At 36.8% G+C, this 120,765-nt stretch overlaps 13 protein-coding genes across 17 annotated transcripts; 8 read left to right on the top strand and 5 right to left on the bottom strand.

Annotated features, from left to right (window-relative positions):
• Positions 1-2,362: 2,362 nt before the first annotated feature.
• LOC110791434 (tyrosine-protein phosphatase DSP5) lies at positions 2,363-7,943 on the top strand. Of its 2 annotated transcripts, none has more exons than XM_021996179.2 (6): positions 2,363-2,517; positions 5,052-5,267; positions 5,427-5,520; positions 7,053-7,101; positions 7,216-7,259; positions 7,352-7,943. In XM_021996179.2, the coding sequence occupies exons 1-6, from the start codon at positions 2,498-2,500 to the stop codon at positions 7,607-7,609; spliced, it is 681 nt and encodes a 226-aa protein (XP_021851871.1). In that variant the 5' UTR covers positions 2,363-2,497; the 3' UTR covers positions 7,610-7,943. The 2 variants fall into 2 exon arrangements, with proteins under 2 accessions (XP_021851871.1, XP_021851872.1); XM_021996180.2 differs by having other exon boundaries at positions 2,368-2,517; positions 5,055-5,267.
• A 5,514-nt stretch (positions 7,944-13,457) lies between these two features.
• LOC110791433 (protein METHYLENE BLUE SENSITIVITY 1) lies at positions 13,458-14,259 on the top strand. The gene has a single exon (XM_021996178.2). It carries the CDS (start codon positions 13,576-13,578, stop codon positions 13,912-13,914), a length of 339 nt encoding a protein of 112 aa, XP_021851870.1. The 5' UTR covers positions 13,458-13,575; the 3' UTR covers positions 13,915-14,259.
• Positions 14,119-22,807, bottom strand: LOC110791432 (WRKY transcription factor SUSIBA2). 4 transcript variants are annotated; one of them, XR_008919296.1, is made up of 8 exons: positions 22,448-22,807; positions 21,733-22,243; positions 20,707-20,880; positions 18,025-18,851; positions 17,780-17,938; positions 16,311-17,043; positions 14,698-15,921; positions 14,119-14,602 (listed from the first exon to the last, which is right to left on the bottom strand). XR_008919296.1 is itself a non-coding variant. In XM_021996176.2 (7 exons), exons 2-6 carry the CDS (start codon positions 22,129-22,131, stop codon positions 16,347-16,349), a joined length of 2,256 nt encoding a protein of 751 aa, XP_021851868.1. In that variant the 5' UTR covers positions 22,132-22,243; positions 22,448-22,807; the 3' UTR covers positions 14,119-15,921; positions 16,311-16,346. The 4 variants fall into 4 exon arrangements, 1 of the variants encoding a protein (XP_021851868.1); XR_008919297.1 differs by having other exon boundaries at positions 14,698-15,911; positions 22,448-22,805; XR_008919298.1 differs by having other exon boundaries at positions 22,438-22,804.
• Positions 22,808-23,729: 922 nt separating this feature from the next.
• LOC110791431 (seipin-1) lies at positions 23,730-28,268 on the bottom strand. The gene is made up of 2 exons (XM_021996175.2): positions 27,636-28,268; positions 23,730-24,709 (listed from the first exon to the last, which is right to left on the bottom strand). The coding sequence occupies exons 1-2, from the start codon at positions 28,149-28,151 to the stop codon at positions 24,014-24,016; spliced, it is 1,212 nt and encodes a 403-aa protein (XP_021851867.1). The 5' UTR covers positions 28,152-28,268; the 3' UTR covers positions 23,730-24,013.
• A 2,764-nt stretch (positions 28,269-31,032) lies between these two features.
• On the top strand, positions 31,033-43,903 carry LOC110791430 (uncharacterized). The gene is made up of 15 exons (XM_021996174.2): positions 31,033-31,347; positions 31,974-32,204; positions 32,693-32,989; positions 33,892-33,999; positions 35,838-36,027; positions 36,896-37,158; positions 39,281-39,410; positions 39,875-39,939; positions 40,688-40,921; positions 41,012-41,088; positions 41,279-41,370; positions 41,972-42,054; positions 43,259-43,330; positions 43,433-43,561; positions 43,695-43,903. The coding sequence occupies exons 1-15, from the start codon at positions 31,222-31,224 to the stop codon at positions 43,737-43,739; spliced, it is 2,142 nt and encodes a 713-aa protein (XP_021851866.1). The 5' UTR covers positions 31,033-31,221; the 3' UTR covers positions 43,740-43,903.
• Positions 43,904-44,919: 1,016 nt separating this feature from the next.
• Positions 44,920-47,315, bottom strand: LOC110791429 (putative 4-hydroxy-4-methyl-2-oxoglutarate aldolase 2). Its single transcript, XM_021996172.2, has 3 exons — positions 47,098-47,315; positions 45,798-46,054; positions 44,920-45,327 (listed from the first exon to the last, which is right to left on the bottom strand). Exons 2-3 carry the CDS (start codon positions 46,039-46,041, stop codon positions 45,071-45,073), a joined length of 501 nt encoding a protein of 166 aa, XP_021851864.1. The 5' UTR covers positions 46,042-46,054; positions 47,098-47,315; the 3' UTR covers positions 44,920-45,070.
• A 12,965-nt stretch (positions 47,316-60,280) lies between these two features.
• On the bottom strand, positions 60,281-73,257 carry LOC110791428 (isopentenyl-diphosphate Delta-isomerase I). Its single transcript, XM_021996171.2, has 7 exons — positions 73,112-73,257; positions 65,358-65,859; positions 64,230-64,285; positions 62,659-62,750; positions 61,885-61,987; positions 61,653-61,790; positions 60,281-60,685 (listed from the first exon to the last, which is right to left on the bottom strand). The coding sequence occupies exons 2-7, from the start codon at positions 65,603-65,605 to the stop codon at positions 60,426-60,428; spliced, it is 897 nt and encodes a 298-aa protein (XP_021851863.1). The 5' UTR covers positions 65,606-65,859; positions 73,112-73,257; the 3' UTR covers positions 60,281-60,425.
• LOC110791418 (uncharacterized) lies at positions 68,911-71,103 on the top strand. Its single transcript, XM_056827697.1, has 6 exons — positions 68,911-69,158; positions 69,246-69,278; positions 69,452-69,511; positions 69,663-69,722; positions 70,815-70,892; positions 70,988-71,103. The coding sequence occupies exons 1-6, from the start codon at positions 69,100-69,102 to the stop codon at positions 71,085-71,087; spliced, it is 390 nt and encodes a 129-aa protein (XP_056683675.1). The 5' UTR covers positions 68,911-69,099; the 3' UTR covers positions 71,088-71,103.
• LOC110791417 (uncharacterized) lies at positions 73,008-73,736 on the top strand. The gene is made up of 2 exons (XM_021996159.2): positions 73,008-73,155; positions 73,246-73,736. The coding sequence occupies exons 1-2, from the start codon at positions 73,092-73,094 to the stop codon at positions 73,425-73,427; spliced, it is 246 nt and encodes an 81-aa protein (XP_021851851.1). The 5' UTR covers positions 73,008-73,091; the 3' UTR covers positions 73,428-73,736.
• A 4,199-nt stretch (positions 73,737-77,935) lies between these two features.
• On the top strand, positions 77,936-82,839 carry LOC110791427 (uncharacterized). The gene is made up of 8 exons (XM_021996170.2): positions 77,936-78,099; positions 78,549-78,575; positions 79,180-79,285; positions 79,385-79,453; positions 79,965-80,458; positions 80,792-81,053; positions 81,821-82,029; positions 82,508-82,839. The coding sequence occupies exons 1-8, from the start codon at positions 78,095-78,097 to the stop codon at positions 82,572-82,574; spliced, it is 1,239 nt and encodes a 412-aa protein (XP_021851862.1). The 5' UTR covers positions 77,936-78,094; the 3' UTR covers positions 82,575-82,839.
• Positions 82,840-84,934: 2,095 nt separating this feature from the next.
• LOC110791426 (uncharacterized) lies at positions 84,935-91,014 on the bottom strand. Its single transcript, XM_021996169.2, has 4 exons — positions 90,856-91,014; positions 89,330-90,709; positions 86,668-87,349; positions 84,935-85,494 (listed from the first exon to the last, which is right to left on the bottom strand). The coding sequence occupies exons 2-4, from the start codon at positions 90,606-90,608 to the stop codon at positions 85,317-85,319; spliced, it is 2,139 nt and encodes a 712-aa protein (XP_021851861.1). The 5' UTR covers positions 90,609-90,709; positions 90,856-91,014; the 3' UTR covers positions 84,935-85,316.
• A 3,511-nt stretch (positions 91,015-94,525) lies between these two features.
• Positions 94,526-101,954, top strand: LOC110791425 (riboflavin biosynthesis protein PYRR, chloroplastic). Its single transcript, XM_021996166.2, has 9 exons — positions 94,526-95,136; positions 95,255-95,389; positions 96,852-96,951; positions 97,093-97,218; positions 97,322-97,635; positions 99,067-99,186; positions 99,850-100,095; positions 100,479-100,604; positions 101,462-101,954. Exons 1-9 carry the CDS (start codon positions 94,783-94,785, stop codon positions 101,696-101,698), a joined length of 1,758 nt encoding a protein of 585 aa, XP_021851858.2. The 5' UTR covers positions 94,526-94,782; the 3' UTR covers positions 101,699-101,954.
• A 6,704-nt stretch (positions 101,955-108,658) lies between these two features.
• On the top strand, positions 108,659-110,851 carry LOC130472527 (uncharacterized). The gene is made up of 5 exons (XM_056843795.1): positions 108,659-108,882; positions 108,971-109,054; positions 109,129-109,212; positions 109,290-109,964; positions 110,051-110,851. The coding sequence occupies exons 4-5, from the start codon at positions 109,308-109,310 to the stop codon at positions 110,849-110,851; spliced, it is 1,458 nt and encodes a 485-aa protein (XP_056699773.1). The 5' UTR covers positions 108,659-108,882; positions 108,971-109,054; positions 109,129-109,212; positions 109,290-109,307.
• Positions 110,852-120,765: the final 9,914 nt, after the last annotated feature.

The following is a 120,765-nucleotide window of genomic DNA, read 5'->3' as shown; positions in this document are numbered from 1 at the left end:
ATGTCGAAACTAGCTCAACACTTGTTGGACATAGCTTCGACACCCCCAATGATATTCTTCTATTCTTTAGAAGATTAAAATTAAAGTTAACATGAAGGTACTTAGGTACATCTAATCAAATATTTTGGTCATACTAATTAACATATACGACACTTTTAAAACTTTTCAATATAGAATAGTATTTGAATTTTATTACGGTTCATAAGGTAACAAAAAATAAGTACGTACTCTTGAAAAAATACGCTCGATTTTCACTCATCTAAACTAAAATACTTAAAAATTACTATTATTATATATTTTATTAGTGATGTGGAGTACTTAATTATATGGATTAAATACAAAAGACGTAATCTTGGCGCTTAATTAACTTCCTTGACTAAGATTGTTTTGTGATTGTTGGTGGGGAATTCACCTTGTCATCGGAGGTCCCAAACTTACAAATTCGATCAAGGATCTTCTACGTTATGCTTTAGGATTCCCTTACCATTTCCTTGCTCTCAAGCGTTATCCTATATAATAGAATTTACTGGCCCAACCTATGTTCTAGTTCAATAGAGTCCTTTCTCTCATCGGTAATTTTTTTTCCAACTTTCAATAATTCAATACTTCCTCCGTTTCGCAAAGGATGCATCATTTCTTTTTTCACGTATCCTTACATGTTTCTTTGAACATTAATATCTCTAATTGTGTGTAAGTAAAAATTAAAAAAAAAAAATTGGTATTTGGAATCCTCGCATTGGTACGAATTTAACAAGATCTCACTTGACTATGTTTGTTTTTACATAATGTGAAAGAATAATTGTCAAATTAGTTAATGAATAGTGTCCAAAAGAGAAACGATGCATCTATTGTGGAACGAAGGAAGTATAATATATCAATATATATGTATCACTATGGACGTTTGATAATTTGTTTCAATGTGTAAACCTTTATGATTAAGGGGTGGCTAACAAAAATATTTAGAATTCCATCAAATTGATAAATTAAAATAATAGACAAATAGATACAAGAGGTCCAATAATGTTTAGATGTACCTAAAAAGACTGCATTATTAAACACTATTGTAATACACATACAGATTCCATCAAATTAAACAACAATGACGTTCTTAGTCAGCCCACTTTATCGATCATGATTCATGTGTAATTATGAGCTTATTGATTCTCACCATAATAGTTGTTCTTATTAATTAGGGTGGTTTGAAATCAAATTGATGAGTCGTGTTCAGTGGTAGCGTATAACGTTTTTACTTGTTAAAAACACTTAATGTATACTCCGTACTTCAATGTATAGATTTAAGTAACAGTTAGTTGTAGTCTGTACGGGTAGCGTATACGTAACTTTTCTCAAACATTAAATATATTAGCGTTTGAAGGTAGCGCATAGGCTGATAGGCTTGGACCAACAAAAAAAACAATGTCGATAGGGTTTGTCGTGTCTACAATCTCAACAACATAGTATTAAGAGTATTAACAATTGCTTTGACATTTAATCGATTTTCACTACTAAATGAAAATTATCACTTATCTATTGCACAACGACTAATGCTAGTTTTGCTGAACTGGACCTTAGTACAATTGAGTTATATTATCCAAAAAAGTTTACGAGTTTTGTTAATTAGTTGACATCTTCAATAGCCTTTAACACTGAGAAATGTTAGATGATCGACTACAAGAAATCTCACATAACAAAATGTTGTTAGTCTTGTTTTTATCTTCCTTTCACTTATTGCAAGACTAATAAGTTCACATAAATGTAGATAGTGGTTGACTAGTTGATAAGTTCAGCTAAGGGTTATTCAAATGTGTATAATTTGTAACTAAAATAAGTTGTAATACGCGTGTTTCCTATTCATTTAAAATCTCTTGAACATATATGAACCCTGAACTTGTTAGATTTGATTGAATCTTACTGGAATTGAATTTATTTGAACTTGGTTAAAACTTATTGGACCTGATTGAAACAAATTAAAGTTGATTAACGGTTCTAAAAAATTCAGTTAAATGAAAATTAGATGAACATAATGCATTCATTAACTAATTTCATGCCACATACATGTACTCACTAGCTAGTCACTCGTACTACTTTTGATCACCTTTAATGTCATCATACAATCTCACTTTGAATAAATAGATTATATTCTTAAATGAACATATAAATAGTAGTAAAAGCAAAAGATTAAATATAAATACAACAATTAATAGCCGTTAATTCATGTTACAACTTTTGGCAAAAAAAAAAAGAAAAAGGTTGAAGTGGTCCATAAAAAAAGATTCAAGAATCATCAACATGCAATGGCTTTTGTAGCTAATGGTGAGTCAAATATTTCAAATTGGATTGCCTATATAAAGAGTCTAATATTGTGGACTCTTTCTCTCACCTTCAAAACCTTCTATTTCTATTTCTAGAAGAATTATTTTATCTCAAGCCAAATATTATAAAGAAAGACTTGCTATAAGTGTAGAATTGGAGGCTAGCTATTCAAAATTTCAAATCAATGGCATACTTCCAATACAGGTAAAGATTAAGCTATATTTTCATGTCACTTATATATCGTATTAGTATACTGCTAAGATTATTTACTATTAATAGTTACACACTGTATTCACATTGAATCAGTGGATGTCAACTAGTTTAGTTGATAACATTTTGATTAGTTGCTATCCAGAAACTGGAATCAAATCCCTTTTACCACAATTATTTTCACCCCGTCATATGTTTGAAAGACATTATTAATCTACTTGATGAAATGCAACTTTTTTCTGGATATGTTAAATAGTACACTTCATAATTCAAACGTAATAGTGTTTTATGGTTGTGCACGTACTTTCTTTGACTTTGATGAAAGAATGATTAGTACTTATTATATGGATATTAAGAATTTGGAAAAAAAAATGTTGTGTATTAAATAGTGTAAACTTTAATTTATCTAACGTGACTAACGATAAAAACCACTAGGAAAATGATGCATGCAGTCCAATTTTAAGATTGCCTATAAAAAGTTAAAAATAAAAACATAAGCTTATACCATGAGAGTTTAGTTTCCTATATTTCATTTCTTGTACCGTAAAAATAAAACTCTTTTATATTTGGTCAACATTATGTAGTACTTGGATTACAAAAAGTCAATAAATTTTATGATAAATTGACAATTTTTGAGTTTAAACGTTGAAGTCAATGATCATACACCACTTTGACACGGCGGCTATGTTTAGCCCGTTAAACACGACAAAAAGTTGCGATTTTTTTTTTCTTTTTTCTAAAAAATAAAAAATAAAAATAAAAACGTGGTTATTTCCTTAATTTTAGTGAGGAATATCAAAATAATCCAAACACATCCCTAGAAATTATGGTACAACAAACAATAAAAATAATTATAACAATAAAAATAAAATAACAATAATAATAGTAATAATAATAATAAAAAAACACAATAAACAATAAAGTAATAAATAATAAATAAAATAAAATAAGGTACGACAATACGATGTACTATTGTATCCCTCTTGGATCGTGGTACTACGTTAGTCAATTGTATAAGATTCTATGAGTCTTACCCTCTTTTAAATCCACACTTGAATAATAAGATATGGAAGTATCCAAGAACCCGCCTCGGCTTAAAAATTTCACGATATTTTTTTATAAGATAAATTTAGATAGAATAAGATATATATGGATAAGTTTAGATAGATTTAAATAATTAATAAATTTAATAAGTCGAATAGGTCGAAACTCTAATCCTAGTATATGTTGTGTACAAGGAAAACATAGTTCGTATCAGTCGACGGTTAAATATTTGTATCGATAATCATGTGATCCGTAGAATAAAAAATAGATGTAGTGTACAATGACTACAAGTCTACAACCGTACAATTTGTCAAATGAATTACCCGTGTTATTATGGTGTGCTTAATCATGCAACTTTATTTTTTTATATTAATTTGATAAGATTATACAAGAATAATCATGCAACTTTGGTGTACCTAAACAAAGGAATGATATTGATAATTGAGTTAATAATTTGTATATCAAATATTTTATTGGATAATGTTTGGCATGACATGGAGTGTCTAGACTCTATAGCACGAATACGTACAGTCGATAAAGGTGTGCAATGTGGGCTAAAATTAGTTTTTCAATACTTCGTACTCCGTATAACACTAGAAGTCTAGAAACGAGAACTTGTCTTTGCCCAAACTTTAAAACCAAAATGTTTCTAAGTATATTCAATTACGCAAACGTACGCAACTCACATTTTCATAGCTCGATCATTGTAGGACTAGTTAAATTTAGCAGTAAATATTCACCAGATCAAAACGAAATCCCAAAAATTTTCCCTTCCTAATAAAATCTATCCCTATAATATTATAATCCAACTCATAATAGTCCGTTAATTTCTTTATTATCTTATTCCGTTCATCAAACGGTTAAACACAACAAGATAACCTTATAATTTATCTGTCTTTTGACTATTTACCCATAAAGAGTTTATACTGCATAATACACATGCACACGCCCTATAGAAAAGGGATAAAATTTTCCAATATTTAATCTCCCTCAAACTCTTTAATTTTATTTCAATAATTACCTTCCTAAATATTTGTTTGACTAGGGTTAACCAAATATTTTATTGTTGAATTGTTAAATTTAATTAAAAAAAATAATATTTTTTTATTTAATTAAAATTGTGTATAAGTGTTGGTGCATTTTAGTAAGCGTCTACCTCACAAGAATCCTAACGGACAACAACTTTCTCTCTCATCCCTTTTCTCTCTCAAGAATCCTACTTTCATCCCTCCTCTTTTCTCCTCTTTCAACCCAATTCGATTTCTTAATTCTTTTTAATTTTTCTTTTATGGGGATTTTCTAATTTTCAATATAAATATTGATGAAATTCCCCTGTTTTCATAAATAATGTGGGAAATACAATTCAAGAAGATTCTGATAATGTTTCTGGGTGGTTGTTGAATTTTTCAATTGTTTTCCTGCAAATTCATCTTCTGGGTAAATAATTTCACCAAATTAAATAATTAAATAAATTTTTCTTGAAGAAGAATGAGCGTGATATTGTGGGAAAAGCAGCAGAAAAAGGAGAAGAAAAAGAAGGAAGAAGAAGGCGGCAAACATGGAGGAGAGAGAAAGGAGGAAGACGATGTTCTAATTCCTCCTACCAATTTTTCAATGGTGGAAGATGGGCTTTACAGATCTGGGTTTCCTGATTCTTCCAATTTCGGCTTTCTCGAAACCCTAAATCTCAAGTCTATCATGTAAGTTTTTGATCTTTTGCTGATTAATTTTGTTCAATTTATGTAATTACAAGTTAATTAGTGTTGCATGATTAGTTATTAATGATTAATTTTGTTCAAATTTATGTAATTAGAGGTTAATTTCTGGTATTAATTATGTATTTTTCCCCAATGTTGTAGATATTTGTGCACTGAGCCATACCCAGAAGAGCATTTGAAGTTTCTTGAATCACATAATATTCGATTGTTCCAATTTGGAATTGAGGGGACTAAGGTATAATTTTCTCTTTTGTTTATTTGTATTCAATTGAGATTGTTCATATGATATTTTTTATTTTATTTTTCTGTAAATTTTTGGGATTTTTATTGGAAATTCCGAGTTTTTAGAGTTGTTTTCATGCTTATTAATCAATTGGTGCATGTAAATAAATTTTTATTGACCCTAATGATGAATCCAGTTTTGGGAGATGATTTTTTCTTACTTTGATTAGGGTTTAATTGATTAGTGAATTGCTGAGTTTAAATTATGTGTTTCTAGGATGATTGGACAGATAACATGATATGATCAGTTTTTTGTTGGAAGTTAACATGAGGTTTGTTATAAGTAACATTAGAACTTTGCTTATGAAAACGATACGTGGAGACGTTGCGTACTAAGATTTCGGTTTTAGTCTGTGTTTATGTGGTTTAGGTTTAAAGATTCTTACAATTAAGGTTGTTATTTGCAAATTTGGGTAACATTGATTGAAAGTTTAAAGAATGGTTATGGAGGGAGCTTGTTTAATCCTCTAAATCGCAGTCAATTTTAATGGATGGTTTATAAGTAAAGGAGCAAAAGAGATATGACCACCTTGCTATAAAGTTTGTGTGACAATCTTCTTTTTTTCGTTATTTCGTAATTTCTCCCTTTCCGGGAGTAAAAGTGGCTTGCCCTAGTTCCATGTTTCTTTGGTTTCACAATAAAATTCCGTCTTTCCTAGCATAAAGTCCACGGAGGGAAAATTTTGAAAGTTACATATGAAAAGTGGATATGTATGAGTCTTATTTGTTGATATGTTGATAATTCTTGATATGTATATGGGATCCTTTATTTGTGTATATGAAGACGTTCGTACCGTGAAATGAATTTGAGCTTTTTGACATGTGGTGGGAAGGAAGCTATTGTCTTTTTTTTTCTTTCTTTTAGAGGATCACATGAGTGGGCTTAAAAGTGGCTTTATCTCTTACCCAACATGACTAAGCTTGAGTCATTTGTGCATTGACGAATCTAATGGACCCCAAAATTGTATGGATATAGTTGGAAAAGGCAACAGAGTTTTTCAAACATCGAAACTTTTTTTCCGAGCCAAAATTTAAACTAGCTTATTGCATTGAACACTCGACTCCTTCCTGTTAAAAGAAGCAAAAACTCGAGGATCTCCGAGGATGGTTTTTATAATGTTAATCTTACAATTCATGGTTGCTGTGATCACTGATAAGGTTGTTGCATTAAATTGGAATAAGATCAGATTCTTTTATACATTTGGATGGTTTTATAATGTTAATCTTACAATTCATGGTTGCTGTGATTATAACTTATAAGGTTGTTGCATTAAATTGGAATAAGATCAGATTGTTTTGAACATTATGGTTGGTAAATGGTAATCCTTCGATAATGGGGAGGAGTTGTTAGTATAATGACTTGAAACATGAAGCAGTCATTGTATTGATTTCACCTCTAATTCTGTTTCTCGTGCATATGTAAAATGCTCTAATCCGGGAAGTAAGTTTATTATTTTCTTATGTTGTTGCTGTTACTTATGGCAGGAGACAATCCCTGAGGATGTCATCTATGAAGCTCTTAGGATTTTGATAGGTAGTTCTACGCGAACAATTACACTGTTTGTGTAAAATAATAATCCCTTGTTCACTTTTTTGACTTCCGAAGTTCATTATTCATCTAAACTTGACTTTCTTTGTTGCCCTGCAGATGTAAGAAACTACCCAATTCTGATTCACTGCAAACGTGGAAAGGTAGTAACTTCAACTCCAATCTTGTACTTGATTTTCCAACATGTCAATTATTTGTTCCCCGTTTAGTAACATCGTTGTCTTGATATCTGCAGCATCGAACCGGTTGCCTCGTTGGTTGTCTTAGGAAGTTGCAGAACTGGTGTTTGGCATCAGTTTACGAGGAATACCAGCGTTTCGCAGGTGCTAAAGCTAGGGCAAATGACATGAAGTTTATGGAGAGATACGATGTTTTGCGCATTAGACAGTCTCTTTACAGTCTCATCTACCAATACCATGGTTATGGTTCGAACAAGAGGCGGTTGCTCGACAGAGAAGACAACTTGGCGAAACCCCGGATCAAATCAAGCTAAGATAAGCCAAGTTAGAGTAGGTTTTTGACAAAACTTTTGCTTGTCAAAAATTTTTACTCTCTGATTCTTTTATACTCTAATTGGGAAAGTTTTGTTTTTGGCCGTCCTTATGCCTGCATTGTTCTTTTAAGGCAGTTTGGAACAAGTGTGGAAATATTGTTTTTTTTTCCCTTCTTTTTTTCCTTTGATTATTTTTGGTGACCATTTCCTCACGTAGGACTAATTCGAGGAAAAGAGAGAGAGAGAGAAAAGGAAAGGATGTCTTTTTACATTTTTAAATAGAAAAATTGCTGTATACCACCCCGATTTATCAATGAAAGAAAAATTTCCCATACATTGTCTCGTTCTTCATTGAATCAAAGTACTCCTGTTTTTTAGAACTTAATTCATTGCAACTTTTTGTTTCTATTTCTTTGGAGCTCTGTAAGGAAAGTGATGCAGAAAGACAGTGAATGAGGTCTGCTCTTCACTGGCTCTGTTTGTTATCTATCATTGTGCATAAAGATGGTCGTGTACTTGTGGGCCGGGCTGGATTGGTCTTTGGGACGAGCCCATGGGCCTAAACAGGTGGGGCCCACGCCAAACCACTCTGTATCGTGCCGGACCCACGCCAAGCCACTCTGTATTGTGCCGGGCCGGGGCGGACTGTCGTGTGATCGTGTCTAAGCCTAATTTTACTAAATTTAGCGTGCTTTGTCGTGTCGTGTTTTTTCCAAAAAAAATGGGGCCCAGGCCTGGCAAACGCCCACAACTTTGTGCTTGTGCCGCGCCGTGCTTTTTCGTTCCCGTGCTGTGCTAGGATTTTATTGTTGCGGGTCGGGCCTCGAGCCGCCCCAGCCCACAACCATCTTTAGTTGTGCATGGTCTTTTAGTTGTTCTGTATGAAAAAAGAAGACGAGAAATGAGGTGCAGGGGCAGCTCCGTGAAGACCGGGATAGTTGCCCCAGGGATCGAGTCTCATCAAGTGATTATGCTTATGGCCGTTCGTTATGGGACGTCTTGTCTAATCGAAGCAGGCTACTAGGCTTGGGCTAGGCCGATTTGCGCCACACGACTAAATTTGATCCGACTCTGCTATTTCTCTCGAGTTGCAGAAACTTCACTGGCTTTGTTGATCTTTATCTGTGTGCATAGTGCAGGGACTTTTAGCTGTTCTTTTGGGGTTTAGAGGATCAGCATATGTTCTTTGTTGCATTGACTTTGACTCCTTTTTAGTTAAACTTTTGGTTTGGAATCATTCAAACTTTCATCCAAAGAAGAAATCAAAGGGCAATGTCCTACAGTGACTTCAGATGCTGCTCATTTCTGCACATACATCAGGGGATTCAGGGCTATCACCTGTCCTGTGTTATATCGATCGATAATATCATCGTTGTAAGGAATGCAAGTACCTACTGTATTGATTGAGCGTTCTTGTGTTTAGGGATGTCAATGAGCTGATACGTTTGTCAACAACTCGTGAACAAGGTCGGTCAAAGCTAGTTCTTTAATAAATAAACGAGTCCGAACAAAATTTTGAAGTTCGTTTAATAAATGATACTACCTTGAACAACTTGGTGTTAGTTGTTCGGCTCGTTTAGGCTCGCGAACAGCTCGTTCATGTTCGTTTATAAGCCCGACCGTGTTTGTTTAAAGCTCGTTCAAGCTCGAATATTAAGATAGAACTAAGTTTCAATTAGATTTTTAGAATATTTTTATTTTACGAGATTATAAAATAGTATTAGTATTATTATTATAATATGCAAAAAAAATATTAGTCCCCCATCAAAAAAAAAATAGTATTAGTAAGTATATTATGCAAAAAATTCACCTGAATTGGTTAGTTCTAAACGTTTAAATTAATTTTACGTTTATTAATATGTCCGTTTAAATTCGATCTTGCTCGTTTATCAAGGCTCGTTTGTGAAAAGCTCGTTTATATTTATATAGCTCGGCTCGGCTCGAGCTTGAATTTAAACGAGCTACGTACTCATGAACTAAGCTCGAACAGTGAAAAACTTAAACGAGCAAAACTCGGACAGGGAAAATGAAAGTTTGTTTAAGCTCGGCTCGATCTCGAGTTGGGAAATTTCTTATCAAGCCTAGCTCGAACAGCCAAATACTCGGCTCGAGTCGGTTCGACTTGTTGACATCCATACATGTGTTGTTTGATTTTGCGGAAAACATATTTGAAGAAGCTAATATTTGAGCTTTCTTGTCAAATGAATAAATGATGACTCTTTGTACCTTTGAAGAGACATCTATATGAATGTTGGGTAATTTATTATTCGTCTAGTCTACAATTTTCTTTGTGCTTTTACAATATTGTCTCTTTTTTTGGCTATTTTTTTGCTACTAAAATACTCAGGAAAATAGGAAATTAAATAGGGATTTTTGTGTCAAAAGTATTTGTTTCTACAATACAAATATAGTTCCTTAACTTTCATAATCAAGCTTTTACTAATTTGTTTTCAAAGAAATATTCAAGATTTTATTATTTCTCTCGATTAATTTTGTACAGAATGTATATTCATGTGTTGATTTTTTCTAAAGATTATTCAGTTGAATTAAGGACTACAATTAAGGCTAAATTCTCAAAAAAATATTTTAAAAAAAATCTTGTTGATATATTGTCCAACCCACTGAAAGATAATAGCCCATTCAAAGGTAAACAATAAACTCAGAAAGAAATCATGGGCCTGAAATAAACAGGAAAATGAGACTACCATAGTAGGAAAATGAGACTACCTTAAAATAATAATTTTCGAGTTTATAAGTTAAGATAGTTTTAATAAGTTTTTTTTTGATAAGAAAAATAGATTAGGAGGCCCTCCTCACGAGGGGTATTCTCAATCTATCATTACACAGGATTGTCTGGAGTTGCGTACTACATGAATAATAAATATACATAAAATCTGTCACTAAATGTCCTACGTTCGCCACCCAATCGGTCGTATTGTTGCTTTCACGAAAAGTGTGATTGATGTCCCATTCTTGGAATTGGCGGAGAAGATTGTTGATATCTGCTATAATAGGTTGAAGTTTCCAAGGGGTGCGCATTCTTCCTTTGATGATATTAATGACAAGGAGATTGTGCCCTTCTATATAGAGTTTGTTGATCCCTTTATTGAGTGCCTCATGAGTTCCGTTATGGAGAGCAGTAGCTTCTGCTAGGTACACTAGTTCGTCACCTAGGTCGAAAGTTTTAATTGAGGTGGGTGAGCCGTCTTGATCTCTGATAATGATGTCGGTTGAAGAGGAGTTAGCTATGCAGGAGCCGTCGAAGTTAAGTTTGTGGTATCCAACAGGGGGAGGAGACTAGGATAAAGGGTTGGGGTTTGAGGGGGAGGCTGAGGGGATGATGAGGAGGGTTGGTTAGGGAACGGCTCGCCAGGTGACTGGCAAGCATCCATTTTCAGACGAAGGTCCCATTCTTTAATAAGTTGATTTCAGGTGAATATAACACATTTTTAAAGTGCATTCTTTTCACCTTAGTTCTAGATAAATACGTTTCAGGTGCAAAAAGTTAAGATAACTTATCTTAAGTTCTGATAAGTTCCTATGAAGTCCAACAAATTTCAATTAAATTTAATAAGTTTATACTCTAAAATTTACCTTATCGTAACAAAGCGTCATTTTATTCAATTTTTTTTTCTTGAACTTATTTTATCTTGTTTACCTGAGAAGAAACTAATCATCTCAGTTTAATTTATCTTATATGAACGTAGTATCCCCTTATAAATTCTTACTCCCTCCGTCCCGAAATATTTGACCTGTTTTCCTTATCGGGTCGTCCCTTAATACTTGACCTGTTTTTAAAAATGGAAATATTCTAACAATATTATATTATTTCCCACTCCATCCCTATTAACCCACCTACCCCCTACTCCATACAAAAAATAATTAAAAATTCAACCCCTACTCTCCCCCAACCCCACCCCTTTACACATTTTCCACTAACTACATTAAAATAATACCCCACTATCAACTATTACCTATTAAATTAAATAAGTCAATTTAAGTCCCTTAAACTCTGTGCCGGTCAAACCGGGTCGAGTATTCCGGGACGGAGGGAGTAACTTATATGGAGTCAATTGTATTTTATACGAACTATTAAGGATTTGTCCTATTCACATTAAATTCACTTTTCAGATAAGTTCATGAAATTACAGATTAATTAAATACAAAATTCAGTTAAATTCAGATTAGTTCAAATAAATTTAGATTAGTTAAATTAAAAAAAAACAAGTAAAAACTATAAATAAAAGGAAAAATTACTTTAAATAATCCAACCTTTCGACGATTTTCCATTAATAATCCAACCTTTCGATTATTATCTAATAATCCAACCTTTGTATCCCATTAACTTTTATTGCACCCAACCGGTCACCAACCTGATACAACAGGTAACTAATACACGTGTCATCTAACCATTCGTTATATAAAAAGTTAAATTTATTTTTTCTTTTTTTTCCCCTTTCATTCATCCTTCGTTCCTTCCTCCCTCTTTCATCCCTCTTGCCCCTTTCATTCAACCTCACCTCCTCTTTACGGAATTCGTAGCCATGGCAAGGAGACGGAAGGCACCGGCGAAGGGTGGTAAGAAGGCGAAGAGTAAAGAGACTCCTGTAGAATCAGTGCGAAGCAAGGGTGTTCGACGGCGCCCGGAGCTGATAATCCGCCCGTGACCAAACGACTTAGTGGTTCGATCGAACCAATTCCGGAGCTTGATTTTTCTGATTCGGATGATAATATTCTGTCACTAGATGAATCTGAAAGAATTTTGGTTGAGCAATCAGCAGCGAGGGTACAATTGACGCAGTGGTTGACCGTGATTAACACGCCGAGTGACGCGCGATTTGGGTGGTGCTAGTGGTTCTACTCATGGCGGAAGTGGTTTCCGGCAACAATCATGTACTCAATTTCAGGCTTTCCTAAGCCTAGTGTTAGAATTGAGTTTGATGATATTGCTGAAGAAGTAGACGATGATCCACCAGTGGCGCCGCCGGAGGTGCGGGGTTGATTGGTGGTAGCAACGATGATGCTCGGCGATGTAAGAAATTCATCTTGGAATTCCGACAACGGTAGTGAAAGCTCCAAATTGTAAAAACTTAAATATAAATTTGATCGAAATTAAACAAGAGATACTCAAATTCATGTGCAATGCCGATAGAATTGCTCAAACATTTGCCTGAAATTATATTTGAACAAGAATCCGAATTTTTTCCCCCAATTTGATTTTTGGGACTTCTATAAATCTGGTGTTGGCTTGTGCGAATATGGGCTTCAAGTATTTGAAACAATGATGACAATTCGAAACTCGAAGGTGGTGAATGGCATGGATGATTGACGAACTGGTGAAAATTCATACGGGAAAGACAAAGGAAAGAGACAGAGAAACGAGAGGGGATGAGTTATTTTTTATTTAAAAAAATAAAAAATAATTATACTGTATTTCCTAAAGTTTTTTAGTTTTTTTTTATCAAAAATAAGAGTGACCTTATTAGCAGGTAAACGGTCATATGGGTATAATAAAAGTTAATGGAGGTGTAAAGGTTAGATTATTCGAAAATAATCGAAAGTTGGATTATTAATGGAAAATCGTCGAAAGGTTGGATTATTTAAAATAATTTTTCCTAAATAAAATTTACTTTACATTATTTTATCTGAAATAAGTCAAACCATCAGTTCGAGTCCAAAAACAGCCCACGAGTCCAAAAACAGCCCACAGAGATTGCGACACAGATAATCTCGTTGAAAACCACCAAGCAGATAACCTTGAATAAAATTCCCCATATACCCCTACCCAAGTTGCTATTTCTCAAACTTCAATTAAATAAAAATATTCCTATCTTTTTTATTTTACCCCCAATTTCTCCCTCGCTTTATAAATTAGGGTTTTCTCCCACCACCCGCAAAATCATCACCCCCTTCTTCAAATCTCAAACCCTAGGAGAGAGAAAACCCCCCCACAAATCTCCACCACCATGACAGGAAAGGCGAAGCCAAAGAAGCACACCGCCAAGGAACTCGCGGCGAAACTCGACGCCGCAACCACCAATCGCGGCGGAGGTAAAGCCGGTGTTGCTGATCGTACAGGCGCCGTAAAGGGAGGTCATGCGAAGATGGAATGCCCTCTTTGCAAAGTCACCGCCCCAGATGTGAAATCGATGAAAATTCATCATGAAGCTAAACACCCTAAAATCCCTTTTGATGAGAACAAGATCAGCAATCTCCATGCTTCAACACCTGCAGCAGCACCATCTACATCTGTCGCTGATCCAAATAAGCCGAAACCTGGAATTCGTGGAAGTTTGAAGAAGTAGTTTTATCTATTTTTACCCTCTTTTTTTTTCAATTTTATAATTTCTGGGTTGAATTTAAGATCTGATGATTCTGTGATGTCGTATTTCAATGAGTTTGTGGGACCTTTTCGTTGTTCTTTGATGTTTTGGAATCTGGGTTCTTGTGAGATAAAGATATGGTGGTGGTGGTGAGTTGAGGAGAGAGAAAATGGGGATTATGATGAATTAATGTTTGATTATTAACAGATTAATCAATGTTTTTTTGGTAATCCTCTTTTTTTTTTAATGGTATATGAAATATTTATGAGTTTCTTGACAAAAAGTGTATATTAATTTTGAATAAAAGTTCAGATCTTTTATGATTAATCATATGTTGTTGTGATAGTTATATTTGGACCTCTTTTTATGAATTAGCAAAATTAAGGTTGATCACTTTTATGAAGAAAAACTATGTAAAAATGGTATGATTGTGGTGAAGATGTTGAAAGGTAATGTTACTTTGCATATTATAGGATTTATAACTCAACAAATGTAAAGGTTGAAGAGGAGAATATTTGCTTTTTTGCTGTTGGAATTATTTGAATTATTGGGGGACTTTTAAATTGTTAATGGTCAAATCTTAACAATGGACCATTTTGAATTAGGCGAAGAGAACGCACCTTGCCCCTTAATACGAATGACATGAAGAGAACGCACCATAACCCTTAATCTGAATGACATGACATAGTTTGAATAAGGGGAAGAGTACAAGCATTAAATATATGAATTACGTGACAAAGTTTAAATAAGGCGAAGAGAACACACCTATGAATGACATGACATGGCGTTGTTGAAATTGCTTTGGTTGAGAATAATCTCTCAACTAGTGTTTAGCTAGTGTTGTTGAAATTGCTTTGGTTGAGAATAATCTCTCAACTAGTGTTTAGCTAGTGTCTAGAGGTGGCAAAACGTCCGGTGATGGACTTGGGATCGTACTTTGGATCGTGGATGGGTCATTGAAACTTGCGGATTTGAAGTGATTTTGTTTTAAATAATTCCCTGTACAAAGTACGGGGTATCGTAGATGATTCATTGAAATTTTCGAGTTTGAAGTGACTTTGTTTTAGATCATTGCCTAACCTTTTGAACTTTGACCGGTTTTTAGGGGTCGAGTTTTATGTTATTTTTAACAGTTTGGTTTAGGCTCAATTGGTTGATAATCCACTTTTGCCGGTTTTAGCATCGTGTAGGGTTGGGTTGGGTCGGTATTAGGAAGGTGTACATAGCTCATCTTAAGTTCGCAAAACAGTTGCAAAACCGCGAACTGCTTGGCAAAAAGAGAAGCTTAAAAATCAAATGCATTCTTGATAATTGCTCACCATTCTAGCTTCTTGGTAGAATCTTCAAATTGATATAAATAAATGCTCTGTTGATTGTCAACTTTAAAAAATGACTTATTTACAAGATTGTAACTGGAGAAAAAACAATTCTGAATCCCAATTCAGAGTTCTTACATAACAAATAACAGGGAACTACTTTGGAACAACAACAAGAAAAACAATAAATAATGGAGTATAACTTCCAAATGTCAGGAATTAGGATGCAAAATACTTTGTGTTCACAAGAAGCTTCAACTGAAAACCAAAAAGAATTCCCACCAATTATGGCGGACCCGGCACCACTTTCACGGCGCGCTCTGGTGCAATATCTGAAGTCTGTTCTGTTGTTTTGGTAACTATAGATGGTAAGAAAAGATAGAAAAACAACCAAAAGGTGAGAACAAAAAATGTCAAAAGCATTTCAAAAAGAAGGAAGTGTTTGATGTAGGAATCAAATTTAAATGTCTGAATCAAAATGGAAAGCTGAGATTGTTCTTTTATCAGCTCCTTAATTCCAATATATGTCTTCCACTCTTCTCATCAAGATGAGTATTCTGAAGTTACAGTCAATATCCATTCATTAGAACTTCTCTGCTTCGAAATTGACTGATAATCATCCTTCTTCTTGCCACCTCTTTTTTTCTACATGAGTATATGAAACTGAAAGCATCTAGCAGGAAACAGGAATGTATGTTCAGCTAGCCAGACAAAAGAGAAGAAAATAACCAATTCACTAATTCAGTATCGCGACCTGAAACTCCTGCTACTAAAAGTGACAACGGGTCGTTTTTTGTTTTCAATTTTCTGTTTTTTACAAAACTAAAAAACAAAATATGAAAACCACAAAAAGTAGTTTTCAGTTTTTTTGTTGCTAGCTTTCAAAATCAACATGATTACTATGTTTATTTCTTAGTTCATGATTCAATCTAAATCATATGACTTACAAAACCAAAAAACCAAAAACCGGAAACTGACAGTGATATCAAGCAAGCCCTAACTATTAAACCCAACATAAAGATAAGAATAGACCCCGGAGAAACAGAGCTTAGTAAATTGTACCTTATTTGTCAACCAGGTTTCAAGCCAAGAAAATATTTAAGGCCGGAAATTTCCCATGGCATGGTTGTATACTGAAGATGAAGTGTTTGTATGGTCAATGTAATTTAGGCCTGTCTCAAATGAGTCATCCATCCGTTCCTGTTTAGGCCTCAAGAATTTGACATCACTTTCACTGAGTTGATGATGTCCTGCTGCATACAAGGATTGATTTGAAGAATGTGATTGCTCAATCTCAGGGTTGCAATAACCAGCAATTGATGAGCGGGGATACCCTAGTGAAAGCGGGAAAGAAAGCTCTGAAATGGACGGTACAATACTACTACTGGCATAACCCGGATGGTGGTTACTCAAACCAAAAGGAGCATATTGAGTGTTGTTTGGCATGGCAGGGAATTTCATTTGGTAAAATGGTGGATTGCCAAAAAAGTTAGGACTGTAAAAGTCATTGTTGCACTCGATTTTTGTATCAAAATGAAGGGGGAAATCTTGAGAGTGAGGTTCGGGTTTAGGGAGGAGATGAGAGTTTCTTGGTAATGCTAGGGCTGTCTGTGTATTAGTTGAAGATGCAGGCAAATTTCCAGTCCCTGAATTTAAATGAGCACTGTTTCTAGCAGCTGGGATTTCATGATTGTGCTTCCCTTCGTAGGTTGTTATGATAAACTTCAGACTCTCTGCGGACCTCTCCACGTGTTTCCTGACAGTGCATCCAGGAGTTGTACATTTGTAGTAGCTCCTACAAAATTTCAGCAACACAAAATGCTTTCAATGCATAAAAACTCTGTTCCAGGGGTGCAAAATCATTGACTTCAACGTTTAAACTCAATTGTCAATTATCATAAAAATTATTGACTTTTTGTTATCCAAGTTACAGAGTATATAATGTTGACCAAATATAAAAGAGTTTTACTTTCACGGTACGAGAAATGAAATACAGGAAGCTAAATTCTCACGGTATAAGCTTATAGTTCCATTTTTAGTTTTTTATAAGTAGCCTTAACCTTAACTCCTTAAGACTATATATCATTCTCCTAGTTGCTTTTGAAGTTAAGAAGTGTCGTTAGTCATGTTAGATAACGTTTAGACTATTTTAGTACGTAATATTTTATTTTATTTCCAAATTCTTAATATCCATATAATACGTACTAATCATTCTTTAGTAAAAGTCAAAGAGAGTACGTGCACAACCATAAAACATTATTATGTTTGAATTATGAAGTATACTACTTTATGATATCCAAAAAATAGTTGCATTTCCTCAAGTAGAATTATAATGCTTTTCAAACATATGCTCCCCATGGCTCCATTGACACAAACCGATGGACACTGGGATGATGAAGTGAAAATAACTGGTGTAGGCGGGATTTGATCACAGTTCAAGGATAACTACGCAAAACCTTACCAATTAGGCTAGTTGACATCAACTGTGAGAAGAGATTTCAAAAAGGGAAGGAAAATAGGTCTAGAGGTACCTTGGATTCGGATTTCCCTTAACAACCTTTTGCCCATACTTGCGCCAGCGATACCCATCATCAAGTATATCAATTTCGCTCTCTACCTGAACAACAACTCTTGGTTCACGGACAGCCCTAGAACCTAAACTTGCCTCGGCAAAACATCCGTCTTTCTTCCTGACAAAATCCAATGCAAAAATAAAGATAACATGCAATTATTATCAGGAGGTTGAATTTCAAGCCCAAAACGACAAACTTTGTACCTTCTTTTCAAGTCAGGTTCAATTTCACTGTCATGTCCAATCAAAAAGCCTCCTCCTTGAGTGGCAGCATCTTCTTCATCATCTTCATGAGTAGCCGGCGTTGATGAGAACTCCGGTGTCCCTGCTGACTCAAACACACCCATCGGCTTTCCTTGATTGGTTGAAAGTAGATCAGAAATTTCAGTCAGAGCGGATGTTGATGATGTCATCTCCACCAACCCATCAGTTTTTCCCCAGTCTGACACAACACCATTGTTATACCCAGATTGTGTACTTCTCCACACACCATTAACTTTCATACAAGAACCATTACCATTACCATCACCTAGCTCTGATGACGTTTCATTGAATGGTAATAACCCCGATGTTAACTTCCGACATTGTTGTGGCTTCGGATGACTGTGTGCATTCTTATAGATGATTTCTGTAATGTGTCCATCAAGAGAACGTTCGACCTTTTTTCTCACTGGACAGTTTGGATGGGTACATTTATAGTAACTCCTAGGATATTCACTACCCTTGACCTGTTTCTGACCATATTTCCTCCAATTGTAACCATCTTCAGCAATTCTTGCAGTTTCAGTATTAGGGTATATTCCATTCTGGCCCCCGTCCAAAGAATCGTGATATTCTTGATCGATTTGGTGGGTCCCTGAATCATCTCCCATGGGAGAACCATTTTCGTGTGTCATTTGAGGACAGGCAACAATGTTTGACTCGCATGGTTGAAAAGTAGATGAGTTTGAATTAACAATCAGGTCATCCAAAGGTTTTCTTTCAGGTGGTGAGTAACCGTAATGACTGTCCGTGCAAACATCTTTACACAACTGCGCAGGAAATGCAAATTCTGAGTGAAACCATCATTAGAAGAACCTATCTATTAGGTTAAAGCATCATATGTGAAAGTGCTTAAAGCTGATGCTTTATATAAACATAAACATGTAAAAAGAAATAGCATGGAGGGACAAATCAGTCAAACTTAAAGCTAACTACAACTTTCAGCAAACATATAGTCACCTCTGCCCACTGGTATCAAAACCTAACATTACCTAATAACATATAAAGAAGGTCTCCCGGTGTCCAGGGGCGGATCTGCATGGGTTTAGTTGCAATCACAAAAAACTGGGACAAAAGCCCTTAAAAGGCAAGAGTTATTATAACTACGGACAACACGTGAGTGTGTGGCTAATAGGGTGATAGACAAGTTTGGTTCAGTGGCTGAACATAGCATGAAGCTTAAACCTTGCTACGGTTAGGTCGCAGGTTCTACCCCCCCCCCCCCCCCCCCCCCCATTTACTCTTTACTCTTTGCCCTTTCCCCTTCACACCTTTTTTGAAAGATTCATTCTTTTTTCATTTTCCGACCTTATTTTTTTCTAATTTATTTTCTAAAAAAAAAAAAAACGTGTCCATTTACGATAGAGCCAAAGATTCATTTGTTCTTTTGGATGTAGATGTAATGGACTAAATCAAAATGGCTCTTAAAACCTCTTCGCTTCCTTTCCATGAAGTAGAAGATGGTCGTCCCGTTATCGTCCCGTTATCACTTTTGGGTCAATTGGAAACAACCTCTCTGCAATTGCAGGGGTAAGGTTGCGTACACCCGACCCCCCTTACCCCGCTTCTTGCGGGAGCCTCTTTGAGGCAATGGGGTAATGATAACGATAATGAATGATATTTTCTAAAAAAAACCTTACATTTTTTATGTCCCCTCTTTTTTGTCTCATAAAATCAGACTATCTCACTTACAATTCTCCAGTCAAACTTGCGATTTGAGACATCAACAATCAACCCCTTAAAAACATGTGTGACTGTCAATTTTACCTAGTTTATACTCCGTAATTTGTTTTTCTTGTGCCAAATTTCAGTTTTCCGCTGCTTGTTGAATTCTCTTGAGTTCTAAATTGCAAAAATTCTGTAGTCTTCACTCTTAAATGGTTACTTACGTAAAACTTTGCAGTATGAAAACTCGACATGTAAAATGGTAATTATGTTTTTAATGTCATCCAACCTCTTAGATATGGGTTGTACTTGAGAATTTGGATTTTGAACTCACGTGACTCAATTCCTGAATCTGCCACTGCCAGTAAGGCAAGGGGGCGGGATGGAAGCAGCTTTACCGTTGCAATAACAGAGAGGATATTATACGAACCAAAGTCAAAGAACAATGAGTCATTCACTCCATCAGAAACCAAAAATCTCTATCAATAAACTAACTAACTAGAAACACATCAATCCCCACAAAAATGTGCCAGGTTTTTATTAAAATCCTTCAAGGTTTAAGAAAACATTTTGGGGGGAGTATATACTGAATTACTGACAAATTACTGGCACTTCTCATTTCTGGTTAAATTAGAATGAATCAAACACAACTATACAAAAAAATGGTTTATAAAATATTTGCATATGGAATCATGTTCCCTGGTACTTTATCTTAAAATGCTACTGCAAAGTAAAGTAGTGATTACTTATTAGTAATCAGCAAGTAATGCTTTCTCCTCCGCCACCCTATCCCTCATCCTCGAAAGAATAAAGATGACAATCAAGCCAACTTTTGAAGAAAATAAAAAAATGGAAAACAAAACAGAACTTTTAGATGATGAAGGTACTGATAAAACACAGAGTAACGTCCAATCCAAAGGACTAGAAACCATGGTACTGATAATAAGAATTGTGTAATACCTGATTATCTTCGTCATGAAAACCGGCCAAAGAAGTGGTTTCAGTATGAGGCTTAAACATGATAGAAGAACCACCATCACTTCCCTTTTCTGCATCCAAAGATGATTCTGAAATCAACATCTGAAACTCTTCTTTAATAGGGCGTGATGCAAAAGATCCAGTTGTTGGAGATAACTACAGGATCAAAGAGAAGGGAAACGGTGTCAATGCCGAGGAAAATTAACATTGCTGATTATAAGCAAAAATGAAGCGTGAAGTCATTTTCAGCTCAATAATTTCATAACAAACTGAAGACAGGGTATGATTATTCTCACTCTTTTCTTCTCTTTTTTCACATTAAGGGCTAGCTTGGTTGCACTTGGGAAGCTATATTTCCCTTATATTTGCAATTCACATGTGTTTTAACTTCTTAGAAATTAAGTATTCTTGTTTGGTTGAGCATAGGAAGTTAGAATTCCCATCAAAAGTTCTACTTAACTAGGGAGACTAGGTAAGCATATTCCTAGGAAGTTTCACTGAAACTTCCTATGCTCAGGTCAACCAAACAACCACTTTGCTCTTCACTTCCTAGGAAATAAAACTTACCATGCATTATAATGTCAACCAAACTAGCCCTAAGAATCGCTTCTGACAGTCATTACATATGCACATCGAGTTCTAATATGGTAGACTGTTTGTAATTCTACTTCAAATCACTAATTTTCTCTGATTGCATCTCTTATATCATCATCACTTAGCCTTTTAAGCCACCTTAAAGTACATTTATTAGCATCTCATAGAACAATATGGTCAAAAACTCAAAAAGTAACACTTCCCCTTAAACTTTGCCAGACATAAGACACTATTTATACTTATGTCCCAACATGTTCTTTTGCATTCCAATATATGCAAGTATATGAATCACTTCAAATCATAGTCTTTCTCTCACTATAAACAAAAGCTAAATAAACATTACATTCATTCAAACAACAATCAAAGAACGACAACATTATCCAAATACTTGAAGGAAAATAGCAGAAAGAAGACCTGTGAATTTGGCAGCAACATTGGAGATTCGAGCAATGTATGTGGACTAATACCAGATGCTACTGTCATAAAAGGTGAACAAGAACCACCACCACCAGGAGAAGACAACAGGCCACTAGTCCTAAATCGAGGGGTACAAATCTTGGAAGCACTAAACCCACACTTCATTGCTCTCCTCTCAGCTATGCTCATACCATTCTTAATCACACTAGAATTATTGACAATGTTCGAGCAATTCGATCCATTTTCGAAATTCAACGAGTTCTCGATTGCTTCACCATTGAAAAACTCGTTCATAGATTCAGTTCCACAATTCTGAGGTGCAAAACCTGAGAATAATCCCTTGGAACCCATCATCAATTCCCTCCATTCATCTAATCCTTCTTCGGTATCTGCCATTAGTAATCCAACAAACACCAATTTCGACTACCTATGTTTCCAGAATTCAAATTCAATTGTTCTGCTCCAAAACCCATTAATTTCATTTCCATAGCTCAATCATTGTCATTTCCTGTTTTCAGATTATTAAGTTAAAAAAAAAAATCAAAATTAATCAACGCTAACAACCATTTTTCAGAAAATCAAGCTAAATTCCATCAACATAACATTCAAAACCTAAAATGTTCTTCAAATTTTGAATTAAAAGCGAATAAATTAATTAGATTAAGCTCAAAAAAATTATTCGAAAAACCCTAAAAATCTCACTTTATAATACCTCACTGGAGCTGGAACTCTGCAATTCACCTCCAAAATTCTTCGTCTTCCTCGAAAATTCGTGAAGAGCAAAGATTTATCAACAGTGAATTTCCGAAATCAAATTCTCATTCAACATTTACAGATTGTTAAATAAATGAATAAAAATGAGAAAATATATCAAAAAAATTGAAAAAATAATCGAAATTTAAACCAGAGAAGTCATAATTAATCAATTAATTAAGGTGCGATAATCGAAATTGATTTTCCGAGTTTCAAATGAGGAAAACTCTTCGAAAATGGGGAAAATTTGCAGGGTTTAGAAATTAATTAATAATATTTTGGGTTTAAATTTGATAAATTAAGCTCCTCTAAAACGCTTTGTTTATTTATTTTTCCATTTTTTAATGGCTGATTTTAAGCTATGCACTCACGTGGCTAAAACCGTACACACGTGACGTACGGAAAGTACTTTCTTAATTAACAACGTTGTTTAGCTAATACTCCGTACTTCCTTTGTATTAGTTGTATTAAAATCTAATTCTAAAAAAGCTGCCTTATATAGTAATTTTGGGAGATCTTGTTGTTATTTTAGCTGTTGGAGTTGTTAGTTGTTACTAGTGTTTATCACATTGCTCTATTTTTTAGCGAATATTAAAACTACTTACGAGTATTTAGCTTGTTACATACTCCAAAGGTATAATTGACAGATCGTGAAAAACTATAAACTACTTAAAGTAGAGTAAGGATTGATGTGAAAGTTCGTCAAAGAAAATGATTAATGTGACAAGAGGAAAATGAAATAAAACAAATTTTTAGATAATTAACATATTGCTCGTGTACCCTTGCTCTAACCTATTGTGCTAGTGGGAGCGTTGATTGGGTGCGTTACAAGTGTTTGGTACATGCGAGATTTCGTATACCCAATATGAATATTGTAGTTTAAGCAAATGTTATACAAAATAATTGCTTAGATAAATAAAAATTGACCCTAGGTTATACAAAATGTGCATTGCGCAAACGTGAAAAATTGGATCATTATGAAACAAAAGGAGTACATATTTTTGGTTTGAAATGAAATTTCGCTATGATAAATGAATTTTTTTTTTCAATTTAACAAATTTAACAATCTACAGCAGTGTAACAAGCTTTCAGATTAGTACACCGGAAAGTCAAATACATCACGTGTTCCCTTATAGAATAGAGAGTTTGTACTACTTTTATGGACAAACTTGTATGTTTTATGTTGTATCACTGATTCACTGTATGCCTTATTCTCCACATAATGAAGTACTACTATAATGTCACAAATTTGGCAATTACATTTAGAAACACAAAATATTTAGATCCCCATTTGCATCGGATAAGCAAATTTGTTACCCTAACCAACTCTTCCTCTTGTACTCATTTTTAGGTGGACTTCTGTTATTCTAATTGTGTCGTACAACACTAATCACAATTGCATGATTACATTACAATTTACAAGTACTATTAATCACATTTGCTTTAAGCATAGATTAAAACCGGTACTATTAATACAAAACTCGGTAATTAACATCATCTTTGGCAAAACATCTTCTAATCAACCTCACATGCACACCGATTCCGAGTCACCGACGTCTTCTTCCGTGGTAGGCGGCTCAAAATCGTCTTTAATTATCGTATAACTCGAGGCGGATGTCGAACCACCACTATCGTCCGTAAAAGTACTCCTACTCAAAAGAGCGGACTTCCTCTTCCGCCTATATTGTTGCCATTTCCTAAGCGTGTCCGAGAATTCCCTCCCTTCTCGCACTTTCGCCACCGGTCGTTGCACTTCTCCTGCAACGGCCTCCGTTTCTCTTTCCCGACCATTAGCCTGCAAGAACGGGGAAACCAACAACGTTTTGAAGAAGTTAAGGAGGAGTACGAGTAGCAAAACGTAGATAGACAACGAAGTCCACACGTAAAATGTCCACTTCCAATTGTAGACCAACTCTTTCACTCTAGGTAACTTGGAGTGCATTAGAATCTCGGCCTCGTATATTTGAGGTAGGTAATAAGGAGTCCCAGCTCGGGGCATAAGCGTAATTTTAACTGCGTCCGTCCTCAAAAGGTTGTCCTCCTTGTACCGGAGCATTTGGACCTTGATAGTCTGAGTCTCCCGGGATATTCCGAGCAGTATCGGGAAGCTCATTATGAAGGTCCGCATTAGTCTAATAGGATAGCTATGGAATTGTAGCATCGATGGTTGGCTTGACCGAGCTATAAGTTTCCCGTTGGTTGCCACGACTTCTGCCATCAACTGTTGATCACAAAGAAGTAATTGAACAGAGCAATTAGTAACTTCATTAACCTCTTTGCTGATTATAAAGAATGATTAAATTCGGCCCGCGCCACTAATTGGATTGAAGATAAATGGACAAATACAACAAATTGAAAGAACCAAACCCACATATAAAAAGCGAAAAACAGATAGGCAGATGAACGAATCAAACACCAACGCTACATTCCAGCCTCGCTAACTAAGCTAGCACCATGTATGATGTATCCTTTATACTGAAGGCATGTCCTTCTTGTTCAATGATTTAAGGGCTTGTTTGTATCACTGTCAGCTTCTAGTTTGTTGTTTTAAAAGTCATAGATTTAGATCGAATCATGAATTAGAAAATAGTCACACCTATAGTAATCACGTTGATTTTGAAACTGACAACAAAAAACTGGATGCTACTTTTGTAGTGTTCATTTTTTGGTTTTTTGTAAAAAATTGAAAACTGGAAACGATACCGAATGAGCCCTTAATTAAGAGGTGGGGTTTCTAAGCAAACCAAACAATCAACTGTTCAACACTAATCAAATGAACAAATTCATGATAAATCCAACTGAAATTGGAGAAAAGAAAATGAACATTTAATGTTGTTGGGTTAAGACTTAAGAGTGGCCTCGTCAAACACGATTAGGAACAAATGACATTAAAATAAATTTTCGGATTTGTGGCCTAAAGTATTAATTTGCACAACATAATAAACAAGTTATGCTACTCCATAGATCTTTCTAGCATTTTCACCAAGTGAACTTGCATTCACTTATGTCGGCAAACATTGATTAAGCAAAGTCTTGCTTAGCAAATCATGTGTGGTATATCGTTGATACTCCACTTGTTAGGTTAAGAGTGCATATAGCTTCTTAGTGTTTTTTTTTTAAAAAAAAAAATGGGGCATATGGCTTCTTAGTTTGTGCATACATGCATTCCACACTATAATGCGTCATCACACATATACAGTGGAATATACTACCTCTGTTTCATAAAAATCTTTACAGTCACTATTTGCACAAATATTAAGAGAAAAAATAGAAAAGTTGGTTGGATAAAAGACAATATATGGATAAAAAGTAGAAAAGTTGGTTGGATATAATACAAAATATAGATAAAGTAAACGAAATGTGTAAACAGGTTGTGGGTGTAAGAAAAAATGAATAAATTGAGAGAAAATAAGTGAAAATTTGTAAATATTGTGGTATAAGAAGGGTAGGGTAGTAACTTTTCATGTCCAAAAAAAGAATAAACAAAATGTAAAGATCATTCTGAAACGGAAGTAGTATATGTTAATGAATTTTAGAGTTGGCAAAACATTGGACTAATATGTCGAGTGTTCGTTAGCTTGTCGACATTTAAAGAAGATTCATGAATAGTTTTTGTCCAAACACCTTGTGAAAGTTTCTAGAGTAATAACGATGAATTATGATATTCAATCAAGTAATCCATTATCTCTTATTATGTGATTGGGCGGCGAAGTATACATCAATAGGTTAGTACGTTGTTAGGCTTAATATAATTTTGGTCACACGTACTTAACAGACAATTGTTAGTAAGATGCACAGACTTCCATTAAGCTAAGTGCTCCAAGTTTTGCCTGACATAATTCTCTAGAAATCTCATGAGCAAATCATTTCTAGTAGCTTCATCAATCTACCTCCATAACATAAGTGAATTGGTAGAGTTAACTAGCAATGTTTTGAGACATAATTTTCATGTCATTTGCTCTTAATTGCGCTTTAATGGAAAGTTGGGCTGAGTTGGATATTGTTGGGGTGGCCCAAATTGTTAAGCCCAAGTAGCTCCTAAGTAATCAATAATGAGTAATTACTAATTACCCATCATGATAACTCTAGAAGCTTCCATAGGGCCTAAGATATTGGACAAAAACTATCCATGAATCTTCGATCTACTAATGCCGACATTAGTGTAATGTTTTGCGATCCATTCACATACTCCATTGTATATGTGACGCCATATTTAGGAATGTGTGCATGCACTAAGAAGTCATACACTCATATGCACTCTCTAATCCTAACAAATGAAGTTAAGCTCCTTAATTTATTCAATACAATATTTGCCAACATAAGTGAATCCAAGTTTACTTAATGAAAATGCTAGATACATCTAACATAATTTGTTTATAATTAGGTTGTGCTAATTGAATTAGGGCCACAAACCCGTCAAACACCTTGTATCAAGATGTGCTACAAGCCTACAAATGACCAATATTGTCAATATATACATTAATACATACTCCGTAGTACGGAGTATAGACTAGTATATATAAGACGAGTATAACTAATTAACATAAGTATATTTTACTTGGACAAATTATTGATTAGTTGATACCGTCTTTTTAATCTTTTTATCTTCATACTCCGTACTAGATATACACGAGATTCAATTTCAATCTTTGGTACCCAAGACTTCCCTAGCTCGCTAGCTTGATCCACACTTTGGTACATTGCATATCGATCGATCCTTACAATTACTAACCAAACCGACTTAATACGAAGTACAGAACTACATAAGTACTTGTATAGTCGTATCTACTAGCGATCTACATAGTGTACGAGTAGTGAATTTCAAACTTTGATCGTCTCTTACCTATATATCGACACGACATTCTCGTACTAACAAGTTACAATCATTTTACGGGTTATTTGCGAAAAATGAAATGTGGAGTACCTAATTTAAGGAAAAATGATATACGCAGTGCTAAGGGTTGCATATACGAAGCTAAATACGAAAACATTTACTTAAACAAAACATTAATACACCGATAAACCCCGATCAACACGTGATTTTATCATGCATTTCTAGATTAATCCCGATTTAGGAAATGTATTAAACGCTTATTTGGTGGAGTACTATCTAATTTCATTAACAAGTAGGTAACTAAAAAATTTACCTGAAAAACACCAATATCACGGTTATAATCAGAATCAGGAACCACCAGCACAACGGAAACATGAAAAGTATGACCAACCGGAACACCGCCGCCGCCATGCTTACCATATCTATTCCCGCCAAAAACAAACACCGCAGAAGGGTTGGCATCAGTGTAATCAAAGTACAACTTCTCCCTAACAACCACCGGCTTCTCCACCCAGAGATTAACCAGCAATACCCCAAGAATCACCGCCACCGCCATGACCAAAGCCAGAACCATCGCCGCGTACACCGCGCCGAGAATCCCATACCCAACTTTCCGAACCACCTTCTGAGCTTGAGTCTCGGCCGTTTGAGCCTGAGAATGAGGGTGTTTGTAGATGGTGGATGAGGAGAGAGAAAATGAGGGAGTAGGGAAGGTGGTAAGGATGGAGGTGAAGGTGGTGGCAATTAAATCAACTTGGGTTTCGACTAGTGACGGGAACCAGTTTGTTATGGATATTATTTCTCCTAATCCGCCTTTTTCTTCCGCCATTTTTGATGCAGGATTTGAGGTTAGTTGACAGGGATAGAGGAGAGAGAAAGAGGGGATGATTGAGGAGGATGGAGGTGGAGAAAAGCGGTGGCGTGGCAGCAGTTACGAGGAGTGAGTTCTTGACACGTGTCTTACCGCTCTTACGCATGGAGGACGTTAGGAATTATGGAGGTTTTTTTTTTTTCTTTTATATGAGGTTGTAAGTTGCGACAAATAAAATGTGCGCAAACTCACAATCCTACATGTTTACACTTTAAAATTTTAATGGTATCACAACGGTGTCTCATTGACCGTGATTCATCACATTATTTTTACTATCAACTTTATAGTTTTACTATGAAAATACTAAAATAAGGAAATCTATATAAAGGTTACAGGAAATACATATTTTCTTTTTATATTTGAAAATTATGAATTAAAAAAATAATTGTGTCATAAATTATTTTGTCGTAAGTTGTGACTTTATCACTTTGTTTTGTTTTGTTTTTTTAAGCTATAAAGGGATTCAATCTCATTCTTGTGTAGCAAGCTTTAAAATTTTATCTATAGGAGGAAGAGACTATGTCCTTTGTCGGCTCATTGGTCGGGTATGATTTTGGACAATTTTCTAGGTATATCATATATCACGTTGTACCATGAAAATATTCGATTTTGCTCATGCCCAAAATAAGTGTAATGTTTGATTTTCACATAAGAGCTCCATTATCTAGGAAGAGTAAGCTCTTGATTTTTCTCTCCTTATCATCGGAGAAATATTTGGAGAATCTATTAAATATGTCCTTAGAAACTCAATTTTAACATCATTTTACAATAAACTACTCCGTATTGTTGAACTATCCTTAAATAAGAAAGCATATCATGTCAGGTGACATTCTCTTCTTTCAATTCGACACATGTCATTCATGTCACCCAAAACATTTCAAAAACTAGAAATACTTCGTTTGAAATAAGATTCAAATCCATAACCTCGTGATTTGAACTCTAATGACTTATCCACTAAACTATGTCATCTTTTGCAAATGCAAATAAGTGATACTTCGTATAGAATATTTTAATAAAAATAGAAGTTAATTATATATTTTCTTTTGTAAACAGACATAATTATAATTATTCAAGTAATAATGATTTAGGGAATCACATGAGCTCAAAAACTAATTCAAGATAAAAAAAAAAAAACGTCTCGTAAAATCTTTGTACCGTGTCTACTACTTTTCTATGAACACGATACGTGCTTTATAGGGGTGAGTGAGACCGGGTACCCGGTCAAAAACCATGGAATCGGTACCGAAGTCGACCATAACCGGTTCCCAATGTTTGGAACCGGTCCCAGAACCAGTCAACCGGGTCCAAAATTTTTGGAACAAGTACCAGAATCGGTGGGACCGGATTCGATACCGGGTACCCGGTTAGTCTTCACTTTTTTAATGTTTGCTTAATTAACAATTAAGTTAAAGATTAATTTATACTTCAACTTTTTCCTAATAATTTATCAACTTGGAAAATTTTCAATTGTTTCCTTTTCTAGACTTCTAACCCAAAATAACAATTAGTTATCATATCTTTTGAACTATTTGTGTCCATTTGGTACCGGGTATCTGGTCCCGGAACCGGTCCCACTGGGTACTCGGTCCCAGAACCGTTCCAACGGGTACCCACTGGGTGTCGGGTCCTAGAAATCTAGATCCGGAACTAAAACTGGTTATGACCGGTTCCTAAAATTTGGAACTAGAGCCGGTCCCGCTGGTACTGGCTCCGGCTCCGGACCCGTCGGGTTCTTTGCGGTTTCGGGTTGGGGATCAGTTACCCGGTATTTCTGCTCACCCCTAGTGCTTTTAATTTAAAATGCACATATAATAATACTTAACTGGTTAATAACGTACTTATTAAAAAATTTGTGTTTAATTTACTTTTATCGTTTAAATAAAGATAAAATGAAAAATCACCTTTTTTTGCTGCCGCCTCAAACGTTCTTATATAATAGAGATAAGTTTTCCAACAATGGAATTCTAATTGTGTTATATGTTAGCTCCATGATACTCTCTCGGTTTTGAAAGAATAAGAACACTTTGACTTTTGAAACTATTCACAAATTTCAATTTGACTATCATTAGTTATATATGGGAAAGGAAAAATATAGTCGGGTGATGTTTTGCTTGATTCGTCTCGATATGTACTTCCGGAATATCAACGTTTTATAACTTTTAAGAATACAAAGTTAGAGATATTTATGTCCAAACATTATATTGATAAGCGTGAAAATATGAATTATCCCCATTATTTCAAAACGGATGAAAAGTATATGGTGTAGACCTGTCAAACGGGTCGGCCGGGTTGGGTTGTAAAGTTATTTTCGGGTTCGGGTTAGATCGGGTCGGTCACTTTCGGGTTCAGGTTTACAAATGCTTGTTCAAAACCTAAAACTTTCGGGTTCGTGTCGACCCAACGGGTTGAAAGATTTTAAAACGCGCATTATATTTTCATTAATTTAGGTGAAAAATATACAAAATATGGGTACAAATTAACAAATTTTCCTACACAAGTTTATATTTAGTCACATTCAACCATAAAATGACGTGTAATTCAAATTAAAATCATATTACACACAATAATAGTAAAAACAACGTGTTTATTATGCTTGAAATTTCTCATAATCGCATTTATTACTATAAATACAACGATTTTCAATCGGTTGGGTTCAAAACGGGTTCGGTCGAGTTTTGACCCATTACTTTTCGGATTGCTCGGGTTCAGATAAAATTGGGTAACGGGTAATAAAATCTTGTTCAAGACCCAATATTTTCGAGTCGGATTCAGGTCAATTTTCGAGTCGGGTCGATTTTTAACATGTTTATGTGTACACCAATAATTAGAAGTTTAGAACACATAACACAATAATAGTTTCCCCTTAATAATATTTCTAACACAAAGCTACCTAAGAACTAAAAAGTTCGATCCATAGATTCCACACAGCGTACAATTACAGAAGAAGAAGCAATACCCATTTTCGAACAAGGGTTTTTGAAGGGGTTACAGTTACATTCGGAGAGAGAAACTTAGGAGAGAGATAACAATGGTGAGAAGGACGAGCAGAGCTGCAGAGGATGCAGATGACCTCACTCATGTCCCTTTACAAGCTATTCTTCTGGCCGATAGTTTCGCCACCAAATTCCGCCCTATTACCCTCGAACGCCCCAAGGTAATTTCCCCCTTTTCGAACCCTTAATTTTTTTGAGCTTAATTGGATTAATTTATTGCATTTTGATTAATTTCTACGACCCTTTGATTAATTTGAGCATACCCATGAAAAAGACGAAGTTAATTGGGGAACTAATGATGCTTTGAGCTTAATTGGATTAATTTATTGCATTTTGATTAATTTCTACGACCCTTTGATTAATTTGTGCATACCCATGAAAAATACGAAGTTAATTTGGGGAACTTATGATGTTTGTGGGTTTTATTGATCATTTCTTTGTTGTTGTTTTTTACTGTTTTGGTTTATTTGTGTGATTAAGGAGTTGTTTCTTGACCCCATTTTGATAAATGGTTTACTTGGGTTGATATAATGTCTGGAATTTGATTGTGGGTATCACTAAATAGACTTGAATCGAGGTTAATTCGGATAAAACCTTAAACTTTATGTACATGTAGTCATGATTGTAAGTTTTCGGATAAAACCTTAAACTTTATGTACATGTAGTCATGATTGTAAGTTTTCGTAGTGGCGAACTTAAACGGTTTCAGTGTTGTTGTGATTAATTTTATGTACGTAAATTGTGGGTTCAATGCGGTTAATTCATGGTTTTGTGGGAATTGTTAAAGGTACTCCTACCTTTGGTTGGCATTCCGATGATAGACTACTCCTTGGAATGGCTGGAATCAGCTGGGGTGGAAGAAGTTTTCGTGTTTTGTTGTGCCCATTCAAAGCAAGTGATTCAACACTTGGCGAAGTCCCAGTGGTTGAAAAATCCGGACATGGCAGTGACAACCATCGAGTCACACAATTCAATCAGTGCTGGAGATGCCATGCGCGTGATATATGAACGCAATGTGGTACGCTCGGATCTTTATTCTTTTAGGCTAGCTCTTTATGTTGTTTCTTCTGCACACCCTCACTACTACTTTCAAGTTTATGAATGATTTGCAGTATTCATGTTATACGACACCAATCATTTTGGGACTAAGGCTTGGTTGTTGTTGTTGTGAGTCTTTACCTGGCCCTTTCAATATGCTCTATTTCACTGTCAATTTTGTAGGATCTCACGAAGTCAAAGACAAAAGCCGTAGCATTTTTTCTTTGTCAGAATGTATACCAAGTTAATAGTTTGTCACTTGTCCTTTGTGTGTGCTTTATCACTTGACCTCTGAACTTTCAGTTAGCATAATTTGATTGAGCTGCAGTTTTTCTTTCAGGTGGTAATCTGTTCTTAGTTTGCTTGCATTGGTCTTGTTTAGTTTAATGTGCATATAAGGTTAAGTAGCTTGCCTTTCTAACTGTTGCATAAATTTGTAACAAATTCATCATTCACGCTTCTTCTTAGATACACGGAGATTTTGTTCTTGTTACTGGGGACACAGTAAGCAACATGTCACTGGCAGAGGCACTTCAGGAACACAAAGACAGGAGGAAGAAAGATAGTAATGCTGTGATGACTATGGTCGTTAAAAAATCGAAGCCCTCACCAATTACCCACCAATCACGACTGGGCACAGACGAGCTGTTCGTGGCAATTAACCCAGATACAAAACAGCTATTGTCTTATGAGGATAACGCAAACCCTATTGACAAGTCATTGCTGAGTGATAACTCCTCAATTTCTTTGCGTAATAACATGCAGGTTTGCTCATTAAACTTAAATGTGTTTTTTTTCCCTTAATGCTATTTTATTACCCCTCGATTATAGATTAGTTAGTGCTCATTTGGGTCTTTATCACTTCGTGTGTTAATATAGTATCTTGTGTAGCCCCTTGTGTCACACCTCCTTGATGTTCTTTTTGTATATCCCTTTCATAATTTGCCCGAAACAGAGGAAGCTTATCTTGCCATTTTGATTTCTGTTTCTGTGAACAATGTTTGATGGTTTGCTTTTCCACTCCAAATATTTGTAAGGTTACTGCCTAACAAGCTACAAACAATATGGGGCTTATGAGGCATTTGTAGATGGATGGCTAAGAGAAGAATCTTATCTCGCCATTGATTTCCGTTTCTGCGAACAATGTTTGATGGTTTGCTTTTCCATTCCAAATATTTATAAGGTTACTTGACTTACTTCCTAACAAACTAGAAACAATATGGGGCTGATGAGGCATTGTAGATGGGCGGCTTTGATTTTCCAGCGAGCATTAACATGGACGCTGAGTAGGAATCTCTCCATGTGTATCAGACTATCCGTTATGATCATTGAAAGCATTTCTGACGTGATTGTATTTGTATGTACTATGTTTCACCTTACCTGGATTATTCCTTCAACTATCAAGGTCTAACCATCCAATTTTTTGAACTTCTCAAACATAGAATTGATAGATAGTCCGTTTATTTGGTGGATGCTTGAATTGAACCTTCATTTTCTAAAGGTATACATTCAGCATGAAGAATTATTATATTGTTGAACAACTTTAGCCACACAGTATATATCTGGTCTCAACTCATAGGTCCTGTTGTAATCCTAGCAGTTATTTGGCTTGTTGTTGTAATTTGTTTAGGAAGCCTTCTTCTGAGCAATGACCCCCTTTTCTGCAGGACTGCTACATTGATATATGTGCCCCAGAAGTCCTCAGTCTTTTCACAGACAATTTTGATTATCAGCATCTTCGTCGTGATTTTCTGAAGGGACTACTCGTAGATGAGGTATGTTAATCTTTCTATGGGTGTAACTTTTAAGCTAATAGAGTTATGGGAATATGGAGACCACATTGGAGCTTGTTTTTTGGACGTTTTAAAATATTCCTCTTCCGTGTGTAACAAAGAGGATAAGGTTTACAGGGTATGCACGTTGAACTCTATAGTATATGTAGAACAAAGAGGATAAGGTTTACAGGGTATGCCTTGTGACAGTCTTGTCAATCGACACTTTTGGATCATCGATTTGCATGACATATCGATTGGGCAAGGAATAATTTTGGACCATTAGTTCGCAAGTGTTTTTGCAATAGTATCCTTTGAAGTATCAAAGAGAAGTCACCGTCATCTATTAGGCAAGCCTTGCGAGGATAGAAATTTGGATCAGTGTCTTTATTTTCATTGAGAAAAGAAACCTTAACTTCGACGTTACATAAATACCAAATGCAATTTTGCAATCAAGTATGCCCCCTTCACATGTCTTCCTTCACTATAAAATGGCTTGTTGTATTTGGAGAAGACTCTTTGCGGTTAATTAAGAGGCTTTCAGCTTGGATTGTCCTTTGAATGGTTAGATATTTTCTTTTCGAGGGTTTTGTTGGGCTAAGGGGGACAAGTTGCTCCGGTGAAACGCTGTGATGGTTATCTTGTGGAGTGTTATAATTTATTATGGGACAAAGTAATATTTAGCATTTTGAGGGGCTAAGGTGGCTGGGGATTTCCCAAATTATTCAATCGGCTAGATACAAAGGAAATGGGCTAATTTGTAATTTTGTCTAGTATTTCCTTTTTCTCCCTTTGTACTACTCTTTGTGCTATTTGGTAAATGTGTGTTTTTTTTATAGAAAACCGAGTTCACCCCTTCAACAGTTTTGTGATTTGAAGATGTTAGGGGTCAAAAGATGACCCTTAAGGTGTTTATTGAAATCCGAAATTGCCTTTGAGTGGTTATTTGATTGCGAAATTATACTTCCACACCTTCCAGTTCCAAGTAATTATTTGTCTGCAACATGGCACCTGTGGAAGTTGATAATTATTACTACTTTTACTAGGTGGTCGTTTTGCAATTTGATACTTAAAGGCGCTTTTATATAGTTTTCATAGCCAGGGTGTTTTGTGATTGAAGACCCTATATAGCAGTGTTATGGCATTACCCAAAACTTATTCCTCGCATTTTGCGTCTAAAAGATGTTCTGTTTCATGCTCTCTCCTTTTCTTCAGTGATTGTCATGGCTGGCATTTTGGAGTCAACCAGCAAAATGTTGAGAAATTTGAAACTTGTCTAATTTTCCACAATAAATACCAGATGAACAACTTTTCGCATTTACTCTTGAGGTTTCTCATGGCCTTTGGATTTCAATGTTTTAAATTTTATTAGGTCAGATATTGTCTGTGCCTTATCTGTTTGATAAGATAAGAACTGTATGTAAGGAACCGATATTTTTGAGCTAAGGAACTGATATTGTTGAGCAGAAATTTATCGGCAGAACATATAATAATTTGCTTGATAGAAGAATGAACAAAAACAGGGGTAGTGACTTGAGGCCACCAATCTCCAAGGGTCAGTGACCGCTCTCCAAAGCCTAAGCTTACCAAATGCTCAACATGCTCCTCTAAACCTAGTGTGCCCTTATTTGTAGCACCTCTACTCTAACTACTTAATTTGTCTTCCTCCTAAGGTTACTAGCATTTATATTTCTTGCACTACCTATTATGACCTCTCGCAAACCTAGTTCATTACACTGTATCATATTTATTTTCCTTTTCACGTTTACTTTTAGTCTGGTCATATATATAACTGTCTTATCTAATTCTGCACGAATGTTGCGATCATTTATTGTCTTCAGATTACGGATTACAAAATTTATACTCATGAAATTCATTCAAGTTATGCGGCTAAAGTTGAGAATTTCAGAAGCTATGATACCATCAGTAAAGATATAATTCACAGATGGACTTACCCCCTGGTACCTGACGTCCAATATTTTGGAAGTTCTGCGGTGAAACTTGGAAGACAAGGAGTGTACAGCGCATCAGGTAAGGATGGAAAGCATCTGATTACCTCTAGAAAATTCACCTTAAAGCTTAAAGACTGTATTAAGTTGTACAGTGATCTTTATTTTAAAGAGTGGTTTTATTTTATCGCATCTATGGTCTAATGGAAGCCTTGCTGCATGCTAATTCAAGGTTTTGTATGCATGAAAAACACTCTTTGCTATAGGGCGGAGTTTGTGAGAGTGACTAGGTTGATGTTTGGATTTATTTTACCTCTGAGTTTCATCTGGATTGCTAGAGGTGTGGTGGAAGGGTCACTGCTTAACCTTCTTTCTAGTCTGTTTCATGTTTGGGCATTTATCTTTTTTGTTTTTGTTTGTGTTGTTTTGTTTTGTTAAGGCATGCTCGATCACATTTTCTACTTTTGGTTTGTCATACAATATTTTGTGACAACATGATACAATTAGTATGTCTTCCACGAGAATTGAATTATCCTAAGAACAAACTGGGCTTCCAGTTCCCGGCTCGCCGCGTGATGGTGTAATAAATTCTCTCCTATGTCTAGTCAAATATAGCCCACTCTTATTAATTGAATTCCTGTCAAGTTTGGGATTTACGGGTGGAATTATTATTTTTAATTTGTTTTTCAAAAAACTTGCTTCGAATGACTCGTTGCTTTTTTCAGCTAGTAGATCCTTTGCATTAAATTTAAGATTTATGTCTCATAAGGGTTTGACATGCGCCTTTGTGATTTATTTATTCACTATACTTAGAATTTTATTTATTTCTCATCCTTCTGTTTATGCTTTACATCTTATTTATTCTTTACTTAGTCTACCAGAATATGGTGCTGCTAATTACTTTAGTTATCTTTATTTTACATTCTGAAGTTATTTGTATGTTCGCCCAGATATAGGTTTATCGAGTAATGCCCAAATTGGTCCCTTTACCCTTATTGGTAAGGGAACCTCTGTTGGCAGCAACAGTAAAGTTTCAAACTCAATCATTGGGGAAGGGTGCAAGATTGGCTCAAATGTTTCAATAGAAGGTTCGCATATCTGGAATAACGTAACAATTGAAGATGGCTGTAAACTAAAGCATGCAATTTTATGTGATGGGGTGGTCATGAAGGCTAGAGCAGTTCTGGAACCTGGTGTCATCTTGTCATTTAAGGTATGAAACATGTTATATTTGTGTTAATGATTTGTGATTGGATGAAAAAGTACATGTTCAAGATTAATGAAGTTCAGTCGGTTGCTTTAGAATATCTATTTTGTCCTTTAATTTATTTCATTTTGAAGGGTATTTTTGGGATATTTTATTAGGCTAGTACTTTCTTTGTAGTGACGAAGGAAAGGAAGGACTTTGTATAAGTGGATCCCTCTCTTGACTTTTTGGGTAGGAACGAGAACAATGTTTAGATATCGACTAAGTGGACCCATGTGGAGAGGTAAAGGAGGATATGTAAGAAGAACTTTTAAGGACATACTAAAATGGAAAGAGGAATGCTTTTTTAGGAACTGAGGGAATATAAACTAAGATATTAGAATTATTACAATTAAGGAAGTGGTGTTTATATTAGGACTTACTTTTATATCTTTTTCAAGTAGCTTTTTGGCTATGAACGTCTCTGTCACACTCTACGATTTTAGAATCTTGTAACTGAATTTGAACAAGTCTTGCTACTTTTCTACTTGTGATGAATACTCTTCAATATGCCAATTTCGTTATGTGGGCGTCCTTACGTTTAGAGGGCTTGTTTTTATTGGCTGGTTGAAGTGTTATAGTCACTGGTAAGTGAGAAGGGATTGTTCTTATGAAGCAATATACTAGAAAAGCTTGTTGAAAGATTGTCCAAATGATGAGAGTTGCAGTAGTGATGATCACAATTATGAGCATTACCAGCTTTGTTATGCTACTAGGTTTTGCACGGAGACTGAGTTGCCGCGATGCTTAGACGAGCCAGGCTTCCCCAACGATGGCACAACTTCTAGTGCCTAAGTTTACCTCGTAACACGACTCTTTTGTGCTAGAGATAACAACGATTAGCTATGCACTAACCCTTGGTGCCTAGCTAGCTGATTACGACGTCTCTTGGTCGTAGCACAATGAACACACGAGCAGTCCGTCGCTAGTGTACCCGATCACTCACATGTTCCATCTTGTTTGGCCAGAATACTGATATACTTCTTTCCCCCACTACAAGATCCCCATGATGTAGAGTGGATTATGAGACATGTTCTGTGGAGAGATCGTTACTACAGGGGAGATGCCTTTAGGGCTTTAGTACTCAGTTACTCACTCGTGAAACCTTGCCAAATAGTATGGACTTCCCAATCGGGTTATGGTCATTCCACAGGGACCTTGTGTGTTTCATCAAAATGTATCTCAGTTGCGACTGGCGAGAATGGATTTAGTGATTTGTGTTGAAACCTAACTCTCTCTGGCACTAGGTAACCTTAGTCAGGGAACCAATGTGATGGCGTACAGGTTAATTATGCCCCCTACTCCAGTTTTCGATATTTATTTCTGAGGTTTCTTTGCAATTTGTTTTCCTAAAAGGTACTGTAGTTAATAAGAGCAGTTACGAGGCACGAGTTACTCACCATAATTCCTGCTTTTCGGAGGGATCTTTCGAATTGGGAGACAGCTGTCTCACAGATTTGTCGGGCCTGTTTTTCTCCCTTGATTGATCCAGATCAGAATATGGGGTTGGAGATTTTTATAGTGGTTTCCTTGCACGTCCTTAAATAATTTCTTTCTGAATTCCCATGATACACATTTTTTTTCTTCCCACACATTGCTTATAGAGAGCGTGGCAACTTGCTGAAATCCCCTGACCATTATTTCTGCTCAATGTTCATTTTAATAATAGATGCTTGATGAATTCCCGTGATTTTTTTTGGGTCTTGTATGGCTATCTCGTGGGTGATGTAGTTGGACAGCTGACAGCAACTGATGTAATTCTCAGAAGCATTATCTTTCTTCAACTTTCTTTGGCCTTTCTTCGGTGTTGTGTTACCTTTTTTTTTTCTTGAAACTGTCACCTGGTATTTAGTTTGATACTTTATTGCCTGATTGGTGTACTTATTTGTTTTTGGTGTAATTGATGGCTACTTCTCTTTGCTGGTAAGGTCTTATTTTTTAATGGTCATTTCTTTGAAAACGTTGATAACAGTTGTATTCTTCATTTTATCATTTATATGTTTTCTTGGCGCTAGGGTGAAGCATTCAGATTGAGAGGCCACGTGATATTGATTTTTATTCATTTGTGTGGCAACCATTATCATTTCAGGTTGTTATTGGGAAAGACTTTGTAGTTCCTGCGTACTCTAAGGTCTCATTGTATGAACAACCAATTTTTCAAGATAGTGACGAAGAGTTGGAATACGCAGACAGCAGCAATGGAATGGCAGAAATTTCGTGTATGTACCTTTGTCTCAATTCTTTTCTATGTTACTCGAACTCTTCATTTCATATGGTTGGTCCTGTATTTTATTTTTTGGGCCCCTTCTCGAATCTACCGTCTTTCTCTTATAATCCTATCTCCACAAGTTACCTCACCAAAGCATTCATATGCCTCGTTATGTGACTGAACAATCTAACCTCTTCATTCTTACATCATTCTAGTCTCAGCAAAGGTGATAACTTCCTTATTTCTTCCTTTTGTCTCTTCTTGTAACTTGTATAAGGTTGCAAATCTGAAGAAACATATCATCTGTGCCGCGGTTAACTGTTATATTTCCCAATTGATGTTTTTTTAATCTGCAGAGATGTAAACTAAGTCCATCATATAGTCAGAGTTGCACACAAACTTCTAGCTTGTTCCTTGATACTTTCACATTCATGTGGTGGTCTCAACTTTTTAATTTTTTATCCCCCTCTGTAGCGATCAGTGCTTCAACAGGAATGCCAGATGGGGAGTTAGTATCCAGAGCTGCTGAAGCTTCCGAGGTAGTTTCTGTTCCATTCAGACTGCATCGATATGATACATCCCTTAGAATATGTGTATATAATGCCTGTTTGCACATGATGTATCCCTGTATACTTGCATAGCTGGGTGCATGATGTCTGATACTGTATTGAGACTGTGGTTCAGATTATTGGGGGATAATTTTTTTTTTCCTAGAATCCCAATCTTTTATTAATTCTTGGTAGCTGACTGGCCGTTGGCCTAAAATTAGTCTTTTGGTTATTTGGAGTTTCCAGTCTATCGTGGCTGAGAATTAGGCTCCGTTTGGTAGGGCGTAAAACGTTTTCATGGAAATCGATTTTCTTATTTTCAATCATTTTACGTTGTTTGGTTTGGCAAGGGATGAAAAACAATTTTCCATAACTCCGTCAAAGGTGGAAAAACCTTTTTACATTTAAAAGGGAGTGAAACCACTTTTCCATATTTCCTCCTTTCCTCTTTACCTCCCACTCCCTTCTTCCCCTCAATTTTCTCTCATTTTCTTTTAAGGAACCAAACAAAGGAAAACTTCCCTTGAAAAATGTTTTCCATGGAAAATCATTTTGCAATGAAAACGTTTTACACCAAACGGAGTCATAAGCATAATATCTGGTTGTCCATTCTGGTTAACTTTTGGTTTCTGTACGTGTGTGTGTGTCTGTGTGTGTTGAATAAACAGATTTCTTGAGTTTGGTTTTAAATTTAATCATATATAGCAGCTACATTGACATTCTTTCTTCAATGTACAAGGTTGGCGCTGATGGTGCTGGTTACATCTGGTCAGTTTTTGAAGGACGTGAAGAAGAATGGCGACATTCTGTTGCACCTATATCTGAAGACAAGTTAGCTGAGCTCTTGCAAGCTGCTGATGACGTCTTGGATGTGCCTCATGTAGAGAACCATCAGCATTCTGAAGAGTTGGTTGCACCTAGTATTGATCCTGAAAATCTTACTGACGATAACATAGACGAGTTTGAAAAAGAGGTAAGTCTTGCACCGAGTATTAGACTTGATAACAGTGGTCTGCTTTTTTCATTCCCTCTTGAGTCAATTTTTTCTCTATTTTTTTTGAAGGTTGAAGCAACTTTCCAAAGAGCTGTGCAAGAAAATATCAAGGATGACAATGTGGTATTGGAAGTAAATTCGCTGCGGTAAATTCTTCTTACTTTACAATTTATATTATTGATCAGAATTATAAACTGTCTTAATCTCCTGAACATGTGTCCTGTAACTCCGTAAATAAAGTCGTTATACTCTTTGTTTAGGCCTTAGGTCATACACTATTTGGTTCTCAGTCAATTGTCCACTCCGTATTGACTAAAATATATGTTCTATTTGCAGTTTATCATACAATATGGCTGCTGCAGATTGTGCCGGGGCACTATTCTATTCAGTGATGAAATTGGCTGTAGAAACACCACACAGTTCAATTAGTGAGTTTTCCACTATTCTACCCCTGAATTACATGTATGGTTGTATCGCGTAACAAATGTCAGATTATGCTGCTACTCTTCTGACCCTGTACTTGATTGTGTTCATCCCATGTGGTATGTGTGAAACTGTGACAGATATTTAGTAACAACTAACAACCCTCCTTGCTTAATTTGCCACCAGAATCATGCTTTGGATTCTTTGGTCATTTTTTCTTTACTAGTGAGATTAAAAGTACATTTAATCTTTCTGTAGATTTACTTGCCAAATAATATTTCTGTAGATTTCTTCCAAGTCAATTGATTAAACAAGTCTGCAAATGTTGCAAGTCTAATATATTCAATCATGAGTTGCCTTTTTATATTACAACGAATAAGACATTCTCCCTCTGTCCAAATAATGAAGTACCTTTTAGTATGATAGTGTAATCTAAACTAACAACGAGACCACTAAATCGAAATGCAGTATAAACTTTTTACAATAAATAAGAGAGTGACTTGCAAGGAGGACCAATTATTTAGATCACTTTACTGACCACCATCACATACAAATACACAATTGCTTACAGAATATATGTTTGACTGTCTTCCGCTAATTTTTTAGGCGAACTCTTACACAATGTGACCAGATTGATCAGAAAATGGGCGAAGCTTTTGAAGTACTATCTATCATCCATAGATGAAGAGGTATCTATTTATCTATCAATTACTTCTGGCAATTAGATCAAGTTATCTTCCCATTTTCTCATCTGGACTTTTCTTAACCTACATTTCTATTGTCCGGTATTGCGAGATCTTTGGTTTGATCAAATATTTTCTGGATCAGTAATTTGTAAATTCTGTCCCAAAAATTGCAAACTGAAGACCTTAAACATATCTCCCATTTTTGCATTAGTTGTCAATTTCTGGTTTTGCGAGTATAGACGACCATTTGACATCTGATGAAGTTTCATTTCAGAAGTTATGCTGCCGATTGACAATAGACTAACGTTGAATAGAGAGCATATTGCTTGTTTTAGTTGCTTTGAGTTTTAACCTTACTAAGCATGAAAACTCATGTTTGTGGCTTTGTGCTGTTGTTCTGTGATGTCAGTATGCCTATGAACAAATTTAGTGATCAATGTATATCTAGCTGTCTTCGGGTGTCCTTAAAGGTTGTGTCGCCCATCCCCCTTCCTATGCACTCCTTTTAGTTGGTAGTTCAGTTGCTATACTTGCATCATTGAAATGCTATTGATCAATCAAGATCTGCATGTTACTGGTTTTACTTGAATATTATTATGTACTATAAAAGAAATAGTGATTAGGGAGATAAAATAGGATTAAGAATGCTATTTGTGGTATATTATGGGATGTTATTCATTTGAAATACATACAGACTCAAAGAAAGCTCATCCCGTCACTACCGTTTAATATCCAGCCCGACCCGACCCAGTAAAATCACATGTTAGACCCAGCACTGACCGGCCCATTTATTTCTGGCCCGGCCTGGCCTAATCCGGCCCGTTGGACAGGTCTACTATAGAACTCCCTCCATCCCACAAAATGTCCACCTATAGACTTGTAACTCATACACCGATGTGAGTTGCCTATAACTAGGTGAACAATTTTAATGGGACGGGTATGTATTTTGAATCCAAGTTTCTTGCTATCATGGTCCTCAAGTGATACATCTAGTTTTTCGCTGTTGTGGAAATATTTTTATTTATTTTTATTTATGTTTGAATTTTGCAGTGTAATTTTGTCCCTCCCATTCCATTGAAATAGCTTTTATAACTTATGAAGCACACTGGTTTATTATTTTCTACATGGCCCGTCTTAATTGGAATGTGTAGCCTAATTCAGTGGAATTTCAATTCTTTTTCATGTAATGGTATCTTCTTTATTGCAGATTGAAGTGATACTAAAGTTTGAAGAAATGTGTACGGAGTCCACCAAGGAACTGTCTCCTTTATTTACTAAGGTATATGAATATGAGAATATCACATTCTGGACCATTAATTGTTCGATAAACATCCAATTTCTGCCAGATTAAACGTGGTTTTTATTATTATTTCTATTTCAGGTTTTACAATTTCTTTACGAGGACGTTGATCTCATCCAAGAAGAAGCAATACTATCTTGGGAATCCGAAAAAATGGGAGCAGATGAAGTAGACAGAGTATTCTTGAAGCAAGCTGAACCATTCATTCAAGTAATAAATTCATTTTTTTATTTTACTATTTACTTGTCAGAATTCGCCGTACTTCAAAACTCTCGTTTTTTTTGGGTGTTCATTGTCGATTTGCAGAAGTTTTCTGTGTATAATTTTCCGATGTTTGGTGCAGTGGCTAAAAACCGCACAGGAAGAGGATTCCGAGGAAGAGGAATGAGTCATACAAAGTTGTTGATAGTGCGGCTAACATACACTTGAAGTCTGCTTGATATTCTTGTTACTGAATATTGCATGTTAAATTTTGAAGTGGATAAAATAATCCAGTTTTGTATAATTTTTTGCAAGGATATTTTGGTAACAGAAGTATATGCTATTTAGTTATGGCCTTGCTTCATTTTGCAAAAGTTCTAGTATTCTTTTGTACACCTTGGTGTATGTTAAGGAATGTGTGCCTTGTGATATTCAAGCCCGGGTGCCCATACTCGTGGACGTGTAACGTAAATATCATCGCCCAAATGTATGTTTGGGATAACTTATGGGCGTTTTATGCAGAATTTCCTTGAAAAAGAATGGGAAAATTATTCATAAAGATTGATTAGGGTAAAATCTATTTTTCTAAATGATCGTTTTCTTGAACATATGAAGTGATTTTGTTAAGTAAAAATGGAACAGAGGTGGGCCTATGTGTCGGGCTTCTTGTGTCTCGTGCCCTAACAGGTTGTGCTTAAACGGGCCAAAGGAAATTCGTGTTGTGCCCAACTCGTGCCTCTCTTCCATAAATGAGGTTTATGCACAACCCTTCCCTCGTGTCGTGTCAAGCTGGATTGTGCCGTGCTAACTGGTTCTCTTGCTAATTGCAAGATTTTTTGTTAATCTTTAATAAATAAGTGTGTTGATGTGCGGGCCGACTCGTCGTGATCATGTCAGACTCGTGCCAAATTTATAAAATGATGTTCATGTACGGCCATGGCCCATCATCGTGCATCTCGTGCCGTGCGGGGTATAAAACGGACCCGTGTCTTACCGGACCAATTTCAGCCCGTACGCTACCCGGCCCATGCCCATTTGAACATCAATACTCAATAGTTCTCCTGGAAAAGTTTTTCTAAAATTATTTTTTACTGAGGGGGTGAATTTCACCATTTTCCCACTATATGCTTAAGTTTTCATTCTCACCTCTCTTCACTCTTGTCCTTTCTCCCTAAAATCTAAACCAAATCGCTTGTCGTGTTAGATCATAAACCAGTTTAACCATCTAATCGAGGTTAAAACGAGCCATGAACCGATTAAAATGTTGCACAAAGTTGTCTAATTATCAAAACTGCAAAAACCCAACTACAACTTGTTTATACACATATACAAAGAAATTCATCAGAACTATATAAGCCAATACCAGATTTAAAATTACATAACATACATTTCATTATTGCAGACTCAGAAAAATTGGTAGTACATTATAAGCTGTTTATAGATCCAAATCAAAAAATAAACTCACAATCAACATATTTCAATAACACAATTACACCAGAATTAGCACAACCATAAAGATCAAACAGAAGGTTCAGACCTTGAAATCAGAATCCCATCAGTATCAGCATAAAGCCATTCACCATCACTAATCCTCGTTCCAGCAACCGTTACTGGCACATTCTTCTCCCCTAAACCTTTCTTGTTCGCCTTCATAGGATGAGAAGCCAAAGCCCGAACACCAATATCACATCCGTTGATTTCATCAACGTCTCTGATACAACCATTCACAACTATTCCTGACCACCCGTTGTTCTGTGCTTGCTGTACCGGGTTACCTGTTAAGTTTCAGAGAAATATGAAATGGGTGTGGGCAAACTCAATAAGAAGGAGGAGGAGAGTTCAGTCCACTTAAAAGCCCAGTTGAGGTTTCACACTCTGTTCTGTTCTGTTTGACTTATTTTGATTTATGTCAGATAAAATATGTTTAGATAAGTTTAGGTGAGTACAGTTAAGTTCAAATAAGTTCAGATAATATAAATTCAGCAAAAATAAATTTGTTTCAGACATTCTCATACAGAAATAAGTTTATTTCAGACAAAATAAGTTTTTTCAGATAAAATAAGTTCAGTTAAGTTCAGATAATATAAGTTCAGTCAAAATAAGTCCAATAGAATGGAGCCTAAAACCAATTGGCAATAGTGAGACTGTGTGAGTGACTCCACAAGTTTATAAGGTGGTATTTTCTCTCATTTTTCCCGAATGTGGAACAAACTCACATGTGGACAACATAGTGTTTCAACATTACCTCCCAATATGGCGCATCTTAAACTCCCTCCACCATCCACAACAAGAACTCTACCGTTACCTTTCTCCTCGAGAAAATCACGAATCAAAACGTTGTCCTCGAATACCTTGACGGTTACTATTGGTCCGCTGAAGACTTGACGGCGTCCATATATCTGAAAGATTGGCTGTAAGGCTCGTAACTCACCACTCTGGATTAGATGTGTGTTAGCATCGCATACTTCAGCTGTTGCGACAGAAGCCATGTTATTCTAGGACCTGTAGGAGTAGATCATCAACTAGGGGTAAGCACAAGGTGATTAGGTGGGATTTTAAACCTAAATTGCCTTCATCTAATGAGAACATTTCGAATTAATATAGTTTTGTTTAGTTCTGTTCACCTTATTTCCACATATTACAGGAAAAACAAGTTCATATAAGATCAAATAAGATAAGTTCAAGAAAAAATAAGGGTTACCCACCTACCCAAGTACAAAGTATAACTAAAATAAGTTCTGATAAGTTCTAATAAGTTCAGGAAAAATAAGTGAAAATTAGGTGAATAGAACGCACCCTTGAATTGAACTACTCCATATATGATATTGGATCAAACATACTACTAATCTAATGAGAGAATTTCGATTAACAGCATAATTAATACCGGTTCGTGAGAGTTTGTTCTCTTCACCTGAATTTTGTTGATTGAAACTGATCTTTATTAAGTCAAAACTGATATTTGCTGATAAGTACAGATTTGTTACTCATTATAACTGAAATTTTACCATAATTTGATTCTATCACTAAAACCTTTAAATGTAGGCCGATAGCGCGAATCACAGAAGTGTAGAGACTGATCTACCTTACAAGGAGTCATTAATCAAGCAGAATGACAACATACAATTAGCATTCTAAGGAAGTTTATGCCAATAATTTTTTTTAATAATTTTTTTGATAATTCTTATTATGCCAACTTTCTATGAACAAATTGGAGAGAAATATCAACATTATCCCACAACAATTTTGCAATTAGAAGCACAAATAATTCTTCAGAAAATAAACACACTATTAAAATCTTACAATAAATTGGATATAAACAACACAATTAATAACCAAATTTCGAAATAATTTGACACTTACGAATCCAATCATTGAGCAACTATTCACAGAAAAGACCCAAAAATCCCATAATGAACAACTAAATTAGAGATTTATGATAATGAAGCTTAAGAATCAATAAAAAAATCTTAATTATATTTTGATCGACAGGAATTAAAAACTGAAATTAATTATGAAGAAATTGAGCATTAATTAGAATAGATTACCTCCAAAGTGAAAGCCCAAAGAAATGAGGGATTGAAGAAGAAGAAGAAGAAGAAGAAGAAGAAGAGAGAGAAAAGAGTGAGTGAGTGAGTTTAAAGTTGTGATCTTTCAATCAATCTAATACGAAGAAGAAGCAATCTATAGGACAGAGATGCTCTTTTTTCCTTTTTTATGATTTTATGAAATAAATAAATAAATAAATAAATAAATCCATTTTTTTCTAAGGAAATAATGATAGTATTTGAGATTTTGAGTATGTAGTGAGGTAGTGCGATGTGTAGTGCCCACTTTTAATAGACATGTCAAATAGGCCGGTCTATGTCTATCGATAATAACTCCATGTAAAAGTATACAATAAATTTATTGTAATATCGATAAATAAGTTTAACAGTTTTACTCAATTTTCTGTAACTTTTAAGATTATTTAGGTAACTTTTATATAATGAGAACAAAAATTGATGGATAAACATTTTAGAGGGTTAAATGATATGATTACCTTTATATATTATTAATAATTTTGAAGAAGTGATTTTTATTAAAAAATTATCACTAAAAAGTAGATAATTTTACATATGTTATGATAAAATTTAAGCATTTTGAGTTAATTTTTACTTCGATGTAAAATATTTATTGTACACCACCTTTAAATAAGAATTTGTATAACTTTATGCGGGTGTTTTACTTTTAAGCTCACGGCAAAGGAGAATATGACTATAGAAGTTATCCAGCTTACATCCTAAAATAAACTAGCTCTTAAGCCCGTTCCAAGAACGGGCAATTAGTGGTTGTTAAACTGTCTTTTAAAATTCAATTTTTTTTTTGGAGGGCTAGCTTGTATTTGAGTAGGAATATATGATTTAAAAGAGGTGAGAAATTTGAAGGTTAAAAGAATATACTTCATAAAATTAAATTAAATTAAATGATGAAATTACTATTTAGTGTTAAAGAAAGAGATGAATTGGAAAAGATTGAATAATGATATAGGAATTAAAATGGTAAATAGATGTTGAATGGAGAATACGAAGTGGAAAAGGTGCTAGAGTTAAAATGATGAATTAAAAAAGGGATGACACATGTCAAAAAATGATGAATGAAAAAAGGAGATGCCACTGGCATCTATAGATTTATGGTTTTCCTTTTTAAATACTAGGTATAGATTGGTGATAAATGGTACATTAGGCTTATATTCTCAACTTAATTGTTTTTCCCTCTTATTTATCGACATGGGACAAAATCTCAACTCGCACATGGGTTGTATCATCCTAATGATGTTAAATTGTTGCAATAATTTCGGATTTTAATTATACTCGACTTATTTAAAATCCTGAGTTTTTAGGTTTATCTAACTAAGGGCTAAGTTCATATAAATAAATTTACCTTTTTGCCAGTTATTTCAAGAAACATAAGTTTGGGAAAAGTATCCAAGAAATATAAGCCAAATAAATAAATAAATATTCTTCCATCAAAAAATCACATAAGTTCAAATAAGTAGTGAAAATCAAGTGAATAAAAGACACATTTTTTTCAACAATTCAGTTCATATCTATAAATATTTTGCTAAGGTTGAGGTGATCGTGCAACCCATGAAGCTAAGGCATAAAACACACTAGCCCAATTGCATAAATTTCCAAATGGAAATTACAAAAGTGTAGATTACTTCCAAGAAATGGTGACATAAAGAAAAACAACAACAAAAGATTTTATAGTTGGTATTGTATTACAACCAATTCTTCAAAAGTGAAAGATTATACCTTCCCTCTTTGACAAAACACATAAGAATATAATTGATTGGTGTGTAAAGTCAATTAATATGCGTTCACCTAGGATAAAAATTAATAATTACCACTACTTAATCATGTAGTATGATGTATTAATGGAGAATTAAGCTTCCCAAGTCAAGAGTTGTTATGATCACACTTGTTGTAATTGCTTAATGATGACGTGTAAGTGCGTAACTGTGTAAGGATTTTAATTTTGCGCTTATGTTTGTTGTTGTATTTTGTAAACTCTTTTTGTAACACCCCGACCTCTAAATCACTTATTAAAGCATAATTAGCAGCGGAATTAACCTAATTTGGTCGGGACATTACCTGCCGTAATTCCCTTTTGGAAATTACAAGGCAACATTATACATAAGCCATAAAAACCTCCAATTTAATATAATAATCCTTTATATTCCCAAAATACAAGTACATAAATTACTAAAAGTCTTTAATTAAACTATTAAAACATTAAACATGAACTAGGTAAATTTTATTAAAGTGAAATTCCTCGCCTCTACTCGTTTCCATCGATCCCCGCAGTACCTAAAATGGAAAACAAAACGGTGAGCCGAAGACTCAGTAACGACTACCCTAGCAACGTAAATTCATTTCAACTCATTTTATTTAATAACACAGGGAGAATAGAATGGGTAAAACATTTAATAAAACATCATATTTAATTCATTCATAAACTTTTAATGAAAAACGTCATTCATAAACTTTTAATTAACATGCTAGTTGTCGGCAAGTACGAACCGTGAAGGAATTCTCCACTGGGCCTGGGCCCTAAGCCTGGGCTCATCATCGTAACATGGGCCTGGGCCCTGAGCCTGGGCTCATAAACCATGGGAGCCTGGGCTCGTAATCCATGGGTGGACAGGTGTCCGTGGTGCATGCATGACCGATAGATAGGAAGATGGTAGTTTATATACCGCCAGACAAACCAGGTCTTTCACTTTCATTTATCATGTTATATGTAATTTTTACCAAGCCTTGGCTTGTATTTCAATTGAAATAACATAACTCATTTTATATCATAAATCATCATTTTGATCCTGGGATCAATAAAAATATCATTACTTTCATAGCATTGCATAAACATCATTTTATGAGAAAACTCAATCAAATCATATTATAGGAAACAATTCAATCAAATCATATTTCATCCCACAATCCATAAAACACATCAAAACATTTAATTCATAAATTCAATCATAACGTCATATTTTCATAATACATTTATAAGGGGATTGCGGGTACTAGCAATAGCCGTTACCTCAACCGTAGCTTATACTTCCCGTCTGATGGATCGTTCTTCCTGAGCTCCAAGTTCGATTTCTTTTAGAATATTAAATTACAGAATTAGTACTACAACGATGAATAATCTAAAATCAATATATTATAAATAATAAATGTTATAAGTAATGAAATTATAATTAACGAATTTTAATAAAAAAAAGTATAATTTCGAATTTTAATGAAAACATTATTATTAAACGAAAATCTAATCGAAATATTTTTATATATTTCATAAGTCGATTTACATCAAAATATTATATAAATTCGGTTTTTGATAATTAAAGTCAGTAATTTATTTTATTAAAATCGATAATTAAACCTGAAAATTAATAACAATTTATTAGCAAAAATTTATATTATAACAATCTAAGACATGCAAATTCATAATTTGGAAATCTGAAATTATAATTTCATTTTAACTTACCAAGGCCCAAATTAAGATAGCCCAACTCAATATGGGTTTTGGAAAATTTAAAACCAAAATTTGTTTTTGGTTTCTGGGAAAGGAGGCACGAGCAGGGGAAAGCTCGAAAAGGAGGAGAAGAGAGGAAAGGAGAGGAGGGAGGAAGGGAAGCAACTGGCTGGGCGTCGCAGCGCCGAGAACCCGCGCCGGAGGCGTCGGTGATGGTGGTCGTTGGTTCACGGCGGCTGGGTACGTGGAAAGGAAAAAGGGGAGTGCGAACAGGGGAAGCAGGGGAGATCGAGGGTGGGGTGTTTGCGGTCAGTTCTGGGTGGCGCAATAACAGCTCGCCGGGAATTGTGGGCGGCGGAGTTCGGTGTACAAGGTGGTGATGGTGGACGGTGGTGGTAGTGTGGTTTCGCGGCGGAGAAACAACAAGGGAGGGGGAGGGTGGTTGCGCGAAACAGGGGAAAACAGGGGAGTTGAGGGAGGGGTGTTTCGGGCCGGTTCTTGTCGGCGGCTCGCCGGGGATTGGGGCGAAGATCGATTGATGATGGTGGTTGAGGTTGGTGTGACGTGGTGCAGCAAAAGGAGAGGGAAAGGGGGAAAGGCAGAGGAGGGGCAGGGGAGACACGAAGGTGGGGGAGGATGAGGGATGACGGTGGTGCGGTGGTGCTGGGGGCAGACGGTGGTTGGGGTGGTAGTCAGAGGTGGTAGACAGTGGTGGTCGATGGTTGAGGGGGTGGTCGGACGGTGGATGTTGGCGGTGGTGATTTGAGTCACAGAAGAACAAGGAAACTGATATTGGATTTTGTGGTTTGTTGGTTTATTGAAATTGGGTTGAGAAATTTGATTTTGTAAATAGGTAGAGTGTAGGAGAAGGAGAAGTCCTTGCTCCCCAAGGCATGAATTTAGACTCATTTTTAGGAAAGGGAGTGAAGAAATACGTGGAGAGATGCAAGAAGAAGAAAAATGGAACTTTTTGCTCTTTCAAGGGCATTTTAGTAATTTTCACTAGTTAGGCAAATTTCTGAATTTTAATTGCTATTTTAGGAAACTACTAAAAATAGAAATGTTTAGCTAAATTAATTCTTTATATAAAAAAAAATATATCGTTAACGAAAAATAAATTTAGTTTCCGAATAAAAATAAGAACGTTAAATAATTAATTTAGTTTCCGAATAAATAAATTTAGAAATCCGAAAATAATTAAAATTTAAAAAGGTCGTTAAGTTCGTAAATATGAAATTAAATTATAAAATCCGAAAAATATATCGTGTAATCGATATTAGAATTCAAGTGAAATAAAATTTCGTTAATTAAAATAAAGTTAAAAATTAGGATTTAAAACGGTTTTAGCTAAATAAAAATAATTAAGCATAACTAATCGAGTTTTAAAAATTCGGGGTATTACATTCTCACCCTCTTAGAAAAAGTTTCGTCCTCGAAACTTGAAAATTAGATTTATAAAATGATTGTTGAAAATTGAAAACGCTTGAATAAAGGCATGATGTTTTATTTTAAAACCAAGATCTCACAATTTTATTTCAATCCCGACAATGCCTAGCCTTCGTTCCGCCATCATCTTTTAGGACTCCGCTTCAACTCGAGACCTAGAATCGAAGAGTAAAGAATGCAAAAGGGGCAAAATTATATATTGATCCTTAATCGTCATTAAGGTCAATTACATTCCGCCATCGTCTTTCGTATCTCCACTTGATTTCATATAATAGGATCGAGGAGCAAAGAACGTAAAAGGGGCAAACTTTTTAGCATAGACTAGGCTCCTATTTTACTTTGCGAGACCCTGTTTGAAAATATTTTCCACCAAAAGTAGTAGTTTTTAATGCAAAATTATAATTCTGAAAATATATGTATATATAATGAAAATAAATATTTATCTATCAATTGCAGTACTCGAATCATTGTAAAAGTTATTTATTATCACAATCTCGTACTCTGAGCTCAGGAGAACTTCCATTGGAGACGGCTTCCATGTATAACGATTAGTTATTACCAATACAATCATGTCAGCATAAACATAATCCATAAAGCATATCATAGAGACATAATTCTTTAATTGAAAACCTCACATTCAACATAAGCATAACATTCATATCACAATCATTTGATCTAACACACGAGTATGGTTGATTCATACCATGTTTACATAAAACATCGTGATTCGTACACTATATCATTCTTAGGCGACTATTTGAAGATATTGCGTTTTCGTTTGCTCTTGAGCTTCTTTGCTGCAGGAATCTTGTCGTTGACTTTCTTTATTCGATTTGTTTTGATTTTGATATCCGTTCTTCTCTTCTACGTTGAACAACTTCATTGACTACGTTCGTTGCAGGGGTTCGAGTCCAATCACGTTACAGGAATTACATTGTTAGACATGCGACTTCGTTATTTATCCTTAATATTTTAAGTCAGTAAATTTCGTATTTTGCGGATAACGCTAAGCCATCAAGTGTGCCTTTAACAGAAACAATCTAGCTCCTAGTAAACTCAGTTCAGACTACCCGGTTCTATTGACATGTCATTTTGTCGATTTTCTATTCTCAATTCCATTGCATTCCTCACTCATTCATAATTCTTTTCGATAACATCCATTGATATCATCGACCTAATAGAAAGACTAATTCTCGATAACTTGCTTTATATGCAAACTCAATTTCATTTCCTCACCATAAATCATACTTTTCCTCACAACATTTTTGCAAAACCTTACATTCTCTAGTCCAACTTTTCTTTATGGAGATAATCAAGCGTCCTTTCAGATAACTACAAAAACAGTCCTTATAAATGATGCGGAAAGGTAAACCAAGAATACCATCAACTTTACTGAAAGACCAATTCTTGATAGCTTCTTTTATAATTCTCAGAACTTCATTGTGTAACCTCAATTTCATCTTTTTACCACAAACCATGTTTGGTTGCGCATAATATTCTTGCATAACTTTTACGGAATAGTAACTCAAAAATCAATTATACTCGCACGCTTTAAAACTTGAATAACCTTGATTTAATCGGTGATTCGCCATTTAAAATACAAACTTATGTTCTTTTGGTACCCTATCATTAAACTTTATCGACAGACTAATTCTTGATAGCTTATTTTGGTAAAATTCCTCAAGATCTTATTCATGGGTCAACTCAACTGGGTCTCTTATCTTAACTCATGTTGGGTTCATAACTTTTCTGTGCAACTTCTTAGCTTCCTTACTCAATCATCTTCTAGATAATAGAATTTAGTACTTATAAACATCAAAATATTCATCGGAATGGTAACCCAAGAATCACTTTTGTTCAAAACTTTAACACCTTAAAATTCGAATAATCTTAACTTAATTAGTGATTAACCACAACCTTACGCTCGCTTGGTACTCATAACGTTTATACTATCCTTAAAGATTTCACAACCACCAAAATTCCTCAAAACCATTCATATCCACAAAATCTTTGAGTTCGCACCGTGCTTAACTTAACTTCTTCCAAGGAAATGCTTAAACTTTGCCTAGTCTATCTAGGGTAGAAAACTCATAACATGACATGTGACGATAAGCATGAAATCAAGGGAAGTTCGGCTCTAAAGCGAGAGAGAGCTAAAATAATATCAGCGTTGGCGTCGTCTTCGCCTTTCATTATATAAGCGCTTACATATGTTGGTGGGGGTGATGGATTATGTTTATCCTTAGCATTGTTGTTGTTTCGTTCATGATTGGTCGATGTTGATGTTTCGGTATTCGTTGGGGGTGGTTTATGACAATCTTTAACGAAATGATCTTTTCCTCGACATCGATAACAATTATTCGTTTTAGCATGATATTCACTTCCATTCGTTAGAGCGTTTCGAAAGTCTCGAATAGTGGGTCCGTATGATTGATCTAGTCTTCAAATTCCATCGAATCGGCTTGCGATCATTGATTGGTGGATTCGAGGGTGAATAGTGATGCAATTTCGTTTGCATTAGTGACTTTCGTTTTTCGAGAATCTTTGACTAATTCAGCTGACATCGTACTTTCCGTTCCTAATCGTTCCATCATCTCCTTGTGGTCTTGTATAGATTGGTCGTCATAGGAATCATCATGGAAAACATCATTGTGGATGACGTCATCGTGAATGTTGCGGTTGTTGTGAGCTTCGTTCGTGGCATCGTTAGTAACCTCGATAATCGATATTTCGCATAACATATTCAATCAGAAAAACATAAACAACATGAGAAACGAATCCCTTTTATCCCGTGCGTTCCTACGCTCACACTCATTTCATTTTAACTTAACATGATTTTAACATATTCTTTTTAACTTATTCCTTAAAACTCTTTGCTTAAAGCCTATTGAATTCTACTATGCGCAAAACCCGTAAGGTTTAGCACTTATGATCCAGAACCTTGGCTCTGAATACCAAACTGTAACACCCCGACCTCTAAATCACTTATTAAAGCATAATTAGCAGCGGAATTAACCTAATTTGGTCGGGACATTACCTGCCGTAATTCCCTTTTGGAAATTACAAGGCAACATTATACATAAGCCATAAAAACCTCCAATTTAATATAATAATCCTTTATATTCCCAAAATACAAGTACATAAATTACTAAAAGTCTTTAATTAAACTATTAAAACATTAAACATGAACTAGGTAAATTTTATTAAAGTGAAATTCCTCGCCTCTACTCGTTTCCATCGATCCCCGCAGTACCTAAAATGGAAAACAAAACGGTGAGCCGAAGACTCAGTAACGACTACCCTAGCAACGTAAATTCATTTCAACTCATTTTATTTAATAACACAGGGAGAATAGAATGGGTAAAACATTTAATAAAACATCATATTTAATTCATTCATAAACTTTTAATGAAAAACGTCATTCATAAACTTTTAATTAACATGCTAGTTGTCGGCAAGTACGAACCGTGAAGGAATTCTCCACTGGGCCTGGGCCCTAAGCCTGGGCTCATCATCGTAACATGGGCCTGGGCCCTGAGCCTGGGCTCATAAACCATGGGAGCCTGGGCTCGTAATCCATGGGTGGACAGGTGTCTGTGGTGCATGCATGACCGATAGATAGGAAGATGGTAGTTTATATACCGCCAGACAAACCAGGTCTTTCACTTTCATTTATCATGTTATATGTAATTTTTACCAAGCCTTGGCTTGTATTTCAATTGAAATAACATAACTCATTTTATATCATAAATCATCATTTTGATCCTGGGATCAATAAAAATATCATTACTTTCATAGCATTGCATAAACATCATTTTATGAGAAAACTCAATCAAATCATATTATAGGAAACAATTCAATCAAATCATATTTCATCCCACAATCCATAAAACACATCAAAACATTTAATTCATAAATTCAATCATAACGTCATATTTTCATAATACATTTATAAGGGGATTGCGGGTACTAGCAATAGCCGTTACCTCAACCGTAGCTTATACTTCCCGTCTGATGGATCGTTCTTCCTGAGCTCCAAGTTCGATTTCTTTTAGAATATTAAATTACAGAATTAGTACTACAACGATGAATAATCTAAAATCAATATATTATAAATAATAAATGTTATAAGTAATGAAATTATAATTAACGAATTTTAATAAAAAAAAGTATAATTTCGAATTTTAATGAAAACATTATTATTAAACGAAATTCTAATCGAAATATTTTTATATATTTCATAAGTCGATTTACATCAAAATATTATATAAATTCGGTTTTTGATAATTAAAGTCAGTAATTTATTTTATTAAAATCGATAATTAAACCTGAAAATTAATAACAATTTATTAGCAAAAATTTATATTATAACAATCTAAGACATGCAAATTCATAATTTGGAAATCTGAAATTATAATTTCATTTTAACTTACCAAGGCCCAAATTAAGATAGCCCAACTCAATATGGGTTTTGGAAAATTTAAAACCAAAATTTGTTTTTGGTTTCTGGGAAAGGAGGCACGAGCAGGGGAAAGCTCGAAAAGGAGGAGAAGAGAGGAAAGGAGAGGAGGGAGGAAGGGAAGCAACTGGCTGGGCGTCGCAGCGCCGAGAACCCGCGCCGGAGGCGTCGGTGATGGTGGTCGTTGGTTCACGGCGGCTGGGTACGTGGAAAGGAAAAAGGGGAGTGCGAACAGGGGAAGCAGGGGAGATCGAGGGTGGGGTGTTTGCGGTCAGTTCTGGGTGGCGCAATAACAGCTCGCCGGGAATTGTGGGCGGCGGAGTTCGGTGTACAAGGTGGTGATGGTGGACGGTGGTGGTAGTGTGGTTTCGCGGCGGAGAAACAACAAGGGAGGGGGAGGGTGGTTGCGCGAAACAGGGGAAAACAGGGGAGTTGAGGGAGGGGTGTTTCGGGCCGGTTCTTGCCGGCGGCTCGCCGGGGATTGGGGCGAAGATCGATTGATGATGGTGGTTGAGGTTGGTGTGACGTGGTGCAGCAAAAGGAGAGGGAAAGGGGGAAAGGCAGAGGAGGGGCAGGGGAGACACGAAGGTGGGGGAGGATGAGGGATGACGGTGGTGCGGTGGTGCTGGGGGCAGACGGTGGTTGGGGTGGTAGTCAGAGGTGGTAGACAGTGGTGGTCGATGGTTGAGGGGGTGGTCGGACGGTGGATGTTGGCGGTGGTGATTTGAGTCACAGAAGAACAAGGAAACTGATATTGGATTTTGTGGTTTGTTGGTTTATTGAAATTGGGTTGAGAAATTTGATTTTGTAAATAGGTAGAGTGTAGGAGAAGGAGAAGTCCTTGCTCCCCAAGGCATGAATTTAGACTCATTTTTAGGAAAGGGAGTGAAGAAATACGTGGAGAGATGCAAGAAGAAGAAAAATGGAACTTTTTGCTCTTTCAAGGGCATTTTAGTAATTTTCACTAGTTAGGCAAATTTCTGAATTTTAATTGCTATTTTAGGAAACTACTAAAAATAGAAATGTTTAGCTAAATTAATTCTTTATATAAAAAAAAATATATCGTTAACGAAAAATAAATTTAGTTTCCGAATAAAAATAAGAACGTTAAATAATTAATTTAGTTTCCGAATAAATAAATTTAGAAATCCGAAAATAATTAAAATTTAAAAAGGTCGTTAAGTTCGTAAATATGAAATTAAATTATAAAATCCGAAAAATATATCGTGTAATCGATATTAGAATTCAAGTGAAATAAAATTTCGTTAATTAAAATAAAGTTAAAAATTAGGATTTAAAACGGTTTTAGCTAAATAAAAATAATTAAGCATAACTAATCGAGTTTTAAAAATTCGGGGTATTACACTTTTTAACTTGAATTGAGAAGAACCTTTATCATGTTTACTTCAAAAAATTTACGGATTTTTCATGAAATACCCCCGAATTATGGCGTAATTCACCAAATGCCCCTCGACTTTCAGAAATTCACCAAATGCCCCTCACAAATGACTTAATACCCAAAATACCCTTACTAATGACGCGCCGTTAGTCCTCCGTTAGCCTAATTTTTAAATTCACCAAATACCCCTATTTTATAACTTATTTCATATAATACCCCTATTCTGAAACTTAATTCACCAAATACACATAACTTAAAATTACCCATTTTGATGCTCAGCGGCTAGTTTTTATGTTTGAAAATTAGCCGTTGCTTATTGTTTGCTTATAAAAACCCCTTTTCTGACTATTTATTGTAGTTTTTCTATTGTTTTGTTAATTTCATATCATTTTTGTCATGAGTTTTCTTTCAAAATCATCATCCACACCCATGAATCCACATATGTAAGAGTCCCAAACAATTTCTAATATTATGGGAGGAAATTTCCATCTGAGGCTCCGATACAACACTCAGTAAGTTTCAATTATGATCCAATAAGTTCAGGCCTCATCCAGTAAAGACAATGCACTTTAGCTGAGCAAAAGGCCAAAAAACCCCATTTTCAAAGGGATCTTATGTAAGTGAAGCTGAAGTAATTCAATCTAAAGCTAACACCTTAATTTTCTTATTGTCCGAATGGTAAAGAAACTAAGAAATCAAGTTCAATAACACATACATTTTTATCACAACCTCGATTTCAACTTGGATTCATGATGTGAAAATCTTGAGTTTGGAGGCAAATCTTTGTGCCAAGATTCATGTTTTTTCACTGGTTCATGAGCTTTGGAACATACCTTAGTTTCATTTTTTTTTTCTTGTTCCCTCAAATCCAAAAATAGACATTTGTCCATAAATCTGACCATGTCAATAGGACCTAGCTCAAAAGAAAAGTGGGAAAACCTTTATGCCTCGACTGTAAGGTTGAGAGAAAGTTAGGAGATTGAAGAAAGATGTTTGGAGGCAGTAGAGACAGGAGACAAAAGGGAGTTAACGTTAAATATGTGGCATGGAAGCAATAGAAGCCGAGGTAGCTGGAACATATGCGTTAGAATAAAATTAATAAGAGCTTTATTTTTAATCTGTTTGCATATGTTAAAGATATTTCCCATATTGAAAAAGGAATACCTTCCGATTGCATGGTAAATATAATTAATTGGTCACATAAAGAATAAGGTACAAAAGAAGTAGCTATTTTCTTGAAGAGTTGCGACGTTTTGAGGTGTTTTTAGGAGTGTTTTATGTTTTAGTGTTGTACCGGAGCTTCAGATTGAGTGTTGTATCAGATATTCGGATGTCAAATTTTCTCCCATGATAACAAAATTTATTTGGGACTCTTACATATGTGGACTCATTGGGTGTGGATGATGATTTTGAAAGAAAACTCATGACAAAAATGATATGAAATTAACAAAATAATAGGAAAACTACAATAAACCGTCAGAAAAAGAGTATTTATAAGCAAACAATAAGCAACGGCTAATTTTCAAACACAAAAACTAGCCGTTGAGCATCAAAATGAGTACTTTTAAGTTATTGGTATTTGGTGAATTAAGTTTCTGAATAAGGGTATTTGGTGAAATAAGTATTAAAATAGGGGTATTTGGTGAATTTGAAAATTAGGTTAACGGAGGACTAACGGCGCATCATTAGTAAGGGTATTTTGGGTATTAAGTCATTTGTGAGGGGCATTTGGTGAATTTCTGAAAGTCGAGGGGCATTTGGTGAATTACGCCAAAATTCGGGGGTATTTCATGAAAAATCCGAAAAATTTACTTTATCATGTATTCGTGTGACTACATTTTGGAACTTTTGATTAATCAAACATTTGTCCTTCGCTCGTTATCATTTTTTTGTTGTGTTATAATAAGCATTTCTAATGAGTCATCTATGATTTTATAACCTCGTATTTAACATTTTTAATCATATATCGCTGTTATAAACTGGATAACCCTCCTGAAAATCACTCCTTCAAAGAAATTAAATTTCTTAGTACTAAATTGGTGTGATTAATTTTGTTAAAGTCAAGATGGGGAATTTGGGATTTTTAGAGGTATTTTAGGATATTAGGGCAAAGTTTGTTTATTAAAAACCCGGCCTTCTCCTAAATCATATGCCTAATCTAACTCATGGGGTAATTATTATTTTTATCAATTTCTTCATTATGTTCATCAATTTATCAACATATTCATCATGCTCCATATTTGGCAAAGTTTGATCTCAAAAGTCAAATGTAACCTATTATTAATACTCCGTAAATGTCTTGTATGGGAAAATCATCCCGACATCAACGACAAATAAAAAAAGGCGTTACAGTTAATAATACCAAAGGTTGCTAAAACCAAACCATATACTACCATAACAACGTAAATTAAGATCTCTTAAATCTCAAAACCATTAATAATAACTCGAAATCCACTCCCAAATTATTTTATTCCAGAAAATTCAGGCAAAATTTAAGACAACCATAAACAAGCTTTTCCAACAGCAAATACAATCTTAGCAAAAGTGAAAAATCATTCTTCTAAAAGCCTGTGAATAGTTTCCATATCAACTGCTTCTTTCAGAGTGCCTTTCTCAACATGATCCCACCATTTGTACAAGAAGTTGTCGACGACAAGCCTGAACCAGGGAGAAAGCTTCACCCCATCTTCACCTGCATCAGCTTTCCGGCAAATCTCCTTGAGATCCTCTCTACTGAAATACTTGGCATCGGCTACTTCGTCAGGGTTCGGTTTCACTGTCACGTCTCTTACTATGAATAGCAGGTAATCAACTGTAACATAGTCCAAAGTCAAAAGTCAATATGAGAATGTACCTCAAAATGAAGGAAAAGGTAAGGGGCGATTAAAAGACTTTGTTTGGTTGGGTGTAAAACACTTTTCATGGAAAACACAATTCCAAAATTAGTTTTCCGTTGTTTGGTTCCATGTAAGAAAAATGATGAAACAAAAGGAAACTGAAAGGGAAAGTAAGCAGGTAGCGAGAGGAGTGTTCAAGAGAGATAAGGAAAAGGAAGGAAAACAGTTTTCCCTTCATTTTGAAGGGAAAATGGTTTTCCATCATTGGGAGAGAAACTTTACTCCTAGGAAAAAAAATGGTTTTACACTCCTTTGCAAACCAAACAATGTAAAATTTAAAAGAGAGGAAAATTATTTTCCGGGAAAATATTTTACACCCTACCAACGGAGCCTAAAATTAACTGATTGCATATGTACAGATCCAATAGCTGATTTCGGGGCAGGTCAGTCCTGCCAGCTACCTAAAAACTCGACCTGTTTGAGCCAAAATAGTCTGCCCATATCTAGACCGATACCAAGTGAAGCAGGGGTTATTTTGTTGGTATATTTGAATTCATTTTTTTAAGTTTCACAATTCGCAGTCTTGAAAAACTCTCATACTCCAGTAACATTCGGTATTAGTAACTATTTTCTCACTTCAATACTTCATTGACACTTCAAAATCAATTTTAGCTCCTTGCTTATGCATAAAAAAAATGGGGTTCGAATGCAGAAAAACTGCACAAGGGATATTCTATGTCTATGATCTACCAAGTAAGAATCTCATATACAAGTTGACAGTGAAGGGACAAAATGGCAGAAAATCCTACCCTTTATGACCCCATCACAGAACACCATGGAAATACATAATAAGCTAGAAACTAAAAAGAATTTAACACTTTTAAGTATTGAGGGTATAAGAAAATAAAGGGGAATTAAAATGGAGGGATTTGAAGAACTTACGTTCATGCTCTCCCCATTTTCCATCGGATGGAGCCTTGTACAACATACGCCCAAGTGGGGTAAATTGATCAACTGGCACATCTTCAGCTGGAATACCGAGTTCATCTAGAAGCTTCCTCTGAGCAGCATTCCTCACACCTACCAACATAAAAGGTTGATTCAGAATCTCAGATTTCCCAACCAGATATTTAGGTATAATAAAATTGTGTATCTTAGGATAAAATTTGAGTACCAAGAACATCTTCTTTAATCAGCTCTGACTCACGATACAGGGGATGACTACAGCATGTATTGGTCCACACTAGAGGGAAAGTCACCTTTGTGGCAGAACGTTGCTGTACAAAGAATGTGAATAAGTCATGAAGCATATCTTTCAAGAAAACTGCTCAAAATTAAGGACAGACACCGTTCATGATATACATCTATCCCACGTAATGTGGTATTGGAATCAAGTCAGTGTATCTATACACCAAAGTGCCTCTTAACTCTTAAGTCTAGGATGGAATGCGCTGCGTATATTTGTCTCATTGCACCAAAAAGCATGCTAGCCATGCATAAAATCTGTGACTTTGAATTTTGATGGCTTATACAGGATAGGTCAGAAGAATAAGGGACTTTTATAGGGGGGCAACTATGGCGACATCTTCCTGACGATGAGAGTGATGACGCATAAGTGAACGAAAGAGCCTGAATGAAGATCAGATACTCAAAGACTTGAATTTCAACAATTGCTTTCATAAAACTTCTAGAAACAGGAGTTTCCAAGTGCACAATTTCATACTCCTTATACAACGGCCACTAGGTTACCTATTAGCTATTACCAGAATAGAGTCATGTTAGAATAATCTGAATGAATGTTACTAGTTTATAATGCATCATATAAACAGGCCTTCTTGGTTTCTTTCTACGTCAAGGTTTCAAAATCACAGCCAATTATTTCTAAACGTCCACAGTTCCACTTCCAACAGCCATTCGTCAACCTTAAAATGGTAATCAGATGACATACCTGCAGCAGTAATTCATACTTTGAGTTGAACAGGAATACACTGAAAGCTCTGTGAAGTGCCTTCCCTGCGTTAATAGTGTCCATCAAGTGACCTGTAAAATGTGAGCAAATTCAAGAATAAGAAAAATTACAAGTGCGTGCAATGAAGATCCATGGCAGTGTATTGCATGTAACCAGAAATCTATTACTCCGTAAATTCAAACAGAATGACCTAAATCACTTTATAAGTTGATTTTTTTTTTACCAAGGTTAGATTACATGTAAGTGAGTTTTTATGAGAACTAAAGTCAACTAACTATAGACCATAGAAAAGTCCTTTTAATTCTATTATAATAAATTGATTTACTAATGTTGCATCCAACTGCTTATTATCTCTTTCGATCTCTTAAAAAAATGGCTGTAAAATACAACACACTTTTAAAAGTTGGCTAAAAGCTAAATAATAAGAGTTTCAGTTCAATGATTAAGTTTTCTATACTATGAAAAAAAGATTGGTGGAAATCAAAGTTGAACTCGTGTATCCAGAATTTTCGAAATACCAATAAACAAAGAAGTAAAAGGCACTTTTCTTACGTTTCTCAGGAAACAATGAAACATACTCTTCATTGAGTTCTTATGAAACAAAGCTCAAAAGTATCGAGAAAACAAGGGCATGGTGAATCTAAACATCATCAAAATTACGGCTCACTATGCACAAAGGCTCCTTTATTTAAGGAAAGTTAAACCTTATTCTCATCTTACAAGAACTATATCCCCTAAATCGCTGATGCTGGCTTTCAACCAGATCATATATGATTGGTAATATTGGTTAAAAGTTTAAAACAGAAATCAAGAGCGGGAGAACCTTAAATACGAATATATATACACCATTCACTAGTCAGTTTAAATGCATCAGATATCAAGCGGTGGTCATGTTTTAGTTTATAGCAAAGATACCACTTTTACATTCGACTATACCCAAAATTTAGCGAGAGAACAGGATCAGACTTCCATGTTTTTGAGGATCGGACTCACAACACTTGGTAATGACTGAACACAAACAAACATGGATGATGTATACTACTCAGCTTCAAGCCTTAAGAGTGTAGTTCAAAGAGGAAATCACATTTCAAAACAGAAAATCTAGCAGAAATCATTTTAACTTCAGTCATCTGCATATCAAGTTGTTGAGTAGGATAATGTTATCCGAACATAATGTCTATCCACAAACAGAAAACATAAAAGATGACCATTCAATATATCAAACATCACCAAGTAGTCTTGAGTGTCAAGCACTCAAGCACCAGAAGATGGCAGCACATGAGGGAACACCTAGGTAGACAAAGCTTATGATAGTGGTTGAAATTCCCAAGCAAGTCGTCATATCAAATGCAACATCTAAAGCGACCAACATACTAAAGACCTTGTTAGTTATTAATTTGGAGGACAATTAGTCAAGGACTACATCAGTACATAGAAGTCGGGACCATTCTGAAGGTTGCTTGTTTTTTAACTAGAAGATAACAAGGATTGTTGAATTCTTAGCAATCAACAGTATCAATGAAACTATAAGAGGTTGTGGAAGAACTCACAATTGTACTTGGAATCATGACCAATAACATTGTCACTCTCATCCACCAGGATACATCTGCAAAATAGATAAGCTGGGTATCAAATGAGAGGCAGCAGACGATTTTACTGTATTTCAGTCTTTAAAAACTCAAAAATGCAGAAGTGAGACAATTCAAAACAACCCCAAACCAAAATTTATACAACAGCTAAATATACCGGAAGTCTCACAGAGCATTTGTTACATGTAGGTAGTTCATTCACCACAATTTGATGACAATAATTAAACAAAAACGCGCCAATAGCTTAGAAGTTCATACACATATAAAGTTAACAAATTCTTCTCAACATTGTCAAAGAGGGGTCCTGATAAAGAATTGTATGATGCACCATTATCGATCCGTCACAACATAAACAACACGATTCGACAATGTGCAACACAACCTTGACAATGAGCGGAAAACGGATTCATTTTGCACTTGTAAGCAGGTTTAAGATCATCACATTATCATTAAGAGCATACTGGGACCCATTCAATTACTAGCAACATAAGAACAAAATCACAATATGATCCACAACTAGGCAATGGATCTCATTCATGAGAAACACGTGACTAAATTATTCACAAAAGGGACAGCTTATTCAGTAAACTTTGTAAGAACAATCCCAAGACAAATTGCCAATAATCCAATAATCCAATAACATTAGTCTTCCCTCAAACAAAGATTAAAAAGTTTGATAACCCAGAAAAGATTGAAACATGGCAAAACTAAACTATCATTAACAAATGATTAGCTAAATCAGCATAATTAGAGCAAGATATCATGACCCAGATCAACATTCATCATAAATTTAAACCCATCAATCCAAAATAATCATCAAAAAGACAAAAACCCAAAAGAATCATACCAAAATACAATCAATTGAATCAACCAGATGAGAAAAAAACAAGCAGAACCCACAAAAACCCAGAAGAATATCCATTCAGCATGCATAAATCCAATCAAAATGGACAAACTTAAGGAAAATAGAGTAATCAATCAAATGAAGAGAAAAAAAAACAGGCAAAACCCAGAAAATTATTCATTCAGCATGCATCAATTCAAACAAAATAGAACAAAATAAGGACAATAGAGTAAAAAAAAACTCACTCGTCTTCAAACATGAGTCGTCTTTGAACAGCATCCATGGTGGAATCTACGTCACCCATGGTTGAGGTGGCGAAAGATCGAGCAAAAGAGGAAGAAAGAGAGAGGAGAGAGAAAGAAGAAGAAGAGGAAAAAGACAGAGATTTGGGACGAGAGAAGGGAATCAAAGAAGGTTTATTGAGGAGAGAGAAAGAGGAAGGTGGAGTGAATTTATAGGCAGTGGTGGCGATCGATTTGAGATGCGATGCCATAACTAAAATTTACTATACTTTTTGGGACGACGATGATGATGATAGTTTATTTCCTTTTCATTTTTTTTTTTTTTTTTTTTTGGGTGAATTATTTCTTTTTCTTTGTGGGTGTTGCCGTGTTGGGGTGTTATGTTACGTTGCGTTTTGGGTAACTAGTTTAGTCGGTTAAAATCTATATTCTCTCGTTTATGTTTTCCGTATTTATATGATAATAAGATTAGAGTTGAATATAATGTCGGGTCGTACCTGCAATTCTGTAAGAGTGGAAATAAAATAAAATAAGATAAATTAAATTAATATTTTCTAGAAAAAGACGATGCGTAAAAGGTAAACTAGTTTTCTCTACTTAAAATATAAACAAGATCAATACCTAAATAAACAAAATCATATCTAAATTCTAATAACATGTTAAGAATAGAGTTGAATATAATATCGGGTCATGCATGCACGAATAAAACACATTAATGGGTGCGTTCTATTCAACTAATTTTCACTTATTGTTTCCTCGAATTATTGTTTCACTTATTGTTTCCTCGAAATAATTGTTTCACTTATTGTTTCCTCGAAATAAAACACATTAATGGGTAAGGAGTAAATTATTGTTTCCTCGAAATAAACACGATAAGTAAAAGGTAAGCTGGTTTTCGCTCCTTAAAATGTAACCAAAATCAATATGCCAAAAATAATTATAAAAATTTTTAAAAAATAAATCAATATCTAAATTCTAAGGATGAAGGTGATGAACCGGATCCTCTACATATTCCTAAAATAATATTTTAGATATGAGAAATAATCTAAATACAATCAAGTGATTTTGCTTCCTTAAAACATAAATATATTTTTTATTGAATTATTTACAAAAATATAATGCTTCTGTGAAAGAATTAAGAGAGACTTGATCTTGTGATCTTACATCGTGATATTTTTAGATCGCAAAATTTCAGTGATTATAACAAGAATAAAATATGTATGTGTGAGCAATAATAGAGATTTAAATATTCACTAACCGTTCGAAAAACTAAAACCTCCGAAAAGTCATAGTTAGGCTTCGAATTTGGGAATTCTGGGTTTCGGCGAAAAACTGCGTACATATAATTAAATAAACGCAATTTGCAATTAATTAACAATTACGAAAATTAATCACCCCTTTTAATTCCTTGCAAATTTGTACGGAGTAATATTTAACCATGTTTATGCAATTTAGATTATGAAAATAATAAGAGGCTCGTGATACCACTGTTAGGTTATGATACATATGAATAAACATAGAAAATTTAAGGAAATAAATGAACATTACTCCATTCAGTCTACTATTGCATAAATTATTTGGTCTTGTATACTTTGACTCGGCTCGAAAACCGACCCAATAAAATTGAACTTTATTTGACTACAAATTGTGACTCGGAATTTTACAGTAACTGAACCTAAAAAAAGTCTGATAATAAGCGGATAAATCGCCTAACCTGTTCGGTCAAGTGATGCAAATTTATTTAATAGTTTTTTCAAATATCCCCCAACAAAAAAAATCCATGTATTCTCTTTTTTGTATAAAACCAAAAATTTCTCTTTGGTTATTACTACAAACATCATTTTTATGAATCTGATTTACGTAGAACGTAGTATATTACACCGTAATATTATGATACGAAATGTTTTTAAAAAAAAAAAATTATATAAAAAATGATGATTATAATTGCCAAACATGAAATATAGAAATCACAATTCGCCAAACACTCAAAAGTCTCAAGCCAGACTGTCTAGTGACCAAAAAAAGTCGAGTTATGGTCAAGGGGTTATCATCCTTGTCGACCCAAATCAGACCCGACCCGATCCGATAAAACACTAAACTGGTCGTTCTGTCAAATTTATTAATTAATTTTAATGTTTTATATTTTGTTTGGTGGGAACCTTTAATATTTTTTTGACAGGGAAAAACAATATCATTAATAATTAATTATACGGTAAGTTAATTGGGATATTGTTTTACTAAAATTGGAATTTGGAAACTTGGAAACTTACAAATAATTTTGGGTCAACTTATGGCCCGATGGGATCTGGTAATAATTTAATGCGAGTAGGTTTATTGGTTGCATGAAACACATTACACATGGGTCATTGGCCCGTGTAGCTCGTGTTACTCGAGGGCCTGCTTATTGTTTGTCTTTCACCATCAACCTCCATAATGTATGGAACACTTTAAAATAAAAGACGATGGAGTTGTTTGGTTGACAAAATTATACGAAGTTGCATATTTTATAACGGTATATTCCGTACTTTTTATAAATGAATTGATTTATATGTAGATCATCTATGTAAGTAAAACTTTTTATGCTTAATCGAATAACATTCAGAAATTCCTAGGAAATTAAGGTGCGTTTTGTTAACCTGATTTTCACTTATTTTTTCTGAACTTATTTGAATTTAACTGAACTTATTAGATCTTATCAAAATTTAATTTAGTTATAAATTGTATTTGATCAACCCTTATTTTTCATAAACTTATCTTATCCGAAATTATTTGAACTTAAATGGACTTATTTTTCCTGAAATAAGTTAAAATAAGGTGAACAGAACAGAGCCTAAACTACACGGGGAAAAAAATTATCCAATAATACTTCTCATATTCAGCCAAACAAATCCAAATATGAATGGATATTACGGAGTGCGGAGCACATTGTAATTTGTAGTCCATTATGGATATAATTAACTCTTCTTTTGACTAAAATTGTCCATTAAACAATTAGGAAATGTCACATGTGGTTTTGATGAAAACAAAATAGAAGGGTACGAGTATTATTTTTTTTACCTTTGTGCAAATAAGCCAGAAAGACAATATAAATTCTAAATGAGAATGGGAGATTCAAATCTGTAACCTATCGTGCAAAAGAATTACGGAGTATGAAATTACTCCGTATCTGTTTAGGCCTCGCAACTTGGGCATAGCTAGACCAACATCAAATTGCGGTTGGGCCCAATTTGTATTGAAAGGCTAAAGTGTAATCAACCTATCACTCTACATTGACAATGTATATCCCTAATTGCTATACCCAGGTACAGCCAAGATGGCTGTACCCCCTGCCCAAAACGACGCGCAGCGTCGTTTGGGTAAAATACCCAGGTACAGCCAACTTGGCTGTACCCCCTGCCATTGTTAGGCGCGTGGAACCCACGCGCGGGTAATCAAATATTGTGGCACGTGATGGGAATAAATTTCGCGCAAGAATCGCCTATAAATACAAAAAAAAAAAAAAAGAGGAAAATCATTTCGAAAACCTTTCAAATTCTCAGGACGCAAAAAATTTTCTCTCTCCTCTGCCCACTCTTCTACTTCGTTATTTTCTCTCTCTTAAAACCGCCATTAAACTTCCTGCAACCACCTCAATCAACTTTCTCTCTCTTCAAACCGCTACTAATCTTCATTATTAAAGCTGAATTTCCACAAAATATCAAGAGAAGAAATCTGTGACTTCTTTTTACTGAAAAAAAAGAGAAAAATGGATGTTCGTGACGAAATTGACATGAACAAGCTTCAAAATCCACCGAAAAGCAAAAAGTAAGTAATTACAATTGATTCTGATGTTTCGATTTTATTTTCGAACTAAAATGAAATCTAATTTTGCTTATTTTCGTTCTATTTCAGAAAAACGAAGATGCCGAAAGAAAAAAAGGAAACGTATGTAATTTAATTTCAGATTTCGAACATGCAACTGTTTTATTACTTAAATATTTGTTTAATTCAGTTATTTTCAGTATTTTTCTTTATAATGTTCAAATAATTTCGTTATAATGGTCAATTTTTTGGTTTATGATGTTAGCAAACCCTAACTTCTGATTTTTTGGCTATAGGACTGGAAGATCTAGTGAAGAGCAAAAAATCGGGAATGCAAAGCAACCAGACATGAAGGAGTAAGTTATTTTAAGTTTTCGTAGATAAATTCATTTTAATTTACATATGTTCAATCAATTTTATGTTAATGTTCAATCGTTTTTAATTTAATGTTCATTTTCGTTGCGTGATGATTTAACCAAACCCTAACTATTGGTTTTTTGATCACAGAACTGGAAAATACGAAATTGAGAAGGAAATTGAAGCTGAAAAGCAAATAGACACATTCCAGTAAGTAATTTTTATGTTTTTGAATATCTATTTCTATTTAATTTGCGAATGTGCCGTTTTTGACATTTGATACAATACAAATACAAATTAATGATACATTGTTCATATTCATAGAGATTTAACAATAATCTTATTGATGATTAAAATTTGGATTGGGAATGTCAATTAATTTAAATATTATTATAATAATGTAAATGTGATGAACTTTTGTTGAGTTTTTCTAATCTTATGTTAGATGTTCAATTTATGTGTAAAATGTTCATATTGTTTAAGCTAGATATTCATTTTGGTCCACTGAGTTTTGTTCATTCCTCTGTAAAATAAATTAAGTCTTGAGAACTCATGATAACTATCTTATGCAAAATGTTCAATTGATTATAGCAGAATATTCAATATCTTTTTGGAAAATGATCATATATTCCAAACTGGATATCCTTTTTGGTCTACTGAGATTTTCTTTAGGAATACTGAATTATTTCGAATGTTATATATATAATTAAAATGATTTGAACATTTGTTCATTCATATGTCCAAAAACTAAATCCAGAAATCATGGTAACTGTCTGTCTCCAAAATGTTCAATATATTTTGATAAAATATTCATTTTCTTTTTATAAAATATTCAATATATTTTGATAGTTCATTTTCTTTTTATAAAATGTTCAATTTTTTTTCTGGAATATATTTTGTTACAGAGTTTTGTTTTGGAATATACTATGAATTATTTCTAGTATTATATTCATAATGGAAATGTTCTTTGTACTAATATTCAATTTTTCTACACTAAAATTTTAAATCTACACTCATCTGCGAAAAATGTTCAATTTATTTTGCTAAAATATTCAATTCTTTTTAATAAAATGTTCGTTTACTCTGATATACTAAGTTTGGTTTAGAAATCTTCAATTATTTCAACTACTATATTCATAATTTCAATGTTTGAACTTTTGTTCATTTCTTCAGTCCTTTTTATTATTAAAACTCATGATAACTGTTTTTATGTTAAATGTTCATTTTGTTTCATAAAATATTCATTTCTTCAAACTGAATTTTGCTCTGGACACTCATTAGTTATACATTTATAAAATCTAGAGAACAACCACAAAGGTTAATACTCAAATTTAAGCGAAGACCAACTAAATCCCAGCCAGAGGTTCAGAAAGTATTAAGGTATAAGATAATATCAATTTTTTATTAAATTTGAATGATTTTTAATATTATATAATATAATGTGTGCATTAACATCATATTAATAAAAAATACAGTGAAGGAGATGGGAAGGCATGTACAACTTCTGAGACAGAAGTTCAAAAACCATTGAGGTATAATATAATGTCCATTTTTTTTACTACATTATGCATGTAATATAAATGTTCTTTTTCTTAAAGTTATTTGTTCAATTGTGTATGGCTTAATATTCATTCATAAATTGAAAGTTTATCTCATCTGCGTTTATGAATTATGTTCAAAAAATTTTCTACTTGTGTTCAAAGTTTTTATGAATTATGATCAAAAAATTTACTTATTATGTTTAAAGCTTCTCCTATATGTTCAAAGCTTTTCTCCATTGTTCGTTCAAATTTTTTAACCTTTATGTTCAAAGTTTTTAGTCATATGTTCAAAGCCTTTCTTTCTGTTTATATCTCAGTCAAACTATTTGGTTATATGTTCAAAGCTTTTCTCCATTTTGTTCAAAGTTTTTAACCTTTATGTTCAAAGTTTTTAGTCAAATGTTCAAATTTACCTATTATGTTTAAAACTTTTCTCCATTTTGTTCAAAGTTTATTACCTTTATGTTCAAAGTTTTTACCCTAATGTTCAAGTTTTTAGTCATGGGTTCAAATTTCACAGTATAATATAATGTCCATTTTTAGCTTTTTAAATAATTTTTTATTAATTTTATATAAAATGTACTTAAAATTCCAGAATTAGATTCGAAAAGAGCTTCAGAATTTTCCATAACTGCGAGCTCCATGGAAACAGAGGAGAGAGAAAATAGGAGAGAAAAAATCGAAATAAACCCTAAGAACAAGATATATCGCAACTTGAAGAAGAAGAAACAAAAAATAAGAGTTAGAAAACTTAGGAAACTCAGAAAGGGGATAAAAATACGCTGAACGACGTCGTTTTCGGGGGGGTACAGCCAGCGCTGGCTGTACCCGCATCACACGACGTCGTTTGATTAGGGGTACAACCAGCTTGGCTGTACCCGAGGGCAGCCAAAAAATTGCGCTACAATGTCAATTGTCACCTTTGGGCTTTTGCGGTTGAGCCCAAGTTAGATTTTCATGAAAGCAACAAAATACAAATGCCTAGTTTCTTAACCAAATGATGAACTCTATTAATGTGATCTTCATTTATTTGAACTTGTAAATTGTATTTTGTTAATTGTAACCTTTCTTTCTTCTTAATTTATCTTAACTTTCCACATACCAAAAGTGTATAAATGATTGATAAGTTGATAGGTTGAAATCCTAAGAAAGTGGAAAATTGTGTTATTATTTGGTCGGCAACAACAAAGAAAGTCAAATATAAGAAAATTTATTTTCCACAAGGGAGATAGTTGCTTACCTATGTTCCCTATAATATTCATCGTACAATATGTTATATTTCATAAGGTAAACCGAAGCTATTTTATTCAAAAATAAATATAAAGCTACTAAATTTAGTTGTAAAATCTCTATTTTGTTCTGAATATTAACCTAAGAGATCAACAACACATTTGTCCCTTACCTAATGAGCATTTTCCATATAACCAATTGTATGGTAAACGGTTCCAGGCAAGAAAATAGGGAATAAAAATAGTCTTATTCGATTTGAACCTTACCGGTTGTACCTAGAAAATTAGCCCCGCCACTCCCGTTACCTAGATCAATACTCCATTTCACACATTCACAAATAGAGGTGGGCAAATGCCAGGATGTGTAGACCCACATGTCGAACCCCTCTTGCCTCGTGCCCTAACATTCCAAAGGAAAATTGTGTCGTGTCGTGATGCGCTCGTGCCTCTCTTCCATAAACGAGGCCCTTGCACGACATGTCTTACGTGTCGTGCTAGGCTAGAAAATGCCATGCTAGCGGGTTTTCTTATTAATTTAAAGTTTTTTTTAGTCATTGTTTAAAAATAATCGTCCGGCGTGATGGTTGGTGCATCATGCTCCTGCCAAATTTCTAAAATGATGTCCATAACACGGTCCATGGCTCAACATCATGCCTCTCGTATTGTGCCGGGCTTACAAGGCCCCTGCCATATCGGGCCAACTTCGGGCCGAGCACGGGCAGCCCGCGCGGCCCATTCCCAGCTCTAGTCGCACAATACAATCCACCATTACTAGAATTTACGAGAACTCTCAACAAAAACAAACAGAAATGTGGAAAGAAAAGCCTACCGGAATTAAGATCCTCTGGGTATGGACCATCGGAACTGCTGCCGGTACTTTCTCTCTCCTCTTCTCCACCCCATTTCTTCTTCACACTGGTTTTTCCCCCACTGATTTTGATTTTCTCTCTCCTCCATTTGCAGTTCTTCTGACTTGCGTTTCCAGAACCAGGATGCGGGACATGGAAACTCTCTTGAACCAGCCGCCGCAACAACAACAACAACAACACCAACAGCAGCAGCAGAAAGGAATCTCTTCCGTTGATCATGTTATGGTAGATGATAGTTCATCACCCTCTGTTGACAACATCATTAGAGATGATTAATCATAGGAGCAATAGTATACCCTCCTCTCCTCTTTGCTTTTTTCGCAATTTTGAAATTTGGGTTAGCTTTGTGTTTAATTGGATTTTAATTACTGTGAATTCTGGGGGAAGCTGGGAAGTTCGTTTAGATTTTGTTGGGTTGTTGTTGTTGAAGGAGAAATTTTGGTGTGTTGTTGTTGAAGGAGAAATTTTGGTGTGTTGTTTGTTTTTGGTAATGCACGCCAAGTGTTTGATAAATTGTCTGAATGGAAAAATGACATGAATTATGTTTGGGGAGTAAAAATGTGTTCCGTCTATTCTGCTCATTTAGTTGATTGTGCTGTTTGTGTGCTTCTTCCAGCTATGGGCATTTCATTTCTTGTACTTGTTTAGTTCTCAATTTGGTTATTTCAATTGGTATCACTTATATTTATATCAGTCAGTCTTTTTGCCAGATTAGGGGTCATGGGACTTGAGTCCAATTCTCTCAATTTGGTTATTTCAAGTCGTATAACATATATCAGTCGGTCTTTTTCGCCAGATTAGGGGTTATGGGACTAGAGTCCAATTCTCTCAATTTGGTTATTTCAAGTCGTATAACATAAATCAGTCAGTCTTTTTCGCCACATTAGGGGTTATGGGACTTGAGTCCAATTCTCTCAATTTGGTTATTTCAAAGTGGTAGGGATGTCAGTGGGGCGGGTTTTATAGGAGACCCGCCCCGCATCCGTCCCAAGTAGACGGGGATGGAGGGGGGTTTGGCGGGTGATGGGGCGGGGATGGGTATAAAAATCATACCCGCCATGGGTGATGGGGCGGGTGTGGATTTTGTGTTGGATCCGCCCCATCCCCACCCGCCCCGCTTGATACTCGTCAACCCTATCCGAATATCATTCCCTACATGCATTGAAAATTTTAAAGAACATAAAAAGTTGAAGAATTTTTTTTATGCGTTTGGATTGGTTTGTAGTATTTGATATTATGAATTAAGGCAATAGTTCTAATTTTATATGTTTGAATTTTTTTGTTATGGAAGTTATTTTTTTCCATAATGTTGACGAAATAAGAAAAACAAGGTGGGTATTGACGCGGATATGGGGCGGGGATGAGACGGGGATGGATTCCCAAGCGGGTGGTGGGGCGGGGATGGATTTTAGTTTGTACTCGTTGGGGCGGGGATGGGGATGAATTTTGTACCCGCCATGGGTGATGGGGCGGGGATGGGGATGAAAATTTTAGGTGGGGATGGGGATGGAGGGACATACATCCGCCCCGCCCCATTGACATCCCTAAGTGGTATCACTTGTATGATTGTATCAGTCAGTCTTTTTCGCCACATTGGGGTTTTTGGGAATTGAGCCCAATTCCTTCCACAACCCTTCAATGCTTCAACGAATAATGAGTTATTTTCTTATTACACGATAAAAATGCTTTCGCTACTTCTCTACATTCAAGGTTAGATGCCAGGATATCTGAGAAGTTAACCATTAGGAATTTAGCTGATTACATGGACCCTCTCTTACTTGAATCATGGTAAGACCTGCATGATTGCATGTCTTTAGGCGTGCCTAGTAATTTGGTTTCTGACTTTCTGTATGAAATGACTCATTGTAGTGTAAGTGGAACTGTGGAACAAGAACATGAACAAGAGTAAGAACCTTTTTGACGGGAGGCGTTTCACAACATTTTTAGTGGAAGCCATTCAGAAAAGCTTACTAGTTACTAGTAGTTAGTCCCCGTCTGAGACTCTGAAGAGAGTATTTCTGCACCTCTATAGAAGGATTAATACTTGGTGCTTGTCAACTAATTGTTGTATTATTGAGTTGGTTCAATTCCACAATTTGAGTGAATCTATTGCTCTTTACCGGCATATGAGTGATAGGAATCATAGGACCAAGAAGCATTTGAGGGAAATCTTTGAAGGAACCTTTTTGAGTGGTATGATGTCATTGTTCATGGATTGGGCTACCATATACCTGTTTTTTTAACACTGATAAGTCACTTAACAGTTAACACAGTTGCACTATTAAGTTGTTCAATTGATTTTGAATTAAGTGCCCATATGTGGTATGGAGCTAACACATATGCTATGTCTAGAACTGACAAGGTGTTGTGAAGTGGAGCACCGAAATGGTTCAGGTCATGGTTACTTGTGGCCATATTCTGGAATCCTGGACAACGGACTCTATTTTTCAATACTCTGGATGCTATAATTTGCCATTTATCGAGCTTTGATACGTGTCTTGTAATCTTGTTGCTTGAATCCTGATTGATGATGGTTGAGGAGTGTATAATTTGTAGCCTTTCTACATTTTGAAGTACCCTTGTCGTGCTTCAGGTGGTTAGAATTTTGATTTCTTTCCTTCAAAACTCAGGAGAAGATTATAGGGAGAGGAAAATACTGTAAAAGTCCACTGAGCATCTGAAATGAATTACCCAATCGAGAACAAGTCATATTTTAACTGTTTAATCCCCACGAGATGCTTGAAGTACTTGAGGAATATGTAAATGAATTACCTAATACATCACTTAGATAGTTAGATATCTACTGAGACTTATGTTCACTGTTTTTACCGGCTTTTGAACTTCTCAAAGCTCCTGAGGTCTGCAAGTAACTTCTGCTAGAGAGACGGTATTTAATTTGCTGCTGCTGCTGTTTTTTACTTGCTATCAGCATGCTTTGAGTCAGGTAGAGGTGATACGAAGTATTGATATAGTGCTTTGAAAAACAGCTACTGTAATTTCTTCACACTGTGTTTCATTTTGCACATACCGAAAGTTTGCCTGCTATCAGCATACCTCAACTCAGTAGAGGTGATATGAAGTATTGACATAGTGCTTTGAAAAACAGCTTCTGTATTTTCTTCACGCCGTGTTTCATTTTGCACACACCGAAAGTCTGTATTGTTGATTCTGCTGAAATACCGCAGTCTGAATGGTGTATTTTTCTGGTGCTGTCATCTCCGAATTCTGTAGTAGTGTTCGTTCTTTCAGCTGATACGGAGTAACTTGTCGAAGCAAGTGTATCTTTGTCTGTCTCTATCATCATGTGTGTGTAACAGTGTATGGTTGGAAGTGGAACATTGTATGAGCATTCACTATTTCACTCCCTGGAAATTGACATGTTTCTTTAATTCTTTCTCGTACTTTGATTCCTAACTTCTTTTTCAAATGTCCAACTTGGTTTGGATTGTGGATTTTGTGGTTCACAATTTGCCTTTGATACCCATCTACTCTAGTGGAGTACTCCGTAGTCCGTAGTATAGATACGTAATACGTATAAGTGTAGTATGGCCAATATTACCAAAATATCCCTGAACGTAAATAGCAAAGTATAGGCTCATGCCACAGTAGTACAGTACCACACCACCATTATCTCCGACTCCCCCACACGTTCTTTTTGCTCTCGTTTGGAACGCGTTCAAGTAAAAACTTCAATCTCCGTTACGGGCACTTTGATGGTGGGTTCCCCTTATCACCCCCTACTCTCAAAGTGTCTAGCTTGCTAACCCGGGCGGGTTGACCCGTACGGGGTTCCGACCCGATAGGACACTTCATCTTACCTTCATGGTAAAAAGAATTAAAAAAAAAAGAGTAAAAGTTGCTAAATAGATTTTCAATATACGGTATCGTGTAAAAATATTGAAAAGCAAATTGTTGAACACCGCGTATGACCATTTTCCTTTGTTTCACATCCCTCTCACAACGCCACCACCACCAATATCATCTACGCTCCCGCCCCCAACCACCACCGCCACAACCTCATTCGGTAATGCCACACTACCATTACCTCCTCTCGTCTCAAAGCTTTTGATGGGAAAACGGAGGAAAATTGCCATGTCGTCTATTCCTTTGAGTTTCAATCTTGCGAGTAGACTAGCAATTCCTTTCTGCCATTTCTAAACGAGTTCTTTCAAGCTCAAGTCAACTACCAAAAACTTCTCTGTTGCGGAAATTTGAAAGTCAAGAATAATTGTTCACCAATTTTCTTACTAGAGTGAGCTAGCGCTTTCACCGTTTTTCTTAAATCATGCGTGCATAACCATAATCATAACACATTTAGCCTTTTCAACTCTGACCTGATAACTAGTATCGCTGCTTCGCCCAATTCTATCAACAAGCCCTCTCATTTGATGGGTCTTGTCTGCATCAACAACGAAAAAAATAACAAAATTGAAACAACAACTAACTATGGCTATTGTCTCCTTCCTAACCTTCCGTCAACCACCGCCGCCACCACTCTCACGCCCATTTATAACGCCCGACTAAAACCAACTACCCATAGACGCGTTTATGAACTATAATCATCTCTTGTAAATGACTTTAATATTAGACTTTAAAAACTTTGATCAAGTACACTATGAAAACATTTTGTTGATCTTTTATTAAGTTTAAGTAATTAATACGGATTAATAAAATGAAATTATTATTCCATATGTCCGAAATTTATTGAACAAAATCATTCGTCGATCGGTATAGTCGAGAGCTACGTATTATTAGTAGTTCATTTCACTTTCCCCAAAAATATCTAACAAATATTTTTATAAGTAGTATTCGGTGTCCGAAGTTCAAAAACACTTTCATTTTCTCTCTCTCTTTCCGCCTCCTCCTCCCTTCTTCTTCCTCTCTCAACAGCTTCGCGAAAACTCAGAAACGCTCTCCTCTTTCGATTCGTCTCGGCCTTGTTTATGAGGTAATTTCTTCCCCCCTTCTTTTTCAATTTTCTCCCTATTTTTCTCTGATTTATTCCTGTTTTTTTCATCCTTTTTTTTGTTGTAATTTCTTCTTTTTTCTAGATCTGTTTCGTGTTCTTCTTATTATCAGAGAATTTTACGCAGTTTTGTCTGCTTTACGATCGAGTATGGTTTGGTAATTTGATTGCGCTTTTCTTTAATTGTTTGAATTGTCTGATTCTTTAATTTTGTGATGTAATTGAATGTTTTCCCCTTTCTTTAGCTAGGGTTTCGTGTTTAATTGTGAATTTAGGGTTTCTATTCATTTTTAGATGTTAAAGAGAGTTCTAATCCTGTTGAATTATCTGTTAAGTTGATTGGTTTTGCGCGATTCAATAAAAGAAAGATTTATTCCGGGGATTTATTTTTAATTCTGTGAAATTGATTGATTTTTTTTTGTTTTGTGCAGCTCGAAGGAGAAACTACCCACTCTAGGGTGAGTTTCATTATCTCTAATTTTTAAGTAATTATCTTGTTGTTGACAGATTAGGTTATGATTTGAATGTAACTAGTTTGACATTTGATGGGTCACTATCTGTTAATGGATCATTGTGTTAGTAGTTAATGCTTGAAATTGACGAGGAGTTGTTTTGTGTTTTTTGTTTGGAGAAAGGGTTAGATATACTCCTTATTAATTAAATTGACTTTCGACTGATTGTGGGTGATAGTGTACATTAAGTTTTGCGAACAGTTTTTGAATTGATTATACTTGCATCGACAAATCACTTTCGACTGATTTAAATATAGGTAGAAATCAAATTGTGGGTGATATATAAATCACTTTTGACTGATTTAAATATACGTAGAAATCAAATTGTGGGTGATAGTGTATATTAAGTTTCGCAAGCAGTTTATGAATTGATTTATACATACTTACATCGAAAAATCACTTTATTTTATCCAGTGCCTTCGTTTCCTATAATTTTGTTGTTGGTATAGTTGTCTAGTTTATAATATTTTCTGTGGTGATAATATTTGAAGTTCAAATTGATTGTTTTGTGATTAAACACTCATCCACTGATTTGGTCATCTTCTTTTAGTGGTACGCGGATCAAGACCCGCAAACGGAATATCGCAGCTCCTCTGGACCCTGCAGCATTTTCAGATGCAGTGGTCCAGATATATTTGGATAATGCTGGTGATCTGGTAACTATATCCCCATGTTTGCCCATCATCTGCATCTCACCTTCTATTGCGACAATGCTATGATAAGCAGTCATCTAACAAACTATTTTCTATCTGCAGGAACTTATTGCAAAGTGCATTGAATCTTCAGAACTCGACTTTTCAAGATACGGGGATACTTTCTTTGAGGCAAGCATCCTATTCTTGTTATTTTCTGTTACAATATTTTACTTCCTGTTATATTAGCTTGCATGCTTTTCACCTAGCCATTTCTATGGAAGTGCCTATAGGCATCCTATAATCTATCGAAAAATGTGTTGTATTAGAGAATTGGAAGATCTTATGTGTTCTGCACCTGAAAATTAAACTCCAGACATTCAGTGTCTGTCTGGCTATCAGTCGCAAGCCTTTTGTGAAATGAGTGAAGAGTTCTGTTGTGATGGAATCTGTTCCTCTGTTGAAAAGTAAAAGGGGTTTATTGATTTGTTGGTCTGTGCTTTTGATTGGTTTAGGGGATTATTGTTGCTCTGCTTCTTGAGATGTTTCTGAAGTATTTGAAGTTGAGAATGGACTGTTGTTTTTTTCTTCCTGTATATATATTGCCTTTGATTGACAGTTTATCAAAATTTGTAATCTTAGATCGCCTTTTGGAATGGTAGTATGTTTACAGTACGCCGAAAATGACAACTCTTTTATGCAGGTTATCTTCACTGGTGGACGGACACAACCTGGAACAACCAAACCTGATGAGGGGGAGCGCCACCCTTACTCTGTAATTCATTGTGAGCCTACTCGTGAAGATATTTTGCCGTCTGTGTTTTTCATACAGAAGATTTTGCGCCGTAGGCCTTTCCTTATCAAGTATCTCGAAAATGTCACTCGAAGATTCTTACAGTCTTTGGAGCTGTTTGAAGACAACGAAAGGAAAAAATTGGCGATATTCACTGCTCTTGCGTTCTCCCAGAAGCTGTCAGGTCTGCCACCAGAAACCGTCTTCCAGCCCCTTCTCAAGGACAATCTTGTGGCAAAGGGGCTAGTTCTTACCTTTTTAACAGACTTTTTTAAGGAGTTTCTTGTTGAGAACACACTAGATGACTTAATTTCACTCCTAAAGCGTGGTAAAGTCGAAGACAAACTTCTCGACTTCTTCCCATCTTCTAAGAGATCTGCTGAGGCTTTTTCTGAACATTTCACGTGAGTACTCCATCTGTTTATAATTGTTTGTGCCCAATTGAATGGATATGAATGCCAGTCACTTTCTATATGAAGTATATCTTTTAGTTCTGTATACTGATTTCCCTTGAATGCTATACTGCCATGCTGCTGCATTGGGACTTGTGAGAGTTAGGTCTTTATTTTTATTTTTTATACAAGTTTGTCAATCACTTGATGGTTGATAGATCCTGTAATGAGCACCATGTTTCGATAATTGAATAATCTTGTTTTAAGGTTCCATTTTGTTAGTTCTCTCACTCTGTCCCGCCTTTTCTTGCTGTCTCTCTGATTAATACTTCTCTTATCTTTCAGAAAGGAAGGCCTTGTTCCATTGGTCCAGTACAATGAGAAAAAGATATTTGAGGTGAAGCTAGCAGAAATGAAGTCTGCTTTAACGACACAGATATCAGAGGAAGCTGATGTAGAAGAAGTGATTGAAACTGTGAAACATCACGTGAAAGAGGCTAAGCTCCCTGATATTGAGATAGTTCGCCTCCTATGGGATGTTATCATGGACGCTGTGCAGTGGTCTGGGAAAAATCAGCAGCAGAATGCTAATACTGCATTGCGCCAGGTATGGTTTGGAGTTTGGACACAAGCTTAATGCTTATGCAATGTAGTTTAAGGTTTTCAATTTGCTTTGTGCACTTATAGTGATGTTGGGCAAAATTTTGTGTTCCTATGTTTTTCCTTTATTGCTGAACCATCAAAGCTTTCAGGAGTCTAGTTTTTCTTGCTGAACTCTGTTGGGATAACATCAGTGTTTGATTGTGAAAATCAGGTGTAGTCTTATTTCTGTTGAACTAGCCCTCTTGACAGCTTCTTGACCATGGAATTCAGACTCCTGAGTTCTGATTTTCCCTTCCAAACAATCTGCATGCCCCTAAGCTAAAGCTTATTGTGATTAAATCTTATATTCTATGAGATTAGGTGCTCAATTTGATAGATGATAGCATCAGTGATTTATTGTGAAAATCAGGTGTAGTCTTATTACTGTTGAACTAGCCCTCTTGACAGCTTCTTGACCGTGGAATTCAAGTTCCGAAGTTCTGGTTTTCCCTTCCGAAAGTCTGCATGCCTGATGCCCCTAAGTTTAGTTTGTTGTGATTAAATCTTATATTTGCTGAGATTAGGTGATCATTTGATAGATGAATTATGCTGACAAAAAGCATGAAATGCCTCTTGAAGCAATCCTATGTTCCTGTATTTAGTTAGTTACTTTTGTTATTTGTCGCTAGGATTGTAGCTTTGTCTTAAATGTTGCACCACATTTGTATGGTCATACTCATGAGTAGGTTAAGATTTCTCATCTGATGCAACAATTTCTTTCTCATCTGATAGGTCAAAACCTGGGCGAACCTTTTAAATTCATACTGTACTAGTGGGAAGCTGGAATTGGAACTCATATACAAAGTTCAGATCCAATGCTACGAGGATGCTAAATTGATGAAATTGTTCCCAGAAATAGTTAGGTCCCTGTATGACCAGGATGTGCTTGCGGAAGACACTATCTTACACTGGTTCCGCAAGGGAACAAATCCCAAGGGCAGGTAATGGTTTCAAATCCAGATCACCATTTCTTTGAAGTGCTTTTTCTGATGTTAACCTAAATCTTCATATCTGTTCATCACACGAGTCATTCACTTTCTGATTTTTATCTGACATTTTGATCATACTTCCATCTCTTTGAGTAAAACATTAAGGTGGTGTGTTTGGTTGACATGAAAAACAATGAGAAGTATAACTTCTTAGGAAGGGGATGGTTAGAGTAATAGAGTGTTGTTTGGTTTGATAAAACATGGGAAGTCACACTTCCTAGGAACTTCTAATTCCCCCCAAAATGGAAATGGAGGAAGAAGTTACTTTCCATGTTCAACCAAACAACATTTAGGAAATGTTAATACACGGGAAAATCTTCTTCCTAGGAACTTTTATTCCTATGGTCAAACAAACGTTACCTAAGTTGTGCTCTGATTCCGATCGTTTCTTGATGTTTGACATTCTTCTTTCTATATTGGGATTTTGCAGGCAAACTTTCGTGAAGTCTCTTGAGCCGTTTGTGAAATGGCTAGAAGAGGCAGAGGAGGAAGAATGATGAACTCAGTGGTTTGTAACTGTAGGAGTTCCCCTACACTGTCCTTCAAGTTTTCTTTGTCCTGCTTTTGTGTACTCTCATTAGGACCCTGAAAATATTTCTGATTTTCCGATGACGATGATACGATTTTAGTATTTGCAAAATAATCTTTTATTTTCTGCCTTCGGTTTGTTTGTTTCTACCCCAATTGATGATTTGCTCTGTTTTGTATCATAAAATGGTTTTTGAATTTGTCATTGGAACTATGTACTACGATTTTGCTTGATGTTTTGATGTCGCATGAGTTTTTTGGTTGGAGCTTGCTGGTGTCATGTTCAATCCAAATGCAAGCTCAAACGTTTGAGTTTGTGGTTAAATTGATTACTCGCGACAAAGTATATTACCGCGAAATCAGGAACTACACACATTTTGCACAATTCTAGTTATTTGGATTAAACTACTCCCTCCGTCCCGGAATACTCGACCCGGTTTGACCGGCACAGAGTTTAAGGGACTTGAATTGACTTATTTAATTTAATAGGCAGTAATTGATAGTGGGGTATTATTTTAATGTAGTTAGTGGGAAATGTGTGAAGGGATGGGGTTGAATTTTTAATTATTTTTTGTATGGAGTAGAGGGTAGGTGGGTTAATAGGGGTGGAGTGAGAAATAATATAATATTGTTAGAATATTTCCATTTTTAGAAACAGGTCAAGTATTAAGGGACGGCCCGATAAGGAAAACAGGTCAAGTATTTCGGGACGGAGGGAGTATCTCCTTTGTGGACAAATTTCATTTTTAGGTTAATACGGAGTATATGATTGAAAATGGCATACTGAAAAAGCGTATCGGATTTGAAGGATTTTCCGACCAAGCTTGCATCCACACGAGTACTAGAAAAACTCGATATATCGATTGAGTGCCTTGTGGTCACTTCTTCAAACCTGGTATATTCTTTTTGTTCTACTATGAGGAGTTCCTAGTTCCTACCATCTTTGACGAGTGGACTAATCTCCTGCGGAGTTTGCATGTGTACCTCGATGGACAGTATCCCTCCCATTTGAGATTTTTTCCAACCCGAGACCTTAGTTAAGGGTCACTCATGATAACCGCTGACTGGATTATTTTGCTTAATGACTAATCAATGAATTTCTTCATTTTCAAAATCTTGTCCTAGTTCGTTTAACGAGTTATCTTATCCCCTCTGTCCCGATTTCGTAGGGAGAAAAGCGTGAGTACTCCCTATGTTGCCAACTAAACTAAGACCAACTAAAAATAAGGAAATGTGGCAACTACATTGACTATGTACCGACTAAAAAAAGCAAATTGAGTCTTCCGTACCAACTATTTAAAGAAGAGAGGATAGGGTGTAACCCTCTATATCGACTACTCTCTTTGTCCCTTAATAATCGCACCGTTTTGACTGGACACGCTTGCCAATGCACAACTTTGACCACCAATATCTTTAACTACATATTATAAAAATTTATAAAAATATTAATATTTTGAAAATATATATTAAGATAGAATCCAACAATATATTATATACTAACATTTATTTTCATATACTATAAATAAAATAGGGTCAAAGTGAATTATGTGAATAGTGCAAAAAGTCAAAACAGTGCGAGTATTAAGGGATAGAGGGAGTATGTACCTGTACAACATAAGGCCATGAAAACACCAGGTTCGTTCAACCTTTACTATGTGCCTATCTGTCTCAGAGACCAGTATATATAGGAGATGGTCACAAGTCACAAGTCACAAGTCACAAGTCACAACAGTAAGCTTAAAAGATTAACTTAAGGATTAAAGTCTGTTACAATCCTTAACTGTTCAGAAATCAAATGAAAATTTTCATGTCTGCAACACTCTTTTCTGAGAAAAGACCAAAGAATCCCCCAATATGATGGAAAACTTTGTAAAGACTCAGAGATGTATCTATCAGTATCACTCCCTCATTTTCGGGCAACATTTCAGTAAGTTAACAATCAAGATGCAATAATATACAATGAAAAATGGCATGGGGATGAAAGGGGATGAACTGGGGGGAGCTCTGCCCGGTCAAACCCCGTGATTGGCAAGGTAAGCATATCAAGTGGTATTTTCGTAAATAAATTGTCAAAATATACAATCTAAATATTTACATATACAATATCTTTTTATATTAGAATTATTTTCTTTTATTTATATTTTTCTTAAAATATCAAATATATTGTACATCGCCATTTTAGATTTGTATATTTTCATTATATTTACGAAAATGCCACTTGATATGCCAATCAAGGGGATTGTTTTGAAATTTCTCAACTGGGGGATGCCTGTTAGTAGTTAACGAATCACGTACCATAATAATAAATATCAAGCCTGAAAACATCAAATCGAGAAAGTAGAACCAGACCCTCCAATTTTCTTCTTCCAAAATCATCAACAAAATGACCATCTTCCCATCAACAACATTACTGTACGGGTTAGGGGAAGGGTCAACTGAGACCTAAGTTAAGTATATCCCAGTTGCTAGTTCCATTCACATTATGTACGACGTTACTCTATGATGAACAAGAAGGATCAACTGAGACCTAAGAATAGCCAATTTACTAGTTTCATTCACATTATGTACAAGTCAGAAACACCCAGAAAAGAACTGACTTGACAGACTTTTTCTACTTGTGCAAAAGAGAATTCTCTAAAATCCCATCCAAAAATATTAGAAGGCGACTTTCAATGACAGCTTACTTGTACTGCAGAGTGCAAATCACTTGACTAGGGAGAAAACAGAGGATCCATTCTCTTTCTATAGATATCCAACAATTGCTTGTGATACTTCAAAGCAAGTCGTCTGCAATCGCCAAGATCGCCCTGCAGTAATTGAACCAATGACTTCTTCGGTTTGCCACTTGGATCCCCCCCATCTGTTAGAATTTTCGCCAGTGCAGCCACCCTGGAAGCAAGATAGTACATGTTTTAGGCAAAATAGCAACTACTAGAGTTTTTAATGAATTGTTATCACGGTGGAAACGATGAAACAATTTTTTTTGTAACTATGATTCGTAGCTAAAAGTCTAAAACCATAACTCCTACCCCTACCAAAGAAACCCTCCGTTCCTAAAAGTTCTTCCCGTTTCCCGAATTGGCATACCTTTTTTTTATGATGCAAGCGGAAGGCAATTATATTAAATCAAATAAAAGTCAGGGAGGTTTGTCCTCCATAAGTACAGACATAAAAAAAGCAGAGCTCCGCCCGGTCAATCTCCATGATTGGCGTGCAAAGCATATCAAGGGGTATTTTCGTAAATAAATTGTCAAAATATACAATCTAAATATTAAATATACAATCTCTTTTTATATTAGAATTATTTTCTTTTATTTTTATTTTTTTAAAGTATCAAATAGACTGTACATTGCAATTTTTAGATTGTATATTTGTTCATTATAATTACAAGAATACCACTTGATATGCCAATCAAGGGGATTGTTTTGAAATTTCTCACAAAAGCAGGAGCTTGTTCAAGGTCTAGTCTAGTAAGATTACAATCCAGATTTGCTCTACACATTTTAGCTAAACAATCAACAGCCATTTTAGCTAAACAATCCAGATTTGTTCATCCATTGTGAATCTTTTCATTTTTAGGCAAAAAAAATTCCCCAAAATACCATTATTCTACAATTTAATTTCCTACCATATCCTACATTTTGTTCCATTCGCCTACCCAAATATTCTCATTGATTTCCCCACCCGTATTATTTAATTCATTGACATTCCCCAATTCATTCACCCACCTTATTTTATGATTCTTTATTTCTATATTCATTTCTCTCTCTTTCATTTATTCTAAAAGTAGAATCTTCTAACTTTAATCATTACTTTTACACCTAATCATACCAAGATTCCATTTTTCTTAGCCTCCCCAATTCCAACCGGGAAGAACATAAGGGAACGCAGGGAGTAATAGACTAATAGTCATGACACATCACAGCACATATTCTAAATTGCTTGTGAGAAGAGATAGATGTCAAAAATAGTCAACAGATAATCGAACCATGCATGATGCATCCCAGAAAACCTTCAGATTATCAGAATTCAAAAGGAAATTACATATAACATAACTGTTACCTTTCAAGATCACACTCTTCAAATCCTTTGCTTCCTGAAAAAATCAAACCATTCATCCCTGATAGCCTGTACAATGCACACACTGCCTTGGCACAAAAGTCATCATCCTCTTCCAAAGCACATAACATATCGGCACCACATTCCAGCATTTTCTTTTTCACCCTTTCCCTGCTAGCGTTTAAGAACTCTTTAACCCGAAGGCTACAAGTTTTTCCAGCTTTGGGGGTTTCATTACTACAATTACTGTCAACAGCTTTAGGAAAACTACATGTTGGCTCTCTCTCTTCTGTCCCCTGCTTTCCATCACATTTTTTTATAGTCAATGATTGCCTCTGCGAAGCGCTGAAAAAATGGTCGCTTTTAGTAGTTGATAAAGCAGGAGTTGACGGTTCTTGCTTGACTTCTTGTTTGAATTTCTTCATCTTATGTAATGAATCCAGGGTATCATTGCTTGAACCATCAAGATTATGATAATGTCGTTTGTTTTTAACAGTGTTAGCATGAAGAAGAGTCTCATTATCATCATCACTGTCAATGATGATAGGTTCAGCAAATGTAGTGCTCTTGTTGCCAGTAGCCTCATCTGTCTCAAAATCCAATGTCCTCTTGACAGCATCTGGAGATTGCTTTTCTGACTTCAAACAGTATTTTGGTTCATTGGTGTGAGGAACAAATCCCGAATCTGGAGTGAAAAGAAAGAGTATCAAATGGGGCTCAACATGCTGTTAGTCAAGAACTAACAGATTTCTACAATCGTGGATAGCAAGATCATCTAGCAAAAGTCTGCAAAGATGTGGATTATCAAATTGCATCATGTGAAAAATAGCCACTTATTAACTCGACTAAATCAAGCACAATTAGAACATTATTCAAGAGGATTCCATGTCATTGTGATTTGTGATCGCAGATGTGACTCCCCACGCGTATAGCACCCATCTCCCTCTACTCATCGCCTATGCTCTTGCAGTGTAAAGTAATGCTAAAATATTTCCCAAGCAGGCATACATCATTTAAAATTTTCAACATCCGAGGTTTTTTAGGCATCATTACATTGTTTCATGATCGAACACAAGAAATCATTAAACGGTAACTCTCACATAATTTCCACGAGCCCACTTCATAAAAATGTTAAGACAAAAAGTGAATTCATTTAGATTGACAGCATGCACGGAGGAAGCTAGTTAGATTAGAAAAATAAAAGAGAGAAGGAGACAGGCACTTTAATCTTACATGGATGCTCAATTGCTCATTATCGTTTGGGTAGATCTGAAAACCATAGTATTGCAAGTTCCATGTTAAACATTACTACGTATATGAAGAACTTGACATCACTAATCGTGAATAATCTAACAACAGACAACCCCAGAAAATTACAGCAGCAGAACTGCAGAAATCATGTATTTGACAAGTTCACTACAGAACATTAGAGCCTAGTATGCCTAGTCAATCACATTCAAGATGAAGCAAGTTAAAAAAAAAAAAAAAAAAAAAAAAGATGAAAGAAAATCTCATCCACAAATTTACAGCATAACTACTAACTACTACACATGCCCTGTTGCCCACATCACCATGTCAATCCCTAAACAAGAATAGTTTTATCACTGCAATGGCCGATAGCAATGCCAACCTAGACATTAGGTCCACCAAATTCAAATAGTTAAGATCCTTCACAAGGAAGCACTAATTTTAAGTTATTGCATTCAATGTTTCATCACTTGTATGCACTAGCAACTGTCTTGATTGCTCAAAGTGCAGATCATGTCAGCAGGTTAACAACATACTAAAGCGAATGAAAAACCCCTTACATGCATGGGCAAATGTTTTCCATTTTACACTGTCAATGTTAATTACCAACTTTATAGTAAAAGGATCAAAGTCCTTATACATCAAAGGTACCCCTTTCAACCAGATACTAAGTCATTACATATTTGCATTCATACTCCTATACACTCCAAAATTCTTAAAACATGGATATATCCTTCAGTATACAAAGCATTCCCTTACACATCTAGTTTCAAATCCAAGCAAGATTAAGATAATAAAACAAACAAAGAGCAATGGCTAAAATAGTAGGTATGGAGTGATTTAGAAGCAAAGTAGTAAAAAAATCTTCAATTAAGAAAAACGGACCCAGTTTAAGGTATCAAAGTAGCCTTAAATTTTCTAGCAAAATAAGCTATTCTTTGACAATATTATTTCCCATCTTTACCTAAGTCCTTTCCCATTAGCTCCTTAACAATTTAACTTATCCTCACATAAGTCAAACGAACGACAGAAGCAACCACAGAGATCTGGTAAAACCTTAAATCTAGCAAAAACAGAGATGCAATTTTTTTTGTTCTACCTTCATAATTATGGGCTTATCACATTGTTTATGTCATTATAATTTAAATGTATAGAAAACCATTTCAATAAACCAAACTACCAAAGTATAGTATATATGTGCCTATTTGGTACATTAACGCAACTTTTTATCTTCGCAACCTAATTTGTCTCAAAATCACAAAAAAACACAGTTCATCATCCTCCAAATATTTACTGAAGGAAACAAATAAGCAGCCTTCACGAGCTTCAATTGAGCCTCACAAAGAATAAGCCTTCCACACGCAAAATATGGGTCATATTGATCGAATACAAATAGCGTTACCAAAAGAATAAATACCTGCTTCCTGAGGATTTCCATCTTTAGCCATTCCTGCACTGCAAGTATGACTAACTTTTCCAGAATCGAGAGCCTTAATTACTCCGGATAAAACTTTACCAAGATAAGTACTTGCAAATCTTTTGTTTCTCCCCAAATCCAAACACAAAGAAGTGATCACATCCCCCTCAAGTTTCAAAAAATTCTCTTCCACGAGCCCGAACTTTGCTTTTAAATCCCTGATCTTTACACCTAAACCCTCTCTCTCTTTCCTGAGTTCTTGGATTTGCTCATCCCTCTCTTTCACAATTTCATTTTTTCCCTTCTCTGAAATCTCAATTTCCTCTCCCAACTTCTTAATTCTCTCATCTTTTTCTTCATTACCTTTCGTTAGCTCTTTAACACGGGCATCAAATTCTGCCTTTCGCTCCTCCAAAGACGCATTCGTCCTTTGCACACCCTCCAGTTCTTCCCTCTGAGCTTTAACTTGGGCCTTAAGTTGCGCAATCTCAACTTCATTCATCTTCTCCTCTTTCTCCCTCTTTAATTTTTCCAAATGGGTATCTCTTTTCAGTTTTTCCAACTGAGCATCCTTCTTCTTCACAGCCTCAACCATCTCTTCTTCCTTTCCCTTCAATATTTTCTTTAGTTCATCCAGCTCCTTCATCTTCTCCGTATTCTCTCTCTTTAATTCTACCAAATGGGCATCGAATTTCAGCTTCTTCTCCAATTCTTCCAACTTAGCATCCTTCTTCCCCAAAGCCTCAACCATTTTTTCTTCCTTTTCCCTAAACTTTCTCTTCATTTCATCCACCATATCACTCAAATCAGACAAATTTTGAATAAAACTCTGCTTCTCACCCTCCATTTCCCTAAGCTCGCCAACCATACGACCACACCTCTCGATCGACATCCTCTCGCTCTCCTTCACCGACCTCAATTCCCTATCTAAATCATTCAACTTATCATCATTTACTTCCAATTCCCGCTTCAATAACTTGCATTCCCCCTCCAACACAAGATTCTTCATATTCAACTCCCGAAAATCAGTCTCTAAAATGTCACTCTTCTCCCTCAATTTAACCACAAGTTCTTCCTTCTCCTTCCTCAAACCCACCTCCCTCTCTATCTCCTTCCTCAAACCCTCCTCCCTCTCCTTCAATTTCCTCACAGCTGCCGTATAATCCTTGTCGAGAAACGACGTTTTCAAACCCCCGATTAAGCCGGAAATCGAAGGAGTTTGTGAACCCCCAGAGCAATTGCTGCTCTTGGGTGACTGCTTGACCGAAATTGAACTCATTTTCTACTACCCACAAGTCAACAACACAATTACACAAAAATGGCGGATTTCCACTATATTAACATCAGATAATCAACCCTAGACAGTAATTTTAATGGGCACTGCAGAAAAACATGAACTTCAATCAAAATTTCAACAAAAATCAGTGTAAATTATGCGAAAAGACTGCTATTATTACACTAAAATCATTTTTATTTTAAAAAGTACAAAATCTACGGAGATTCAAGCCCAGAATATAGGAACTCACCTTGGAATTACTCCGTTTTTTGCGAATGAAATGAAACCTAGGATGTATTAGTGTAGTACGCCAGAAGTTCAGTGTTAGAAGAAGACGGGTGGGGGGAAGATGAGAAGTCGTGAAATGAAAATCAGAAAATGGAATGTGAGTGTGCTTCTTCCCAATTCCCACCCAAAATTTGATTTTATACTCTATCCGTTCCTAAATAATTGCACCCGATCTCAAAACGTTCTTTACGTATTCTATTCTGAGTGTTCGAGATATTCTCTACTTATTCGAGTGTCTAAAATGTTTTTTATGTTTCGGTTTTTTCATGAAATACCCGTGAGGTTTCACGAAACGCACCAAATACACATGCGCGTTTCAAAATACATAATATACCCCTATTTAAATTTATTTGCACCAAATGCCTCTAGACTTAACGGAAGTCTAACTCCGTTAACATTAACTCTTGATTAATCTAACTAATCCTAAATTAACCCTAATTAACTACTGATTAGCCTAATTAATCCTAATTAACACCTAATGAACCCTAATTAGCTCAAAATCCCCTCTCTCCTCTCAATCTCACATCTCCTTTTTCTGGGTATCAAAATGGTGAACCCATCTTCGTCAAACTTCAATTGCTAACTCAAATCCCAAAATATTTGAACCCAGATTTTCGAGTGAATTGAAATCGTGAATTGAAGTTTGATGAAACCGTGCGCGTACCCGTATCAATTTCGTGCGGCCGCACATGAACATGGTGCTGCCCCTATTTCTGGGCTGATTTTTTTGCGAATTTGGGGGGTTGGATTCGAAGGACGAAGAACAAAGTTGCACAACAACATGGAACAAACAACCCCTATTTTTCTGGGCTGATACATTTTTGCGATGGGGCTGTTCGACGGGGGAGGGAACAAAATAGGGCAGCAGCAGCACATAAGAGGGGGAATATGAGCTCCGATTAGGGAGGGGGGTATAGCGCAGAGAAGATAGATTAGAGAGAAATTAGAAATTGGAATCGGTAGCTAGAATTTCAGTTTAGAGTTGGGGATTTTTCTTGCTTCTTCGTTCTTCTCATTTTTTATTCTTGAGTATTCTGATTTTGTTCAAAAATAGCAGCAACAACGTATGTAAAGGGACAGCAACAACTGTTAAGGTAGATTAGAGCACTTTGGAGTTCAAATTTGTGTTGGATTTTAGTTTTCTGGGATTGGAATTCAGAAACTTTCAGTTTCTTTTTCTCTCTCCCTTAGTTCTGTTCTTTATTTTCAGAATATTGGTTCTTCAATTTTGGGCTTCAAATTCAATTATTAATGGTATAATTAACTCTCTCTTTTATTCTTTAATTCTCTCTTTAATTGGTTGTTCATAGTTTTTGATTAGTTTATGCTTGATTTTGTGATTTGAATTGTAATTAGGTTATTTGTTAGCTAGAGTTAATTAGAGACAATTAGAGGTTAATACTAATGGAGTTAACAGCCGTTAGTCATTAAGGACATTTAAGGGCATTTGGTGCATTTTTTTAAAAAAAAGGGGTATATTATGTATTTTGAAACGCGCAGATGTATTTGGTGCGTTTCGTGAAACCTCGGGGGCATTTCATGAAAAAACCGTTTATGTTTTCATTTTATATTATCACATAAATATTTTAATATTCAAACTAAATTTATGTTCAGAGATTATATTAACCAATTAAATTCATTGGGGTAAATAATCTCTCCTACTTTTCCATTGTAACATTAAATCTTATATATTTTTCCATTGTCAGATTTTTGATACAAGTGAAAATATTATGAATGAACGTAATTTGTCTTGTTCAAAATAAAATAAAAAATAGAGAAATTTTAATTCATTAATTAGTCATTAAAACGAGTGCAAAATACCAGGTATAAAGAACATTTCTGGACAGATGGAGTAGCATGTTGACGCATTTGCACGGTAAAGTTAAAGGGGTAACAATACTCGTAACTAAAAAGCAGTTACTGAGTATTGTGGATGTCAATTTCAATAAATCGTGCTTGTTGAATTTTGTTGAAAGCATTCATCTTAATTTTTTTCGTGGAAATACTTAATTTCTCATATTTCTAAACATATTTCATTGTATTTCGTACATAGCTAATACTATTTTCCGTCTTTTTTATTCTTTACGGTGGATATCATGCAGGCGCATTTAAGTATGATAAAAAAAAAGTTTTGATTTTTTAAATTTTTTTAGTTAAATAATAAAAGTTCTAGTTTCCTCATTAATTAGATGAGGTGAGCGGAGGGAAGGAGTGGGGAATGGCAAAGTAAATTAAATGTTTGAATATTTAATAAATTTTGGCACATTGTTTTATGCAATATTAAAAGAAAAATATTCCAAACATAAATAATAAAAGGGAGCGCCTAAAACAAAATACGTAAATAATAAAAGGGACGGAGAAAGTAGTACAGAGTGGTTTTTTATTAAAGGATTCAATTTTTTTAATGGGGTTAAGATAATAGAAGACAATATTTTTATAACAGGGTTAACTTTTCATTTTTTACCTTTAAGTAATATATTACGTCAACCAATTTAATATAAGATACAAACTCATACTTTCAGGTTTTAAATAAACTAACAAATATAAGGTCTTTATTGAATTGAATTTGTTTGAAATTACTTTGCTATGTTATACTTAGATCTGAATATTTTCAATTCTACTACTCCCACAAATCAAAAAATGGTGTGTTAAAAAATTCTTTGAAAAAAAATCCAGAAAAAACTAACAACGTATAATGTGGAAAAACTTGTAATTCATTCGAAAGAATTATTAAGATTGTCCGCCAATCAGTGGAAAGTAGTATGGAGCTTTAGAAGACAATCAAAGCTAACCCACTCCACTTGGCGTGCTTGCAAAGGGAGTCTAGGGGCGATGAATGTGTTTTTGAAGTATCACATTCGAAAGAATGATTAAGGTTGTATGTCGATCAGTGGAAAATAGTATGGAGCTTTAGAAGACAATCGAAGCTAACCCGCTGCATCTAGCGTGCTTGCAAAGGGAGTCTAGGGGTGATGAATGTGTTTTTTAATCACCACATTCCTCAATTGAATAATTGCGTGGTCTGTGGATGCAGGGAGGAAAACAATAATACACTGTTTGAGTGTAAATTCGCCTCGTTGATATGAGCTCATGGTGAATTTGTAAGCATGATTGTGGATGCTCCAAGCTCGCCCTTTGTCGAGAGATTTCATTGGGTTGCTAATAAGTTGGAGAGGGTGAAGCTAAGCAAGTTTGCAACACTCGCCCGGGCCGCATGGTTTTGTAGAAACAAGGCGAATTTTGAGCCAAATTTAGTATTAGATGCTATTGCCGAGAAGATTTGGCTATGATAATGTAATCTTGGAATGCAATGCACTGAATGCAGTACGAGCTATTCAACACAATCAAGAGGGTGCCACACCAATTTTCCAGATATTACCGAAATTAGTAACTTATTTAATCTATTTCTATGTATGAAATCATACATGTGAGATAAACGAGGAATACAATTGTTCATTCTACAACAGATGAGACACCAATGTGAACCTAGAGCGATTACATATGAGATTTTTCCCACAATATTTTAACTTTAATGAAATTTGATGTAATATAATTCCTTAGCCACCCGATTTTCCCCTCAAATATTGTCCGTTTTTTTTTTCCAAAACGAAAACAAAACAAAAAATACAATGCGTGGGAAAAACCACTAAACGCTTCCAAAAAGCGGACACTTCCACACCGTTCCAACACTCCTCAACAGAGTAAGAGAGAGAAAAAGTACTCCGTATTACGGAATAAACTTCGTGTTAACTTACGATTAGCACTCCTAATCTCATCTTAATTATCATCATTATCTAAAACAGAGACATCCACCACAGTCCACACCAGTCCACCACCACTATCATCTGCTTACTCAAAGAACTCCCCAATTACCAGTTCCAGAAAAACAATGGCGGCCTTCATAGCTAGAGCTTGCATTCTCCCAACAATGTCCATGTCTAACCCTAACCTTAACCCTAAGAACATCCGTTCTTCACACTCAGTCGACGCATACTACATTAAACGCGCCGTTGAATTGGCCGACAAATCCGCCGGATTCTCATCGCCACACCCTAATTTCGGGTGTATAATCGAAGCGGGAAGAGTTGTCGGAGAAGGTTATCTCTACGCTCAGGGAACTACTTCGGCGGAAGTTCAGGCGGTTCAAGCTGCCGGCGACTGGTGTCGTGGTGCTACTGCTTATCTTAATATGGAGTGCGGTGATTGTCATGGTGAACATACTGCTGTTTCTGCTCTTGTTCAGGTTTTTTTTAGTGATTTCGTCTTTTCTTACCAGCTCTTGCAATTCGTCCGATTTTTAGTGATTTTTAGGGTTTTGATTTTTCAATTTTCAATTTGTTTGTGTGAATTGTGGTGTGTAGGCAAGGGTGAAGAGAGTGGTGGTCGGAATGCGGCATCCGTCGAAACATATGAGAGGAAATGCGATTCAAGCGCTTCGAAGTGAAGGAATTCGAGTTGATGTGCTTGGTGAGGATTTGCAGAGCGATGTTGTCCAGGTTTTTTTTTTTTGTTCTCACTTTATTCTCTTCATTTTTTCAATGTTTTCTCTTATAATTTGTGTTGATTTTGGCTTATTTTCAAGAAATTCCTAAGCAATATTTGATGATACATACAAAATTTGCTCCTTATGTTCTTCGGTTAAATAGTTATTTGATTGCCATTATGTTCACGAGCTAGGTTTAGTTCTAATAACTATGGAAGATTGTAGGTTTGAAGCTCAAAAAGTTAGAAAAATGTTCATTGTTGTGAGTCTTGTGATGCGAATTTCGCTTAATTTGTTCTTTAGCTGTGTTCACAAAAACTATGACTTAAGAAAGGTAATCAAGATCAATATCCGAGAAAATAACTTCTAAATGCTTAGCCTACAAAATCCTAATTCATAAAGGAAAGGTCAATCACAATGACAAACTCCTTACTTGTTTATGTGTAACAAAAGGCCCCGTGCAGGAAATCGCCATGGAAGCTAAGTAAGATACTAAAAGAAAACAAACATTAAAGAGGATTCTTAGCATTCTACCTCAGTCCTTATAGGGAAAAACTCATCATTCAGCATAAGATGAATGTCAACTAGGGGGGAGAAATAGGCAAGTTACTGTCACAAGCTAACACAGACATATCATTCCAAAAAGGAAAGTCGCACTGGTTAAGGCAAAAAGGAATGCCGCTCACCCAAGCTAACAGACAACAATGGTGTTATAAACTGTTCCGATATTTTCTGAAAAGTGAAAACCAAGTATTTCGGCTAACCCATGGTTTCCAAAATCTACACTGCCAAAACTTTGAACAGTACGCTTAATGGATTAATTTAAAGATTGCAATAAGCTGATATATTGAACTTCTACCAATCCGAAGCAGAGGCGAAGTAGAGAACGTAAATGAAAAAAAATCCAAGTACTGATGAAAATGCCAAATGCCTAATAACTTTAATGATCGAATTTCACTAATTTGTTCATTATTATTTCAATTTTTTTTAGTTGTTGTCACTTGTCAGTATTATATAATCAATGTTGGCTGTTTTAATTTCTCCCTTTCTTGATAGACATTTAGATGTTTGAGTGACTTGAATAATTACATGTCAGAGGTAATTTTTGGTAACCTGAGGCTGAAATTCTTACTATATGAAGACGAATTAACGAGCTTTAGAGTTTGCTAAATTAGGAAGGAATGCATATTGGCTCATCATTGTTGTGTAGTAGATTTTGTGGTCTGACAGTGTGATGAAGATGATTTTTTTGAAGGATATTAAGAGAATGACTAAGTTATTAGAGGCATATGAAACTTGGCTCATTTGCTACAAAGTTGCAAATCACTGTGTCAGAGTGTATGAGCTCCTAACTAGGCATGATTGTTTCTATTTCCTTAGGATTGCGCTTTCATGGTCCGTTTAAAAGTACCTGAAAATGTGTTGTTGTAAATTTTCAAATATTGAGGTGTTTGTCAAATTAATGGATCTTGCAGGATGCTTTGAAATCTTGCCTTCTCGTGAATGCTCCTTTGGTCGTCAGGGCTGCTTCTCAAGTCCCATACTCAGTTTTCAAATATGCTATGACCCTTGATGGTATACATAACAGGTTTACTTTTTATAGGAAGCTTTCTCCACGTTCTTAGCTACCAAAACTATATTATGTTTACAAAAATGTGAATAATGCAGTTGATTGTTAATATACATGTTTACAGTCTTTATGTTGTCACATATCAGGGAAGATAGCTACTAACAAGGGCCATTCGGTATGGATAAGCAGCAACCAATCAAGGTGTCGGGTTCTTGAACTGAGAGGCCGAAGTGACGCCATTATTGTTGGAGGAAATACTGTACGGAATGATAGTATGGATCTAATCTGTTAGTTGCGTTACACGTGTTCAAGAAATTATCACATGTTTTTCTAATTGTTATTTTTCTCCTTGTGTTTTAAATATGTTTGTTGAAGACCCTCGACTAACTGCAAGGCAACAAGGTGGGCACTCTCCTGTGCGGATCGTTGTGTCACAGTCTTTAGACCTTCCTGAGATAGCACACCTTTGGGATACCTCCGAAGTGCACACCATTGTGGCTACACAAAAAGGTGCTAGAAGGAGCTTTCAAAAATATCTTGCTTCCAAAGGCGTTGAAGTGATTGAATTTGAGATTTTAAATCCTAGAGATGTTATGGAATACTTTTATGAGTGCGGTTATCTTTCGGTTCTTTGGGAGTGTGGTGGAACATTGGCTGCATCAGCTATTTCTTCTGGTGTCATACATAAAGTATGCGTTTGGTCTTCTCCCTCATATATTATTTTGCTTGCTTTTTCTTTCCAAAGCTATGAAGTGTTCTACATTTTATAAGTTTCTGATTCTCATCAAGGTTTGGCTCATATGATTCTTTTGTGTTGCCCCTCTTTATGTTTAATAGGAAATTTGATTTAAAAGGATCATGTCTATTATTTACAAATTATTATTAGGCTAATCTCAGTAGGTTGCCTAGAAGTTTTGAAACTATCAAATAGAAATCATCCAGTTCTGTAAAATTTGGGCTTATATGAAATTTCTGCTTATCAGAAATGTACATTCTCTAGTATGCTCTTAAATGGAAACTGCTGACTCCTCCTCCAGAAAAACATAGATGTGCGGCTGCAATGTAGTAAATCTATTTGAATTTGGATTCTCCATGAATCGCCTCTCTTTTCTCTCTCCCATGGTGGCTCCTTTTGTCCTCCTTGGATCTGGCAGTCCTCGGTCTTGTAGTTGATCCTGTTGACGGCTACCCCTTCCCCTGTGTCTTCCTTTTCCTTTCTCGTCACCTTCTCCAATTTATACTGTTGCAACTTCTGTAAAGATGATGTGGAGTTTTTAGTGGCCAGCTTTCAGTTACTAGTTACTATAGTTCATCTCCCCAATTTACCTCTTAGCAGTTGTTTGACAGCAGTTATGCTGACTGTGATAGGGTGAAGGGCCTTAGCAAATACGGGGATCCATTTGTCCTTCCAACTGTGATATCTTCCCAGCCTATACGTATGCATGCTAGTCCCCCCCCCCCCCCCCCCCCACCTTCAGCATTATGTGCGTCTGTGTCACTATGTGTGTGTGAATCATCCCTCTTGTCCTCGTGACATCCAGGAGATTCAAAGGTGATGAGCATACCACATGCATCCTGCACCGGGTAGAGAAGGGAAGGTGCCGGGAGAAAATAATTGGGGTAAATTATTTACCTTTGCTATGAATTTTTGATAGATGCTTAAGTGGGGTGTAAATTCCTATTTCATCGAGTTAGCTGTGATAGTTTTGGGGGTGGAGGCATTTATATATTGACGTGGGTCAACTTGGAAAAGAGAAGTAATTTATACCATTGATATACAGAGTACACCTGATTTAGATGTTAGATTTAGTTTAGGGTGCCTATTATAATTAAGAAAAACACTAAGATGCTTCACCAAATCAGGTCAAACCTTATGATACCTAAATAGAAATTTAAGTTAACTAGATGTTAATACAAAACCTAATTTGGCAGTCACCTAGCTCATTAGTTGATAAGGTATGTTGGACGTGGTACTATGCCTGACTTTGTAACCTACTTGCATCATCTCCCTCGGTGGCTCCCTAAGTCCTCATTGACCCATAAGAGCATTATAGTTTTCTGGAAGTATTCATTGTGCAGATATACGATTGTTCTTCTCTAAGCTTGTTTGTTCATTATAGGTGTATGCTTTTGTTGCTCCAAAAGTTATTGGTGGAAAGGGGGCGCCATCTCCTGTTGGTGAACTTGGCATGGTCGAGATGTCTCAAGCTTTGAATTTACATGATGTCAGTTATGAACAGGTTGGTTGTGATCTAATACCTGCTGGTTATGATTCTTTTGTTTTGATTATTATGCTGTTTATCTATCCACTGGTGATCATTCTCAATCCTTATGTGGTTTTAGACTGTTAGTCATACTTTCTTTTTGTTAAGTTTATTTAGTTGAGCAGGTGACAATGCTTTTTCCTTCTATTCAGAGAGAGCCAGAGGGCTTTTGTTGATGAAGTTTGTGTTTGTGATACTTCCTATGTAGGCATATAACCTGTTTCGAAAATATTGTGGTTGAATGGAGCTGTGTGACAGGAAAAGTCTAAGTTTATGCAGAAAAAAGTACTGAATTGTCTTTGTTAGTTGTTACTCTTGTTTGTAATATCCTGATTAGGAATCTTTTGTTTTGTGTAAGAACGACTGAGACTTGAGTTGAGAACTGGGTTGTAGGTTTGTCTGCAGAAATTTGTTAAGATCATATACCACTTTTTAATAAAGACGAGGGGCTTTGTGCCCACCATATTGCACACTCCAGTGACTTTAATGCACTAATATCTTGTATTTGTAGTGTAACTAATTATTAAGGATTGGCTAGGAATCTAGGATGACTGGATTTTTGTAAGCTGAACAGGCATTTTTACTTTGAGGAATAACTCTTTACTTCCTTCCTGATGCATTTTTGTTTCTTTTACACAGGTTGGACCTGACATGCTTGTTAGTGGATTTCTTCAGCCCATTCCTGATTTGACACCTGTGATTCCTTCTTTTTCTGAATTGTCGAAAATTGATCCATCAATTAATCCATATGAATCGGGCATCACATCCTTTTACAAGACTTGGGATCCTTATGGTTCCTTCTCCAATTTCTCACCTCATCCTATCCAGATGCCGGATGAGGGTGGCCACTATACAACCTGGTCAAGTGTTGAACATTATTACCAGGTAATCCACTTATCTCTATGAATGTAGTTCTTTTCTCTTACCATTAACTCATTCTGTACTTTTAAAGAACACCAATCAATAACTACATTACATAATTTTATTTTCTCTAACCTACCTTCAAAACTTTAGGGCTTGTTTATTTTTAGAAATAGCGTTCCATTTTTCATTATCAGTTTTTCTTCTCAAACTTCAGTTATCCGAAAAAGTACCGTTCATGTTCAATTTTGATTTTGTTTGTATTTTTGGAATTTTCTTCTAAAACTTCTGTTATCCGAAAAAGGGGAACCCTGAGTTTTCTGTTTTTAGAACTTTTTTCATACCATTTCTTAGCTGTAGATACATTGTACCAAATATGGATGTTTTCAATTGTATTCCTTCTGCAGGCGCACAAGTTTTACGGCGTACAAGATCCCGTGGCACAAGAATATTTCGAGGCTATCAAATCTGCAAAAAGTCCTGAAGAAGCAGCCAGGATAGGAAGGAAAATGCAGAGGCGAAGACCGGACCTGGTACGTTTCATGTTAATTTAAAATCCAATCGAACTATCATAAACTGCTTGTCTGTTTCTATAATTGTGAGTTCAATGGAACTATCATAGCTGTTTGTCTGCTTCTATAATTGTGACTTTGTGAGTCCAATAGAACTGTCATAGCTTCTTGTCTGCTTCTATAGTCATGCCGCTTTTATGATTTCCTCTCGTGTTTAAATTGCAAAATAACGAAAACGAATGTCTAATCTCATCCTGCCCATGTTGGAATGTCTGAATTGAAGATCATATTCCAAATCCTTCTCAGGGGACCACCAACAGCAGAAGCTTAGTTTTTAGGATTCAGCCTAGGACCATATCTTGAGTTATCGCCTTGTCGGCATGAATCCAATTATCATTACAATCTTCCGTTTTAAGTTTGTGTGTGTATGAGAAATTCATAGTTTATCTTTAAATTTTGTCACTTTCTTTATGTAACTTTCCACATACTCCCTTTGCCTCTAATTGTTTGCCCCATACAACAATAGTGCTTTATTAAGGTTTGGTCGTGTAGAATTGAGAAGAGACAAAAGGGGTGGACCAAATGATTTTACGTGAGAGGGAAGTTGTGGTCCCATTAGCATTTATGGTAATGGGGCAATCTTTAAGGGTCGGCCTGAAATGGCAAATGGGACAAACAAAAAGAAACAGAGGGAGTATTACTTGTCTATTTTATTTTAAAAAAAAAGTCTACACATTCTACTGCGACCTAATAGATTGTTGATGTTATATGTAGTAGAAGTGTAGAACAAATGATTTTGCTTAATCCCTGCTGTATTCTCATACTAATCTCCTAAATAAGCTCATAATCTCATATCATTATGGCTTTCTTCTGTTCAGATAAGATCAGATTGGGAGACTGCGAAAATTGACACCATGTACAGGGCACTGAAATGTAAGTTCTCAATCTACCCACACTTGAACTCCATGCTACTTTCTACTGTTGGGTCTATTCTTGTCGAAGGTTCACCACACGATCTGTTTTGGGGCGGTGGGCGTGATGGAGAAGGTCTAAATTATTTAGGGAGGTTGCTTATGCAGTTGAGATCAGAGTTTGTTGGCGAATCCTCTTCGTAAGTTGAGAACCTTTGATAATTGATAAAAATCTGGATTTTATGCCATAGCTTGTACTATAGTTCCCCGACTCCTTAATTACCACCAACCCGACATACAAAATACACACAAACGAACAAGGGTTGAGGGATGCAAAGTATTGTGTCGTTACCCACAGATTCATCATTGAATTTGTTATAGTTTTTATTATGAACATTATGTAAATTGGCAAGTATTGCTCATGCTTGATCCGAAATAAAATAACACGGTTTGATTTTTCTCCAAGGGGTAGAAAACAAAGTGTGGCAATAGATGTTAAAACTCTACTATATTATGGCGTTGTTTGGTAATCAACGGTTAGTTGTTAGCCGATTTGACATGTTAGTTTGTATTAGGTAGTTGAATTAGCTGATTGTGTAAAGTGTTTGGTAAAGTAGTTGTTAGTTGTTAGCTCCTTAATGTGTAAATGACCAATAAGGGCATTGGCATAATATGATGTAGGTGGATAGGGGTTGTAATTTTATTCAATAATAGGACATATATGTCATTTTATTATCTTCTTCTTCACCTCTAATTCAAAAACTCTTATATTGAGTTTTTTTATCTCAAAACTCTCTTCCAAACCTTTCTCCCTCTCCTAACCTGATACTCCTACTAGACTTTTTCTAAATGCTTAAATATCTAATTTACCTTAAAAATCTCTTTTTTCTCCAAGCTTCTTATAACCAAACACCCCCTAGGCCTTGATCTGAGTGTTCTAAGATCTAAATCAGTGTTACTTAATTCTCTAATCACCCCCACGAACCGCGAATCGAAAAGGCGAATTATAACATGAAAATGGTACAATTTTGGTCTAACTTAGTAACGAAGGTAGCGGATTGCGATCCCATACCCAGTCTCATATAACAGTGATCTAGACCTATGCATTTTGGATTCAGGTCTTAACTTTTAGACACTTTTACTTGTACTACCTGTTATTGTTAGGCCACACTAGAGCGGTCAAAACGGTTACTCGAGTCGGGTCCGGGTCTGGTCATCTCGGGTCACGGGTCATGATCTGGTCGGGTCGTGTCGGGTCATTTTATCACCGGGTGCAGGTCGGGTTCAGGTCGGGTTCGATCAGGTTGAAAATTTGTCGGGTCATGTCGGATTGTCGGGTCATGTCGGATTGTCGGGTCATGTCGGGTTATTTTTCCATTTCGGTATAAGTCGTGTTCGGTTCGGGTTCGGGTTGGGTCTTTTTCTAGTCGGGTAAAATTACGGGTTCGGGTCTTAACGAGTCGGGTCAAGTTAGGATCGAAAAATTACCGGTCAGTTAATATTCAGGTCGGGTTTACTATCGGACACGGGTTAAGACCGGGTACGATAGTTATCAGGAGTAATTAACTTTTATAAATTTGATTTAAAGCTTTTCACTTGTTCTAGATTAGGTAATTATTAAAAAAAAATATTAACTTGATTTAAGTTATTATTTAGTTAGGTCAATGGCAAATCGGGTTGTCAACAGCTCACGTAAATTCAGGTTTTATCGGGTTATAATTGGTTTCCGGTTGACATCGGGTCGGGTGTTGAATCGGGTTCGGGTCATTTTTCGGTCGGGTAAGATGACTTAGTTTTGTTATCGGTTATATTTCGGTCGGGTGTTAGGTTCGGGTTCGGGTCATGCATTAACGGGTAGAAATCGGTCGTCGGTTTTAACGGGTTGGATACGGTCGAGTTACGGGTTTTCTATTTTAACAAATTTCGGGTCTCGGGTCGGGTCCGGGTCCTTAAAAAAACAGGTCGGTTCAGGTCGGTTTTTCGGATCGGGTCAATTTTTGACAGCTCTAGGTCACACTGGGTTTCTTGAATAGTTCTTTGAACCAAGAAACATGAAAGCGATAAAAATTAGGATCCTCTCCTTTTCTTTCTATGCAATAGTACTATTGTTATACATTTACAGCTAAATATGATTAGCAATTACATTGATTAAGATTGATATGCAAAGCTGGCTATACAACACTTGAATATTATGACAGATGATTATCAAAGGGAGGTGAAGGACACTCAAGAACATGCAAAAAGATTCTCTTTATGCACAACTGAATAATACATGAATCTTGCTAAATTGAATAATCAAACAACATGACTTTATCTGCATATAAATGGTACCTAAGTTCCAGTTCCAGGAAGAAAATCTGAAAAAACTAAATAATTTTTGGGTGTAATGAGTAGGAGATGACTCAATGTTACATGGTAGGGACATATGCTGGAGACAAAACCAAGGTTTTCTCTATTTTTTATTTTTTTAATAAGGGAAAAAAAATCAGGTTAATACCATGGAGAAACCAATTTAAATATGAAAATCATAACGACATAGAACGATATAGAACTTTATTTTGCTGCTAAAAAGTCCGCTGCTTAGTTTGCTTTCCGATAAGGCGATAACAATAGTTGATCAAGGAACCCTCGGTGTTGGCTAAGTTATATTAGGCCGTTAATTTTCCAACGGACTTGCCACACTCGATTCATGGAGATTATGACCACCAAGTTCTCTCCTTCGATGATCAATTTGTTACAATCCAACGGCAAAGTACCCTTTTCCTACATTATTTACATCTTTCTACTCATCCGTCCATAACAGGGTGTGTTATCTTTGCCGGATGAAACATGTATTTATCTAAACTAAATTTATTTGAACTTTTGAAACTGATTAAGCCTGGTTGACCTGATCAAACTTGATTGAAACTTGTTAGACCTGATCCAATCTGACTATAAGAGAATCAATTGAAGAGAATCGACTTATAGAATCTAATTGGAACTTATTAACTTGATATTATTTTATTGCAACTTATTTAAACTATTTTTTATTTTTAAGGTGAAAATAATGCACGAATCGAACACTAAGGAACCGAAAGTGTTAAAATAAAGACTAAAATCCATTTTCACTAATAACTCTTTCTGATTTTGTTTGTTTTAAATAAGAAAAACAAAGTACAGCAAGCCATCCATGTCGAAGTTTAGTAGACAAAGAACATGAGTAGCACCGACACCCACAATAGATGGATGAGATTTGTTCAATTGATAAATAAAACATATATATAAATTATTTACAAAATTTAGGGCAACATTTTTTAAGTTAAAAAGTTGAAGCTTTAGGGTGATTGAAAATTTAGGAACTACTTAGAATGTTTTAGAAAATATTGATAAAGACAACTTAGGTAACATGATACGCAAAATGGCCTTTCTGATAATTGCACAACATTTTGTATGTATTGCATGTTCTTTAGTAAGTAGTTTAGTTTAGCTTTAACTAATCCACTAAAGGTTAGGCTAGTTCTTAACATTGCAATTTTTTTCCCCTTTTCGAATGAGATATAAGGGTAATATAAATTTCAAATATTGGATCAACTCATAACCTGTCGTACACATATCTTCAATTAAAGATGGTTAATTGTGGATCGTGCTTCATGTCGAGCTTGCGTGCCAATGTACCATGGGCCTGGATTCATAAATCTCCGTCGTCGGCAAGTTTATGATTGATCCAAAGGCTGTTTTGAGGGCGCACGGAGTGAATACGGAACAAGGCCCCAAATTTCATATATAATATAATTAGTTTCCTTAATATAAACAAAAACAAAATCGGAGTAGTGGCTAATTAAAGTGTCGTTACATACTTCCTCCGTTCTTTATTTTTTCCACATGATACAATTATTTAGACACGATTGCCAATGCACGATTTCATACATTAATATCTTCAATTATGTATAAGAAAAAATTATAAAAAATTGATATTTAAAAAATATTTATTGAGGCGAATCTAATAATACTTCGCACGACTATATTTTTTTTCTAAGTATAAATCACAAAAGGAAGTCAACTTACTTGTGTAAATAATGTCTAAAACTCAATTATATCATCTACTCCGTAATTAGAAACGGATGAAGTATTACCCAAGGTCCTCGTTTTGATAAATTACACAAGTTCCCATAATTATGATGTCTTTGTAGCTCCGGCACTGAGTCGATCTGATCGACATTAGATTGCTTCACTGAACACATACACCTGCAGACTGCTTTTATCTAGGTGTTTTGATAACATATACAAGTATATAATCAAATAATCAATGCATGAAATCATCAAATTTACTGAACCAAGATCGTTAAAACTGTAAGAAAAGCACAAGAGCCCATGCATGTTGCTTAAATTGACGTAGCTGGCCATGCGCCTTATCTACCCGCGCGGTTATTCTCCATGCAGGCAGCCATGCACATTAGCACGCCCATGCCATGCCAATTGCCCTGCCATATTGCCAACTTGGATGCTTTTGTTTCGAAATCATTAGCATTCTACCAATTGCCGGTTGCCTGTTGGTTCAGTGGTGATTGAGACTGAACTTGGTAGGAGGGACCGCGTTCGTGTTTAATCCCCTGCAACAACTATTGGGAGGGGACTGGAACCTGTGCACCCAAAACTCGCCTCGAATTCGGATTAACCCTGAAGGTGAACCGAGTGATAACACTAAAAAAAAACCGAAATCATTAGCATTCTTGAAGGTCGACGAAAGTCTCCACACGTTGTCAACTTGTCGTGCACGACTTAGGTTATGGTCTGTTCACCTTATTTGCACTTATTTCTGGAAAAACAAGTTCGTGTCTTTCCTTGAGCTATAGCAAAGAAATAAACTTCATATTAATCTAATTCGACCATTAGCATTTTAAATTGAACGCCGATGGCGGTCCAATTCAAATCTGAAGCTCGTAATTCACCTTAAATTAAACCTTGTTTTTTCCCTAGTCTACTGTCTACACACGATGTCAACTTGACGTGCACTTAATTGTTGTTATTCATGGTAATATGTTTCATAATTAATATTCATCACGTAAACTCTAGTTCATGCCGTGTGCGACAAGTGTCGAAAAGATATTGCTTCAAGTGTGTTCCGGTGTTGTAAAGATGGAAACAATGGGCTTCGAATGAAGGCCCTTTTGTATGTGTTGAAGATCTTGCTTGTTTGAATGAGTGGAGTCCGAATTCACCTGCACAATAGCAAAGTTACTAGCCTCGGGGGTGTTTCCGAGGAAAGCCCCTCCGATGCCTAAGTAAGAATGATGCTCGGATTCTAGAGAGAAGTTCTCTAGAAGAGTAGTCTTAAGGCGGTAAATTTGACGTACCTTGAGGTGTGAGCCTTGGCGGCCTATTTATAGTGTTTGCATAATAAATGCCCATAGGTCACTTATTGTTATTGGGCCTTGGGCCTTAATGGATGGCTGAATAGCCATTGGTAGGTTTGATGTTGTTGTTTAGAGCCATTGGGCTTTGGACTTAGTGGCCCAATTGAGAATCAACTGGGAGCCCAAACAACATGCCCCCCAGACCCGGTCCATTTAGAATTAAATGGGTGGGTTTCCAGCTGTCAGAAGTCCGAAAGTTCCCTCTCTTTTTTGAAAAGGGATGATTTGCATTGATGACAAGTGTTGGGAGTTGTATTGTGCCGTGTAGATCGTGGGTTGAGGAAGTTGATGCGCCCCTTTTCTTTTCTATAAATACGGGGTGTATTGCTCTTTTCGAACTTTTTACTCCTTCTTTCAAACCCTTTCTCTCTCTAAATTCCGGCGATCGCAGTGCGATTTGTTTCTTCAGATCTACGAAATTCGGCCAACTTTGGACTTCGGGAACTTGTGCTGTTCGTTTTATCGGCGAATTCCGCTTCGGAAGAAGGTAATTTGTTTCTGAATTCTCCTTTTTTTCTTCGTTTTTCCTTCTACCCCTCAATCTCAACCCTAGACCGAGAATTCGCGGCCATGGCAAAGAATAGGGGCAAGAGCAAGTTCGTCGTTGGCTCCTCTAGTGAGAGGGAGAACGTGCCTTCGGGAAGGTTGCCGAAAACTTCGAGGGTTCGGCCTTCGGAGAGGCCAGTGGAGAGGCGTTCGACTGGTTGGGATGCTTCGAAAGATGATGTTGTTGGCGGGTCTAGCGTGTCTGAACGCGCAACTTCTGGTAAAAAGGCTGGCTCTTCGGGTGTGCGCCGCTCCTACCCTGAGTTTCCAGTTCATTGGACTGAAGCTGATCCGCAGGGTAAGTATGCCCCGATTCTGCATGAGACCACTAAGATCGATGGTCCCTTGGAAAAATCGGTCAGTGGTGACTGGTTGGTGGAGGCGAAGCTGGGGCATTACCATCGGAGGGCCGAAGAGTTATACGGAATCCAGCACGCCTTGGGGTACTGGTGCGAGCTTCCCGACCAGGAGCGTCCTCGGGTGACTCATCCGCCGAGGGGGTTCATCTCTGTGTATACTCATCATTTGGAGAACGGCCTCCGCTTTCCTTTGGATCCCTTCATATCCGAGCTCCTGGTGTCGTATAACATCAGTTTGGCCCAGCTTACCCCCAAATCTATGAGGCACATCATCGGATTTAGATGGGTGTGCGATTTTATTAACTTTCCATGCTCTGTTGCCGTGTTTCGGGATCTGCACGATCTGTCTTTCAACCATGCTTCCAAGGGGGATGGGTATGGTTGGTGGACCATTATCAACAAAAGATCCCGAAGAAAGGGGGAGCCGAACTATATTACGGCCTACCCTTACCTCAGCTCTGATCATAACTGGAAGACGGAGTGGTTGTTCGTTCGTGTGCCAACAGATCCGAAGCATCCACATTTTTACCGCCCTCCGAAGTGGTTTGTGACTCCTGATCCTGATATGCGAAGCGTGGCTGCTCCGGATCGGAACCATCACCACTACGTGGATCTCCTCCAGTGGTTTTTGGCTCGGGAGGACAGCTACAAATTGCCGTCCAACTGGCTCCCGAACCTCAACTATATTTTGCGGGAGGACATTCTTGCTGTTGCCGGTCTCAGCAGGATTTTTGACAGGGGTAGGTGTCTTTCGGCTGGGACCGTGCTTTAGTAAGTTTGCCCTCTTCCTTTTTGGTCTCGTTTTACTGATTTCGTTTTGTGCTTTGTTTCTGCAGAGTACGGCTTCAGTTGCGTTGATCCTGTGGTCTTGGGTATTTCTTTGGATCTGAAGACCATTCACGACTCGGCCCCTGATTATAAGTTCGGGAAGGAGAATCCTCGTAATCCTCGCTTGAAGGATTACGTGCTGTCTCCGTCGGGTGTCGCTCGGATATCTGAAGTTCGAGCTGATCCGTGGGATTCTGCCTCTTCTCCCGAAGCTGTTCCAGTGAAAGTCGTGCTCCCTGATTTGAGGACAACCTCGGATCCGGTGAGTGTTTCTAGTCTCAATATCTTTTGTTTGTCTTTCTTTTTGGTTGGCCGTCGGCTAACGTCTTGGTCCTGGACCATCTTTTTAGGGTCCTGGGACTGACGCTGTGCCGCGTGCCGTTCCTTCGGTTTCATCTCCGGCTCGGATAGATATCTCTTTATCTAGGAACCGGGTACTTCGCGATTTTTCTTTATTCCTTCCTTTGTCTTGTTTTACCTTTATTGACCCTTGGTTTCTTCTGTTTAGGATCAGCGCAAAAGGAAGAGCAGCACTCTTTTGAGGCCTTCTGCGCATCCGAAGAAGGCGAAAGCTGATCAGTCTTCGGAGAAGGTATTTGTTCTGACTTAGAGCTTTTGTGGTCTGTTCTCTCTTTTTCTGAAACTGACCTTTGAGCGTTTGCCCTGTAGGAAGTGGTTTCGGAAGTCATGCCTCCTCCCAAAAACCTCCTTCACTTCATGCCCTTGCCCGGGCAGAAGTTGAAGAGTGTGGTGGTTGTGGAACCGCCTCCCGTGGACCAACCGCTGGCTGAGGAAGATACCATCCCTTCTCCGCTGAAGCCGTCTGCTGCTTTAGGGATCGAGATCCAGGATATAACCAAGGTGATGGAGGCAATTGAAGCCGACCTTGTTCCTGGCTCGGATGTCCCTATTGTGGCCGAGCAGAAGGAAGAAGCTGCTGACGTTTCTCTCGAAAGGGAGAAAAGTCCGGATAAGGAGATGGTGGATCTCACCGAAGCTCACGTAGAGGTTCCCGAAGCTGAGAAGGAGGAACCCGAGCAGGGTCTGACGAGGAAGAGGCGTCATTCGACCTTGGGCTCCACTTCGACCTCGGCCCTGGATAGACTGATCCACGCTGACCCTTGCTCGGATGTTCCGCTGAAACGGATCCCCGAGGAGGTAAGGGAAGCGATGGCTCGCTATGCCAGAGCTCCGGTTTTGGGGGAGAACCCCATGGCTCACGTGGGATCTTTGGTGGGTCCCGAAGCTGCACGGGAGAATCTTCTTCGGGCCAACCCGCAGTGGAGGGTTCCTGGAGCTGAGGAGAGGAACCCAGCTATGATGGCCCAATATTATCTGAATGAGGTAAGTGTTGGAAATTTTGTTTTGAGTTCCGTTTTTGGTTTGTTGTCTTCTTTTCTCATCTTTTCTTGTCTTTTCTTCTTTCCCAGGCTGTTTTCTGGTCCTCGTTCGCTTCCGAGTGTAGCTCGGTTGAGGAAAGGCAGCTGAGGAGGTATCAGGAGGCTTATGCTCGTGATATCCCTGTCTTGGACCAGAAGGCTGGGCAGCTCATGGCCGAGATGGTGGACCTCAAGCAACTGTACCTTCAGTACAGTCGTGAGGCTAGGGAAGCGGCGGAACAGATCGGGGCCGAAGTTGGGAGGCTCACTTTCCAAGTTGAAGAGGATGCTGAAAAGATAGCTTCCTTCGACAGGGAGAGGAGAGAAATGGCTGCCAAGTTTGCGAGCGAACTTGAAGAAAAAGACAGTCTTCTCAAGGAGATGACGTCTAAATTTGAGGCGGCCATTAAGCAGAGCCAGGAAGCGGAGGCGAGGCTTCAGCAGTTTATCAAGCACCGGGAGATTGTTCAGAATCAAGCTGACAAGGTGCCCGTTCTCCAGCTGAAGATCCGAGAGAAAGATGCTGCCATTCGGAAGTTGGAGCAAGAGAGAGTTGACCTCTACACTGCTGATCAGTGTAGAGAGCAATACTGGAATGGCATCCTGGGTGCTCGGCGGATGTTCGCGAAGCACATGCCTCATTTCCCTTGGAATGAGAAGGTTCCGCTCTGGATGAGGGCCCAGGATCACTTGGTGGAGTGCCAGGCCGATCGAGACGAAGCTGAAGCTGAACGCCAAGCTGCTCTTGCAGAGGCTCGGGCCCAGAAGGCGGCTTCCGAAGGTGATACTACTGCTGGGGGTTCTTCGAAGGATGCTCCTCTGGGGGATGCTCCTGAGACTCCCAAGAGCTAGGGATTCGGGCAGTCGTCTTCTTCAGAGTCGGTCGGTTCCAGTTGAGGACTTCCGAACATGTGCTTGCCTTTCCCCCCTTTTGCCTCGGCGCTGCGTTGTACTTATTTCTTTTTTGTTTTCTTTAGTACTTCGGTAGGCCGGTATTGTCTGTTGATGGCTGCCGATTTTAACTTGTTTCATTTTGTTTTCAATTTTTGAGGTTTTTCGATGTATTTGTACTTCCCCCAAATATTGAATAAAAAATGAATGTTTGTTACTTGGCTGCTTCTTTTCAACTTGTTCTTTCGCAATTTTTAGGTCTTTAAATCCGTAGATTTCTCGAGCTCCTCTTTCTGTAGACTTGCTAAAAACCTTTTGACCTTGCGAGCTCTTCAAATCCGTAGATCTGCTAAGAGGCTCTTTGACTTTGCGAGTTCTTCAAATCCGTAGATCTGCTAAGAGACTCTTTAGTTTTGCGAGTTCTTCAAATCCGTAGATCTGCTAAGAGACTCTTTAGTTTTGCGAGTTCTTCAAATCCGAAGATCTGCTAAGAGACTCTTTAGTTTTGCGAGTTCTTCAAATCCGTAGATCTGCTAAGAGACTCTTTAGTTTCCAGACTCTTCAAATCCGTCGATCTGCTCAGAGGTTTGGATTGTTCTTCCGATCTCTTGTGGTTCGGAAACCTGGGCAAGAGATCGCTAGTCTGCCTCTTTAGTTATGCCTTCGGCGATCCGTGGATCTGAGCCGGAGTTTTATAACTTGATTCGAGCGACTGTTTGTTGCGAACAAATTTTATTAGGGTACCGCGAATCCGAGGATTCTGGACGGTTCCCTGAAGTGTATGATTTGGTCATTTCTTGCATTTTATCAAGGAATGGACAAAGTCAACCTGTTTTTAGTCTCGGATTGATCAGATCCGAGGCTGCATATATATATAAGGGGACAATAAATGTAGAGATAAGTTTAATGAAACACATGGTGCCAATGGCTTTCCTCTTCTCATTAAACAACTTACTTGGTTTACAGACAGAGATCATACAAAATATTTCTTGAGAACATCGGTATTCCAATGGTTCTTCAGAATTGTTCCATCTAATTGTTTCAGCATATACGTGCCTGGCCTTTTTTCGGAATGGATGATGTATGGTCCTTCCCAAGTGGCTGAGAGTTTGCCATGGATCCGTCCTTTCTGAACCGAGGCGGCGTTTCTGAGTACTAGATCACCGACTTTTAGGGGTCTGGCGTTGACTCTTCGGTTGTAATGCTTGTTGACCCTCTGCAAATAGGCTGCGTTGAGTGTCCTTGCATCGTTCCGAGCTTCATCCAGTAGATCGAGAGCTTCGGATAGAAGCTGGTTGTTGCTTTCTCCTTGGAGCCCATCATACCTGTTGTATGCCTGGATCCTCAGGCTTTCTGTTCCGATTTCCACAGGAATTACAGCTTCGGATCCGTATACAAGGTGGAACGGTGTTTGTCCGGTAGCTTCTTTTTCAGTGGTCCGAAGGGACCATAGCGTTCCGGGTAGCTCTTCTAACCATTTGTTTTTGTCATCCTCGACTCTTTTCTTGAGTGCGTTGAGGATGAGTTTGTTAGCGGCTTCGGCTTGCCCGTTGCTTTGTGGGTGACAGACTGCCGAGTATGCTAGGTGTATGCCGAACTGTTTGCACCACTTTTGCAACGGGGTGTTGTCGAACTGTTTCCCGTGGTCGAAGACCATCAGTCTTGGTATGCCGAACCTTGTGATGATGTTCTGCCATATGAACTTGCGGACCTGAGGTTCGGTGATGGAGGAGACAGCTTCGGCTTCGATCCATTTGCTAAAATAGTCGACTCCTACAATCAACCACTTCTTCTGGTTCGTCGCTGAGGGGAAGGGACCAATGATGTCTAACCCCCACTGTGCGAATGGTAAGGGATACAGTGTTGATTGTAGGGCTTGAGCTGGTTGATGGATGGCTGGTGCGAACTTTTGGCATTTCTCGCATTTCCTTGCCATCTGCTTTGCCTCGGAAACCATAGTGGGCCACCAGTACCCAGCCCGAAGGGCTTTATGTGCTAATGTCCTACCTCCAATGTGGTTTCCGCATATCCCGAGGTGGATTTCCCTTAGGATGTAGTCAGCGTCTGTTGGACCCACACATTTTAGCAGCGGAGCAGAGAATGATTTCCTCATGAGCTCTCCTTCGGCGCTGATGATGAACCATCTGTTGAATCTTTTCAGTTTTCTCGCTTGCAGCTTATCTTCAGGAAGTTCTCCCCTTTCTTTGTATGCAACTACTGCGTCCATCCAGCTCGGTTCGGTGCGTAAGCTGCATACTGTGGTGGGTAGCAAGTCGATGCTTCTCTCCTGGTGAACTTCCACGTGGACCGACCTGTTTAGGTCGATGAGTGTCGAGCTTGCGAGTTTTGACAGTGCGTCTGCTTGCGCGTTCTGTCCTCGGGGAATGAGGATGACTTCAAAGGATCTTAACTTTGACGTTAAGGATTTAATCTTTGCTAAATAGGCTGTCATGCTGGGCCATTTGGCCTCATACTCTCCTCGGATCTGGTTGGCTACAAGCTGGGAATCAGTTTTGAGGCGAACATGTTCGGCCTCCAGGGATAAACAAAGCTCTATCCCTGCGATTGCGGCCTCGTATTCGGCCTCGTTGTTGGTTGCTTTGAAGCCGAACTTCAATGCATACTCTATGCTTTTCCCCGTCGGGGGGATTAGTACAACTCCTGCCCCTGAGCCGTTTACTGTGGAAGATCCGTCAGTGAAGACCTCCCAAGTGCTTTTCGTATCATCCAACATTTCCTGGTATGAGCACTCGGCCAAGAAGTCTGCCAATGCTTGTGCTTTGATTGCTGTCCTTGGCTGATATTTGATGCCGAACTCTGATAGTTCGAAGGCCCAGGCAGCCAATCTTCCTGACCTCTCTATTTTGTCGAGTACTTTTTCGAGCGGTTGGTCAGTTAGCACTGTGATCTGGTGGGAGTCGAAGTATGGCCTCAGTTTTCGTGCAGCTACCACTACTGCATATGCGACTTTCTCGATGAGTGGGTACCGGGTTTCGGCTCCTGTAAGTGTTCGGCTGGTGAAGTAGATTGGCTGTTGCTTCTTTTCTTCTTCCCGAAGAAGCACTGCGCTGACGGTTCCAGGGCTAACTGCGACATATAGGTACAGGGTTTCCCCCTCCTTTGGTCTGGCCAGTGTCGGCAGTTGAGCTAGGTGGGCTCTGAGTTGCTGAAAAGCTTCTTTTTGCTCCTGTTCCCATATCAGTTCGGGATCCACTTTCCTCGGGACCCCCTTTTTCTTGATTGGTTCTGCTTCTCCTCCGGGGAGGTTCTTTGGTTTCAGTGCCTTGAAGAAGGGGGCTCCCTTGTCCGAGGCTTTTGATATGAACCTTGTTAGTGCGGCTAACCTGCCGGTTAGCCTCTGCACATCTCTCTTGGTCTTCGGCTCGGGTAAATCCAATGCCGCTTGGACTTTGTCTGGGTTCGCATCAATTCCTCTTTCGCTCACCATGAATCCGAGGAATTTCCCTGACTTCACCCCGAAGACGCATTTTTTTGGGTTCAGTTTCATGCTGTATTTCCTCAGATTTCCGAAGGTCTCTGCCAAGTCTTTGACATGGTCTTCCTCCTTGATGCTTTTTACGATGGAGTCATCCACGTAGACCTCCACGTTCCTCCCTTTCTGGTCGGCGAAGACGTGGTCAACTAACCTCTGGTAGGTGGCTCCGGCATTTTTTAAGCCGAAAGGCATCATTTTGTAGTTGAACACTCCTGCGCTTGTGATGAACGCTGTCTTTGCCCTGTCATCGGGGTGCATGAATACTTGGTGGTAGCCTGAAAAGGCATCCATGAAGCTGAGCAGTGCATGGCCGCTGGTGGAGTCAACCAGTTGATCTATCCTTGGCAGGGGATAGCAGTCTTTGGGGCAGGCTCGGTTCAGATCTGTGAAATCTACGCACATTCGCCATGAGCCGTTCGCTTTCTTGACCATCACCACGTTGGCCAGCCACTTCGGATACATGCATGGTTCGATGAATCCGGCCTCTTGCAACTTTTTAACCTCCTCGGCGATGGCTTTGTTTTTCTCCGAGGAGTAATTTCTCTTTTTTTGCTTGACTGGCCGAGCTTCAGCGTTGACATCCAGCTTGTGACAAATCAGCTTCGGATTTATCCCTGGCATATCTGCTGCTGACCATGCGAAGATGTCTTTGTGATCCCTGAGTAGTCGGATCAAATCGATTCGGAGCCCCGAGCTTAGGCCCTTGCCTATTCGGACGCTCCTGTCTGAATTATCTTCGAGGAAGATATCCTCCATTTCTTGATCTGGTTCGGGAGATAGGGTTTCGGGGCGAGCATCAACTTCTGCGGGAGACAAGCTGCTCGTGCTTGCTCTTCTTCTTTTTGCCTCGCTTTCTTCTCCCTTAGCTCCTTTTTCTTCCTCGGGGCCGTCCTCTAGTTTGGGCTTTCGGACAGCAGTGTGGCAGGTTCTTCTCGCCACTTCTTGATCACCCCTGATTCGTTCGGCGAATCCTGCATCCGAGACGTATATCATCAGCTGGTGGTATGTGGAGGGGACTGCTTGCATCTTGTGAATCATGGTTCTCCCCATGATTACGTTGTATACGGAGTCGCAGTCCATCACCAAAAATTCGTCCCGAAGGGTTTTTGCTGCCTGGCCTTCGCCCACTGTGACTGGCAGGGTGATCTTTCCTCGAGGGATAGCTGCGGATCCGTTGAATCCGATCAGAGGATAACTGACTTTCGTCAGTGCTTCCTCTGGCTCTTCGAGGATCAGCTGCTCGAAGCAGTTTCTGAAGATGATATTGACGGCACTTCCTCCGTCGACTAATACTCGATGTACGTTGTGGTTATTGAGGTCCATGGAGATGACCAGAGGATCATCATGCTTGTACTGGACTCCGAAGCAATCATCAGCAGTGAAGGTCATGTTCGGGGGGTGTGGCTGGTTGTCTCCCACCGCGCTGAAGTTGACCCGATGGGAGAGGGCTCTTAGGTGTTTTTTGCTGGCCTGGCCAGACTTCTGTCCCCCGAACACCACTAGGATGTCATTTTTCTTGTGCCCTGTTGCTTCGTAGACCCTTTTCTGGGGTTGCTCGTGTTGTTTGCCGCTTGCGGCCTTTTCTTTTTCCTCCCTTCGGTCTAACAAGTACTGTTTCAGGTAGCCTCGGCGAACGAGGTCCTCAATGTTGTCTTTCAGCGAGTTGCATTCTTCGGTATGGTGACCGAAGTCATCATGGAACTCGCACCATTTGTTCTTGTTTCTCCGAGCTGGGTTGGACTTGAGCTTCCCAGGTAGTTTCCACTTTTCGTCATTTCTGTTGAGGCTGAATATCTCCTTTCGGGGCAGAGCTAGTGGAGTGTAGTTGGTGTACTTGGGTTGAAGTTCACCCCTTCTCCCGTCTTTCTTCGGGCTCATCTCTCTAGCTCCTACTTTCTCTTTCCCCTTCCTTGAGCTACCCTCGGGCTTGCTCTGGGTATTCTTTGTGTCTCTCGGATCCGACGATCCTTTCAGTCTTGCAGCGGCCTTGTTGAACTCCTCGGTTCTGATGAACGCGTCCGCCATTTGGAGCACGTCAGCTATTCTGGAGGGGTTCTTCATTGAGAGTTCGTCACGGAACTTCCCTTCCTGGAGCGCGTGCTTCAAGGCGAAGATGGCCACGTCTGGCTGCAAGTTTGGTATGTTTGTTGATTCCTTCATGAATCTGGCCATGAATTCTCTCAGACTTTCGTCTCTTTCTTGTTGGATTGAGGTCAGTTCTGCTGTGGTTCGCTCGGGGCGATTGTTGCTCACGAACTGTGTGCAGAATCTCTTTTTCAGCTTTTTCCAGCTCTTGATCGATCCCTTCGGCAGCGATCTAAACCACTCTCCCGCCACTCCGGTTAGCGTGGTTGGGAAGTATTTACACCAGCATGCTTCGGAGTAGGGACTCAAGAACATTTGCTGCTCGTAGGAGATGACATGATCCCTCGGGTCTGTGATTCCGCTGTAGGTTAGGTGAGCTGGCAGTCTTACCTTCGGTATTTCTTCCATAATCAGCTCGTCCGAGAAAGGGGATGACGTAGGAGTCATGATTCTTTTCCCGAGTCTAGCCCTGATGCCTTCGTTTGCCGAGGTTCTATGATTAGAACGTTCGGGCGTACGATGGGGGCTAGGGGTTCGATCATGCCTCCTGTCTCTTCTTCTTTCTCGGCTACTGACCTCGGGTCGTTCGCCAGATCTGCTCGACTCACCTACCCCGAGTCTCGTGTGGATCGAAGGTCTTAACCTTGAGTGGACCGAGGGCCTCAACCTGCTGAGCACCGAGCTTCGGATCCGAGTGTTACGAGTAGTTGATTCGCTTTGGAGAGCTGTTGGAGTAGGCGATGGTCTCGCAAACCAATCTGGTTGCTGTTGTGCCCTTTTTTGGGTGTCCCACGTGCTTTCCGTCCACCTCGACGTCAAGTGTGTTCCTGTCAAGGGAAGGAGTTCTCGTTCGGGTCTGGACACTTCTGCACTGGGTGGCTCGTTCAGCCTTCGCCTGGTCCTCCTCTCTTCTCTGCGGTCGTTTGCCAGTCCTTGCTGCTTCTCATTGAAGAGGAAGTTTTGCATGATGGTCATGGCCGCAGTGAGCTCTTCCCTAGTTGGAATCGGAGGTCCTGCATTTGTGGCGGTCGTAGCTCTGCTTGGCTGTGACCTCGCCATCGATTGAGGGTGCCCCTCTTGGTCAGATTCTGAATCTGACCGCACCATCATATCGTCGTCATTGTTAACAACATCATTCACCATTTTCGCGGAAAGAGGTGGTTGATGTCTTTCAAAGGCTTTGAAGTGTTCTTCCCCACAGACGGCGCCAAATTGTTCCGGTGTTGTAAAGATGGAAACAATGGGCTTCGAATGAAGGCCCTTTTGTATGTGTTGAAGATCTTGCTTGTTTGAATGAGTGGAGTCCGAATTCACCTGCACAATAGCAAAGTTACTAGCCTCGGGGGTGTTTCCGAGGAAAGCCCCTCCGATGCCTAAGTAAGAATGATGCTCGGATTCTAGAGAGAAGTTCTCTAGAAGAGTAGTCTTAAGGCGGTAAATTTGACGTACCTTGAGGTGTGAGCCTTGGCGGCCTATTTATAGTGTTTGCATAATAAATGCCCATAGGTCACTTATTGTTATTGGGCCTTGGGCCTTAATGGATGGCTGAATAGCCATTGGTAGGTTTGATGTTGTTGTTTAGAGCCATTGGGCTTTGGACTTAGTGGCCCAATTGAGAATCAACTGGGAGCCCAAACAAAGTGGATTGCAATAAATGAATAAAACGTGGTGGACTAATTGAATTAATTAGTTGACAACAACATACGTACCATAACATAACAAAGCTCGTATAATTAATGACCTTTCTTGATCATATTACTTCATCAATATATATGGCTCTTGTTAGCTCATCGATCTAATCACTTCAATTTTAAGATAGACTGTCAAAATCTAACTTATTTCATAAATGGACACCTACATGCGACGTAAAAATTTTAAGTGTCAATTGCAAGATTTCAACATCAAAAAGATTATAAATAAAGGTTAATTTTGATTTCCCCAACTTTTTGATAATAATTAATGGTGAATATACCATGGTAAGAAATTGAGAAAAGGACGTTATAATCACATAATAATCAAAACTCTCTCCTTCCCTGAAAGATTGTTACGAGTACATAGCAATTGTTAGGGTACGTCAAAATTTAAATACTTTGTCAACAGGTTCTCTCAAATACGGAGTAACTAATCTATAATTAGAAATAATATAGTCAAGTAATACCTACGTTTCAAAATGATTTTTACATTTTCCGTTTTTAGTTTGTTTCATAATGTTTTTTAGACTTTGCTTTATTCTATTCCCGGACATAAAAATTTACTATCTTACTTTTCTTACCCCATAATATTTATAATTTTTCACTCATTTTCTCTTACTTTATTCTTTTTTTTCTTCCACACATCCACCTTTTTACATATTTCTCTTATTTTATCCATATTTTATTATATTTAACCAACTTTTTTACTTTTATCTTAATCTTTGTGCACCGTAAAGATCTTTATGAAACGGAGGTAGTACGTGGTAAGGTCTTGTTAGATTTTTATTTCAGTATATGAACGTTGTCAGCATACACTACAAAAAAAAGGCCAATAATCATTGATTAATAAAGGAATTTCCTGTGGCGAACCCGTCATAAAAAATGGTCATCGTTAATGGAAAATCCCGTCGTTAACCCGTCATAAAAGACATTTGCGACGGTTGTTCCCGTCTTTGTTTGGTTGTTAGCCCCGTCATAAAAAGCTTTTACGACGGAATTTTTGACCCGTATTAATTAATTAGATTGTCGTTAAAGAAACAAATTCTTGTAGTGATATATCTCTCAAGTCAACAATCAATAACTAGAAATAATATAATATAGTTTAGTAAGATCTTATATTCATTTCAATGCATAGTTTTTCTATATTATCAACTCTTTATGAATTTTACAGGTGAAGATAGAGATACTTATGTTTCAAAACTTGTCTTAAAAAATCGTAAGAAGTCAAATTGAGTAATCCTTGAAGAACGGCCAGAAGAAATACTACTTAATGTCGCTCAGCACGAACCACGTCTCACTAATAAGATTTGGTCCTTGACATTTGGGATTAGTGGAAAGAAATTGTGTAGTAATCTTTTTCAGCTTCAAAACGAAACAAATTGGGTGGAAAATGGACCACCATTTCACCACATTATCTCACCTAAATTAAAACTGATTTTCTTGAATAAATACCACGTTTGTATTTCAAAAGTCGATATAAGCTCCGTTCTGTTTGACTTATTTTGACTTATTTCAGACAAAATAAGTTCAGATAATATAAGTTCAGAAAAAATAAGTTTTTTTCACACATTTTGACACACAAATAAGTTTATTTTAGATAAAACATGTTCATATAAGTTCATTCAAGTTCATATAAGTACAAATAATATAAGTTCAGACAAAATAAGTCGAATAAAACGGAGCACTAGTAGCTACATATTAAGATAATATAACCTGCATGTGAGTAGAGATCAATTGTCTTACATTGAAAAATAAGAGAGATAATAACTGACATATAAAATTATTGGTGGCCGGTCCGCGGAACTACATCAATTGGTCTTAGGATGAAGATGTACGTTGGGCCGCGCTTATATGTCAAGCTCTCTTCTGATAACGAAGATATGTCGATGTACGTCCAATAAAGGTTATCCGACGTGTATTCAACTCGACACAACTGCAGTTTTGGGGGCATGCGGAGTGAGCGATGGAACATGGCCTACAAATTTCAGTTATAATATAATTAGTTTCCTAAATATAAAGAAAAAATAAAATTAAAACAGTGGTTAAAGTGTTGTTTTGTAATATCCGTGGTCATGGGTTCAATAATTCAATTCTTAACAAGTCCCTTTTTTTTCTTCTTAATTCTCTTTCCTATTTTTTAGTTGAATGATATATGATTCATTTTGAGAAATTACACAGGATCCCATAATCAAGGTATCATCGTAATTCCGACACTGACTCGGCATTTTGGATTTATCACTACGCGCATAATCTTGATCACAATATCTTGATAATTAATTTGTACCAAGTATTTTTTTTCTCTAGGCCCCAAATAAATTTCAATATGGAGCCATAAGTTCGTCACATGCAAGAAAACCATTTAAGTTCCATTTAAAATTAAAAATTCAAGTTGATATTTTTTTGATAAGTATTCTTGACCGAATCAAATATTTAGGTATCACAACGGTACGGTCCCAAAAATAAAGACAGACATAAAAGTGTATAAATTTATAAATTGATTTTTTGAGGATATACTAGTAATAATGTCGTGGACTTTTCTTGTCCCAAAGGTTGAAAATAAAGGAAAAGAGAATAAATGGGGTGGGGAAATAATTAAGTCACTT

This window comes from Spinacia oleracea, chromosome 4 (assembly GCF_020520425.1).
Source record: "Spinacia oleracea cultivar Varoflay chromosome 4, BTI_SOV_V1, whole genome shotgun sequence".
NCBI classification, from domain to species: domain Eukaryota; kingdom Viridiplantae; phylum Streptophyta; class Magnoliopsida; order Caryophyllales; family Amaranthaceae; genus Spinacia; species Spinacia oleracea.
Note: the sequence above shows the minus strand (reverse complement) of the source record. Positions and strands in the feature narration are given on the sequence as shown.

What these genes read in the sequence shown, in the direction of transcription:
- LOC110791425 (XM_021996166.2), top strand. Translation starts at nt 94,783, where the DNA reads ATGGCGGCCTTCATAGCTAGAGCTTGCATTCTCCCAACAATGTCCATG. An exon ending in TGCAGAGCGATGTTGTCCAG is followed by an intron (nt 95,390 to 96,851) that starts GTTTTTTTTTTT and finishes TGGATCTTGCAG; the next exon opens with GATGCTTTGAAATCTTGCCT. An exon ending in AAATACTGTACGGAATGATA is followed by an intron (nt 97,219 to 97,321) that starts GTATGGATCTAA and finishes TGTTTGTTGAAG; the next exon opens with ACCCTCGACTAACTGCAAGG.
- LOC110791429 (XM_021996172.2), bottom strand. Translation starts at nt 46,041, where the DNA reads ATGGCTTCTGTCGCAACAGCTGAAGTATGCGATGCTAACACACATCTA. An exon ending in AAGATGCGCCATATTGGGAG is followed by an intron (nt 45,328 to 45,797) that starts GTAATGTTGAAA and finishes GAAACTTAACAG; the next exon opens with GTAACCCGGTACAGCAAGCA.
- LOC110791427 (XM_021996170.2), top strand. An exon ending in CTAATACTGCATTGCGCCAG is followed by an intron (nt 81,054 to 81,820) that starts GTATGGTTTGGA and finishes CTCATCTGATAG; the next exon opens with GTCAAAACCTGGGCGAACCT. An exon ending in GGAACAAATCCCAAGGGCAG is followed by an intron (nt 82,030 to 82,507) that starts GTAATGGTTTCA and finishes GGGATTTTGCAG; the next exon opens with GCAAACTTTCGTGAAGTCTC.
- LOC110791434 (XM_021996179.2), top strand. Translation starts at nt 2,498, where the DNA reads ATGGCATACTTCCAATACAG. An exon ending in TTGGAATTGAGGGGACTAAG is followed by an intron (nt 5,521 to 7,052) that starts GTATAATTTTCT and finishes TACTTATGGCAG; the next exon opens with GAGACAATCCCTGAGGATGT. An exon ending in AGCTCTTAGGATTTTGATAG is followed by an intron (nt 7,102 to 7,215) that starts GTAGTTCTACGC and finishes GTTGCCCTGCAG; the next exon opens with ATGTAAGAAACTACCCAATT.
- LOC110791417 (XM_021996159.2), top strand. Translation starts at nt 73,092, where the DNA reads ATGTGGAAAGAAAAGCCTACCGGAATTAAGATCCTCTGGGTATGGACC. An exon ending in GACCATCGGAACTGCTGCCG is followed by an intron (nt 73,156 to 73,245) that starts GTACTTTCTCTC and finishes CTCCATTTGCAG; the next exon opens with TTCTTCTGACTTGCGTTTCC.
- LOC110791418 (XM_056827697.1), top strand. Translation starts at nt 69,100, where the DNA reads ATGGATGTTCGTGACGAAATTGACATGAACAAGCTTCAAAATCCACCG. An exon ending in CCGAAAGAAAAAAAGGAAAC is followed by an intron (nt 69,279 to 69,451) that starts GTATGTAATTTA and finishes TTTTGGCTATAG; the next exon opens with GACTGGAAGATCTAGTGAAG. An exon ending in AAGCAACCAGACATGAAGGA is followed by an intron (nt 69,512 to 69,662) that starts GTAAGTTATTTT and finishes TTTTGATCACAG; the next exon opens with AACTGGAAAATACGAAATTG.
- LOC110791426 (XM_021996169.2), bottom strand. Translation starts at nt 90,608, where the DNA reads ATGAGTTCAATTTCGGTCAAGCAGTCACCCAAGAGCAGCAATTGCTCT. An exon ending in TGGAAATCCTCAGGAAGCAG is followed by an intron (nt 87,350 to 89,329) that starts GTATTTATTCTT and finishes TTTTCACTCCAG; the next exon opens with ATTCGGGATTTGTTCCTCAC. An exon ending in GAAGAGTGTGATCTTGAAAG is followed by an intron (nt 85,495 to 86,667) that starts GTAACAGTTATG and finishes TCTTGCTTCCAG; the next exon opens with GGTGGCTGCACTGGCGAAAA.
- LOC110791430 (XM_021996174.2), top strand. Translation starts at nt 31,222, where the DNA reads ATGGTGAGAAGGACGAGCAGAGCTGCAGAGGATGCAGATGACCTCACT. An exon ending in TGGAATGGCAGAAATTTCGT is followed by an intron (nt 39,411 to 39,874) that starts GTATGTACCTTT and finishes CCCCCTCTGTAG; the next exon opens with CGATCAGTGCTTCAACAGGA. An exon ending in TATCATCCATAGATGAAGAG is followed by an intron (nt 42,055 to 43,258) that starts GTATCTATTTAT and finishes TCTTTATTGCAG; the next exon opens with ATTGAAGTGATACTAAAGTT.
- LOC130472527 (XM_056843795.1), top strand. Translation starts at nt 109,308, where the DNA reads ATGCCTCCTCCCAAAAACCTCCTTCACTTCATGCCCTTGCCCGGGCAG. An exon ending in CCCAATATTATCTGAATGAG is followed by an intron (nt 109,965 to 110,050) that starts GTAAGTGTTGGA and finishes CTTCTTTCCCAG; the next exon opens with GCTGTTTTCTGGTCCTCGTT.
- LOC110791431 (XM_021996175.2), bottom strand. Translation starts at nt 28,151, where the DNA reads ATGGCGGAAGAAAAAGGCGGATTAGGAGAAATAATATCCATAACAAAC. An exon ending in GTGATATTGGTGTTTTTCAG is followed by an intron (nt 24,710 to 27,635) that starts GTAAATTTTTTA and finishes TGTGATCAACAG; the next exon opens with TTGATGGCAGAAGTCGTGGC.
- LOC110791428 (XM_021996171.2), bottom strand. Translation starts at nt 65,605, where the DNA reads ATGGCATCGCATCTCAAATCGATCGCCACCACTGCCTATAAATTCACT. An exon ending in CGACTCATGTTTGAAGACGA is followed by an intron (nt 64,286 to 65,357) that starts GTGAGTTTTTTT and finishes TCTATTTTGCAG; the next exon opens with ATGTATCCTGGTGGATGAGA. An exon ending in AGTATGAATTACTGCTGCAG is followed by an intron (nt 61,988 to 62,658) that starts GTATGTCATCTG and finishes TTCTTTGTACAG; the next exon opens with CAACGTTCTGCCACAAAGGT.
- LOC110791433 (XM_021996178.2), top strand. Translation starts at nt 13,576, where the DNA reads ATGACAGGAAAGGCGAAGCCAAAGAAGCACACCGCCAAGGAACTCGCG.
- LOC110791432 (XM_021996176.2), bottom strand. Translation starts at nt 22,131, where the DNA reads ATGGCAGATACCGAAGAAGGATTAGATGAATGGAGGGAATTGATGATG. An exon ending in TGTTGCTGCCAAATTCACAG is followed by an intron (nt 20,881 to 21,732) that starts GTCTTCTTTCTG and finishes TTGATCCTGTAG; the next exon opens with TTATCTCCAACAACTGGATC. An exon ending in GAACCTGACTTGAAAAGAAG is followed by an intron (nt 17,939 to 18,024) that starts GTACAAAGTTTG and finishes GGATTTTGTCAG; the next exon opens with GAAGAAAGACGGATGTTTTG.